At 45.5% G+C, this 144,179-nt stretch overlaps 2 protein-coding genes across 5 annotated transcripts; one reads left to right on the forward strand and one right to left on the reverse strand.

Annotated features, from left to right (window-relative positions):
• The first annotated feature begins 473 nt into the window (after positions 1-473).
• LOC144934134 (anthrax toxin receptor 1-like) lies at positions 474-66,577 on the forward strand. The gene is made up of 18 exons (XM_078859597.1): positions 474-728; positions 6,522-6,593; positions 7,334-7,405; positions 9,150-9,231; positions 10,040-10,073; positions 10,846-10,925; positions 12,003-12,071; positions 13,140-13,220; positions 15,857-15,917; positions 23,736-23,834; positions 27,902-27,971; positions 33,914-33,992; positions 46,449-46,544; positions 51,467-51,517; positions 53,361-53,456; positions 56,867-57,046; positions 57,806-57,886; positions 62,876-66,577. The coding sequence occupies exons 1-18, from the start codon at positions 559-561 to the stop codon at positions 62,903-62,905; spliced, it is 1,503 nt and encodes a 500-aa protein (XP_078715723.1). The 5' UTR covers positions 474-558; the 3' UTR covers positions 62,906-66,577.
• A 23,329-nt stretch (positions 66,578-89,906) lies between these two features.
• Positions 89,907-115,129, reverse strand: LOC144934135 (glutamine--fructose-6-phosphate aminotransferase [isomerizing] 1-like). 4 transcript variants are annotated; one of them, XM_078859600.1, is made up of 20 exons: positions 114,953-115,129; positions 112,369-112,476; positions 111,741-111,848; positions 111,331-111,456; positions 111,171-111,229; positions 110,418-110,552; positions 108,465-108,526; positions 108,209-108,288; positions 107,963-108,022; positions 106,765-106,873; positions 104,996-105,159; positions 104,402-104,497; positions 104,170-104,267; positions 103,915-104,035; positions 102,967-103,124; positions 102,228-102,342; positions 99,637-99,764; positions 97,846-98,013; positions 96,855-97,016; positions 89,907-95,087 (listed from the first exon to the last, which is right to left on the reverse strand). In XM_078859600.1, the coding sequence occupies exons 1-20, from the start codon at positions 114,957-114,959 to the stop codon at positions 95,043-95,045; spliced, it is 2,109 nt and encodes a 702-aa protein (XP_078715726.1). In that variant the 5' UTR covers positions 114,960-115,129; the 3' UTR covers positions 89,907-95,042. The 4 variants fall into 4 exon arrangements, with proteins under 4 accessions (XP_078715726.1, XP_078715725.1, XP_078715728.1 ...); XM_078859599.1 differs by having other exon boundaries at positions 104,396-104,497; XM_078859602.1 differs by lacking the exon at positions 107,963-108,022.
• Between the last annotated feature and the right edge of the window lie 29,050 nt (positions 115,130-144,179).

Consider the following 144,179-nt stretch of genomic DNA (forward strand, 5'->3'; position numbering starts at 1 on the left):
TCTCTCTCTCTGCCCCAAAAAAAATCCACAACAGCGGTCGGTGGGATGGGCAAAATTCCAACGAAGGACCCCCTCCCTCCCTCCCGATCTCATCCGCGTTCCCTGACGTACCCAGCACAGGAAATGACTGCACAGCGCCGGACGAACGCGCAGTCGGCCAAGGGAAGTTGCGCACCCACCCGCCCGCACCCACCCGCGCTTGCGGATACTGTATTTGCATCATCGGCACGGGCACCGACGACGCGTATTGTGCGGGACAAAGGATCTAACCCGCACACACACCCACACACACACTCGCGTACACACACGGGGCTCTGCATCGTACACACACCGCTCACGGACACGCACGCCACGCCACGCGCGTGCACAACACGTGTCACAGCAGAAGGAGCCACAGCGACTTTGCAGATCATCCCGAGTGGGGGGGGGGGTGCCACAGCGGGCGGGCGGGCGGGGGAGGGGGCACATTTTTATTCGGTGGCGGCGAATCATCATTTCAAAAGAGGTGTGCCCCAGAGTGGTGCTGTGCGAGACGAGGTCGCGTCTGAATCCACCACGATGTTGACCCGGGCAGGCAGAGCGCGTCCGACGCAGACGCAGCCGCCGCTGCTGCTGCTGCTGCCCGCAGTGCTGGTTGTGGTGCTGCTGGTGGTGCCAGTCGGTGGCACACAGGATGGAGGAGGAGGAGAGTGCCACGCCGCTTTCGACCTCTACTTCGTACTGGACAAGTAAGAGTGGGAACTCGCGGGAGAGGAGGGGCGGGCGGGTGTCAGCAGTTTGGGTGCGTTGAAGTTCTTCAGCACCGGCAGTTTTAAATCGTGCCAGATTGAAACGTCGTTTGGTAAGAACTGGTTTGTTTTGTGTGTGTTCGTTTGTTGCCCTTGCCCCGCACCTCCGACTACCACGGTTGGATAGTACGGTGCGGAAGAAGTTCAATATGCACAGTGCATGGATACCGTGCGTAGCGAACCTGGGAGGTGCGGTGGAGGGACAACAAACTGCACACACAAATTAAACACACAAACTGTACACACAAACTAAACACACAAACTAAACACACAAACTAAACACACAAACGAAACACACAAACTAAACACACAAACTAAACACACAAACTAAACACACAAACTAAACACACAAACTATACACACAAACTAAACACGCAAACTAAACACGCAAACTGAACACACAAACTAAACACACAAACTGTACACACAAACTAAACACACAAACTAAACACACAAACTGAACACACAAACTAAACACACAAACTAAACACACAAACTAAACACACAAACTAAACACACAAACTGAACACACAAACTAAACACACAAACTAAACACACAAACTGAATACACAAACTAAACACACAAACTGTACACACAAACTAAACACACAAACTAAACACACAAACTGAATACACAAACTAAACACACAAACTAAACACACAAACTAAACACACAAACTAAACACACAAACTGAACACACAAACTAAACACACAAACTAAACACACAAACTGAACACACAAACTAAACACACAAACTGTACACACAAACTAAACACACAAACTAAACACACAAACTAAACACACAAACTAAACACACAAACTAAACACACAAACTAAACACACAAACTGAACACACAAACTAAACACACAAACTAAACACACAAACTGAATACACAAACTAAACACACAAACTAAACACACAAACTAAACACACAAACTAAACACACAAATTAAACACACAAACTAAACACACAAACTAAACACACAAACTAAACACGCAAACTAAACACGCAAACTAAACACACAAACTAAACACACAAACTGTACACACAAACTAAACACACAAACTAAACACACAAACTAAACACACAAACTAAACACACAAACTAAACATACAAACTGAACACACAAACTAAACACACAAACTAAACACACAAACTGAACACACAAACTAAACACACAAACCAAACACACAAACTAAACACGCAAATTAAACACACAAACTAAACACACAAACTAAACACACAAACTAAACACGCAAACTAAACACGCAAACTAAACACACAAACTAAACACACAAACTGTACACACAAACTAAACACACAAACTAAACACACAAACTGAACACACAAACTAAACACACAAACTATACACACAAACTAAACACACAAACTGTACACACAAACTAAACACACAAACTAAACACACAAACTAAACACACAAACTAAACATACAAACTGAACACACAAACTAAACACACAAACTAAACACACAAACTGAACACACAAACTAAACACACAAACTAAACACACAAACTAAACACACAAACTAAACACACAAACTAAACACACAAACCAAACACACAAACTAAACACACAAACAAACTGAACACACAAACAAAGCGCAGTTCTAAACTAACGAATTTTCGCATTGGAGACAAAGGAAACGACACCTCGGAATAGTGTTAAACTTGTCAAACAGTCTTTGACTTACGAACACCCGACTTACGAACACCCGACTTACGAACATCCGACTTACGAACAATCGCAACTTACGAACGAGCTTCCACGAGATATCGATGTTTTTGTTTAACATTGACTTGCAAACGGGAACTCGGACTGAGGAACAATTCTGTTTAGCGGGGCGATCTTCCGCGAGATGTAATAAGTCAGGAACTTTATTTATCCTGGATAATTCCTGGTGAGTGTGTGTCTCTGTGTGTGGGGAGCGGTGGTGTAGTGGTTAGCGCGCTGTGCTATAAACTTGACGCGCCGGGTTCGATTCCCGCTCACGACCAACACCAGTGACAATTATCTAAGTGGGTCCTGGGCCTCCTCTAGGTCGACTCTGCCTCAAATGAGTACCCGGTGCGGTGTATGGTAAACATCGCCACGAGGGAGTCAAAGGCGGCCAGGCATGGTGCTGGCCACCCACCCCCTCGTGTGTTGTGCCGGCCTTCATAGGTGCTACAAAGGCTATACAGGGGATCGTTGTTGTGCATGGTGTGCTCATTTGTCGGGACTTATTGCGTCCTTCCCGACATACAAGCCAGCATCAGGACTCAAAGAAAGTTAAAATAAAACCGATTTATTTTTCGATTTATGTTACTTAATGTTCGTCTTTTATTGCAATATTGAATACAAATTTAGACTATTTCTTAGTCATGAGTTTAACAATGCTTCCATTTTTTGTTGAACCGTAACACTGGCCGTATGTTCGTTTAAAAACGGTGCAGTTTCATGTTCCGACTTACGAACATGCACACTTACGAATGGTGCGTAAGTCAAGGACTTGTTTATACATAGGAGCCGTGGTTTGCGTGTTTTGGCAGGACTTTGTTAAAAGGTGGCTTCTTGTTGTTGTTACTGCTGCTGATGATGATGAGCATAGTAATACACCTCTGGTAGCGGTGGCACATTGGTTCGCGCACCGCTCTCTGAGGGGCCGTCCATAAATGACGTCACGCACCTAGGGGGGGGGGGGGTTAGACATTTGTGACGATGTGTGACGACGGGGGGGGCGGGGGTGAGAAATGTGACGTCACATCAAAATGCGCAATTTTAAATAAATATAGACAACACGTTCTACTTAATGAAATTACTTTTTTAATAAATGTTTTCTCCTACAACATCAGTTTGCAGCGCCACATTAAATACGTACTACAATGACAATAGTTTAAAGCGATTTGAAACATGTTTTTTTTTTTTGGGGGGGGGGCAGAGCTTTGTGACGTCATATTTGAGGGGGGGGTCTGACTTTTTGTGACGCCGTGTGACGAAGGGGGAGGGGGGGGCAAAAATCGTCCATAATCGCGTGACGTCATTTATGGACGGCCCCTTATATTTATATCGGTCGACTCAGCGTTTTCAATGAGTTTCTGGTGCCAGTCGTGTGTGGGCATCGACACGGAGGAGACGTGGTGCCGGACCACCGCAGTTTGCCGTTCAATGCGTTGTCCCAGGTCTTTATAGACGCTCGCTCACAAGAACGTTTGCCCCGACAGTCTCTCTGTAAGCTGGGCTGCCCCTAAGGGGGGAGGGGGATTATTACATCCGTCATGTATGCACATTTGTTGAACTTCTCTCGCACCGTACGTAGCCGACCGTGTTACTCGGAGGTGCGGGGGGAGGGAAGGACAACACACGAAACACTAAAACGCAGTCCTAAAGAAATTCGTTTAAACATCTAGATGATTTAAAAGTCCATGGCTCCAGTGGCTTCCTAATATCGGGCGGAAGAGCGTTCCAGACGGCCGCAGAAGCGCGTCTGAAAGCGACCGCGATGCATGTGACCGTCTTTGTTCGACGGTGATAGCCAAACGCTGCTTCTGAGTGCGCCTGGTGGTTTGTGCTCTTTGAGCAGATCGTCAAGGTGTTGTGGGTCACTTGTGGCAAGCACTTTGTGTGCAATGAGCACGACCTTTTAGCTTATTAGTTCGGCGGCCGGAAGCCACGGCAACTCGGCGACACAGTGACGTCGACGTGCTGCCCCCCCCCCCCAATGCTTTGGGACCCCCCCAATGCGCGTGGCCCCCCAATGCGAGGGGCCCGGGCCCCCACCCCAATGCGCCCCCCTCCCCTCACCGATGCTTTTGGACTCCTCAATGCGCGTGGCCCCCCAATGCGAGGGCCCCGGTTCCCCCCCAATGCCCGCCCCCCCCCCAATGCGCGGGGCCCAGGGTGATCGCCCCGATTTGCCTTACCCCTAAGAGGCACGGCTCTGCGTGGTCACAGCACTAATCTCTCCTGCATCTCGCCGCCGGAAACGCCCCTCCTCTCGGGGCTCGCGGGCTCAGCCAGAGGGGGGTTTGAGCCCAATTTGTGAGAGAGGGCGGATCGCAGCGGCCGATTTGCCTTCGAATGCAGAGCTCCCTCGAACGCCGATTTTTCGAGAGGAAAATAGCTGTCAACAGGTCGGAATTGTGTTAAGTCGCCCGAATGAGCAAATCTGAGAGGTGGTTTGATAAGACACACGTGCCCTAAGGGTATGCCTTCCAACAAAGTGTTGGTACCATACTTCATACTCATCGGTATTAGAAAAACAAGTTTTGCTGGCTGGCTGGCTGACTGGCTGGGAGGGGCGGACAAACGGTCACGTCCAAATGACGTACGGGTTGCTAGTTCCTATCAAGAATTAAAAAAAAACACGACGAGTCAGCATCATCCAAGGGTCGGAATCTTTAAGGTCCACATTTCCGTAGTTGTATTTTCTTCTTGTACGAAGCCAACACGCATCCCCCTACATCTCTTCTCTCGTCACCCAACCCCCTTCCCATTGCGATCCGCCTCGATTCCCTTCTCAGAGACAACAGATAAGAGATGACATCTACGGTAGAACGGTCCCTCTGGCTAATCACTGCGATTCCATTACCCCTAACATTAGCTGCTCACTGTGTGCCAGTGTGTAACGCGGCCACACTTATCCATGCCACGACTTACAATCCTCGTTTATTTTGCCGATGCAGTATTCGGTTTGGCTCCGTGTGCCGCGGGCTCTTCCAGTGAGTGCTAAGCTGTCCAGTCGACTCACGCTCGTGGGCTTTTCGCCGCAACCTCGTGCACAATAACAAGTTTCATGCTCGTGTTACCGGCTGGATTGCTACGTGTGTGTGTGTATTTGAGGGGGAGCGGTAGTGTAGCGGTTAGCGCTACGCTGCGCTATGAACCTGGCGACCCGGGTTCGATTCCCGCTAACGGCCAACACCAATGACGATTATCTGAACCGGTCCTGGGCCTCCCCTAGGTCGACTCAGCCTGAAATGAGTACCTGGTGCGGTGTGTAAACATCGCCACTGGGGAGACAAAGGCGGTCGGGCGTGGTGCTGGCCACCCACCCCCTCGTTCGTGTACCGTTCCGGCCTTCATAGGTGCTCGCTAACAGCACTTGCCCCTACAGTCTGTTAAGGCTATACGGGGGATCTTTATCTTTATTTCACATAGGGTTTAAATCATGGCTAAATGTAACGCGGCATTTACAGCCTGACTCGCTGAGATGCGTAAATGTCCATCGGTCTGGCTGCGTGACACTTCTTGCCACCTGAGACATTGCAGGCTTGTGGCCAGTGTGGAGCGCGTGCCCGGGAGGCCGTTGTGTGCAAGGATTTAATGCTCTCCAGCTAAAGGTTCAACGTGTTCATGCATTAGCTCTGTCCGTCCGTAACAGGAGGGGCACTATAACTCTCGTGAAAATGATCCAATACGAAGCAATGCGCAGTAAAGTTGGCTTTCTATTAGGCACTTTAGCCTTATTGAAAACCGGCCACTTTGTTCCAAGGGCTTGTTGGAAACATTGGAGGACCCAAACGAGAGCACCAAAGGGCTATTTGCAAATGTGCAAACGTGTTTTTCCCGAGCAGCCATCCGTCGTCGGCTTTCGCGCGCCGCAGGCTGAACACATCCGACGACGAGCGCTCGTTGATCAGGAGTCACGGGTAATGCACGTCGCGTGACGCGTGACGTTTGTGCCGCGCGGTTTTCCTGACTCGGAGCGGGCCCCCCACTTCTCGTCGGCAGATCGGGGAGCGTGGGGATGCACTGGAATGAAATCTACGACTTCGTCAGAGAGCTCACGGAAAAGTTTGTCAGGTGCGTGAACAAAAAAAAATCGGGAATAACGATAACCGCAAAAATAATAATAAAATGTTTCAACATTGCCTACTCACTCTTACATTTTTTCCCGGTCCACCGTACATGTGTCGTAAGCTTGCTCCGTCGACTTGATCCGTAGGATGGTTGCAACAATTGTCGTCAGCAGACCCTCTGCCCCGAGGACGGTCGTTGTTAAATGACGTGGGCACACCCATCGCTCCCCCCGGGGCATCTGATTCCCACGCCGTGTTCTGTCTGGTCCCAGCCCTTTTGTGTCCTCAAGCAAAACTTAATTGCAGCTGCGCAGTGCTCTCTCTCTCGACCTGTACGCTTCCGGTTACAACACAATTAAAGGAGGCAATGTGGTGTTAACTTGTTCACCACCATATTTGGAGACCTACTGGTGCAATGTTCTTGTATGGATATAATAAAGTTCAGCTCGAGTTCATTGCTGTGCTGTACTGCTATGCTCTCCTTCACCAAAACGGAAACTGACCGGCATGGTGAGCTATGGGTCATACAACCCCTGCGGCAAGCACGGTGTGGGGAAGCCCCCCGAAATGCAGCAGTAGATTGGATAAAGAGCTCTCCACATTTTACAACGCGGTTCATACTTGTCGGTGTCTCCATTGCGTTTGTGCTGCCTGAAGGCGAACGCTGTGGGCATCGCGGTGAACCGGTTGTTGCAAACGAACTCCTCGCGTGGTTTTTGTTTCGCCCGCCCCTCCTCCACACAGCCCGATGATGCGATTGTCATACATCGTGTTCTCCTCCAAGAGTTACGTCATCATGGAATTGACATCCGACAGGTACATTTCTGTGGTTTTTGGTCCGCCGTGTTTTTTTATTTTGCGTCCTTGAGTCACGGACTATGGTTGTGCACGTCAGCGGTGCGCCCGGATATTTATGTACTTCAGCAACCAACGAACACAGATATAACAGTTCACAGATTTTTTTTTAGTGGTGGATTACAAAAAAATAAACTACTTAAAAAAACCTAATGTGACAATTCCACTAAAAACACTACATCTTCATCACAAATAATGTTGTGCCACACACTACAAACGTAACGACTTATCGCGGACATTGAGAGAGTTTCCAAAAGTTGTGAGTAACTTAAACACACGCACTTATATTTAAAAATTCGAATGAAAGCTCGTGCTCTTTCGAAGAGATTGCTACACGGACATGTGGCTTATAAATAAAACAGCAACGTTAGGTCAGTGTGACTTTTCTTTTTTTACTTTACATTTTTATTCCAAAAGCAACATCGTTGCCCCGCGCACCTCTCACTAAACAATACGTTCAGAGCGGCAGTCCGTGCAGAGTCCCCAATACTCGCTCACGCTGCCTCGTCACTCCGTCACTCCGGCACGAGCTTCCCGTCGTCTTTAGTACGCAGCGATCTCCGTTGCTGCTAACGATCTGCGGACGATCATGCCGCACGCCGCCGTGCGTCTTTGCTCCAGAATGTGCCGTTGAATATTCGACGGATTGTTTGCTAATCTGGCCGGCGAGGTTGTGTGCGGAGTTTTAGAGGGTGCTGATAGCCAATCGAGATCCTGATTGGGGATGAAAATTCAGGCCTTCTATAACATCCAGGGTTAATAAAAATGAGTAACTACTTTGTGGAACGTTGACAGTGTTCGTTCGGTGGACAGTTGTTGTTTTTTTTCCTGCCATAGTAACGTGGAACACTCAAACAAGTTAATTGTTTTTTTACCCTTTTATCTGGCAACAAAACTGACATATTTTTTTACAAGGAGTCATGTTTGCATTGACCGCAATACCTGCGGTCGGAATGCAAACAAAAAACACAACTGACAATGTATGCACTGTCCTTGAAATTGATTGGTCCACACCCGAGACAGCTTTCCTTAGAGCCTAGTCTCACATGGTGTTGGACCAGATGACACCAAAAGGCGCACAACTCAAAGACAATGCACCATCAGAGTATGAGAGCTCGGGGTAAGTATTTACACCATTGGAACCTCATTTGCCAATAGCAAAATATGATAATTGGTTTTTTACTCTTTTATCTGGCAACAAAACGGACACCTTTTTTTCCAACAAGTATTAGGGGGGATTAGTGGCAGAGTGGTTGCCGCCACTGCGCTATGAGCCCGGTGACCTGAGTTTGATTCCCAGCCAAAGCAGATGTCAGTTGTAAGTTATTGACGAACCGTTCCTGCCCTCCCTCTCGACCCTCCCCCAACCCGCACTGACCAGCGTGGTGAAGAATGTTGAAAACAAAAATATAATAACATTTTAGCCCATCAGGTTATCGGCCTTCCCACCAAATATGTTTAAGCCACATTAGTTTTAGGAAGACCAACTCTCTGAACTTCATAATTGTCATTAGCAGAGCTTGGCTTGTTCGACAAAAGCACATTTGTTGGCCGATGTTATACGACAAGAGTCATCTTCAGACAACGTGGAGGTCATTCACCGCATGGTAGTAAATGAACGCACGCACGCACGCACACGCGCTTGTACGGTATGTTTATGTATCACGTTAAACCTTTGTACCTTCTCCCATGGGCCCCCGTGCAGAGAAAAGATTAAAAAGGGTTTGGAGGACTTGAAAAATGTACAACCAACCGGAGACACTTACATGCACGAGGGCATCAACGAGGTATGGCGAGCGCGCCCCACGTGCTCACGCTTGTGCAATCTGGGATGGTATCGGGGGCACATTTGCAATGTGTTTCCTGTTGACTGCTGGGAAGTTACATCGTTAAGGCAACCTCACAGTCAAAATGAAAATAAATCATCCTTACGTATGTAGTAGGTACGTATCCTACGTTGAACTTCTTTCACAACAACCGTGCTCAAAGGAGATGTGGGGACTGCGTGATGATTAGCTATAGTTTTCGTAAACGTGGCTTCTGTATGGAATGCCACGTCCCTCTTTCTCGTTGGGTCCTCGGTAATTGAGGTTATTTTGCTGCTAAAGATGTCCTACGTGACATGCCACTTCGTTGAGCTGTCATTAGTTGCCAGGTCGCTTCTGAAAAAAAAGCTAAATAGCTCGGTGGACTTTACCTGGAAATATACCCCAAAAAAATGTGTATATATTTTTCGAATTGTTTATTTACCCGTCCAATACTTGGCACTCTTATCGTGTCTTTGAATTGTTTGTTGTTGTAACGTTCTGACCTGCCCCTACTGGACATCTGTGAAAAGAAGAGCTTGATATCTCACCGGAATCCTGCAGAATAAATAAATATTCTGATTCTGTGCCCAGCTGGTTGGCGTTCACCTCTGGACGGTGGCACAATTCTTGCAGCCACCCCGGCATCTCTGTTAGGGCATAACCAGATTGCACCCGGGTCACAGTGATACATTGCAAACATTTACGCTGTATATTTAAGACTCAAGATTCATGCAGCAAAAAAATAATATTTCACTTAAAATAACTGCGTTTTCCTTTCATCTCTCAGGCAATCGTACAAATTGAGGGTGAACAACAGAAAGGTATGGGTTTTTTTTATGAAGGTGCTTGTACCACATCTCTGATTAATTGCTCTTTCACGGGGTTTTTTTTAGAACTTCAAAATAAGCCATTCATTATTGTTACATTTGATGGCCCATGTTTATAACCCACTTCCATTAAAATTGATTTTAACTCGTAGCCGTCGCCGCTGAACAATCCATTTTGATATTTCAATGAAAAACAAATTAACCGTAAAAGCTTCACCCTTGAGCTGCCGAGATTCATCTCTCCAATTCCATGAAGGTTTGAACGGAAACGACTGTGGTGAACATATTGTTAGATCCATTGCTTCTCGGTGCCATAAACAATATCGTCCAATGGTGCTTTGAAATTGGCACATCACATCGTCGTTCATTGCAGATGCTTAAAATGCAATTTCCGTCAAGTCATTCACAAAGCCAACATCCGCTATTTCTTTATCATATGGATGCAGCGATCAGCTTGCAATCGGAAGGTTGCAATATCAAATTCTGGTTGGCGGGATTGAGTAAGACCATCATCTGCATCATCCCTATGGAGTCGATTAAATAAGTACTGCGCAGTGGGGAAGTCAACGGGGATGTTTCACGGATAGACCCACCCTCTGTCGCAGAAATGTGGAATTCCCATTACTGCCTCAGGGTCTGTGAACAGGAAATGAGCACCACGAGAAACCACATTTGCTTTAAGAAATTTATATTATTTGACTTAGGACATCTGCCCTTTGATTGCGTCCGATGAAGCCCGTGCCGTCCGCGCTTGTGTCCTCGCCAGGGAGAAGAGTGTCGAGTGTGATTGTATCCCTCACCGATGGAGACCTCGTTGAAAACCTCTTTCCCTACGCGAAGAAATCGGTAATATGATTCGTCGCCGGGGCGTGGGGAACAAAGCCTGCATTTTTACCCTCACCTCGCACGAACCGATGTTGTACTGCTTTCAGGATGAAAACATTTTTCGCCCTGATTTCATGTCTTGAGATCAAATAAAACCATCACTTCTGCGCTCCGGTTTCTGCTCGCGTGAGGCCACTTTCCTAGAATTCTCAGCCCCGAGCGCGCTCCCGGTACTCCCTCCGCATTCCACCGCCGCCGCCGCCGCCGCTTGCCGCCCTCCTTGAACGAATCTCCAAGAATTCCACGAAAAAAGCCAAAGCCATTCACGGATGTTGTAGCGGTGGCTACTCGCACAGTCTTGGCCTGTGTGACTGGAGGGTGACGAGAAACCGTTGTGTATCACTGTCACATTGGGCCGAACCCCAAACTATGAGGCAAAGAGGTGCACACGTAGCGGAGTTAGTTTCACGTTCCTCTTACCGATGAATGTTCATGGCATGAGTGGAGGCTAAGGTTTGTCGCGTAAACAAAACGTGCCAATGAGTTACTACTTCAGCCCACCGGCGTGTTGGAGAGTAAATCCACAACATTTGCAACCTGAGCACTGTGACGTTTCGCTGGTAATTACATCCAAAGCTTACCGGTTGGTTGCGGCAGGTGGTGGCGGGGTTAACGACACATTTACGCTGACGCGGCGACCTCACCCGAAATCCTTTATTAGGAAGGCTATCGTCGATTGTTCCGTCTCGACGTGCGAATCGTGGAAAAAACAAGGCTTTGGTACGCTGACGTTGGAAACGAAGACAATGTTCCACTTTGGGCTTGAAAACAGAAAACAAGAGACATCTGTTACAGCTTTGTTTGAAGTTTTTCTGTTTGAACAAATGTGAAGCCAGCTGTGTTTAATTAATAGAGATCACGTCTGGCAAAGCGATGCAACACCCTACCAGGGTTTATCGCGCAGAAAGGTTCAATAACATTGTTTACTTTTCTCTTGTTTATGTCGTCTGGGGCAATGCCTCTTTTCTTCTGTGCGTGATGGAGGGCTAAGGATTTGAATAACAAAGTTGTGACTCTCAATTCATAATTTTCTTTCAGGCTGACAGGGCAAGGTCGGTTGGAGCCTCTGTCTATGCCGTTGGCGTAAAAGATTTTAAGTATGAACAGGTAAATAATTTCTATTGTTGATATTATTATGTATATCTTGTTGTGTAACACACACACACATGTATGTTGTCTTTGAGAACTAATTTATTTCATTACACTTGATAATTTACTACTATAACGACCCAATAATGTCTGTGTGTCCCGCGCGTGACGTCACTCCACATGAGGCCAACCCCCACAGGTGACGTCCTCCAAATGGACACCCCTCCCCCCTCCATTAATAATAACTAGCGGCTGACGTCACTCCACATGGGGGGGGGGGGAGGCGCCTCCTCCCCCCTCCTCGGCGTCAACTTACAACCGTCACTACAAAGGCAGAACCCTCACGTCACGCGATCTCCGCTATTGAGACATATAAGTAAAAAGGACGTCATCATGAACAAGGGTTTATAACCTTTCAATGAAATAAGTCAGTGTCACCGCGGCCTTACAAATTCAACACGAATTGATGCAATGAATATCACGTCGCGGTCTGCTTTTCGTTTGCAAGTTTCAGATTTACTGCAATACACTCATCCTTGGAAGGGCAAAAGGCTCGTGTATAAATATTATTAAAGTCACTGGTCTTGTTATTAAAGAGTTTTTTCTTTCATTTTAAAATACTGCACACCCGTTAGTGACTAGTGATATCTGAACCAGGCCTGGGTCCCTACCCTTCACAAATACGCAATGAATGAGTTGGTGAAGTATGGTTAAACCACCTTGACCGAGAGGGAGGCCTTCATCCAGCAGTGGATTTTAAAAAGGCTCTAATTAGTTTTTTTTTCTTCGTAATTTATCATTTGGAGGCCATCCCACCTGCATAGGCAGCAGTGAGATCAACACAACCAGCAGGGAAGAAAAAAAGTCGAAATATATTTTCTTTTAAAAACCCCCAACAAAACTATCACACAATGAAACGCATTTCTACAAAACGCTGTCGTGTACAGAATACCACTCCTCCACGCGCATCGCCCCTGTCATTGATAACGAACACTCTACCCTTTGCCTCCTTTGCGTGCTCCGAGCATGCGAGCACCTCGATTCAAGTTTTAACAACTACGCCCCCCCCCCACCCATCTGTCACAGCTCGCCGTGATCGCAGACAGCAAGGAACATGTGTTTCCAGTCAACGGGGGCTTCAGCGCCCTGCGAAACATCATCAACTCCGTGAGTGCCTCTCTGCGTTCTCGCGAGCCGTGCGAGCGTGCGCCGTCGACGCTACGAGACCGACATCTGTCAGCGAGCAACCGTGCGGCTCTCTGAAGGGGAGCGGTGGTGGAGTGGTTAGCGGCACCGAGTTCCATTCCCGCTCGTGGCCAAGACCGGCGACGATTATCTGAATCAGTCCTGGGCCTCTCCTAGGTCGACTCAGCCTTAAACGAGTACCCGCTGCGGTGTGTAAAATGTCACCTGATAGGGAGACAAAGGCGGCCGGGCGTGGTGCTGGACCCCCACTCCCCCCCCCCTGGTGGATCTTTGCCATTGTCTCCCTAAGGTTTCACGTGCAGGCGCTCAACGTATCGTTGCATCGCGATGGCCATGAGAGATGGTGACGGCTGGGTGGGGAAGGCCTTCATCCAGCAGTGGATGGGTCATGCTTCGATTTGCTGCTGCTGATGATGATGATGTTAAAATGGGGATGTTAAATGGATGCACTTATTTATACACAAAGACATTTGTGTATGCACCTGAGCCTTGCTTTCACCGGCTCTGCTGTGGCAGTTTTGTTTTAAATTCACAGGCAGTCTCCGGCTTACGACGGTCCGATGCACAATTGCTACGTTTATATAGAACATCAGCAAGTGATGTCGCCACCGTTTTTCCCTGTCTATGGGGAAATCGCAGTCCGATTTCCGACGACGGGGTTTCCAGGAACGCATTGCGACGTCGTGAAAGTGGGGACCGCCTGTGTATATCTTTATCTAAAAGCTACTGTTTTTGCTTGAACAGGTAAGGCCTATTGATCGAAATAGCTCTTTTTGCAAATGATAGCTCAACAAAGTGGCTTATCAAGTGGAAATGTATAGCAGCCAAATACTCGAAACGCACGTTTCTGACTATGGTGGGAAACTCCAAATATACAGCAGGCGTCAGGGTCGGGATGGAACCTACGACCTCCTGTATACCAGGCGAGGTAGTTAACATCTCCTAGCCACCGTGGCGATAGATATATATACCCCCGAGAAATGTGGTGTCCTTTCTATCTACATTGGGTATCTCGGTGCGATTGTTCTATGAAAAGTGAGTGAATGAAAGCAAAGCAAGTAGCTAAATGAGTGTGCACTCGGGTAGATAAATGGATCAACATGCCGCGTGTGCCTGTCAGAGTGCGCTGATTAAAGAGGGAAGCCACGAGTGGTGATGAAGCTGGTGTTTTTGCAACAAAGCAGACTAATGCTGAATAGAGCTCACGCGCCTACATTCCGACGAAACTTACTTCTCAGAATGATTTTACATTCGTGGAAAATAAAGTGCAGGGCCTAAATTAAGGCGCCCTGGAGAGACATTCGCAGAATTGTGGCTCGATTTATTTAAAGCTACTCAAACGAGACGGGCTTTGAGGGAATGTTTATAGAATTGGGAAATTAATGCAACGTAAAAAAAATTACAGCCAGTACATTTGTAAGCTTTCTTTTTTATGCACACAGCGCCTTTACTTGTTTAAAAGAAAAACAGTCTCCGAGGGTTAGCACAAAAATGATATACATTATATTTGTTCAGCACGGTAGGCTACGTACGGTTCGACATACGTACATGACATGCAAACTAGAGTAAAAGCAAAATCAGTTTTGTAAAAGTGCAAGGAATTTTTTTCTATTTATTTTTTTGTTGTTGCAAAATATCCTCGTGCAGATGTATGTGATGCTGCTGCTTCGTGAGTTGTTGTCGTGCGGCCGCTCTGCTGTTGGGGTCGTGCCGGTGTTGGCGCGACGTTTGACAACGACATCACTGATCGTTTTGCTTCACCACGATCTGGGGGGCCAGCGGGCGGGCGGAGGGGGGGGGGCTAACTTCCCTTTTCCAAGCACATCTTCATGGAAGTGCATTTTCCAGTCGAGTTCAGTTCCCGAAGAGACCGCCACCGGCTCGCGTGGCGCGAAACGTCGGACGTCGCGTCGGAGAGAGGGAGATAGAGAGATTTGAGTGTGCGCCAGAGGTCGCAAACGGGGTTTGATTCCTTACCCGTACCCGGCCGCACCAGGGTCGCAATCGGGTACCCGTACCCGTACCCGGCCGTACCCGTACCCTACCCGTACCCGGCTGGGTACGGGTAGGGTACGGGTATCGGGTACCTGATTGCGACCTCTGGGATGAAGCCATGTTGCAGGCGTGGGTGGGTTGATTCTAGGAACTTGAATTGTGAGAAGAGACAAGACGTTGGGAAATGAGTGACAAACGGTGACTCACCAGTGACTCACGGCCTACCCGTACCCGGCCGCACCAGGGTCGCAAACGGCTACCCGTACCCGTACCCAGCTGGGTACGGGTAGCCGGGTATCGGGTAGGGTACGGGTATCGGGTACCCGGTTACGACCTCTGGTGTGTGCTGTGAAAGGGGAGGGGGGGCAAGCGTGTGGGGAGGGGGGGGGGCTCCGTTGACGCCCCACATAAATTATGTAAGCAGCTTTTACCCACGCACGGTGAGAAGCGCTCGCCTCCCAATCGTAAACGGCCGACGGCGCAGAAATTGCAGCGCTCGGATGTCCGCCGTGCCCCCCCTCCCTCCCTCCCTCCCCGCCGCGAATCCGTGACACGCTCACCCACGCGTGTGATGGTGCTCTGTATCCCCCCACCCCCTTTAGATCCTGAAGAAGTCATGCACCGGGATCACATCCGTCGACCCATCGAGCATCTGCATCGGAGGTACGTGTGCTCGCCCCCCCCCCCGCCCCCCCCCCCACCCCCCCGCCCCCCCTCCCCCGCCCGCCGTGTGTGCGTCCACGCCAACGTCGCTCTTTAACGTCACTGGAAATGCAACGGAGCAAACGCCGCCCGATGCAATTTGAAGGGCTTGTCCCCCCCCTCCCCACCCCCAAAGCCCTCACCACCGCAACAATGCTCTGAACTCGTTTCTGCTGCTGCTGCCCCGGCTGCGTTCGTTGTTGTCGGTGTTGCTTTTTTTTTAGACTTGCAAAGGTGCCTCAGCCTGGCTGTACGAGCCTAGGTCAGGGGGTCGGCGTCATCAAGGAACCACCGTCCTTGTATTTACCAACACAGTGCATTGTGGCTCTTGAAATATTGAGGGATTTTTTTCTTTTTCTTGAAATATTGAGGGCTTTTTTTGTTTTACCGATTAAAAAAAAAATGGCTCTTCTTGTTATTTTAATTGCTGACCCCTGGCCTAGGCCATTAATGCCGGACCCTAATAATACTATTTGTGTCTTAGTCTCGCTCTATGAGCCTCGGAAATAAACACTGAACCTCCGACGAGTCTTGTTGCTCTATCTTTGGGCTGTGCTGCACCGTCGCTTTCTCCGCTCTCCAATGATTTCCTTCCCCAAATCCCCCCTCCCTCCACCTCCCACCCTTCCCACCTATACCAGCGTGTGTTTTTTCCTTGATTGTTGTAAAGTCTCTTGAGACGCAACGGCATTTAGGCGATTTATAAATTGAAACTGTCGTTGTTATTTCATGAGATGTCGTTTTACTTGTACTGTGTGGAACTGAGAAATGTCACCAACGTGTCACGGTTGATTGTTGGCTTTGAGATCAAGTTAAATATTAAATAACGACAATAAAATCGTTATTGCATTCGAAGTATATCCTTATTCCTAAGCATCATTTAAGAAAAATCTACGAATTTATAACATGTACATATCGGCTCTTTAGTTTTTAATTTAAACATAGCAATGGAGTCAGCTATAGACACACACCTCGAGGTAGCAAAGGAGACAGCGCGACCTCCCATTATGTAGAGAATGATAGTAAGAAGAGAGAGGCCGTGCATTTATGACCTGTCAGAGTAAGCGTAGGGAGAGGTGAGGTCAGAGAGGTAGGTAGGATAACAAATGTAACTAAATAAAATCAAGTCAAATTACGATAAGCAAGCAGCAACCGCATGAAATACATTTCATGGCTGTGCATCGTCCTTTGTCAATCCTCTGCTGGATAAAGGCCTCGCCCGTGCTGTGTCAGTCATGTGGGTTGTTTGACCATACTTCACCATTCTGGTCAGTGGGGGTTGGTAAAGACGGGCAGGCGTAGGGCCGGTTCAGGTATCACTCGCTACTCACGTTGTCCGCGGCCCAGGAACCGAACCGAGGAAATCAGGTCACCCCCGGTTCATATCGCAGTGCGCTAACCACTGTGCCACCACTCCCGCACCGCTGCTGTATTATCACAAATTTGCAAGAAAAACAAAAATACCAGTCAGGTCGTACATTTCATTGGTCTCTCGCAGCATTGAGTGAGATCCTCTGAGTGGTAGAAGACGATCTGATCCTCGGCCAGCTTAGCTGGCCACGCCGGCCTGGCGGCTGGGGGTGGCGCACGACAAAGCAGCGAGTGGGTGCGCGACGGAGGTCAAACCACCGCGGCAAGCGAGTTCCTCACCGACCCCCGCGCCGCCATCCTCGATTCGGACGCCACCTCGGCCGTGCCGCGGCTGCCATTGTGTCCCTGGCCCCTCACCACGCGGCGGGGCGACAACGCAGGGCCTTGCGCGAGGAAGCGACGGCGATAGACGGGAAAGACGGCAGGTCGCGCTGCGCTGCCTGTCCCCCGTCCCCCAGCCTCAAGCGAGGAAATAAAATAGAACAAATAAATCGGCTAACTTCCCAACGTCGGCGAGCTCGAGGTCAGATTAGCAGCGTAAAGCGTGCCTAACGACGAAAAGGCCAAATATGTTGTCACTAGCAGGCAGCGTGCGACGACAAGTATTTTGGCAGTGTGTGCTCAAATAATGAGTGGGTGATATTAAAGTGAAATGATCATTTTGGAGTCATCGCACCTATAATTATTATTCAGGCTATAATTGGACCCAATTTGTCCTCTGATGTGCTTATTACAGTGGGTGTCAAAATCTCGACGTGTGTGTGCGCGCGTGTGCATGTACATTTCCCGTGCTTTGGCCCGGGGAAGGGGGGGGCCTTCCGAATTGGCTGGGACTGTCTTGTCTAACGGACTCATTCTCCCCGAAAGTCATTAAACCCACACCGTATATCCATATTTAAATTGACACAATAAAGCAATCATGCTCGACTGACGACCGTAAAGCAGGCCCGGTTTGGCACAATGTAAGGTATTAATATTGTGTCCGGGGTGATCAGTTAGTGTTACATATCAAGCCGACGCGAATAAATGTATTAATTTCACAGCTCAGTAATCAGCGCTTCATTTTCCTCCCAAGACTATAGCCAATTCAAATGAGGGTTCAAGGTCGATACAAACATTACGGCGAGGTGCGCGGCTCCGGCGAGTCGCGGCCTGCTCCAAGAACACTCGGGGAGGGCACTGGCCCCGGTCTTGCGTTGCGCCTGTGGCCCCGATTTAGCCGAGCCACCGGATATGCGTTGTGATTTATCGCGCGAGCGGTCCCCAGACCGCAAACCCCGATCGCTCCGCGCACACAGCTCGCTCGGTCATCCTCACGTCCAGTAAATACCTCTCGCTGGCAGCGCGCGTTCCTGCGAGCGATGCGGCGTGCGGCCACACATATTGCGGTGTCTTGTTTGTTTTGCGTTTGACCGATGATTGTAGCAGTAATAGCGGGCAAGTGTATATGTCAATTGAGTGTTGCTATTGAAATACAACATTTGTAGCAACAACAAAAAATATACGGTGTGATGTCAAAATAATGTAATAGTGCTGATATCTAAAACAAAAAAAAATCATAATTTTTTGACAATATAAAATGCATTTTTTTTTACTAATAATTTTGATACACTGTCAAACATTTAAAGCTCGCCCTCCCACTATGTCGGTACTGCTCATGAGTACCTATTCATTCGTTTGCTAATAATCGACAACACATTAATCACGAGCTTAACCATTATTATTTAGTATATAAACATCTGTGAACATCTTCTTGGTTCTTTCGGTAAAGTCACGTAGAAGGGAAGTAATAAAATAATAAAAATAAAACATATGTTTTATTATGTTTTATTTTTATTATGTTATTACTTCCCTTCTACGTGACTTTACCGAAAGAACCAAGAAGATGAATCCCTGCAGTCACGAAAGCTTTAAATCGATCTGTGAACATATTGACACTGGCACATATTGGAGAGAAACTCTTCACATTTCTCAATTTTGTTTTGCAGCATTATTTAAGAGTTTAATACCATATCCCAACCCTGCTTGTTAAACACTTTGGTTGTTTTCCCCCCCATCCAGAATTCACACTGGCCACATGTAAATAAATACATAAATAATGGATATTAAAATGTGTTATAGGTGAATGCTAGTTTTTTTACATCTATTCCAAGAGGCAGAGGTCGCTGTATGGATCGCACCAACACTGCCAGGATGTGTTTGACGGTTTCGACTTCAGCACAGCAGCAGTTTCGTCAATTCTTTGATCCATGTCCATTTGTGGAAGGTGGACACGCATATCCGATGTTGCGTCAGTTACTGACCAGTTATGATAGTGGTGGGATAAATCGTGGGTACCATCACATCTTCATGACAGCGTCTGAGAGATGGATAATCGCTCCTTCAAATTACAGGGCCCTTTCAATAATGCGGGCATCGGAACCCTGTACGTGTTTCTGAGCTTTAGACGAGCAAAAATGCATCAGTTCGTCGGTTGCAATTATTCTTTGCGCATAATGCCTCACATCGAATTGTTAATGTGAGAATCAATTATTTACGTGAGAATTGATTATTTTAAGTGCGTGCACGTGGTGTGCAATTGAGATCCCGTTACTTTTTTAGGCTAATGTGCCTAAGAGACAAAACGAAATGAAACCAATGGGACTGCAAAAAAAGACGACTGAAAAATAATTGATTCTTCGGTAGAATCTTGACCCAGAATTGTGACAAATGGAATCACTGGGATGGTGAATCGTGCCATGCCTGCTTGTGTTTATGTTTGACGCACTTGCCAATAACATCTGGTAACCCAGCAGCATTTGTTTAAGAAAGCCTGGCTCCGCTGATGAGACGCAGGAGGTCGAAATCGGTCCAGAAAATTCGGTTGTTTAAGCAAATGCTGCCGGATAATGCTGGTCTGCAAAAGGCAATTGGCCGATGAACTAAAACACGTACTTTTTTTTTTATATCGTTGCACCAAATCTCAGGATTTGTAAAGAAAAATGCAAATGGCTCGTTTTCCCTGACCCCATGACGAATTCAAACTTCCACCCCTCGGGGCCCGAGTTCAGAATCAAAATGATTAATTTTTCTGAGCAGCCACACACTATTCATGTTTGATCTCTGAATCACATGACCACCTCGTAAGGTTATCCTTAAAGTGAATGTTTTTGGCTCCTTTTTTCCCAGATTGTGATCCGGCCGTGAAATGTCAACATGTGTACCCGTATCAGCCGTGTACAGTGCGGTCACAAGCGTTTATAAGTTCCCGGGTGTAAAGATTCGCCCCCTTGGGGTTCATTGAGTCGTCACAATTTAGGGCCGCGATTCCATTTCAAAATGGATTATCATTTTATTTTACATTGTGGGTAAAATTACTAGCCCCTATTGGCTGGAAGGCGTCACATTAGCTAATAGCTGCATGGATCGAAAAACACCGATTCGTACACACATGAGGGCACGCATTTGTAGCTTAAGTGTTGGTAAAAGCCCATGAATCAATGCATTATAGCCCTTATAAGCGCAATCTCATGGAATTTAAATCACTCCTGAATGGAGTAATTTGTGCAACGAAGAGGGGGGGGGGTCCATTTCCCAAAAACGTTGCTTTGCATATACCTCCCTTTTAAGGCAGTGTTCTTGACAAATGTGTCTAGTTCTTTCTTGATATGATTTGTGTTATTGGGCACCACTGCAAATGCAGCAGCAGCAGCATCGCCGAGTCGTTTGTTGACTATAATCGGCAAGATATCCAAGTGTAGGTCGTACGGAGCTTCCTGAAAAAAAGACTTGAGACTTTGTAGCTTTCCTGGATAAATAATTTATATTCTTCTTCTTACTGTTATTAGTTTAATAATAATTGTAAAAAGTGTTAGCTCTTAGAATTGAATAATATTTCACATCATTCTTCGGTGTTAATGATTTCGAAAGATGTGGTGGTGTGTGCCTTCCACACAGTACATGTGACACGTATTTAATAAACAGCTTCTAGAATACAACAAAGTGTAGACACATGCACGATGGTGCAAAATCATTTCAGCGAATAATTGCACGTCTGCATTTATACATTCATGGGAGGAGGGGGGGGGAAATAACAATGCAAAAATAATGCTCTCCCAACCCTTGGGGTGAGATATAAGTTGGTCAGCCTTATCATGGACTACTGGAGGTTACGTGAAACCAGATACAGGTTGACAAGCTGCATTGATTGCAAATAAATCGTACACATAGTGTAAGCTGCGTCAGTCTAAACTGCAAAGCATTTTAACAATCCAATGCATATCATCATCATTAAACATCACGACCTTTATTACCCGTCCCAAGTTTAGATATTCCTGTATTGATTATGATTAGTCATCATTATCAACAACCATGATCGACCCGCTACTGGATGAAATCCCCCTCAAGCCATCACCATCTGTGACGATCCTTCGATGTGATAATCTCACCTAGCATGTACACACACACAAAGCTGATTTTCATTGCTCCATCTCTTCAGTGGATATTACCCTCAGAATCCGTTTATTTTTGTAACATCTCAATGACTTATCATCTCAGCAATTCAGATTGAGTGATAGATTATTAGAATATATAGGCATGCAGATGATCATACATATGCATACACCGTGGCGTGTTATACATATACAAACACTGTGGTGTTTGATTTCATTCCCTGAAATAACCTGCGCTGAAAAACATGTAACCCTATCTCCATTCCGCTAATAAGTACGCTTTAAATTTCGATTGAAAGCTTTCGTGACTGCAGGGATTCATCGTCTTGGTTCTTTCGGTAAAGTCACGTAGAAGGGAAATAATAAAATAATAGAAATAAAACATAATAAAATAATTCTCACGACGTTTCGGCTAGAGCGCAAGCAGCCGTCCTCAGGTGTAGCGGAAACGTCGTGAGAATTATTTTATTATGTTTTATTATTATTTTATTATTTCCCTTCTACGTGACTTTACCGAAAGAACCAAGAAAAAGTACGCTTTAGCAACATGTTTTTTTATGTCTAAAATATGTCAATGACATATTAGACATTTCACAACGTTTGTTGAGCACGTGCGCGAGGAAGCGGCACTGCCTCGCCGTGGACTCCGAAAACGACCTCCCGTGTGAGTCGGTGCCGCTCCCTCGAGCCTCCTCAATCGCTGCGCCCACAACTCCTCAATCGCTGCGCCCACAACTCCTCAATCGCTGCGCCCACAACTCCTCAATCGCTGCGCCCACAACTCCTCAATCGCTGCGCCCACAACTCCTCAATCGCTGCGCCCACAACTCCTCAATCGCTGCGCCCACAACTCCTCAATCGCTGCGCCCACAACTCCTCAATCGCTGCGCCCACAACTCCTCAATCGCTGCGCCCACAACTCCTCAATCGCTGCGCCCACAACTCCTCAATCGCTGCGCCCACAACTCCTCAATCGCTGCGCCCACAACTCCTCAATCGCTGCGCCCACAACTCCTCAATCGCTGCGCCCACAACTCCAGCCGTCTGCTGGACTATTCCAGGAGGTGGCTCGTGTTGGCTTTTGTTCGCTCCACGCCTCAAACCCCCCTCCAGCCCGCGCCCAGAGTGCGTCCTATCTTGTCAAATGTGCTAAGTCGAGCAGGGGTTGAGCCTGGTTTAGTCATTGCATGGAAGACTGCCTTGGATCTCGAGGTGTTTGTAGGCATAGGGCTGCAAGGTGTGTCCGAGAGGTAGCAATGTTGAAGTGTCGCTCCCCTTGCGAACGAGCCACGGGTACCTTCTGGGGTCCTCTGGTTGCCTCACGCGTGCGAGGAATTGGCACAAACAAGCCAGGGGTGGCAGGCTGCTCCCGACAAGATTCACGACACTCGATCGACGGGGCTCTCCTGGGTGTGCTCGAAAGAGAAAAAGAAAAGACTGTAGACCGCCCGATGCGGTTTCGAGTTGCGCCGCGCCGCGTGCTGTCGTTCGGTATGATGTCCAGGGAGCCCCTGCAGGAGAGGCTAAACAGCACATTAGCACAACCGCCAGAATCTACGCAACTTATGCAGCGCTCGCAATCATTGCAATTGGCAGCTGCCGTCGTGCAAAGGTTGGCACACTGGCCTTGCAATCCGGAGGTCGCCGGTTCAACTCCACCTCCAGCGAGCGGCGGTTGAAACAACGTGACAATCATTTTCTCAACTCGCCCGCACCTCCGACCACCGCAGGCGAGGCGGTTGGCAGGTCGCGCGCGGCGGAACGAAGCGCGGCTCACGCCGAGCTCTTACAAACGCCGACCGGTCCACGTTGAAGGGGCCGACCGATTCCCTTCCCCACACCCCCCCCCGAGTTCATGTTAGCCGGGAGGCCCTTGCGCGCTGGGCGCCAGCAGTGGCGACTGCAGGCCCGGCGCCCGCGTCTTTGATCTTCGACCTCCGGCAATGAACGTCGCCCGCCGTGTGTCGCGTTCCCGCAGAGGAGTACGACGTCGTGATCCAGGGCAACGGCTTCACGCGCGCGCGGGCCGGGGAGAACACGCAGTGCATCTTCCAGATCAACGACACCACGTCCATCAGTGAGTAATAGAGTAATATCCCCTTCCCCCCCCCCCCCCGCACTACTGCACCACAGTAATTATTTTTATTTACACGCTTGCTGAGTACAGGCCTAAAGGCCCAACAACAAACAGCATGGTCGCAAAGTGGCAATACATGAAATACAACTAAACTGTATTCTTGGTTCTTTCGGTAAAGTCACGTAGAAGGGAAGTAATAAAATAATAAAAATAAAACATAATAAAATAATTCTCACGACGTTTCGGCCACAACGCAAGCAGCCGTCCTCAGGTGAAGACCAGGTCTGTCGGGGAGACAGCGTTGTGGCCGAAACGTCGTGAGAATTATTTTATTATGTTTTATTTTTATTATTTTATTACTTCCCTTCTACGTGACTTTACCGAAAGAACCAAGAAGATGAATCCCTGCAGTCACGAAAGCTTTAAATCGAAAACTAAACTGATTTTTATTTTACCAGGTAAGGGCCTAGTGAGCTGCTCCTTTTCAGAAGCGAACCTGGCCACAAATGATAGCTCAACGAAGTGGCTTATCACGTGGACATTTCTCGCAGCCAAATACTGTAAACGCGCGATGTTGATTCTCAATGTGGACGGGAAACTCCAGGGAAGCCGGAGAAAAATCCACGCGACCACGGAGAGAGAGACACGCACAAACTCCAAATATACAGCAGGCGTCGTGATCGGGATTGAACCCACGACGTCCTGTATACCAGGCGAGGTAGATAACATCTCCTAGCCACCGTGGCGCCCTTTGATTTGAGGGGAAGGCTGTAAGAGCTTGGGGGGGGAGAGACAATGGAAGGGAATTCCAAAGTGAAGCAGTGGAAGGAAAGAAGCAGACAGAGAAGCATGTGTTGTGGCCTGCAGTGTGGTGGTGGTGGTTGTGGTGGGCGCTTGAACACGGTATGGATGAGATGAAACAGAAGATGAACGCAAAATTTATCAGTCTTTTGAAATACGTGGTCAACCGGGTTAGTGTCTAACTGTGTTGTTGGCCGACTGGTTTTGCATCACGTGATGTCTCTAAGGTTTGTTGAGTTCTCGTCTCCCATCTTCTTGCTGTATTTGCCTCCATGCAGTTTGCCGATCTCTGTGTGCTATGCACGTGGTGTCCCCCTATGTGTTCCCTCGCTATGTGTTTTACCCCATTTCCACCTGACGATGAGCGCTTGTGTTGCGTTCGAAACGTCGTGATTTCTTTTCATTAAATTTTATTTACTTAAATTTTAATTTATTTCTACATACGTGACTTTACCGAAAAAACCAATGAGTATAACTCCTGCAGTCACGAAAGCTTCAATTCTAGATTGAGATGAAACGGTCAGTGTCTCAGACACCGAGCCCTCAACGTGGGTGGAGGAATCGATGTGTCCGTGTGAAGTTCACGGGAGCAGTGACCCACGGTAGTAGCTATAGAAGAGCGATAAGGAGGCGGTCGGCGCGTCTTGGTGAAGTTGGTGGCCAAGGGAGCAGTGCAGGTATCACTGGCCATCGACGTCAGCCATATATGGACTGCATGTTGAACTTCTTTCGCACAGTACGTGGCCAACCGTGCCAATCAGAGGTGCAGGGGAAGGGCAACAAACTAAATACCAAAAAGCAGTTCTGAAGAGATGCATTTTCAATGTAGATTTAAAACTGCATAGCTACGGTAGCTTCCTAACAGCGGAAGTATTCGCGTTCCAGACGGCTGCAAGATGCGCGTCTGAAAGCGCCGTGCGATACGGTGACCGCCTTTGTTCGACGGATATCCAAAAGCCACTGCTGCTGCTGCGATGGGCAGAGTGTCACGTGATGGTGGATTATGCTACTTGACGAGATCAGCATGGTATTGTGGTTCATTTGTAGCAAGCGCTTTTGTGTGTCGTTTGAGCCATGGCCAGGACTGACATTCATATCATTGGGTCAAAAATGCAGAAACACACTGTGCAACAACTCCACTCAGTATATACTGTACGCATGCATGGAAGAAAAACATTGGATGCTTCATGGATACAAGGGTCAACTCCAGCGGATGTCAATATGTGCCGTAATAGAAAGTAATTTAATTACGGAACGCTCACAGCATTGCCTAAGTGCATTATAAACTTACATTGATTCCATTATTCGGGAGCCTGTGTGCAGCTTCTGCACAGAACTATCAAGTATTTCTCCCATTGCCCATTCATTTAGCTTCTGAGGTTAAAGAGATTGGGCAAACCACAGGGTAAAACCATTCGCTACCCCGCTTACCAGGGAGGTGAAATGCAATACAGTATACGATACAAAACGCTTGTATATACTGCTCTTCACACACAGCATTCCAGGGAGCTTCACAATAATAATAAGACAAACTCAAAAACACAATGCCATGCAAATCCTACTATTTTATAATTACAATATGATTTAACCAACAACACCCGTTCCCCCCCTAATTGCCACTTGAACTTTCCCAGAGGCAATAAAAGATGTGCTCTTGTAAACATGCAGCAGAACAAGTGTTCCATTCGTTTCAGAAGTTGCTATTTTAAAACCCGATCTCAATGGCTCACTGTTGCCTCTGTGTCACATTTTTTGGGAAACTAGCCATCGGTCGTGAGATAATAACATTCCTCAGCATGCAACTGGTTTCGTGGCAATGTTCCACATGTAAATACCATGTCCCAGTAGTGGTCTTATAGAGTTTCACTAACAGTACATATTTTATGTGTTGTATCTACGAGTCTAAATTGTTCTAAACGATGAAGCATTTCACCAACCTGCGTCGACCAGCGTGGTGAAGTATGTTGAAAACAATCCTTGCATGACCCATGCTGCAATGGGGGGGGGAGATCCTCATCCAACAAGAGTTTGGCAAAGGTGCGCACATTATCGAAAATACTTTTAGAACGTGATAAAAAGAATGTTTTAGATGTAATTGGGTAAAAAAGATTGTGATGGGTGGGGACGTTCATGTACAGTATGGAGAAGGGCAGGTTACATACGGAGTTACGTAGATGGCGAGATGTTAACTGCCTCGCTTGGTATACAGGAGGTCGTGGGTTCAATCCTGATCCTGACGCCTGCTGCTGTATATTCGGAGTTTGCGTGTCTCTCTCATCATAACCACGGTGGCTATGAGATGTTAACTACCTCGCCTGGTATGCAGGAGGTCGTGGGTTTGATCCCGACCCTGACGCCTGCTGTATATTTGAAGTTTGCATGTTCTGCTCATGGTCACGTGAATCTTTCTCCGGGTCTTATTGTTTTTCTCTCCGCATTTAGAATCAACGTGCGTTTATAGTATTTGCTTGCTATAAATGCCCACACGATAAGCCACTTTGTTGAGCTATCATTTGTGGCCAGGTCACTTCTAAAAATGAGCTATATCGCTCCGGGGGCCTTACCTGATCAAATGTAATAGTTTAATTTATAGCAGTGGCTTAGAGCTAATATACAGGCATTGGCAACCAAAGGGAACACTTAAACCCAGAGAGTTCTTGAAATGTGGATGCCAAGTTTTACAGATGTAGTGGAAGGTGGCCATCAGCGACATTGCCCATTATGACCCAACAACCTTGACTAACTGGACACTCGCATGAGGGCATCCTTGCAATGTCTGTCACATGAGACCATCACTGCACATCGACCACAGACAAAGCTATGGGGTGTGCAGGCGGTTCAACTGTACCGGGGTCCACATGCCGGAGGGGCTCGTATGCTGGGATGTAAACCGTGAGGGAAATTTAATTCGAGGGCCTCCATTTCATCTCTTGCACCAGGGCCCATGCCTGCCAACCACATCGCGTCACTGACCACAGGCATGGCTTTGAACGTCAGAATTGGCTCTATTTTGGCTTTGTGGGCCGATATGGCGTAGTCAGCTGCATGCAATTCTGAGCCGACGGACCTAGAGTGTAGTTTTCTTTTTACTTTACACAACACCTTTGGTCAGACTGTATATGTGAAGCGTCTTTAATCGCCTGGCCTCTTTGTGTGCAACCTGCAAACCCGCAATAGACGAGTCAAGCAGACGCTTGGCGGGCACAAATGCACCCTGCCTTCCCGCCGGAATAACTCGCTCGCTGTGCCGTCTCGTGCCGTTACAGCGGAGAAGGCTGTGGATGTGACGGAGACGTACATGCGCTGCAGGGGACCCGTCATCTACGAGTCCGGAAAGTAAGATGCCCTCTCCTTGTTCCTACACGGCCGGCGAGGGGTGCGCGCACAGGTGGCCTATTCATTATGGGAGGCTGTTCCTTCTCCTCTGCTGTGTCCCCGTTGGAAATGGCTTGTTCGCTTGCCACACGTATTTCCAGCAATTTTCCCCGTAGATAAATAGCAGTATATTATTAGGTTTTTTTCAGTAAAGGCACGTAGGTAAAACATTAAAATGAATAACAGTAAAATAAAAAATAAAATACAAATCACGACGTTTCGGAGGCAACACAAGCAAGGATAAATAGAAGTTTTATCTGTAAAATATATTTATATGCATTTTAAATGTCGACTGGCTCAGGCGGTTAATGCTGTCACAGCACTGAGCCAGCCTCTCTGGATCCTGAGTTCCAATCCAGGTTTCAGCCACTCATGATTAAACAGCGTTGATGGTCTCATCAGATCAGCAACGACTGCACTAAATAAATGATATTAAATGTGGTGTGTTGATGAATTTGGCTTATTTCATGAAACCACTTTGGTTTAATTGACATGGAACATGCGGTATTGCTAGGGTATATTGAAACAAGGTGTCCACATTATTTGTTTCAGTGGGCCTAATTTTAAAAGGCCCTCCGAAGCCGTTTTGGGGCTACTCTCTGGCACAAGGTGATCCACTGCTAGCTGAAATAGTTCTGGACGATAATTATAACTTGTCTGGACATGTTATTGATTTGTCATATGGAAGATAATTGGAAGAAAAATAACACAGGCATAGTTTTCAATGCCCTCCATTTCATGTCGATTCCGTCATCGACTGACACTGCTTTTGTTAATATGAGTATATATTCTTCAATTTACTGTTGTGACTGTAGTGTCCCGAGATATGTTCTCTCAAGTTTGTAAGACCAATAATTTCTACAGTCTTGCCATATTTACGTACGGTCGTATCAAGTTTGTGTACAGGAGTACACGTTTTTTTTTTATTGCAGTTGAAATGTAAGGTTTTATAAAGCCAATGCAAATCCCATAAGATTAGCACTGAAGACAATACAGTATGGATCAAAATTACCGTTGAATTAATAATAATCAACACGACTTATAACGCGTGCATTATTTCACGAATCGGACGTGACGTTCCATTGGTACGCAACGTTCGATCGAACACCCCAGCTCGTGTTGAGTTCTTTGCCTACTGAAACGACCGTACAGTCGACTCGCATTGTGTCAAAACTGTAGGGAAGATTAGTGCTCGTAGGCGCCAACACCTCCTTATCGGGAGCGCCGTGCGCGCACGCTCGTCGCTGACTTGGATGGAGATCGGTAGCGTCAGCCCAGCATCTGGTACCGCGACTCTGAGCCAAGCTTCCCCTGGCGGTAACTCACAGCGGAATCCACTCTGTGGGCTCCATCGGTTTTAACAATGCACAGTAAATTACAACCTTTTTACTAAAAAAAAAATTATCGCCGTTGCCGAGCAACCACGGACCCAAGCGGAAAACGCCCAGCAGCCAGCAACAAACGGCACTCTTGAAGGTGTGATAACAAATGAATGGGACTATGAAGTATTTTATTTAACCAGGTAAGGCCCCCGATTTAAAGCTTTCGTGACTGCAGGGATCCATATTCTTGGTTATTTCGGTAAAGTCACATAGAAAGGAAATAATAAAATAATAAAAATTCTCCATAATAAAATACAATTCTCACGACGTTTCGGCCACAACGCAGGCAGCCATCCTCGGGTGAAGAAACAGAGCTGTCGGAAAGACAGCGTCTGTTATATTTTAATTATTTTATTATTTTTCGATTTAAAGCTATCGTGACTGCAGGGATTCATCTTCTTGGTTATTTCGGTAAAGTCACGTAGAAGGGAAGTAATACAATAATAAAAATAAAACATAATAAAATAATTCTCACGACGTTTCGGCCACAACGCAAGCAGCCGTTCTTCTTCACCTGAGGACGGCTGCTTGCGTTGTGGCCGAAACATCATGAGAATTATTTTATTATGTTTTATTTTTATTATTTTATTATTTCCCCTCTCCGTGACTTTACCGAAAGAACCAAGAATACAGGTCAGGCCCACTGAGCTGTACGCACACGTGTGTATGTCGAACTGCTTTCGCACTGTGCGTAGCCAACCGTGCTCATCGGAGGCGCGGGGATATATGTGTAACGGCTCGACGACTAGTCATATGAAGAGCCACTTTTATTTAAGGTTTACAAAAGAAGGAACCCTACTAACGATTTCCACAATGAGAGGCTCTAGGCTTCGTCCTTGTCTTCCTGCTTGTATCTTCCTCCGAGCGTCCCCACTCCTCGTGCTCTCCCCTCTTATATCTCCCTCAGCCCCCTATCTCGAACTTTCTCGTCCTTGTTTTATACCTCTAGCCAATCCCTGGCCTTTCCCTTTAACGGATCCTTTTTATTTTACCGTTCAACCCCCTTATTTCTAGATTTGAAGCTTTCGTGACTGCAAGGATTCATACTCTTAGTTTTTTTCGGTAAAGTCACGTAGGTAAAAAATGAAATGAAAATTAATAAAAAAATAAAATAATAATAAATCACGACGTTTCGGAGGCAACACAAGTCTCCATCATCAGGTGGGACCGTCACAGCCAGATTTGCTGCATCAGCTGTCACAGCCAGATTTGCTGCACCCTTGATGCAGCTAATCTGGCTGTGACGGTCCCACCTGATGACGGAGACTTGTGTTGCCTCCGAAACGTCGTGATTTTTTATCATTTTATTTTTATTAATTTTAATTTCATTTTTTACCTACATGGTGACTTTACCGAAAGAACTACGAGTATAGGTTTCTAGCTGTCGCGCGTTTAGGCGGAGCGTAACTTCGCAACATGAAGCCAAAAAAATGAGCCTCACGGCCCGGGACCATTTTGCGAGTCCCTTTGTTACTAATGTAATTAACGTGCAACAGAAAAGAATGTCAATTAATCTTTAAAATAATCTTTGGGATTTCATTGGGTAGCAGTTAATTAATCTTTGGATCATTAAAAATGCTGTAACCTTAACTAACCTTGTCTGCTTGCAACAAGCGTGTAATGAATGCGTGTTTAAAACATTTTGATGCCACGCTTCCTTAGCTGCTCCCTGTCTCGGCGAAATGGAAGTAATTCTTACTTTTGATTATGCACTTCATTATATTTCTTACACTTGTTAGTTTCGTATATATTTTTTTTATTTCCTGACGAGTGTTTAGCCAATTTGCATTGAAGCGCCATCGTCAGCGGCTCTCATTGTGCAAGTGATAAGTGGTGGGGTAGGGGGTGGGGGGATGGAAAGTATGTTGGAAATATTCTTAAGCTCTTAACATTGCAACGAGACGAAAAAAAGTGCTGACCGTCCACGCTTCCGCCACATTAATGCACGCTGCGTCGTCGTACTTTAATGCTCGGCCGCGAAATAAACATTTCCAAGTAAAGTCGGTTTTCTTTGGTGGGGGCAGGGACATTTTTCTTGGAACACATCGTTAACAGACTGGCAAAACAACAAGGTTATCCCAAAAGCCTGTGAGCCAAGGGCAGTACCACGTGGGGTGGCAAATGCTACCAGTATCCAGCCATTGATGGTGTCCACCTTGGTAATTGTCCACCGTGGGCAGAAATCTCAGCGTATATACCGTCCGTTTTAAATACACACCTAATGTTTACTTTTATTATTCCGTAGATGACTCACACCACAATCGTTGTTATTCCCCCTCAAAAAATGATATTCTCTTTGAAACGTACTGTGGTTCCCTTCTTGAACGCAATATTTTTCTTGATAAAAAAAACCCCAACTACAATTGCTGCATATTTGAAATATAGCCAAAACGCGCTATTTCAAGCAAATCGTTGGGTGCACTGGCGACCCTGGGTGGTAAGCGACGAGCCATTTTGACGGCAATGGCTCAAACATCACGAACAAACAAACCAAAAAAAAACAAACAAAAAAACAACCCGCGTGCTTTTGGTACGATTGCGAGTGATCAGCTTGCTATAAAAACCCGCTCGGGGAATTCGTTGCCATCTCGAGGCGACGAGAAAAACAAAACGTTAGTGCGGGCGCCGGGGGTTAACGGCTGAGCCGTGAACACGAGTGTGTCGCAGCTTGGCCCGGCCACGGAGCAGATGGCGCAGGGGAGACATGTCACCGCGCCACCGGTGGCACGGCCGCACTGTACCCCAACACGCGCATCTCGAAGCGGAGGACAGATGGAGAGGAAATGTCGGAACAGCGACAGGAAGTCAGTTCCGCTGATCATTTTGGCTCCCGATAGAGGCACTTGGGCGCTCGCCAGCGTTACGTGACGTGCTCCGCCCGGCAGGGACTGCCGTTGCCGGCCGCGAACAGATTTTTTTGTTTTTGAAATTTGACTTCTGAGTTTCATTCGTTACCAGCTCGGTGAGACCTTCTGGGTTTCTCTGATTTGGTTTGATTGTCTGCTCCGTGGCCAGGCCAAGCTGCGACACTCGTGTTCACGGCTCAGTCGTTAACCCCCGGCGATTAACGTTTTGTTTTTTCTCGTCGCCCCGATGCAACGAATTCCCCGAGCGTTTTTATAGCAAGCTGATCAATCGCAATCGCACCAAAAGCGCGGGTTTTTTGTTTGTTTGTTTGTGATCATAGAGACATCGCCCTCAAAATGGCTTGTCGAGATCACCCAAGGTGGCCAGTGCTCCAGCGTCACGATGTGCTGAAAATCTAAATCTAAATAGACATATTTGCGAAATTCTTATTATTATTCTGTGCTCTGTTTGCAAAAAGGGCTGGGAATATTTTGCTAAATGTTAATTGCAAAATCACGCGCAAAAAATGTCCCGCTTTTTGTTGGGATAAGGCTGGAAACATTCTTAGAAAGTGGAGAAATGTAATCAGTGAAACAAAACATTGCATGAGCTCCAGATTGCAACATAATTGTCGGCAATTCCTTGATTGCTATGATGATCATGAAGATTATTCTTAATCAATTTTTTGTCAGAGGGCAGCAATTTCTGAGATACAATTACAAATTTAAAAAGGCCACAGACATGAAGCAACGCAAGTGAGCTGTCGCGGGACATCTTGCAAGAAGAGATGGATGATGCTTGGCTTGTGACGGAACAGCGGGCAATAGAGAGAACACCTCTGACGGGATGACTCTCCCGTTGAGATGAAGCCGTGAGATCAGCTCAATGTGCAGGAGCTGCTCAATGCGTTGTGATATCATGGGGACCGTGAGAGATATTGACGGACTTGAAGCTTTCGTGACTGCAAGGATTCATACTCTTAGTTCTTTCGGTAAAGTCACGTAGGTAAAAAATAAAATAAAAAAAAATAAAAAAAAAAAAAAAATCACGACGTTTCGGAGGCAACACAAGTCTCCGTCATCAGGTGGGACCGTCACAGCCAGATTTGCTGCATCAAGGTTGATGCAGAAAAACCTTGATGCAGCAAATCTGGCTGTGACGGTCCCACCTGATGACGGAGACTTGTGTTGCCTCCGAAACGTCGTGATTTTTATTTTATTTTTATTAATTTTAATTTCATTTTTTACCTACGTGACTTTACCGAAAGAACTAAGAGTATATTGACGGACGCTGGGAGGCCTTTGTCCTTTGCCTGCCACTGACGTCTTTCCCGACCACCGGCCATCAGGCGTGCATAAGTTCAGTCGTTTTTCAATGCGTTCAATAGCATGTCCTTATTTAATCGGTGTGTGCGTTAATCATTTTGACGTACGGAACAAAAACTGACATTGACAAAAAAGCAATGGAGCTAAATGTTAAAAGTGTGCAAAAGAAGCATCGGATAGGCGGGAAGAGGAAGACAATCAACTAACGTACCAAAATGTTTGCGTACATCTGGGGGAAGTGAGCTTGAACTGGGGCCAGTGACGGGGACATTTGGCTGATGCTCGCATTTGTTCTGTCCTCCCAAATACCACCACCAACCCACCCTCCCCTCTCCGCCGACTTCCACAGGACGGTTCATTTGCAGGTCAGCATCAACGAGGGGCAGTCCTTCCTGACGAGCTCCACCACCATCACTGCCGCCAAATGCGTGAGTAACGAAAAATAAAAACGACGGTGACAACGGCTGAACGTGTCGTGCGTTAAATCCACGCGCATCGCTTCAGCTCAGTAGAAAGCAGCAACAATGTCTCCGAGGACAATGTGTTTGTTTGTATTTTGTGGGCACCGCTGTGGCGAGATGTTAACTACCTCGCCAGTTATGCAGGAGGTCGCGGGTTTGAGCCCTACCTTGACGCCTCTCTCTCTCTGTCTCTCCCCATGGTCGCATGGATTTTTCTCGGGGTCCTCTAATTTTTCCCTCCATTTAGAAACGTGCGTTGAAGAGTATTTCGCTGCTATACATTTCCACGTGATAAGCTACTTCGTTGAGCTATCATTTGTGGCCAGGTCGCTTCTGAAAATTAGCTATGTAGCTCAGTGGGCCTTACCTAGTCAAATACAAAAATAGGAAAAAACAGAGGCGCTGCCAGCCTTAATACAGATTCATCGACAGTGCCATAGAAACTTTATCGACAGCAGACCATTTTATTTGCTGGTAAATCAAGTGGCGTAAGGATGACACACCACTTCCCCCTTCATCGTGCCGTGTGTAGTAGGGAAGTAAAAGCGATATACATATTTTAAACGTTGGGGGGAAATTATTTGTAAATGCTCACACTATGAGTGCTTCATCATAATAATACACTCTTGAGTATGTGGGTACGCTCGTGAGAAGTGTGATGAGATGTTAGTATGTTGAATTTCTTTCGCACCGTACGTAGCCAACCGTGCAGATCGGGGCCAGCCGTGCACATCGGAGGTGCGGGGGTGTAAGGACAACAAACTAAACACACAAAGCAGTTCCAACGGAATGAGTATTCAATCCAGATGTAAAAGCCTCACGTGGCAGCGCCACAAGAGGCAGCGTAACTTTGGTAGTTCAAATTAGTTTTACGTGGCCAATGACATCGAATTGTTTGAGAGCCATTTGAAATGAGTGGCCGATGGAAACACATTCCTGCGGAGGGAGCTGGTAGGAACGTTGGGTTGCTCGGTCAATGGCCAGGGTCAACGGCAGCGTGGTGTATTCCGCAAATATGGCCGACTGTGAGGGCGGGCACAAGCCGGCGTGAGTAGGTTAAACGTTGAGTTTTATAAGGGCACCACGGGGTGACCAGCCCCTCCCCACCCAGCCCCACCTCTCCCACCCCCTACCCAGCCCCACCCTCCCCACCCAGCCCCTCCCCACCCTCCCCTCCCCACCCAGCCCCACCCCTCCCATTTTTGGATGCACGACGGACGGACGGACACAATAATCCCCTGTGGGCTGGTGTAACCAGGAGGTTCCTACCAGTATAATGCACGTATATTAGCCGTGTAAAATAGAACGGCGTAACTAAAGTGTTGCTGCTACCTTAGGTGGGACCAATTTCTGCTCTGTGGCTTGCTCTGCCCAGTGCTGATCCTAACAGACCAGAATACCAGTTTTCATTTTAGGGTGTGTCTACCCAGGGAGATCGCAGAATTGGTTTAGATACTACATGCCACTGACTTTGTGCATGGCCTGGAATTGACGTCGCTGGGTTCATAGCGGAGTGCACTAACCACGACACCACTGCCACCACATGATTCATACACACAAGGCACATACACATATACACACACTCTCCAAACACACGTGTACACACATACACGGATGAGAATACAAACAGGCACATTCACAGACACTATATATATACACGCTCAAACGCATACAGGCACTGCATGAAAATACGTCCACGTACAAATACACACGCACGAAATACACACACACACACATGAACACATACACGCACGCTATGTACACATGCACGTACACGCAGAGGCATAAATACACAGACACACTCGCAAACATGCGTACTCGTATTCCATGTACACAAAGACATAAACGCACACACATACAGAGATATGCAAAGAAAAAGGGTGGGGGGGGGGGGCGAGGGGGGGGTGGGGGGGGGGGCGAGGGGGCTGGGGGTTAGGGGACCCAGTGACGAACACTGCAACGAGGCCTGACAGCAACAAGCGATTTCGAGACGCAAATTTTCAGAAACGAGCCAGTCTGCGTGCGTGCGTGCGTACGGGAACACCAGCTAAGCAGCCTGACAGATGACAAGGTGATTTACATCACATTAGTGCCGTGCTGCGATATCTCGGACAAGGCCCCGCGTATTATTTTTTTTATTGTTCTTGTTGTTGTTGCTATTGCCTTCCATCGTTACCTCCGAGTGCACGAGCGCACGGACGGGCACCCTCTTCCCACCGTTCAAGTCGACGTACATTACCGAAATTGTGCTTAAGACCGAAAAATATTAATCAAAATTGCACTCCAGCTGTCAAACGCCCGCGTGTATATTTTTTAACAAGGTCCTCTAGGAATAGTCGATGATTAATACATTGCGCCAAATTGTTTGCTACTCGTGATATCAATTACATCCGATGAGATATTCATTATTTCAATTAAGTCGCCGAGGGGGGAGGGGGGATACCCTTTCTTCTGATTTTTCACTTGCTGATATTTGCTTTCTTCTAGATTTGAAGCTTTCGTGACTGCAAGGGTTCATATTCTTAGGTTTTTTTCGGTAAAGTCACGTAGGTAAAACATTAAAATTTTAATTCTTAGGTTTTTTCGGTCAAGTCACGTAGGTAAAACATTAAAATTTTAAAATTTGTATGTTTTACCTACGTGACTTTACCGAAAAAACCTAAGAATTAGCTTTCTTGTTGATGTGACGAGACATGTCATTATGGTATGGCCAACGAGTGTGGAGACATTGGAAGGTAGATTGTATTAGCCCACGGTTTCTCTGAACAAATATTGACGGAACCTCTCTGACCATCGCAGCCTCGACAGAAAGGCGTGAACGCTTCAGCCTCCTCACTGTGAGCCCGAAGCAAGGTGGTTAAATGGCACCTGGAGAATGGCGAAAGCATACGATGGTGTATCGTACAGCCCAGAGTGGAGTCATGCCTTTTAAGGCCAAGATGAAAAAATAATAGGAAATGGGCAGTGCCAGGTGTAATGTCAATGAATTGTCTTATTCATATTAAACACTGCATCGTCAACGGTCGGATGTTAAATCTGCAAAACTTTAAAATTCATTCAGCTCCATTTAGCAACATTATTGTTTGCGGTAGGGTTAATCAAACTCATGCTATTTGTGGCTTATAGAGTCTACGTGACTGAATATGTACCGTGTTACATATTTGTTAAAAGTTTACACTTGCTGCTCAATTGTAATACAACTCACGCGGGCCAGTTCTTGTGCGCTGCTTGTTTAAACAAGTGATTATGCATGTGCAGTTTTAGCTTTAGAGGAACATTGTCTTAATTTGTTTCCCTACTACAACAGAGCCTTGGAAGAGCCATCCAATCGAATTAATTATTCAACACTATTATAATGAACTCATTGAAAATTCAATTTATTTTCGTACCAAAGGATTTAAACTAAATTGAACACATAATGACCATGTTTAAATATAATTTTCTCCAGATTTATCGCTTTTATGCTCGCGATAAAATTAATGCATCCTAATTTTACAATGAAAATACGGTGTTTTATTTCACGATATTAATTTAACAATCGGCGCACCACGAGAGACTCACAGGAGCAGAGAGAATACTTTGACCAGGACCAAACCGGGATTTTATTTGGCCTAACGACCGCGCACGTTGATTGGGAGCATTTGCAAAGTTAATAGGCTCGCGGAGCTCCAACGAGCTCTGTTGTTTTGTGCTTTTTGCGGCGTAACAAATCGGGGCAAATTAGCCTTCGCGCTTTTCCTGTAAGCGCCGCGCTCTGCCACTACGCGAAGCCAGATTAGCACTGCCACGGCAGAGACAGGCGAGGGATTTACACGAAATTGCCGTGACTTTTCTCTCGCAAGGTGCACTTAACCTCCACGCTGCCACGAGCGCCCAGCGTGCCCTCCGTCTGAATCTCCCATTTGTTTGCAGCACTTGGACAAAAGTAAATGTCTGGATTTTTTTGTTGTCAAAATACCAAAAAAAAAGTTCCCCCTCCTTTAAAAAAACGTTTCTTTCTCCTACATTCCAAGTGAAATTCGTGGGGACTATTAATTTCCACTAAACGCATTACATTCAATCGACTTCGTGATGCTTGGAGTCTGGCGGTTAAGGGAGTTATTAAGATGTTTGCACATCATGCGGCTAATTCTTTGGGGAAAATCTCAATTAATATGAACATTGGCAGAGCTCTGGTTTGCTTGTCAGGGCCATATATTTATTATGCAATGTGATTATGTGAGCTCATCAGCAGTGTTCAAATCTGAAGCAAAGAATGTACTGTTTAATATTTAATTTACCAACAACTTAATGTAAAATAATTGGATTTTTTTACACGATGCAATGGAGGAAAACTTTTTTGCTGCACAAACACTGGTCAATAGAGAGTTGCATTGCACACATTTTAATATTTTCACTTCTTACATTTTTTGGCCAGCCACACAGTGCGGCATTAAACTTGTTAACTTGTGTTCCAGCGGTCTGTAGTTTTAGCCTCTGAAAATCAACTATGTTACTCATGCGGTGCGGATTGCAATCGCAACGATGCCGATGCACTCATTGGACGCTATAAGAGTTTTGCGCTGGCGAACGGAGGATTCGCTTGGAGACGTTACACGGTAAATTATCGCCTAAATGCAAGTGCGTGTGCAAGCGAGGATGAACCAGACAGCGACGTAGCATTTGCAGTCGCATCAGTCATTAAGAGCCCCCAGTTAGCAAACGGTGCACGCGGCTCTGAAATAATTTTAACACGCTGTGAAATAATATGCTCTTATTATGCGGCGGGAAAGCGACCCGCCTCGGAACACTAATTTATTTTAATGAGCAGCTTCGCTGGAAATTGCACCTCGTTAAAATGCTGTGGTTAACGAGGCCTTAATTACGACGCTGTTTGCAGCCTAATCAGCTAATTATTTCATTATGGCGCTGATGTGAGATTTTTGTTTACGCACACGTCCGTGCGCGTGCACGCGCGCTCGCGCGTGCGTATGGGTTGGAGGGGGGGCGGTGCGGGCGCGCGTGCGTGCGTGTGGGTTGGGGGGTGCGCGCGCGCGTGCACGCGACGTGGCGCGCGCGGCGTATGGAATTTTGGCCCGGGAGCCACAGCGCGTTCCACCGTAGACCTTGCGCAATGAATACATTGACACAATGAGAGGTTAATTGTCGGTATTATTGCGATGACCGCACGTCACTTACCACAAGGCCCGTGCGATAATTGTCTCTCTATTTAGATTGCCTCTCGCTCAGCAGTCGGTATCGAAAAGCGAGCTCGGGGTTCGCGAGCTCGCAGGGCAGAGGAGGCTGCAAATTCGTGTGCCCGTAAATAATGAAGTATATGAATGACTTCGGTATTGTTATTTTTTTTTATTTAGCCATGCATTCCACTAAAGTTTGCTAAAGTACACGGATGCATGTTACGCGAACGAATTAGTTTTTACTTGCAAATATTTATTCACTTGGTCATGTCGTCACTTATTAAAATTATCTTGCCAAGAATTTCTAATCATATGCAACGGCTCATTTATGTTATAATTAATATGTTTATGAAAATCATCGCTAGGCATTTGCTGGTGTTAGTTATTTAACGCGTGTGCTAAATATTACGCGAGCATAACAGGGGTAATATAACGCCCATTCACTTTAATTTATTTACAACGTAGCAACCTCTTAGTCAGAACTCATAATGAGCTTGATTAGATTAGAGCCACACATTACGCTAAAATGTTAACTCGCTTGATTTAATCTCCTTGCCTTTCCATTGATGGTGCCAGCCAAAAAAAAACAACCACAAGCAACGGTAAACGCTTTTCAATATTACACAGCGCTCCCTAAATAATAGCGTCTTGATCGGGCACGCGAATGTGCGCGCGATGTGCACCTCGAACGCTCTGGCCTCGAAGGGCTCATTGGGGTCACGGCCAGGGTGGGTCAAAGGGCTCATTGGGGTCACGGCCAGGGTGGGTCAAAGGGCTCATTGGGGTCACGGTCAGGGTGGATCAAAGGGCTCATTGGGGTCACGGCCAGGGTGGGTCGAAGGGCTCATTGGGGTCACGGCCAGGGTGGGTCGAAGGGCTCATTGGGGTCACGACCAGGGTGGGTCGAAGCGCTCATTGGGGTCACGACCAGGGTGGGTCGAAGGGCTCATTGGGGTCACGACCAGGGTGGGTCAAAGAGCTCATTGGGGTCACGGCCAGGGTGGGTCAAAGGGCTCATTGGGGTCACGGCCAGGGTGGGTCGAAGCGCTCATTGGGGTCACGACCAGGGTGGGTCGAAGGGCTCATTGGGGTCACGACCAGGGTGGGTCAAAGAGCTCATTGGGGTCACGGCCAGGGTGGGTCAAAGGGCTCATTGGGGTCACGGCCAGGGTGGGTCGAAGGGCTCATTGGGGTCACGGCCAGGGTGGGTCGAAGGGTCGAAGCTCGACCTCTGGGACGTGTGGAGGGAGGGTGGGGGTGGTGGGGGGGGGTATCGGGGGGACGCCTGAACGTCAAACCCCCAAACCAAAGCGACATTTCCCTTCCCGGGAAAAAAGTTTTGTCCGCGCTCGGACGCCGACGGATAACGGCGGCTCATTACGGAGCCACGCTTGGCTATTCCCCGCGCGCCGGATGGAGAGCGCGGCACCCGGCGTGGAGACGCCCAGAGGAGTTGCCGCCATCGCCGCAGCGGAAGGAGTGCGGTTGTCACTCTGGTCGCTCTCTCGCTCGCGGCGATGCCACCTTGGTCAGCTCGACTGGGACTGTTCACAGTTTCCGGGCTCTCTTCCTCGATTTTGTGCAGCAGCGGCAAATTTTGGCTGCTGGCCATGGAACAAAGGCGGCAGTCACAGCATCGCGTGCATTCGGATGTGCTTCTGCGGCCGTCTGGAACGCCTCTTCCTCCCGATATTAGAAAGCGACTGGAGCTATGCACGCTCTTAAATCTAGATTGGAAATTCATTTCTTTAGAACTGATTATTGCGTTTAGTTTGTTGTCCTTCCCCCGTGCCTCCGATGAGCGCAGTTGGCTACGTACGGTGCGAAAGAACATACATACATTTCGATTTAAAGCTTTCGTGACTGCAGGGATTCATCTTCTTGGTTCTTTCGGTAAAGTCACGTAGAAGGGAAATAATAAAATAATAAAAATAAAACATAATAAAATTTCGATGTAAAGCTTTCGTGACTGCAGGGATTCATCTTCTTGGTTCTTTCGGTAAAGTCACGTAGAATGGAAATAATAAAATAATAAAAATAAAACATAATAAAATAATTCTCACGACGTTTCGGCCACAACTATCTACTCGACAGACCTGCTCTCCACCTGAGGACGGCTGCTTGCGTTGTGGCCGAAACGTCGTGAGAATTATTTTATTATGTTTTATTTTTATTATTTTATTGTTTCCATTCTACGTGACTTTACCGAAAGAACCAAGAAGAACATACATACACTCATTCAAGGCTGAGTCGAGCCTAGCAGAGACCCAGGATAAGTTCAACGAATGGCCACTGATGTTAGTCATGACCGGGAATGGGCTTGCGTTACCGGCTGCACAGTCAGTGCAGCCCTGCTCCACTACTTACACACACACACAGAGACACTCCATATATCCCCAGATGACTGTCAAATTCCAGCGTGGGGCTTCTGAAAGCATTCTTGACCTTTGTAAAATGCTCCTTCTCCAAAGATCACAGTTTCCACGCTAAATAATTGGACGTATTCATAATTCAACGGTGACATTTTCAATAAACTGAAATTAATACATGAATGATGGATCAAAATGCAGATGAAGTAACAAAAACAATCCAAGTGCAATAAATTACTTATGTGGTTAGATCCAGAAGTTGTCGACTAGTCCACGTGACGGATGTGATATACGAGGGCCAACATAATGGGTCCCAACAAAAAAAATTGTGTAAAAATAAAAATATTGCGCATTCCATTAGATTTTCACAAAAAAAAACAGAGAAACTTGTTCATTCCCAGACTGTTTCACGGCGCAGCTGTTTGCAATCACGTTTAAGTATAATCGACAACAAAGAAAAACGTACAGCCCTTTACCAATAAACCGCCGTGCGGAGGGATTCCCCGAGCTGTATCAGTCGGTCGTGGGAGTTCTTTGTCCCTAATCTGCCACACTGGGGAGGATAATGGAGCGGTGGGTGAGGGGGGGAGGGTGTGTATGGAATGGGGAGCGGTGGCGCAGCGGTTAGCGTATTGCGCTACGAACCCGGCGACACGGATTCGATTCCCGCTCATGCCCAGCACCAGTGACGATTATCTGAACTGATCCTGGGCCTCCCCTAGGTCGACTCGGCTTCACATGAGTACCTGGTGAGGTATGTAAACATCACCTCTAGGGAGACAAAGGCGGCCGGGCGTGGTGCTGGTCACCCACCCCCTCCTGTGCCGTGCCGACCTTCATAGGTGCTCGCTAACAGCACTTGCCCCAGCAGTCTAATGAAGGCTATATGTGGGAATCTTTGAATGTATGTATATTGAACTTCTTTCACACCATACGTAGCCAACCGTGCTAGTCGGTGGTGTGTGGGGTACAAGACTGGTTTGGCAGATTTCACTCGCCACTAATCTTAATCCTGTCTGGCAAGCAAATTCATAGCAGGTCGCCAGCTCCACAGCATAGTCAGCTGGTCATAGTAAGAATAAACTCAATTTGTAACACGGATATTTTTAGAATTCGGAGGTGCATAGCCAGAGCTCAGAGTCCCTCAAATGCAGAACATGACACCAAAGCCAACACTGTCTAGAATTGATGAAAAGCCTCGCCTGACAGAAAAGATTGCACCAATGCTCCACTCCATTTTTTATTGAACAAATATAAACATAGCCTACTTGACTTGTGACACATTGCCAAGTGGCATTTGTTTAAGCCGGTTTTTACCTTCTCGGTCTCATCAGTAGTCTGGCTTGTTAAACAAATGCTGCCGGAATACCAGACGTTTAATTTATTTCCTTTGTCATGAAATTTACATATATATAAATGTTTCACCTGCACAATTCCTCGAGATGCAAATCTCGTTTGCAAGGATGATGTCAATCATCACGTCCCTCGCAAACGCGCGACAAGAGACCTTACTGGCAAAGGCACTCCGTACGAGACATGGGTCCCCCATTCAACGTTAAAAAAAAAAACGCAAATACCGTAACGCGGGTCCATTAAGCGCCGCCGCAACGCACGACGATGTTGGCGCACGCGGCATTCTCACGAGGAATAAATATTATGACGGGGTGGGTGGCGGGATTGTCGATTGTGCGCCGTTCGACAGCGCTCTAGACTCGGCAAACGGCGCCTCCACCGCGACCGGTTCCACAAAGCGATTTTTATTTTTAAATCCTTTATATTAAGTTCACTTGCTTGCTTGCTTACGTGCTTACGACCAGGCAAATCTTTCGGTCGTTTTTTAACCCACTTCCCGTGATCCAATCGAGCTGACATTTTGCACACAGACTCGTTGTGCGTGACAATTTATTTTCGTGGAAAAAATTTCCTAAATTTTCCACTTTTTAGGAAAAAAAACAATTTCATATTTTATTTAAAATACCAATGTGATAAAAATGAAAATCTTACTCAAGAAAAACAGAAATGAATAATAAAATAAAACCGATGCCACGCATATAAAGGATTTATAGTGAAAAACTTAATTTTTACGGGTTAATTTTTTATTTTCTCGAGCCGAGGACGTTTCCACCAAACACCACCTCCAACTCCACCGCCCGGACCCTGGGCCCCGCAACGCAACTCCGCTGGCCGACGACTGGCGGATCGCGCGCTCCCCGTGTCCCTGACGTTGTGAAGAGACGACGTCTCGCCCGCCCAAGCCCGGCATCCAAGTCAGAACCGCTCAGCTCACCGCGAAAAGGCCACGCGTAACGTCACCTGATGGGTGCATCCCACACGTCGCTTGCGCGATGTTAACGCCCATCAACAATTTTTATTTTTGTTTCTTTATTTATTTGGGGGGGGGGGGTGGGAGGTTGTCTTTATATATTTCTTTAATGTACCGTGAGGAGGCTCGCGCTCATTCGCACAAACATATGTGCGGCCAATTATACAAATGTTCATGAAGGAGCAGATAGGATATTTAAGCGCTTATTCGTACGTGTGTGTCAAATCGGAAATTCATCTTGAGCGGTTGCCTGTGCCTCACTATCAATGCTTCCAACGGCATTATCATCACGTGAGATTCATAATCACCAAAAAGACGTATTTATGTTTTTATTCATAGGACCAATGAAATATATTTACGATGGATTCCATCCTTATGCACTTAATCGTTACGACTCTGCCATTTATTTATTTTTAAAATGAACTATATGTTCTAATTATGAATTTTGGCTCAATTGCTTAATGTTACTGACATAGATTAACAACGGTACGCTAATATAAGGTGCTGATGTAAAACGACATTAATTTAAAAGAGTTGCGTGTTTGTTAATGGGTGTTGGGCCTGTCAGCGTTTAGGGTGATGTCATTCCACTCAACACAGTTGCAGGCCATTCTCTTTTAAAGCTGCACGTCTGTGCCTTCAAGAGAAATAAACACTTCAAGTTTATAACGCTCTTTTGGGTTAATTATCGAGAGACACATTTGTGTAATAACTCGAGAGTACGGACAAAGCAAGTAAAAAAAAACAACATACAAACAAGTTAATGACATGAGGGAGAATGTGACATGATGTCATGTAACAAGATGAACCTACTGCACGGTTTACAGTTGGGCGCTCTATGGAACGATATCTCGAGGGCATTAACAACACACAGCAGCGTTGGGGGGTGCACGGGGAAGTGGTAAAGGGTTATTGGGAGGGTGGGCAGGGGTGGTGGTGGTGGTGGTACGGAAGATGATGGTGCGGGCGGTGCCCAATTTGATCTTTTTTTTGTTCTAAACGCAAACAAACCTCGCAAACGTTGCGACCGCCTGCGCTTGCCTGAGTAAGGCATTGCCGCTTGGGTTACGATCGCGTCTCAGGCTGCAACGCCACCCCCCTCTACCCCTCTACCCCCCTCATGCCTGCCGCGATTCACTCGCCGCAACCAGATTGACGAGCTCCCTGGGCCGTGGCGCGCGTGCACGTGTGCACGACGCGCGCGCACGTGCGCACGTGTGCACGACGCGCGCGCGCACACGTGACCGATCGGCGGGTGAGACGTGGGTGCCCCCCCCCCCCCCGAGGGGAATTCGCTGGTCGCGGTGCCCGAGAAGGTGGCACTCGAGTGGTGGTGGGGGAGGTAGGTGAGTAGCGGGGAATTGTGAGGTTGAGAAGCAGCAGAAGCAGAAGCGGCACATTTGGAAGTGGGTAGTTGGGGAGGGAGGAGGGGAAGGTGGGGCTGGTGCGGTGTTTGGAGGAGCGAGGCAGGGAGGGAGGGGGGGGAGACGAGTGGCTGAGGCCAGTGAACGCAAGGGTCATGGCACCGCTGGAAGGTATCGTGGGTGATGTGCCCCCCTCCCCCGCCCTGGTTTGTTTTTCTTGCGCCGCGTTCATTCACTCGCGAGCGCGTTCATGCGCGGGGAGTCGTCATCGTCGTCGTCGCATCACGAGCGCGCCGCCCGGGTAAGAAGGTGAGCCAAGAGAGCATAGCGTTCCCTACTCGCTGGCTGAAATTGATTAGAATGTTCAGCGGTCTCTTTTCTACTTTGTGACTTGTGCGGACCAACTAATTGACGTGATTTCTTCGTAAACAGGATATTTGGTAAGTTACGCAAGCACTGAAATTTTTGTTTTGTTGGCGTGCGGCTACTTTTAGACGAAATCTAAATAAGAATGGGAAACAATATGGCAAATGTTTTCATGAGTTTCTTTGAATAGTCATTGTTTAGGCAAAGCCACTCTGGGAATTTAGTGCGAGAAAAACATTGCTGCAGAAAACAGATTCTCACTGGGAGGGAAACGATACTTTAAATCTGTTGCTGTTTCGTGCAGATGTTTGCAGGCTGAAGCACAATGCGTGTCTCCAACGAAAACGTCAAATTGTGAAATTTCTGTGAATCGTATGCCTTTAAAGATGAGGATTTACGCATATTAGAAAAGCTGCTTGTCCGTTTAATCGACTGAATTGTTTAACATCGATATTTCGGTAAATGTATCAAAACTGGACGTGGCTCTGCGAACGCACACTTCCTTTAAATGTTCAACGATGCGACTTCCAGCGAATCGCTGAAGCAATAAACGACGGCATGAACGGATCCGTCACCTTACGGGTGTAACATCGCTTCGAAGAACGATTTCACCTCAAGCCAACGCAAACCTTGAGCTTCGGTGAACAGACCCCTACAGACGCGAGGAAAAACAAAAAATACCAACGAAAGAAAACAACTACATTTTGCCGCCACGAACAAAGACGGGATGTGTGTGCACCATCGAGCCCAGCGTCATCGCCGTACGAACCGCGCGGCCGCAGTTGACGTTCTTTGACGCGTGCGCGCGACGCGTCTCGTTACAGTCGAACGGGATAATCGCTCTCATCGCCATCCTCGTCATCCTGCTGCTGGTGGCAGTCGTCCTGCTCTGGTGGTTCCTCCCTCTCTGCTGCACCATTGTGAGTAGCCCCCCCCTCCCTACCCCCCCCCCCCCCCCCATGTCCACAATCCCCCCCTTCTTCAAGCCGTCACCTTGGTCAAGTAAAAGCGATCACGCGGTGCAATATCAAGCAGCCTTTAACACCGAGCAAAACTGGTCGGCAGATCATGAGCCGTGCTCTATATCTACTGCTGGATGAAGGCTGCACCCCCCCCCCCCGCCCCCCAAGTCGTGGCAATCGCGGTTATGCGAGAAAACAATTCGTCGGGTTTCTGCAGGGCCAGCGATTTCGTCGCTGCGTCTCTCTGCGACGGATTCAGTCTCGGGCGTCTGCCCTCATTTTTGGCTGCCGCTTTGTCGTCCGTCATGACCGCGGGTGTCTTGTCAGCATCCATTATTACACAGCACCCGTTATTAAAAAAAAAAATTTAGGCGGCAATCCAGAGAAATGCGTTTGAAAATGTATTAAAAATAATAATGCTAAAAATAATAGTCTGAGATGAATGTCAGTAAGGTTATGGTAAACACTTGGATGCCAATAATTTAAGTCTCACTGGCAGAACAGTTACCAGAAATATTTTCTGCCCTATTGCCCAACACCCTACGTGTGTTCCTGCACGGGCTTGGCTTGTAATGTGATAATTCACCCGTTTACTGCCCGACGATTGCTGCCAAATAGAAATGGCTGCACTAGTAAAACGTTTTACGAGATTCTTTTTCAAAGGTCAGTGTGTAACAAAGCACAATGCGAGAACACCATGGTTGCAGGCTTAAACATGCTATGGTTAAGTTTGACACGTTGAAAATATGTTTTCTGGTGGATTCCTGACAAAAAAATATCTTAGCTTCATGAAAGGGCCAATTTTGGAGATGTAGCACTTACGACGCCTGCTATGGATTTGGTATAAACACTCCATTATTATCGTACCATATTTAAACTACGTAGACCCCACCATGGTGGTGGGGTGGGTGGCAAGAGATTGAGTTGAGAAACTACCCTAAATAATGAATTCGAAAAGAACTTCGGTCATTGTTCACATTTTGTTTTACGTGGCAAAAAATGTAGCTCCCACGTGGTGTGTATATCCTCCTCCTCCTCCTCGCATTGAGCCCCAAGCACTGCACCTCTCAACCTCTCAGCAAACCCGCGTCGAATGCAATGGTGGGGGGCAGGGGGAGGAGGGCAGGCCCGCTGGAACTAGTGCTAGCGTAAGTCAATAATTACGCACGTGCAACACAACCGATCGCTCAGACAAAAAAAAATTAACCCGTAAAAACAAAGTTTTTCACTATAAATCCTTTATATGCGTGGCGGCTAGAGTCCTCTCGTCCTCTGGCTTGAGATGGCTGCCACCTATGGGTCAGATGATTGCCTACCACCTATTAAGAAATTGGTAATTAAATGTAATTTTTTTTTTCCTAAAAAGTGTAAAGTTATGGAAAAAAAATTTCACGAAAATAAATTGTCACGCACAACGAGTCTGTGTGCAAAATGTCAGCTCGATTGGATCACGGGAAATGGGTTAAAAAACGACCGAAAGATTTGCACGGTCGTAAGCGCGCAAGCAAGCAAGCAAGTGAACTTAATATAAAGGATTTAAAAAAAAGAAAACGGGGGAGTTTAGCGAGGCATCGATAATGCGCGAATCTCGCGTGAAGACCCGGCCAGGAAGCTGGCAACGACCAGGCCGGCGAGGTGTGCCCATGAACGAAGGCGTTGCCAGCGTGGAATGCATTAGCGTTGACCGGAGCGCATCCGTTTTGCGGTGGGGAACAGATGGGTTGAACAGCTGGTGGAGAAGTGATACATTTCACTGCAAGATACCTCCCAGTCTGCCACCTCCATTAGCCCCAGTTAGCTTGCGATTAAACAAACCATCTTAAAGAAAGAGCCACCGAGTCTCTCGGCAAATGCATCATCGGCTCGCTCAAGCTGCTGCAGGACAGCAAGATTATACAACGTGCGGAGCAAAATGAAAAATGGAAAAAAATAAAAAAAACCAAGAGGAGTAAAGTAATTATAAAATGTTAGATTTTTTTTGTTGTTTTGTAATTAGTGGTGCCCTTATATTTACGAAGAGCTACCACAAAAATGGTCACGACTCTTGATGAGATTGCAAATTGTGTACTCTCCTATATTTGTGCAGACTGACCCATTTTTAAAAGGAGTGCTTTCCATGCCAGATTTCCGTTGAATCTTTGCCAGATTTTTGGCTTGCGCTTACTGTAGTGGAATTATACGATCTTGCGGGTTCATAAAGAGTCAGTGGTTTATTTTAGAAAAATGGGCATTGCGCATTATGTACATACGGTGCATAATTTATGTACACGGTAAATACCGTACTCATCCATACTTAGCATCACACAGCTTTACTAATATAAAAAATACATCTAAAATCATCATTTTGACAGTTCACAGATTTTCAATGGTTAATACACATGAAGGTGCATGAATTGTATTTAATACGAAATACTATCATCATAGCTATAACTGCAATATTGTGAACACCATGATCGTGGTCATGCACTATACTGCAATCTATATCCCCGTAATTAAGGAGGGGAATTCAACCCTCATTGTTACACCAGGGCAGATGTTTTTCCCAGTCAATTTTGATGGGTGTAATCAAATATATGCATTCACACACACACACATTAAATAATTATTAATGATAATTATTAATTAAAATCCTCCCCCACCCCCGTGCCATATCGGTCATGTTGTTTGACCATACTTCACCACGCTGGTCAATGTGCCTTTGCTGAAAGGACAAACAATATAGCCGTGTATAAAACATAATGATGCACAATTTAAATTGTATTTCTAGAAATATTTAATATGGTTTTACGAATATTTTTTTTTACTGCCGATAACCAGGTCCGTGTGGAAAATATTTGTCGTTCAGTTCCTGAAAAATACATGCAAAAAAACGAGATTACATTTTTTTTGTCAACTGATAAAGAAATACAACAGCAATTGCTCACATTACATAGACTGTGTAGATTTGCAATGTACATCTGAAGTCCAACATTTATTAACGCCATCCACGTCACTGCGCCTCAAAGATCTAGGGGGTTGCGATCCCAATGCAAATCAGCGGAGAGAATTCATTGGGCATTTGGCAAGTCTGCATTTTAGCCTAAGCACGTCAGCTCAAGTTAGCCGATGCTCTTGAACCCTGAACGGCTCACGAGTGCCCGACTGGGGAGAGTGTACTCACTCCAAATCGCCACTTTAAATAAAACACACACGTTCATTTGCCGATGATGCCCAGCGCGGCTAACTTTCCACAGCAGGCACCAAATGCCTCCAACAAAGGCAACAATGCTCCGTGACGATGCCACCATCTCGCCACGGTGGCAAGATGTTAACTACCTCGCCTGGTATACAGGAGGTCGTGGGTTTGATCCCGACCCTGATACTTGTATATTTGGAGTTTGCATGTTCTCCCCGTGGTTGCGTGGATTTTTCTCCGGGTCCTCGGGTTTTTCCCGCCACAATTAATAAAACACGCGTTTGGAGTATTTGACTGCTATAAATTGCCACGTGATAAGCCACTTCATTGAGCCGTCATTTGTGAACAGGTCGCTTCTGAAAAAGAGATGCATAGCTCAGTGGGCCTCGTCTGGTAAAATAAATTCTGGAAATAAATGTTATTTATAGTTTAGTTTTAGTTGATTAATTTTGCCACACTTAACAGCGTGCTGGTAACTATAGCTCTAAAGTGTTTCCTGCGAGGTGGTGGTAAATAGGCTTGTTATGCCAGCAGTCAAGGTCGTGGGCAAGTGTAGTCGTTGGGCACTTGAGTCACGTCTGCTGACCGTTTGTGGTAAACCACGGCTGCCTTCGTTAGACATCGGTGCACACGACGCCATTTCATATGGAGCTTATGAAACTAAAAATGTAAAAACTTTATATAACACCGTTTACATAACCAAACACCGGACATGTTGATTTTACTTACATTTACATTTTTACAAGTCCACAATAAAAACACATATTACGATAATTTAAAAAAAAAGTTATCCCTTATGATGAGAATTATTTTATACGGCTCGCGTGCTGGTGCAAGATGGATTCTTACATCAAAAGATCCGGAGCGATGGCGACAGCTTAGCAAGGTATTCCTCCAGCAGTCAATAGATCATGATACACACCGTTTTACATAACCACATACTGCCACACTTTACATTGGTAAAAAAAAACATGTAGAGCTCCACAGTTATTTTTCAAAATAATAATCAGCAAATGAATTAATCTTCTTGGTTCTTTCGGTAAAGTCACGTAGAAGGGAAATAATAAAATAATAAAAATAAAACTTATATTATTTTATTATGTTTTATTTTTATTATTTTATTATTTCCCTTCTACGTGACTTTACCGAAAGAACCAAGAAGATGAATCCCTGCAGTCACGAAAGCTTTAAATCGAAATTTAAAAGCAAATTAATTACTAAACAAACATGTGTTTTATAACCACAATCCACATTGCGTTATTTATAAATATGCAATTTCATTTACGCAATAAAAAATCTATGAATACGTGGACAAACCACAAAAAGCCTAAACAAGGCCTTTGAGACATTGCTTAATATTTTCTTGAATTCAACCAATGCCACTTTAATAATTTTCCCATTGAATCTCCACAGGATATCTTTGCTGTGAAGTAGGACCGTTGCCGAAACGTTACCTATAATATGGGGGGTGGTTTCCCTTCTCAGAATTATTGACGCACGATGATGCACCTCCGATTAGCACGATTGGCTTACATATGGTGCGAAAGAAGTTCCGCATGCATACATGCAACATACGCACCACTCAACAAAAGAGTTACATTCAGGAATTATTTGATATTCCTTTTAACCCGACTTTTAACTTGTATAATGACAATATGGCGTGGAATTCTGGGAAGCAGTACAATGTCCGTTCTTGTTGCTACAGGTTGTGAAGCCGATTCCACCTCCGCCGCCACCACCTCCGCCAGTGATAGAGGTAAAGATCCTAAAATTGACATTCAACGCACGATTTCACACACGTGGGTCAGTATTCTTATATTCGTTTCAATTGATCGACAGCACCCACTTCTATGCGCGCATCGCACATGGCGGACAACGCAGCCTTTTTGTAATTGGGGTGGGTTTCACGGTTTTAAAAGGAGCGCGTACACACTCGCAATTAAAATGATCCAATTCAGGGTGACGATGAGATTCAATCATCTGTTTACGTTTATTTTGTTTGACATGTCAGTGGACGTTTGCACCTGTGCTGGGTGGGCTGCAAGTGGTCACGTCAACCTGTCGCCTGTCACACACAACACGCGTGGTTTGAACAATATTGATTCTTTCACGGGTTATTAGACGCGCGGGTCGTGAGCGCAAAAAAATATCGATTTTTTTATCGCGACATTCCACTCCCAAACTCCCGTCCTGTGGCGTTTACCAATTTACTGCCCATTCAAATTAAGACGTTTCGCGCGCGCTGCCCGTGCCCGATGATTCTTAAACCTGACCCGCGTGACGCAGCTAAGCAATCAAAGCTGCACGCGTGAAGAGAGAGAGAGAGCGCCGATTCAAATCGTGATTGAGATCTCGGTGTGCGTGCGTGCGTGCGTTTAGACGTGTCACGTGTTCCACACAGCTGCATTTGCTCGGCGCGTCACGTACGATGCGTTTCACAATCATCAGGCACGTGCAGCGTGGAGCGATGTCATTTGTATTTGAATACGGAAAGAGTAAATTGATAAACGGTCGTGATGACTTGAGTTTGGGAAAGCCCCCCCCCCCCGCGATAATTGATGCGTAAATTAGCAGGGGAAACTGGCTAAACGGGTTAACCCGTGTAACAAATCAAATACACTCGAAATCAATCAAACTCAATCGTTGTGAAGCAAAATTATATTTTGAGTTGTGTTTGATTTGCTGTCTAGATAATTGGCACGTACCAACTCGCTTCTCTTTACATCTTAATTTGTCCAGAACAAAGGAAAATGTGTTATAGAGTGTCACACGCATTGTTAACGGCAGCTCTTGAGAAAGACCGGCGTTTGATTATAATTAACGGTTTGGCAAACACACTAGCAACTTGTTTTTAACAGATTATTATCTCCCAACACCTGTAAATTCCTCTTTAAGTGCTGTGCTCGGAATTATTGGCTCAACCTGTGAAATCTGCTGGCACAGTGCATATCACGTGTTGTTTTCATTTCACTGCTGGCTTCCAAGGTTGTCTGAGTAACATATGGGGTCTCAGGAACGCGCCACATCTCACATGAACTAACAAGGGAAGACGGTCACCTAACAAGATGGTCATTTGGACCTAAATCCCACGGGGGAAACAAATAACTTCAGAGTGTTTCCCAAATTTCGATTCAAAGCTTTCGTGACTGCAGGGATTCATCTTCTTGGTTATTTCGGTAAAGTCACGTAGAAGGGAAATAATAAAATAATAAAAATAAAACATAATAAAATAATTATTATTTTATTTTGCTTTATTTTTATTTATTATGTTTTATTTTTATTATTTTATTATTTCCCTTCTACGTGACTTTACCGAAAGAACCAAAAAAATGTTTCCCAAATTTGTAGTTTGCGCAACATTAAAATAAGCTTTGATTTCCCAACAAGAACGTGTGTTTAGAGTGCAAACATCTAAAATGTGTGTATATATGTGGATAAAATGTAATATATTACAATCGCTCATTCTGCTCTTGCTGCCTCCTTAGTCTTGAACTTCGATTCGCCCACTCCCCCTGTCCCTTCTTTAACGAACGTGCTCATCTCTCCGTGTCGCTCGCTCGCTCCTTTCCCCTCCCCACCCCGCGTGCGACACCCGACAGGAGGAGCCGGAGGAGATCGCACCGAAAAAGAAGTGGCCAACGGTGGACGCGTCCTACTATGGTGCCGGCGGGATCGGTGGCATCAAGCCAATGGAGGTAGGGGCAGTCCTCGACTTACAAACACCCGCACTTACGAATCCGATTCGATTAAATATCTGGGGTTTTTTTCTTATTAGCTTAAAAGCGGACTCTCGCTTGCAAATTGAACCGCGGCACTAATTTTGTTCAGCAGAGCGATCCCTCCACGAGATGTGTGTGTGGGCATTTAAATATACAGCAGATTACTGTGTTCCGACTTACGAACGCGCCACAGGAACAAATTGTGTTCGTAAGTCAAAGTCTGTCCCATTGTAATGATTGGGTGTTGGATGTTGAACTTCTTTCGCACCGCACGTAGCCGACCGCGCTAAACGGTGGTGCGGGGGAAGGACAACAAACTAAACACAAACAAGCAGTTCTTAAGAAATGCGCTTTCAATTTAGTATAGTGCAGTGTATTGTATGGTTGTGTCGTGTATAATGTAGTGTACAGTAGTGTAGTGTATTGGAGTGTATAGTGTAATGTATTGGAGTGTGCAGTGTAGTAGTGTTTGTTGCGTAATGTTTTGTAGTGTAGTGTATAGTGTAGTGTATAGCAGTTTACTGTATAGTGTAGTATGTGGTGGAGCTGCCGCTCTCACGCGAAGTTCTCATCACAGCTCCACGCGGCACCGCGCTCAACTCGGGTTTCCAAAATGAATGAATAACTGTTAAACGCCTCTCGCACTTGGTTTGTTTTTATTCCAGGCTCGTGTGGTCTGTGTTTGCACTGCTAAGTAGTTCAGCGCCTTGCCCACCCGCCCGTCCAAGTGTGCATTAGAATGCGCTCCGTTTACCCATCAATTATTCATGTGCGTGTGAGCACGCGATGTGCTTGAATTAGACTGCTGAGGAATTGTGCAGTAGATGAGGTTTACTTTGCGGGGGGGCTGTATATGAAACGCAGACATCGCTGCAATTTTTGTTTACAATTCCAAAATGTCTTCTGGAAAATCGGACCAATTGCAAGCTTTGTTTTACCAACTCTGGTGGCTTCTTTAAAACACTGTGCGGTCAGCCATGTGTGTTTACATTAACACAAGGCACGAAGATGTAAACGTGTGGTACATAAGCCCGATGATGTTCATTTTTCCATTTTACACAGGGATTCTATTGTTGCCGTGGGGGTTTTCTTTTTAAAATGATGACAAGTTTTTCGGTGCTACTCCCTCTTACAAAGGAATAGTCTAAGAAGATGTTTGATCGCTTGATAATAAAAAAAATTCCAGGTGATACCCCCAAGTATATTTTTCAAGGTTGATTTGGGTCAATGAGGCTAATATAATGATATAACATGAGAAAAAAGTTTTGCTGGCTGCCTGACTGCCTGGCTGGTTGGTCATGCACCACCCAGCACGCAGAGGGGAGGGGGCGTTGCGGGTGACCGGCACGTAGCACATACGTGGGGGGGGGTGGCATAGAAGTACAGTACAACAATATACTTTGCTGCACAACTATCTGCTGCCTCATCCACAGTGTAGCCCCACAGCAGCCGCTGACACCCGCCTTCATGCGTGTGGTGAGTGGCAACGCAGGCTCAACCCCACTTAGCTTCCGTGTAATGTAGATTGTCATGTTGGATGCCATGCACATCAAAATTGTATTTTGTTTGTTTAACATGTAGGCTTTCGCGAACAATATCCATAATGCAGTTTTTTTGGGGTTAGATCGCGTAAATATATGAAAGTGTTGTTAAACTCGCCACCACCCGACACAGCCAATTAGTACGATTTGTACCGCAAACAGAACGTGCCAATTCGTTACTAGTACAGCACACCGGTGTGGCTTGGCGTATTTTGTATTGTAAGGGTCGACCGTGTTGTCGTGCCTTGTCACGAGCGTTCCGAGCCTTACCCCGCGTACCGCGGCTTCGGGATTCTCGCTGACAGATGGCTTCGCTCTGCCCCACTGGAGTGTGTTTGTGGCTTCATGACAGAGGTGTTTTCTGAAGCCGAGCCAGTGGAATGACGCAAAAAAACACACGTCACCGTTTGTCGCGAAAGAAAAAACACCACGTCCGCTGCAGACGGACACTCGGATTGAACAAGCAGTAGCGTGCAGAAGAAGGGTAATTACGTCCTGATTATTGGGAAAAGTATCCAAATTGGCCAGTCGTCATTTTTTTGAGAAATTGCAAAAAAAGACCTCGGTTTGCACGGAAAGGAAACAGATTGTGTTGGCGCTCAGGAACCCCATGCAATATGCTAAAATGATTTTTAAACTTTGGCAAATATGGTAGAGCCGGATAAATAAATCCTTATCTCAGCACGACAAAGAGCATGTCTCCAAAGCTTGCTGCAAATATCTCTTCGCAGCTCCACACACACATACCAATGAATGCAAATACAGCTGCATGGACAGCTATTCCTAAATGCAGTCTTCTCGTCCACCCGGACACCACACCGACCCCAACACTGATCCACCTTTTCAAATTCATCAATGAACAAACGTACGTAATGTAATTGACCAAAAGTGACGCGTGAATTGAGACGTGTGTTATATGAGCAGAGCTGGACTATAGCAACAGATTTTAAGAACGAATAATAATAATTCCAAGCCTGGTGGTGTTCATTCAGACGCTGTCTTTCCGACAGACCTGTTCTTCACCTGAGGACGGCTGCTTGCATTGTGGCCGAAACGTCGTGAGAATTATTTTATTATGTTTTATTTTTATTATTTTATTATTTCCCTTCTACGTGACTTTACCGAAAGAACCAAGAAGATGAATCCCTGCAGTCACGAAAGCTTTAAATCGAAAAATAATAATGCCCTATTGGCAAGAACGCATTACCGAGTCTTAAGACTCTTTCTCAGGAACGTCCTGCAATTCCTTCAATGAGTACTTGGCATTTGGTAGGAAACCAAAGCACCTTTGTGTAAAGAAAAACAACGATTTGTCCAAGCCAGCTGGTATATCAAGGCAGTCTCCCATCCAAGTACGAACTGGAACTCAACCCTCCTTGGCTTCTGAGACGCGGAGCGACTGGGTCCAATCGAAGGCGGTTTTGGCCAAGGCTCAAGGAACCGTTGCGTTGTCGTTTGTTGTTGTTATCAGGCTGTAACTTGTCTGCACCTCCGATTCCTTCACCCGCACCTACGATTAGCACGGTTGGCTACGTTCGATGTGAAAAAAGTTTTAAATACAAACAAAGGCCACCCCCATTTCCTTCCATCTTTTGCTTAGTTTGTGTCATTCATCAGTGGCCTCCGAAGTTACATCAGTCCATCCCGCCATCTCTTCCGCTCTGTCTTCCTCAAGCCTCTTTTTCCCTTCCCCGGGTATCTTCTCCCGAGTGAATGTTGTCAATCTCTCGTCACGTTCGTTAGAGCGTGGAGGTCTCGTCCTCTGCGTCCTGCCAGTTGCCCCCGATGTATCTACAGACTTGTGGGGGGCCGGTGGTGGCTGTGTGTGCGCGCGCGTGTGAATAGGTACGCTGGGGTGGCAAAGGCTGCACAGAGGAGGGGGCCAGGCTCAAGGCCACCCCCAACGCAGTCGTCACCATGCCAACAGAGGAGGAGGTCCAATTCCAACAAACCCCCCGACCCCAGAGGAATGGCACGGCCGAAACCCCCCGCTCGCCTGCGCCGCAGTGGTTCGCTCCGATCAAGGTGAGCTGCTCCTGTCTGATATGAAGAAGGGCCGATAACACGGCAACTTAGGGCAGCGTTATTGAAGAATGCGTTAGATTTTTGCCGTACGTGCTCGCGCGCTACTGGCAACGCAAGCATGGTGGGGTCTTTTTTTTTTGCTGTTCGTGAATCGGACCAGTGTTAGTTAGTTTCGTTCAAGAAATTGGCGACGCAAATATTTGTCGACGAAGTTTTCGTATTGTTTTAGTCGACGATGGATATGGATGGATGATAGTAATGGGGCATTACGATCACAACTATGACTGGCCACCAGATATGAAAGTGCGACCATAACAACACTTCAGGAGTAATGAGCAACATATCAGAGACAGCAATGCACTGGGGGGGGGAAGACCAAAACATGCCATTTGGCTATATATTTTCTAATAAAAAAATAAATTTACTGAGTTCACCGATTGGCTGACCTAATACTACGTGGTGGACGATCTGTTCAAACGGAAGACCTGAAGCACGGTTGGGGCGAAAGGAACACCGCCGCAAATCTTGCCCCGTACCACATCTGTTTTGCACACAGCCTTTCATGCGCACACTGCAACAATAATGTTCATACCTAAAGCCCCCAGGACAAAGCTGCAAAGAAGACTCCGTCATACCATCTTCAAAGTTCGCTCGCGTGTGTGAGCGGCTGAACTGTTACCGTGGAGCTTCGCGGCAAGCGCGCTTGCTGTCGCCGAGCGCGCTTCACACGTGTGCCGCTTTGACTCCCTTCCCAAACAGGGAATGCTGGACGCTCTCTGGGCCCTCATGCGAAGTGGCTACGACCGCGTGTCAGTGATGAGGCCGCAGCCCGGCGATAAGGTACGTAGTCAACGCAGTGGTGACGGCAGTGAGCATTGGTGGCCAGTACCGTGCTGAGGAGTCCGAACGAGGATGACGCTGGGCTACAGTTATCCATCGCCGAGTCACAGCCGCCTGTCGGTCGGTCATACTTTGCTCAAATTTATTTCGATGGTGACCTAAGACGAGAGGGCCACAGTGCACTTCTTGAGGACTTCATGACGGTTTTTGCTTACCGCACAAAGGCTTAAGTGATCTTTGACACGAGTGTGCGTGTTGTTTGAAACTCGTAGCAGTGGCTACTTGCCGGCGCATGCAAACCAGCGACAGCTGCGGCCTCACATAAACTCTTTTCTGATTCGCCGCGCTCGTCTTTAGCGAACGGTGCTTCTACCATGCGTAGAGAGCGCTACGCCACGGTGACTTTTTCTCTATCAAGGTCTCTATTAGGATAACACCTGCATGAGCAGTTTGGTGTCTCTCTAAGAGTAAGTGGGCTGTGGGTCACATGATCTGGGCGGGATTACACACATCAGGCACAGAGTGGCGTTGCGTTGTTGGCTTGGGGCCTGGTGCAAGGAAAGAAATGGGGCCCCCCTGTTCAATGCCTCCCCCCCCTCCTCTTCCTAGCCCGGCCCCTCCAGTCCGTGGGACGCGGTGCAGTTGCACCGCCTGCGCCACTGATCAGGCACCAAACGCAAAGGGCACAGATTGTTGCACGTTCACATCGAGCCGCTTGCGTGTTCTAAACCGAAAGGGTCGGATTACGTGCACATTCTAAAGAGCACAAGGGTAAAACAAGTCTCGGTCTCCCGAAAAGCAGCTTTTGGGCATAGACCGCCACAAAGTAGAACAAGGCTGTGTGGTCTGGTGAAGAGAGAAGAGGAATGCGAGCTGTGATATTGTATTGCAAGCACGGTCATTATCAGATGTTTAAAAATTAGATGTTTAAAACATTTTAACGCGAGATGCTTGGCCCTGCCTCGACACTCGGTGAACTGCAGCCAGGGTCACAGCAAGTGGCCTCAATCTGGACGGCGTCACAGATACTGTCAGCGTTGGCCTGGCGGAACTTTATGCCTCATTATTAGTTATTTAATTTATCTAAATGGTTATTTATTAACGCATGCGAGCATTTATACTCTGACCAAGTCGTGGTGGCCCTCCGCAGCTGTTACCGTTTTCTTTAATTCAGATTTTTTTTCAAGCTTTCCCTTGAATATTTTTCTCACAAATGGAGATGGAAAACTAGCGAATACAAGCCAAGAGGTGTTAACACTGGAGCCAAGTGGACGTGCCTAGTTTATGTAACCATGTCAAGTAACCACAGCAGAATGTTCACCGCAAGAACAGCACTTAATGGGAACAATATTATTTCCAGTAAAGGGACACTGCCGTGATGCAACGGTTAGCGCACTGGACTTGCAACACAGTGGTCACTGGTTAGTTCTCCCCGTGCAGAGGTTGAAACAATGGGGCAGGTTTCTTAAATCCCCCAGCCTCTGGTTCATCACAGTTAGTCGATCGGCAGGTTGCGTGTGGTGGGGTAAAGCGTAAGTATTCCCACCTCTTCCGAGACGAAAACTAAACTGTGAAACAATTTTTTTTTTATTTTATCAGGGTGAGGCCTACTAAGCTATATGGCTCTTTTTTCAGAAGCGACCTGGCCACAAATGATAGCTCAACGAAGTGGCTCGTCAAATATACATTTGTAGCAACCAAATACTCTGAGATGCGTGATGTTGATGCTAAATGTGGGGGGGAAACCGGAGGACCCGGAGAAAAATCCACGCGACCACGGGAGAGAGAGAAACACAAGCAAACTCCAAATATACAGCAGCAGGCGTCTGGCCACCGTGGACAGACTCGCTTGAGCTCTCTGTTGTCGAGGTGTTTCTGCCTGCAGCGGCATGAACGCGGAATTGCAGGACTGCACCTTTACCTTTAGACCTGTAAGACAGCTGTTCCAAAGCTTATGGCATGGATGAATCTATATTGCTGTATCTTCCATGTATAAATCAATCTACCTAATCTTCCCGAAGTCGTATCTATAACTAATAAATACGTTTTTAAACATATTACTTTCGCTAGGGGATCGTCTAAACTACGACATTATTTTAAAAGCTATCCATGCAGAGCAAAATAGAAATATGGATGCATACAAAATATATATAAATGTCATCTTGTATACAGTATAACGTGAGTGCCAAACAATAGAACAATTCGGGCTAAGACCATGTTGATATGAAAGCTGAAAATAACTTACCTCTATAATCATAACAAACACTTCTTCGAAGTGAATGTTGTGTAATTATATAAGTGTTAAAGTTGTCTGGCGAACACGTTAGACAGATGTTAACGGTTAATTACACTTTTTGTTCAAGTTAACATCCACGTATCTTTTTTTTTCCTTGCCCAAACAATAAACAGAGGACAATTAATCATAAATTCTGCTACGGACAAGACATATATTTGTCATCAACTCTCCGTCTCTATAATTAAAACCAACACATCTGTGTATTCAGAATAATCTACACCACGTGAACCCGCCAGCTGGCTGAGCGGCAGAGCTAGCGGACTCACAATCGGAATTTTACGAGTTCATATCCTGGTCAGGGGTTGACTCGACACCAGTGCCAGATTATCCTAGGAGCAAAAGTAGCTACAAATGCTCCGGGCCCAACACTTTCAAGGGGGGCCCCGCGCTAAATGCTTTCAAGCTATCAATTCCGGTTCAGTGATTCTGCACTTGCTCTATTACTATAGTACTATACCGCCTTGTATAAACGACTAGGTGTTTAAAGTTAGCGATTTGTCATTATCTGGCTGTATAGCAAATGAAAAAATTAAATTATTTTGCTGTGCAAGTTAAAAATGTGTGTTTTTTTTTTATTTAGGGCCCCTTTATAACAACATATGCTACAGGCCCCGCACTAGCTTAATCCGGCACTGCTCGACACGTCACCCCTCCGAGGTCGATTAAGTGAATTCTGTTGTGTGTGTGTGTGCGCGTGTGGGGAAGTCAACAACGGTGGTTGTCCTATGGATAGACTCACCCCCGCCATAGGAATGTGGATTTCCCACCACTGGCTCGGGGCTTTATAAGTGGGAGATGAGCGTCGCGTCAATGCGTATTTGAGCGGGAAATCACTTGGACTCTCTTGACGCCATCTGGCCCTCCTGGGGGACGAGGTTTATAAAACACTGCGGCCACCCTCCCTGCGGAGCCTGCATTCGTGCTTGCGAAGCGTGGAGACTTTGCATCCGTTTGCCATGACTTTGCTTCCCCGCAGTTTGTGGTGCTGGCCCATTTGTGGCAGGGTGGGAGGGGGGGAGTCCTAAGTCAACAAAAATTAAGTGACTTGCTTACCATTTTCTCGAGTTTGTACCACTACGATTTTTTTATTTTTTTGCTGTTGTAACTTGCTGACCCGCCCGTATTGGATTTCTGTGAATAAAGAGCTTAGTAGCTCATCGGATTCCTCCTGCAAGCTAAATACAGATTCTGATATTTTTGGGTCCCCCCCTCACCCCCCTCCCCACCCCTCTAAACCACCTCTCCCTTACAATTCAGAAAACCGTTGTGATGTCGAAGTAATGTAAATGTCGATAGAAAAGTTGAGATGCAGCGAAATTAAATAACACTGATGCAGACAAGATAGCGATGAGAGACATTAATTTGGCGTGTTATGTGCATTTTCTTGTTTTGCTTGTTAGGCTTTGAATTTTATCTCGTATCGGATAAGCCGATATTTCAATTGGTCCCCTTGATTTGCTGGCAGGCCAAAGCCTCTTCTTGGTTTGCTTTTGCCCAGTGCCGTCACTGCTTGTGTTTCGTTCCCTTCTCCTTCCCTCGCACCTCCGATTTAGCACGGTTCGCTACGTATGGTGCCAGAGAAGTTTAACTTACACATACATACATTCATAGTGGCACTGATTACATTCTGATTATGTTTGGTTATAAAAGCGAAACTTATCGTTAAAACATTTACACCTCGCGCAACAAATTACGTACAATACATATTATATATAATAATACACATTTCACAAACAATTTCTATCGCTCGTAAAAGCATACACACACACAAAGAAGCATTGTAATTATTCTAACACAGAAATATAAACGTCGTTAAGTATACATTACGACCACATAAGTACCGTTTAACATGTAAGCTTTCGCGACCAATATCCATAATCCAGGTTTTTTTTGGGGTTAGAGCGCTTAAATATGAATGTGTCGTTAAACCTTCCACCACAAAAATCTGGCTGCCGCCTGATGTTGCCGGTTGTAATTACTGACGAAACGTCGTACTCAGATTGTAAATGTTGTGGATTTGATCTCCAACACATCGGTGTGCTGTACTAGTGACAAATTGGCATCTTCTGTTTACGTGACAAACCTAACTAATTGGCTGTGTAGGGTGGTGGCGGGTTTAACGACACATTTGTATTTACGCGATCTAACCCAAAAAAAACTCTATGGGCAAATAAGTACCGTGTGATAACCAATCATGCCACTCGGATGCTGTCCTGTAAGGGTCAGCACACTGGACTTGCAATCCAGAGGTCAGTGGATCATTTAGCCTGAGCGGCAGTGGAAACAAAGGGGCAAGTTTCTGTAATCCCCCCCAACCTCTCTCCGCCAAGGAGCGTAAATGAGTAATGCTGCAGTCAGTCGATCAGCAGGTCACGTGTGGTGGGACAAAGTGTAGGTAACTCTTACCTCTTCCAAAATACGTCTAGCCAGCGTGGAAGACTAGGCCAAAAACCCTCTAGAGAGGGTAATCAGGAGGTCTGAGTGGAGGCAAGACATTTCAGGCCTGCAGCTTTACCCTTTAAAAAATATTTTTTTTCAAGTGTTATTTCACACACATACACGATACACATTTGTAATCATTCTAACACACACAGCAGACATAAACATCACGAAGTTATTATTACATTGCGAACTTCAGAAATGTGATGACTTGAAAAAAAAAGCGATGACTGTACGTTGTTTCCTATGCACAGGGTCGCTGCATGACCATGAGGCGCACTTGACGGAGGGCGGCTGGACCGCGAGCAGAAACAAAGTCGAAGATTATCTTCTCGCGTGACATTGCACCCACGTCGGCCATTTTCTTTTTTAAAGCAGGCGGCCATCTTGATTGGGAGGCAGCATTCGCGCCAAATCAAGGGGGTCAGCAACCAAAATGAACAAGAGCCGTTTTTGTTCGAATTCGGTGCAAAACTCAACATTTCAAGGGCCGCGATGCAAGCAAATGCATACACACACACACGCACATTACGTTGCGAAGCGGTCCGCAAAGAGCCGCGCGTGCCTCCGTAGCGGCAGGTTTGCCGACCCCTGCACGAAACGTAGCGCCCCACGCCAACGAATGTGAACGCCACTGCTGCCACCGGGTCCCGGTCTTCCCAGGATCAGCCTCAGTTTGAGGTTGTTTTTCGGAATTTGTACGTCTCCCCAGGAAATGAAAAGTTCCTGATGGTTTTTTTTGGAGGTCAGATGCTTAATAATACACCATTCGTGACAATGCGCGTGTGGATGTAGTTCTCCCTTCTGCCAGTATTATGAGCTATTCCTCTTGCCATATGCCCCATGTTTTTTTTTGTATCTCAAGAGGTGGGAACCCTAACGGATTGCATTCAAGAGCAAGCGATCTAGAACTTCTCATAAAGCCACGACAAGATCCACGGCGATAGGCTGCAGAGCAGACTGCACTCTACTTTTGGCAGGGTTCAATCCCGTCTCCTTATGTACCGTATGTTTAACAATTGTCAAACCATACCTAGCAAGCCAACCGTGCTAATCGGAGGTGCGGGGAGAAGGACAAAAAACTAAACACTAAAATAAGTTCTAGCTTGTTGAAGTGAATTCCCACCCCTACCTTGTTCTCTGGATTATACAACGCATCCCCCCCCACCCTCCTGTAGTTTGTAGCAGAAGTTGGGGGTGTGTGTCTTTATAATCTGGCAGGTGTTTGTGTGATCATATTAGCTTAACTTGATCGACTCCCGGGCACTAATTTGAGGGATATCTTCATTTCGGGGGCGTCTTATGATCTAGAGAATGAGGAAGATGTTTGGCCCGGCTGTTTGTTAACTTCCCCCTTTCATGTGTGTCTTGTCCGTTTATCTGTGAAAATCAACGGACTTCTCATGAACACGAGAAGATCTATTTTCCTGCTGTCAATCGTTCAAATAAATACTGCCTGTGATAAAGAAATCAGCCAATTATATAGACCGTGCAGAACAGTCATTTATGTTTCGGCTGTATTTATCAGCATTTTTTAAATATAAGTATTGGTGTCATTATGATGTATGCTTTACAGCTTCTGAATCCAAATATAAATCATTAAACATTACATCTACTTGACTTTACAGCTCAGCCAACGATATCTTTCAGCCTAGGCTCTAGGGATGTTGCCTTTTCAAACGTTTAGGCTCGGTTTCAGACCTGATTTGGTATTTTAAGATTATAATTTAAATGTATTGCATTTTTATAAATTTAAGGATTTTAAATATTAATAATTTATTTCATGACTTTTATATCAAGCATCATCGGGAGAACATGTCATACATCACTTTCTGTGATGTTACATTTTTGCATGAATCCAAAAGTTTTTTTTTTTACATCGTCCGAAATTTCATATCTAGGCCTGATTTTCTGATTTTTCGGATGCATTCCAAAAAACATTGGGAACACATCCCAAGTAGACTCACAAACGCCTAAACTCTTTCCATTGCACTGGTTTGCTGCCTACACATGGAGACAGAGCACCGCTTATCAGCGGCCCTTGTCGAAGCCAAGCCGGAAAGTACGCCGACATATCTCATGTTGAGTACGTTCTACCCTCGCCACTAATGCCTGGTGACATTGAGCCAGCTAAATTAAACACAAGTTTGGCTCGCGTTGGCCATGATTGTACTTGCTGAGATGTTTAATAATTCCCGCCTCGTGTCGGGTCCGGTCGGCTCTTCGTTGCTGCAGGCAGCATTATCCACAGTCCACGTATTCATGAATTTGCAACTGCTTTTCCCAAAAATGTTACGACACTTATGTGATAATTTGTCAGTTCAGTGCTGGATGAAGGCCTCTTCACGTCGTATCAGCTGCACCGGTTGTTTGGACATACTTTACCATTCTGAAGCACGCGGGGGACCACGTACCGGTTCAGATATCGATCGCCGCTGATGTCAAACGTTGCCGAGAATGGAACTCAGGTCATCGGTAATTGTTCTTTTTACCCTTTTATCTGGCAACAAAACTGACACGTCATGTTTGCATTGACCACAATACCTGCGGTCGGAATTCAAACAAAAAACACAACTCTGATAATGTATGCACTGTCCTTGAAATTGATTGGTCCACACCCGAGACAGCTTTTCTTAGAGCCTAGTCTCACATGGTGTTGGACCAGATGACGCGGTGCGCTAACTATCCACGGGGCCACGACTTTGCCTCGTCACGCGATGTGTTACGTGAAACGCTTTCGGGTTGCAAAGGGACGTGCAAGACAATAAATTATCAAAATGGTTTGGAAACAAATTCCAAGGTGTGCGTAGGCTCAGACGTTGTGTTGTATTTTTTGTTAAGTCTGCACCTGTTATAGCATCCGTATGCAATTGTGAGCATTAAGAGGCAAACATACACGAGTAGGTGTGACTCTGTGGTATATTGCCAACAGTTTTTTTTTACACTGCCTATTTGCCTTCACGCCTACCTCCAAGAAATATGAAATGATGGGTAAACATTGCCAGGGAATTTCTGTCTCCGCATGAGTTTAGTGTTGCACCTCCCTTGACTGCAACGTGCCCCCGAGCAAGACTGTTCATCTGTACATAAATTGCGCGGAAGAAATTCACACATTTCAATCAACTGTGTGCCTATATGGGTTCGCTAATAATGAAAAGCTTGTAGATGTATAATTTTTTCAAGGTCGGGACAACAACAGCAGCAACAACAACAATAACAAAAAACGTTGCAGATGTGGAAATCGAACAGTGTTGCAAAGCTGCGTCTCTTCGTGGTTATTAACATGCGCACTCGCCGACCTCAGGCTAAACGCGCAACAGGACCCGGCCCTCCCCTTGACCGCAGGACACGCGTACAGTGCGGCCGGAGAGCACCATTTATTTAACGGAGGCCGCACCACTTTAATAACGAGCATCTGCACCGACGGTTCCCAAGCTGTGATCCGTCCGGCTGCCAAGTTTCTGTCGCGTCCCCAATGCCCCCGAGAGGGATAGCGCGCGTCTTTGGGAGGCATCCGTCGAAGCCTCGTGAGCACACGCGCTCGCCACTCCGTGCGGTTCTTTTGCCGATTTTTTTTCACGTTTCGCCTTTTTAGCCGGGATTTAGTTTGGCAGCAGCACCGAGCCACAGAAGAAGGGCAAGTTGTCGTTGTTGTTGCTGCTGCTGTTGTAACGGCCCATTGCGCGGACGTTTGACGCCGCGTAGAATCTTGCGTTGGAACGAACTGCTGCCGGCCTTCACAGTATTTATGGATGCCCCAAAAAAGAGAAAAATTCCAAAAAATATATTTACTTGAATTCAGTGTACGTAACTAATCTAGCGAGTAATTTCAACGTCATGTAGACCATTAATACCACAGTAGAACCTTAAACGTTGCTTGTGAAACCGTTGTATCTGGATATCATGCTTGCTTTTTTTTTTAATAATAAAACATTCGTTTCTTTCCCAACTTTAAATGATTCACGAATCCTGTTTTCAGAACATTCTTGTCTTTGCATATTAAAAAAAAATCCGCACGGTTTATGATTTTTTTTTTACGCAAGCGTTCACTCGGACATCTCAGTTTAAGCAATTAAAAGGACGGGTACCTCAACGTCAAATATGCGCACACACAATTCTATACCGAGTACATTCACAGAAGGGGAGCCCCAGCGGGGGGGTGGGGGGGGTCGTAACACACGGCATGCTGCATCTAATTTCACAATGTGCTTGCGTTCAAACCACAAGAACGAGACGAACCACAGCCACTTGGAGGTCCAAAAGCAATGTCCATTGCAGGAGTTATTCTTGTTTTGTTTCACCCTCGAGCCATTAGTGACTGACATTCATGAATCCAGTGGTACTATATTTTTGAAGCCACCACATCCTACAAGGAACGTTTTGAAATGGGCACACCAGTGACTGGAAATCCCTTATTGAAACAACGCCGTGCGAAGAATGCCCTCTTCACAGATGTGCCACACAGCCTGGCGCCGCGTGAACTTCCAGTGCCAGGGACCAGAGCTGCGGCTGCGAGGACGACAAATCGCATCTCCATCCGTCCAAGTCGTGCACGCGTGGCAAAGTGATTGAATTGGAAATGCAGAAGTGGCGGCGTCAACCCTATCCGCGCGGCGTCGACCTCACGATCGCAGCCGGTTGTTTCCACCTCTGCGGAAACATCGTCGCGCAGGAATACGAACAGGTCTCTAAAAAGTGCCGGCCACGCATGTTTGGTGTCCTGGCCAATTTCGACCATCATGTATATGAGTGTGTGTGTGGGGAGCGGTGGTGTCGTGGTTAGCACGCTGCGTTTTGAACCCGGCGACCCGAGTTCGATTCCCGCTCACGGCCAACACCCGGTGACGATTATCTGAACTGGTCCTGGTTTTTTTAGGTCGACTCAGCCTCAAATGAGTACCTGGTGCGGTGTGTTATCATCGCTACGGGGGAGACAAAGGCGTTCGGGCGTGGTGCTGGCCATCCACCCCCTCGTGTACCACTCCGGCTTTCATAGGTGCTCGCTAACAGCACTTGCCCCTACCGTCTGTTAGGGCTATACAGGGGATGTTTGTATTTTTGTGGAGCAGTAGTGTCGTGGTTAGCATTGCTGCGCTATGAACCCGGCGACTGAGTTCGATTCCTGCTCAATTATCTGAACCGGTCCTGGGCCTCCCCTTAGGTCGACTCAACCTCTAATTAGTACCTGGTGCGGTGTGTTATCATCGCTACTGGAGAGACAAAGGCGGTCGGGCGTAGTGCTGGCCACCCACCCCCTCGTGTACCACTCCGGCTTTCATAGGTGCTCGCTCACACTCACAGCACTTGCCCCAAGAGTCTGTTAAAGCCTCTACAGGGGATCTTCGTATTTGTAATGGCACAGTGATTCGCACTCTACACTATGAACCCGGCGCAACGAGGTGGACTCCCAGCCACAGCTACCATCAGTGACAAGTACCGGTTACGATAGCTTCAAAATTGTATTTGCTGCGGTGTGTAAAAACAGCCTATAAGACTGTACGGGTGATCTTTACCTTCGTGTGTATATGAATACATGTGTGCATATATGTGAAGGGGAGGGCCTTCAACTCTGAAGTTTCACGAGCATGGTTGAGTATGTTCATAACTGCCCACCAACAAACATTTGAGACCACAATTTCATCGCTATTATCATCGCTCATCATCATCATTACTTGCACTTTGCCTAAGTAAATTTAAAATTGCACATTGCCGAAGTAAATTTCAAATTCTCTAAACACATGGACGAGTAGGTAACCAGATACGCCTCTGCGGCCGTCTGGAACACTCTTCCTTCCAATATTAGGAAGCCACTGGAGCTACAGCATTTTAAATCTAGATTGCAAACTCATTTCTTTAGAGCTGCGTTTTAGCGTTTAGTTTGTTGTCCTTCCCCCGCACCTCCGATTAGCACGGATCTCAAGGTACGGTGCGAAAGAAGTTCAACTTCACATACGTACGTACATATATACGTACTATAGGCATAAAGCTGCAGTGCTAGAGAACGTGCGATGCGTTCGTAGCATCGCAGCAGAAGAAGAAGAAACGTGGGGAGCCCTCTTTATTGTGCCCTGACAGCCTGTATTCTCAGCGTGGGAGCAGATCGACTGGTGAGCTGTGGAAAGGCAGTGCTGCGGAAAGTGTTCGCAGTGCCAAGCGGAGAGCCAAGGTGCGCGTGCTCTGGACTCTGCACGAGACCGGCATTTGTTTCACGTGTTTTTGTCGTCCATAATAGAGTTTTTTGGGGGGTTAGATCGCGTATAATTAGATAAATGTATCGTTAAACCCACCGCCACCTGACACAGACGATTAGTAAGGGCTGCCACGTAAACAGAACACGCCAATTTGTTACGAGTACAGCACACCGTGTGTTGGAGAGCCATGCCACAACATTTACGATCTGAGTACTCGGATTGTAAATGTTGTGGCTTGGCTCTCCAACGAATTGGCACGTTCTGTTACCGTGACAACTCTTACTAGTTGGCTGTGTCGGGTGGTGGCGGGTTTAACGATACATTTATATATTTACGCGATCTAACCCAAAAAAAAAAACCTGTGTTATGGATTATTTTGGTCGCGAAAGCCGACGTGTTAAACGGAGCTTTTTTTGGTTTCCCCATTGAAATCCACTTTGCGCACTAACAGACACCAATGCCGGACAAGCCTCACAGAGACGAGAAGCAACGATCCACTATCAACATTAACAGAATCATTTTACAACAACAACAAAAAACCCTTGTCTTGTCATTTTGACCAATAAAAAGGTACAATTCTACAGCATGGGTCACGGGTCATGATGAAGTGGAAGACTTTTATTTATTTGTAGCGATGGATTATGTGCGAATGTACGCGTGCGTTCGTGCGTGTATGTTCATGGTGGCACAGTGGGGAGCGGTAGTGTAGCGGTTAGCGCACAGCGCTATGAACCCCGTGACCCGAGTTCGATTCCTGCTCATGACCAAGACCAGTGACGATTATATGAACCAGTCATGGGCCTTCCGTAGGTCGACTCAGCCTCAAAGGAGTATCTGGTGCGGTGTGTAAACATCGCCACTGGGGAGACAAATGCGGTCGGGCGTGGTGCTGGCCACTCTCCCCCCTCGTGTGCCATGCCAGGCTTCGTAGGTGCTTGCCAACAGCACTTGCCCCAACAGTCCGTTGCAGGCTATACGGGGGATATTTGTCTTTGTCTTTTGGTGGCGCAGTGGGGAGCACAGGTGGTGTATCTACCAAATAGTCTCTGCCCCCTGACCTCATTCCAGCGAGCCTTCGACACTTCACGTGACCTCCAAGTGCACCCTAGCCTGGCCCAAGCACTGAGATGACATCATTGTCAGTTAGTGGCAAGTGGTGGTGGTGGTTGTTGTTGTTGTGGTGTGCATGTGTGCCAGAACAAGTACGTTTGCAGAGCACTTTGGTGTCGGAGAAACCAATATCATGAGAGCCCAAAGCGTTGTAGCAGTGATCAGCTACGGCGGAAGAATTTGACCTGCCGCGTTTAAAATCTGCCTTGTGCTCGCGAATACGGTCTGATATGTGTCGTTTCGTTTCCCCAATGTAACAATCACCACAAATACAACTCAGTTTGTAGACTCCAGGGTACTGCAAGTCAGGAATGACATCCTTTACGGATGGGATCAGATCACGGATTTTGTGTACTGTACTGAATCGGACCTGGATCTTGTGTTTGTTTAAGATTTTGGAAATCTTTTTGGTAAGGCCTGCTATGTATGGCAACGTGATGGTTTTAATTTCCCCAAAAACAATGTTACGCCCAGCTTTTCGTACCTACATTGGCAATCGCACAATAAAGCGTATACTAACATCTTTATAATTACATCTTCCGTCCTAGGACGGGCTAACACGCTAGTCTAAATATATTTGGCGTCGAAGGTTCATCAGTATCACCATCATCGTCATTTTCACTCATTAATATAACCGAAATATGTTTTTGAAGTGCTGTAGACGGATGGGGTAGATGAATGGGTAAGAGGTAGCTTGGAGGGTGCATGCCTCCAAAGCAGCCCCAATTGTTATGTAATTTTGACAAATACAATTCTACAGCATGGGTCAAGAAGGTCCACAGGCTGAAGAATTGAAATGAATAAATAAGCCTGTGTGTGTGCGTGCTCGCTAACAGCGCTTGCCCCAATAGTCTGTCGGCTATATGGAGGATCTTTGTCTGTGTCCGCACGTGAATTTCAACCGTCTCATTACCCACGGTGATCCACACTAGCGAATAATGAACTTTTATATAATTCAGCACAATTGTACTCAATTGTATCTACATTGGTACCCCGGAGATCGAACTTAATTCGTTCCAGAAGTCCATTTGAACACCGATTTGTTCGAACACCGAATTAATTTTCCCCACAAGAATAAAAGTAAATGACATGAATTGGTTCCAGACACAAGACATATCTCATTATGAAGCATTTTTGCACGAAGTTTACAGTAATTACATGCATAAAATCATACAATAAAACAAGAAACACAATAAATAAATGGAGACATTGTGTATGGATAAACACCAAAAAACACTCAAATAAAGGAAATTAACGAAAAAGTTAAGGAACGATGTTTTGCGGGTAACTGCACTGGGTGAGAGCTACGTGTTAACTGAGCTTCTCACACGGTAAAACCTTTGTCTGGGCAAGCGTCACGCACGCTGGCCATACGCGTCTCAGTCGTACAGGTTCTTTGCCCGTTCGGCCTGCGAATTTCGTTCAGTTTCCGGGGCAAAAAATGTTCAGAAATATCGTTCGAACACCGATTTGTTCGAGTTCTGGTGCGTTCGATCTCCGAGGTTCTACTGTATAAAGCATTACAGAGCAATCATATGCTCCATCAAAGATCTCTCATACAAAAGACAAACCTTAACATCGCCTGCCTAATGTTAGCTATGCAGGAACAACAAAAAACCTCGACCTGCTTATCAATAAATTAATATTAGTTATAGTCCCCCCAGCATTGCATTGTCAAAGGGTCATCACCTGCAGTGGCCACTTTTTAAAAATAAAAGAAAATAAAACCCCACCACAAAACAATCTGACAATTATTTCTCACCACATTTGCACAAGATACAGCATAACATTATTTGAATTTATATCGCGTCCAAACGTGGCATCATGTTAAGAGGCTGCACTTGAATCTGTGGGCATATGTATTTACTACTCTACTATTTTTATTTTAGCAGGTAAGGCCCACTGAGCTTTTTAGCTCTTTTTCAGAAGCGACCTGGCCACGAATTATAACCCAATGAAGTGGCTTATCGTGTGGAAATCTATAGCAGCTAAATACATGTTTCTAAATGTGGAGGGAAAAACCAGAGGAACCGGAGAAAAGTCCACGCGACCATGGGGAGAACATGCAAACTCCAAATATACAACAGGCATCAGGGTCGGGATCGACCCACGACCTCCTGTATACCAGGCGAGGTAGTTAACATCTCGCCACTGCAGTGAGAAGTTAAAGAGAGGCAGGTAGAGGAGAAATTAGGTAATGTCCTTAGACTTGAAGAGGGTGCAGGGAGTGTGCAGCACGGATGACTGGGGGAGTGGAGTTCCAGATCATTTGGAAACAGGAGAATAAGAGAACGAATGACCTTCCACCGAGCGAAGTTTGACCGGGGGCTTTGACAGAATTCCTCGGTTGCCGGAGCGGAGGATGCGTGGACGGGAGTCGAGTTGTAAGAGAGAGAGAGGGGAAGATGTCGGCAGCGGGCGAGTCCGTGATTTGCACAAATTGTGGAGGCAGAAAGATGGCTGTCGGGCTGAAGAGTCACGTCAATGGCCGCCCCTGGTCATGACATGAGGAGCGGCGAGTGATGGACCGTCCTGTCGCCTTACGCAATTACGCCTATTTGCCGAAAATCCGGCCAGACCGCGAGTCACTTCGCATTTGCCGTTTGTGACGCGGAGTGAAAAATCAGAAGGGAAATTTTTGACAAAACGACACGACTTGATGTGAACAGGGTGAGACAATGACCGGCGCAAGGCCCTCGGTGCCACACCTCCACGCCATCGGGCCTTCTGCCAATTAAAGCCCACGACGAAACTCCAGCAAACTAGAATGCGTACACTTTTTTTCCTTAAATGTGTATTCGTCATCGAGATAGTTTGCATGGACAACTGGCCTCGGCTTGCAGCACATTATTTGCTCACGGATTATATTTGTTTTACATTGTGTGATTTTCTTGTTCGTTTAAATATTTGACCGTCGGCGTACGGCGTGAAAAAATGACACGCAAACGAAATGGCCTTCAATAGAGATTTGACCAGTGGCAATGCTCGCGCAAGATACTTCAAGAAAATGGAAAAGGTGCTGCTGACCATCCACTTCAAACCATTTTGATCACAATTTTCCCTTCATCTTGCTAACAAAAAGACAAACATTCAGTATATGCATTCATTTTTTTTTAAATCGAGCCTGGATACAACATTTAGGATCCAAACTGGTCTTTTGTTTTGCATTCAAACGAAGATATGACATCACAGGAAGTGTCATCACCTCCATGATGTCACATCCACATTGTTTCCACCAACAATGGTGGCATGTGCCATGCCGTGATGTCATATTTGTTACCACAAAGATATGTCCAATTATTAGGTATAAAAATGTTTCTGAAAATCCGACAATTAAAAAAAAATTCCATAGTTGTCTTTAAAAGTTCACATTTGAACCTTATGGCGGTACCCCGGGGTACCATAATACCCCGGCTCTCACATAATGTCCGTGATGCAGTCACTTTTAGTCTGTTGATGGTCGGCGATGCGGCAGTTCACTCATCTCGACGAGCTGTACACGATGCACCACCACGGTGCGTACGAGCGTTCAGGGTTTCGGCGCAATCGTCCTCGCTGCGTTTCGACATCGCGAAATAGCACTGATTTCGGATTGATTGGTACCCCAGTCGCGGAGTTGAGTAACGCCCCCGGACAAAATAGTGCCCCAGAAATAAAATATTGAATTGCCTCCGCCATTTTATATTATTTGGTAACCCGGGGAACCGCCATAAGGATCATTTGTTCAATTCTGCAATGTGCAACTCGTCCCTATATATACCTAGGTTCTACAAAATACCTACTATTAGGTAACTATTCATATGCCAATTAAAAAACTGCTCATCAGAAAGCATTTTTTCAATGTAATTCTTATCAGGGTCCATGGTGTAAACAAGTGCAGTCTCCAACCCTTGTTTTCCACCAAATCTCTCTGGCCTCCATATGTATGTGCTATGAATGAGGGCAATTGACCAACATATTGCCTATTATATATGTTTCATCTTCTTGGTTCTTTCGGTAAAGTCACGTAGAAGGGCCGAAACATCGTGAGAATTTTATTTTATTATGTTTTATTTTTATTATTTCCCTTTTACGTGACCTTACCGAAAGAACCAAGAAGATGAATCCCTGCAGTCACGAAAGCTTTAAATCGAAATTTATATATGCTTCCTTTAAAAGCAGCGTTGCTGATGAATGTGCTGTTAACTGGCCAAGCAGTTGACAATTTTGTAAACTCCAATTTTGGTCAGTTAACTTGACTCTGGGAGAGATTCAGGAGACTAAATGACATCTAGGATTCAAATGACTTATCGAGTCCTCCTATGGTTATACATGTTTTGTGTGTACGTTTAGAATAAAAATACAATATGAAAGCGAGATACAATTGCAGCCCTTTTGCCAGAAGCCATGCAGAGACAATTGTTCCAGGCTGTACCTTGTGAATGACACTATCTGTCGCACGTGTCCTGAGTGCAGCCTAATTCCATTTGCAAGACACTTCAGTTAAGTGCCGAGCACCAGTTTCAGGTTTTAGCTTCAATGCCGCGTGATCGAATGCGGCTGCATTGTTAGTCGATAAGGCAGCTAAGTGATTTGACAAAATGTATATCTAGAAGTCAAAGCTTTCAAGACATAGTTCTTAAACTTCAGAGACCAAGCCGATGCCCCCCCCCCCAACGCCAAATAGAATCCATAATAGGAACATAAATAAACAAAAGAACGCACGTGAATTGCTTTGTATTAAGCTAAGCACCAACTGTCTGCCAATAAAATAATCATTTAAAAAAAAAACATTGTCTCACCGATGTCTTTGAGAAAGAAAGAAAAAAAATGGCAGTTACTGCGCGGACATAATGAATGCGATCACAAAGCTCGTTACGTTCAATAATTAGCATATTTTAATGAGCGAGGAGTGGAACACCCAACGTTGGAGCCGGGATAACGTGTTTTAATTAAAATGTCGTTTGCATCCATTGCGACATTGCTAATGCCTCCCTGAGCTATGTGACTCTCAACGCTCGCTCCTCAAATGCCAGACAGCACTCTGGGAAAAGATTTACACTGTGCGTGTGTTCGCTCACGGGGAGAGAAAAAAAAAGAGAACCTTCCCGGACACGACGGTTATTTATCGCGTGGACATTATTTTCTTATTACTTTATAATTGCAGGATTTTATAGTTCCCTTTTTGAGAACGGAGCGATACAAAACGAGACGTGATTTCGCGCGCCACACCGCACGCACCATCCTGGCGGGTTTTGTTTTACTTTACACTGTAACGGCGGTAAATTAATGGGAGTTAATTGAAACATTTTGTATCGTTAACTGCAGAAAATTAAATAGCGTTCACCGAATTTTGTTTTCTTTTTGCATGGTCAGCAGATTAAAACATGCGAATGGCAGAAATAGGATATACTTTATAAAAAGAAACAAATAAACACTGTTTATATCACCGCATAAAAATAAATTCCGAGATTATAAACATAACAAATGATAAACTAGCCGTCTTCTTTAATTCCAAATTACGATGATCATAAAGATGTACTGGGATCCCACTGATGGCTTATTTCCAACATCGCTCTCTTGGGCATATACACATTCTTGTTTGGAAGACATTTATATTACGTTTTGACGCAGATAGAACATATTACAACGAGCCACGAGGAGTCCTTATCTGCTCCTTTCAGCCAAACCTTCATGCGTGTGCAAGATAAGGTCAAGTGTGACAAAGATGGTTTAATTTGTTTTCATGTGCACTGCATCTATTTTATTCCTTGAAATAATTACTGTACTTTAAATTGTACCGTGAAAACACGCCCCAAATCGCCACGAATCTGAAGACTAATCCCCAATTTAAACCAGAAACACCAAAAAAATATTACATGACAAAGTCATGAAGGGCAATGATACAGTTATACAATTAGAAAGTCAAGATATCTAAAACAATTTATTCCTTCACAAATGTGCGTATTACTTTAAATTGATTAATTCTCTTCACATTCGTGAATATTCATTTTATGTACAATGACCAGACATGAGACATCAAGTTAAGGGCAACAATGTAGGTTTCTATTCTTTTGTTCCCTAATCCATTTGCCTACAATGTGTACGTGTACATGTATGCAGGGCAATCATATACACATCGTCGAAATGTTATTATTTTTGCCTAATTTGCTCAAATGTATGTGTAGGAAAACCAGCGCAAATGTTTAACACAAATAAACTAAAACACCTCAGATCAGAATGGCGGGCTGTTTGGTGAATTGTTCATTTCTAAAATATTACATATATACGTGTGATGGCATTGTATTGAAGACATAGATACCATGTCCTCCCAACCAAGAGGGTTTTTTTTTCCAAGGTGGCAGTAAAATTATAATGCCCAAAAATGTTTTGCGAATACCCAAAATATATTTGGCACCATTTCTGCGAGTATCGAGATGACAACAAAAAGAAAAGGCAATAATACACAAGGTGTTAAGATGTTCAAACACTAAACAGGCATCTACTCCCCAAAATGTCCGTTATAATGCCCAAACTGTAATATTTTAATGATGCACAATGTTTTATTTTTCATATAATGCTCAAACTGTGGTTTTAAAATGGCTTTTTTTATAGTGCCCTATAATGTCAACCAGTGCCGATGTCAGCGCAGGTGACTGATGCAAGCTCCAGTGAGTGTGTGTGTGTATACTGCAGGGAGATCATCACCAAAGGAGAATACCTGTTCGGCTAAATCCCATATGAGTTCCACGTTAATCACCACAATTACAGTCATTGTTCTGCTGAGCCTCGAGCAGAACACTAATTAGATGATGAGAAGGGAATATTGAGGTGGGATAATGCAGTCAGACGTGCACGTGCCTCTACAAATAGAACGTACAAGCCTTTCTATGGCACATGTGCACATTTTAAAACAAGTTCACAAGCATGTGCATGCGTATACATTGATTTTAATAACTTCAGCAACCGTATTGTTGTTTACGTGAAAAAAAATAAGGCCATTTTGTTAATTTTTCTGAAAGGAAAATTATCCGTCAACACTCGTGTTTTTAAATGTTGGGATCATTTATTTTTGCCATAAAAAAACAGAAGAAACCGCCAATATTTTTTGTTCAACCCAAAAAATACTCGAAGCATCGTGATTTTTTTTAATTCTTGGAGAACTAATTTACGAAACAATCTTCGTGTTTATTCCTCTACAAAAGGGGCTGAGAGGTGAGCACAAATATACGCGCGTGTACAAATGTCTCTCTTCACAGGGGGGGGCATCGCGGCGCGGGTAGGCACCTTCCGCACCGAGGCACCTCGCGCTCATCGCTTCGCGCGCACGGCGTCCCGCACGGACGCTCGGCAGGCACCGCGACTGGGGGCCCCACGCCGGCGCACAGATTTGGCCGCTCAAGTGGCGCTCGCCGTTGCGCAACGTAACCGTCCGCTCGACTCGCACGGCTCGATGGGCGACGGCGCCGTCGATTGGGAATGCGGCGCTTGACGGGGCCGAGACGCGACGACAGACCCCCCCCCCCCTGCCCCCCCGCTCGTGGTTCTCGCACACCCCCCCCCCCCCCCCCCCATGAACCCCTCTGTGTATGTGCGGGGGCTAATGAATGCATCGCAGAGAGAGAAGTGTGCCGCTGTAGCCCTCCCGCAGTCCCCAGGTTCGGGGGCACGCCAACTCTGACAGCGTGGGAGGCCTCGTGAGCAGCACAGCGTGCATAGGCACGGGTTCTAAGTCCACATCCCGCTGCCAGGGAGCGAGGACGCTCCAGTCAAAATGTGAGGACCGCTCCAGTCAAAATGTGAGAACTGCTCCAGTCAAAATGTGAGAACCACAACTCCAATCAAAATGTGAGAACTGCTCCAGTCAAAATGTGAGGACCACTCCAATCAAAATGTGGACCACAGCTCAAGTCAAAATGTGGAGCACCGCTCCAATCAAAATGTGAGAACTCCTCCAATCAAAATGTGGAGCACCGCTCCAATCAAAATGTGAGGACTCCTCCAATCAAAATGTGGAGCACCGCTCCAATCAAAATGTGGAGGACTGCTCCAGTCAAAATGTGAGGACCACTCTAGTAAAAATGTGGAGCACCGCTCCAATCAAAATGTGAGAACTCCTCCAATCAAAATGTGGAGCACCGCTCCAATCAAAATGTGAGAACTCCTCCAATCAAAATGTGGAGCACCGCTCCAATCAAAATGTGAGAACTCCTCCAATCAAAATGTGGAGGACTGCTCCAGTCAAAATGTGAGGACCACTCTAGTAAAAATGTGGACCACAGCTCAAGTCAAAATGTGAAGCACCACCCCAGTCAATAATGCAGTGCGATGTACGGAAAAGAGCAAACGCCACCATGCTGCTGCTGATAGGTCTATTTCTTGATTGAGTTGGCAGCAACTATCACTTGTACATGCTGGGCCAACAATAATTGGAAGAGGCATAAACTAATTAAATAATATGGAGGGGAGGAAAAAAAACCACGGCATACATTTTGGCAGAACATTCACTCAATGTGATCTGAAATAGTAAAGAGTGGCTCGTGCTGATGAAATGAGGTGAAAGTTTATGCTACAATTTCTACGGGTATAATTTACCACTGAAATAGCTCTTTAAAAAAACGAGCAGAAATGTAGAAAAATGCACTGCATGGTTCAATAGTGTAGAATATAATCTTATTTATGAAGACACTGCCATCCCCGCACCTCCGATTTGCACGGTTGGCTACATAGGGTGCGAAAGATGTTCAACATGCATATGTATATCCACAGCATTTAAATGACACGCTTGTCCTTAAATCAGCCAAGGTCAATCTTCAGCTGGATAAAAGCCTCCACAAGCCGCCACCACCTCGCACGCTCCTACGATGTGAGCGACCGCACTTTGTCCTTTCAAAAATGAAGGAACAAATGGGCATTTCGCTCGGCCTTTGAATGAAATAAAAGTTCAGGTCACTTTAAAGTTGAGCTGACAACAGCGACACATGTAGGAGCCGCTAATGCTTCTGTTATGCAGCTCATGCTGAGCCCAGCGCTTTTGTTCCGCTGGTGATAGAACGGGAGCTCAATTCAAAGGGCCTTTCGTGTTGCGGCTTCATAGGGCCACTAAAACAGTTTCACAGGTAAATTGTAGCATCATTAATCGTAGCATCGTTATGCTACAATTACCACGGATTAAGCTTTACCCATTGAACCCAAGCTCAGACACGTGTCGCTTGATCACAAAGTAACGAGGCCCGCCCATTGCATGACATGTTTCCACCGGCGTCAATTTCACTGCCCTGTGAACAAAGTTTTCCCCCGTGAACTTCTGGACGAGACAAATTTGTGGGCTGCGCCGGTCAGAGATTAGTCACGATTGGTTATTTTGGCTCAGCTGTGCGGGTAGAGAAAGAGAAGGGAACCGAGGTGGCACCGCCATGCAGGCTTGCATCGGTTGTGTCGCACAACTCACGCGTGTGTTTTCGGGTTGTGCCTTGCGTGTGGTTCGGCACGACGTCTGAAGAAGCTGGCCCCAACACTTGTAGTGCCCGACGACAACCTGTGGTTACAAGCAGAAAGTACGCCGGAGGAAGAGAGCATGACAACTTTGAAGACGGACGAAAAGTATTGTACGTTTTAACCGGGAGGGCAGGCTACCAACGATATCGAAACGTCCAAAATCGCAAACTGGTTGAGTAGCATCATGGGACCTCCTTTGCCAGTATCAAAATATACTAATGGGGTTTTCCCCTTTTTTTCTGGCAACAAAACTGACACCTTTAGCAAGGAATCATGTTTACATTAACGCCAAAAGGCGTCATCTGGTCGAACACCATATGAGACTAGGCTCTAAAAAAAGCTGTCTCTGGTGTGGACCAATCAGTTTCAAGGACAATGCATAAATGATCAGAGTATTGTTTTTTGTTTGCATTTGACTGCAAGTATTGTGGTTAACGTAAGCATGATTCCTTGCAAAAGGTGTCAGTTTTGTTGCCAGAAAAAAAGGGGAAAAACCCTATTAGTATGGTTGAGTAGCTTCATCGCGGATTTCACAAGTAACCCACTAATGACTTGAGCGACAGACGGAGAGACAGAGGGTTGGAGAATTTACACCTGCACAGAGTAGCTCAACTCAACCGCAGGAGGTGTCCGTCCAGCCGAAATATCGGCGACTTAACGACACATGCGCCTGCCCCCACAAAGCGTTGTCATTAGAGAACAAAGGGCGCCAACCGAGCGCGCATCAACGCAAACGTCCATAATCGTGGCCGCATCTGCGCTCTCCAGCATCAATCAGCACAGGCTGAAGGCAGGGGCAGTGCTGTAACCACCCACCGGAGCCAATTTAACATGTGTGCGTCGCGGCCCCCCACACCGGCTCCCCAAAGATATCTCTTTGACCTCGAAGTTCTATTAAGGCTGCACTTATGTTACCGCACATATGGGAAAGGAAGGGGCGGCGGGGGGGGTGGGGTGGGCACCTGTTAAATGATGCAATGTCGCACTTACACAAATGAATGTTTAGAGTTGTTAACGTCCCGTCAGCATCGTGGTCATTATTATTATTAACATCCGTTAAAACATTTTTTTTTTAAAGCGAAAGTCCAGGAGGAAATGTCAAAACAAAGCAGCTCTATATGCTGCCACTTTTGAAAACCGAATGGGAACAAGCCCCCCATCGCTCTCCTCGTCCATATTTTATCGTGCGCAGGGATTTGATCAACACGCGGCTTGACGGTCATATGTTGTGATTGATAGAGCGCCGTCTTGATTGAGTCTGAATTTCCCAGGGTACCAAGGCGGCCTGTTGGATGAGAATTCTTACCGAAAGGCTTGTAAATGTTTGTTCGTCGCCCACTGCCACCCAGAGACTCGGCCGCAGATGCAAAGGCAGCGAGCGACGCAGTTCGCAACGGCCGAAACAAAATGATCGAAGCTCAATCATTAAACATCCTCTCAGAGCTCCTAAAATATTGAATGCGACGTCAAATCAAGTTCTTCACAAATTCCCAGACCAATCTGCCGGGATGACGATTGTTTTTTTTTTTTGGGGGTGGGGAGGGGAATTTCTCGCTGTCTCTGCATCAGGCAAGCCGCACATTGTGGACACGCGACCGCCCTCGTTACGTTCGTAACGCGCTAAACGTCAAAATGGGAAGGATTTTTGGTGCGGTGGTTCGTTCGTGCGCGCTGCGATATCGACCCAGTGACCCGAGTTCAACTCCCAGCCATGGCGAAAACATCAGTGGCGAATCATATCCGAACCACTCCCTAAGGCCTCCTCTTTCTTCACAAACCTGCACTGACCGGCAATGATCGACACGGCGTGCAAGAGACCCACATTTGGCAGTGTATCGAAAATGGCTGTACAGTCTGCTACTTTTTAAATATATAAAGTAACTTTATTTTAAGAGGGAACACTATAAAATGTATTTTAATGTCTCGTGAACATTTAGAGGATCGATCTCAACGCTGTCAGGACAATTCACGGAAGGTGTGCATGTTTCGCCCATGAATGGAAGACCCAGCGTCTACCAGACACACTGCGGATGCGGTGAGATGCACTGATGACTGACGCCAGCCCAAAACGACTCAACTCAATGACCCCCGGATGGCGTGGAATGACTTGCAAAATAAAATATATACAATGGCAGCCTGCTGCGTTTTTTTCAAACACCATACGAAAAAAGAAAATGTAAACATGGAAATACAAATAGAGTACAACCACCTTTAAAATCAGTTCTGCGTATGTTCCGCAGAGTCCATTGATGTGTAAAAATAAGTAATATTTTAAAAAATAACTTTTTTAAAAACACGCTTTAATGAAATGCACTAGTATGTAATGGCAAAACTCCACAACTCCAGAAAGTGGCCCAGAAGCTTGCCATAACGTAAGGGGAACCGTGGCCAATTACAGCCAACGTCAGTTGACCGTAGACAATTCGACCCAAGCCGAAACATAACATCTAAAAAATAATGTTTAAAAATATGTATTTTTTTATTACAGAATATAGTATTGTCATCAGTATGACATAAATATACCAAGTTTGCAGTCGATAACACATTTGGAAGTGCGTTAAAATTGAGTTACAAGATTTGAGGATACAACAACGACAACAACAGACAGAGTGAGTTAATAGAAAGCGTGTAATAAAAAAACGAGAGGCGATTCTTCTCGGTATGCTGCGGCTTCGTTAACATATCGGCACTGCAACTCGCGCGTTGCAATACGAGTTGCGTGCAAGCACGAAACGTTCCCCTAATTTCTGCACGGTACAAATATCGCTGTTGTGCCCACTCGACAGACACACACACACACACGCGCGTACCTTTAACTTCCCGTGGTACTCCGACCCGCTTCTGATTGAAAGAGACGCAAATTAAATTTGGTTAAAGTGCTCCGGCACGGGAGGGGGGGGGGTGTTAATCATTTCCGAGGGACAGGAAGTTGTCCGGATGATGGATTGTGGGTAGTCAGCGTTAATTAGCGACAGAGCAGCGCAGGGGGAGGGTAAACTCTGCGAGAGGCTTTGCTCCGAGACTTGGCCTGATCACAGGATCACAACCAAAAATAATTGCCACGGCCAGCGAACGCAAAGAGGGCCTCTAAGCCTCGCAATAAACGCCCCGGCAAGCATGAGCGCACAACAATTAAGATTACTCTGGGCGTCGCAATTGCGCGCCCTATTTTGTTTAAAAAAAAAATTTATTGAAATGCTCCGCCGTGAGTTGTAGCCGCCTTGTTAAAGTGATCACATTCACCCCCCTCTTGCCGTGGTGACAACGACGACGACAATAGTTCGCCTTGCGCTCCATACGTGCACGTCCGTCGCAATCCGTGCGCGGTAATATATTGTCTGTGTGTAGAGAGAAAAAAAATGCGTTGTAGTTGTTACGAACCAAATTGTGTCCATTTAATTTTAATACAAATTACAACCCGTAACTCCTGCCGCTGCTGCGGTGCGTAATTAAGGGCGATAATCTAGCGGTCGTATTTACAGCTCTCTTAATTTTGTTTTATTATAAAGTGTGATGGGTAACACTATCGGTGATAATAAATTCATAAAAGCCACGGGCTGGAGTTGTTGGGGGGGAGAGGGTACGGGGGTAGTAGATTGGACAGGTTTTTTTTTCTCTTCTTAAAATTAAAAATATAAACGAGTACAGGACATATGTTACATTCTCAGTAACAGCTTTTACGGGCGATAAGCTCGAATTGCATTGTGCGTGCGGACAACAACGCTAAGCCTTCTCTCCCGGGACATGCCGGGCGGGCGTAAGCGTGGCTTCAGAGGCACAGACAAAGGACGCGTAGGCTCACAGACAGGCGGGAGAACTCGGCATATGGCTCGTTCTATACGACCACCACCAAACACCAACCAAACCCTCTGGGTGTTTTTGTGTGTGGCCGTCAGGGGGGGGGTGGTGGGCGGGGGAGATTCCCTCTGTGCTCTTCAATATTACTCGCTGCCCCCTCGCTCTCTCGCAACTGGTTGCTCACGAACCGCTGGCGATGACACGTGCACCGCAGCTCACGTGCGAAGAACGCTCCCCCAGTATAGGCTTGACATACTGTTGGGGCAAGTGCTGTTCGCGAGCACCTGTGAAGGCCGGGTCGGCACCACGCTCGGTCACATTTGGTCTCCCCCCGATGTTTATACACCGCACCAAGGACTCAATTGAGGCCGAGTCAACCATGAGGAGGCCCAAGGAAATTATTAGATGATAATCTTGACCGGGGTCGCTGGGTTCATAAAGCAGCGCACGAATCGCTAAGACTACCGCTCTTCGCACAACAATAACAACAGAGCCGTTCGCCAATAAGTGGCACTTGTACCAGGCTAGGTGTCGAAGGCTCGCTGGCAACAGGTCACGGAACAGACCCAGGTGCCACGGGTTGATTGACCCAGATGACTCGCCGATGCGCAACCTTGTTCTCCACTGTGCCAACTCGCTGCGTTTAATCCGCCCGGCGCTCCGCTCGTTGTTGTGAGCGTCGCTCCTCCGCCCTCCGTTGTTGCTGGAGGGCGACTGCCTCCAACTGCCCAGTAGCAGCGTCCTTCACGAGCCTCCTCCACAGAGGCCGATCTTGACACCGCTGGTACCGGTGATCGACAAGTCAAATCATACACGCGCTGACACATCCGCACACTATGATTCGCTTCAGCTTGAGATGGAACCTCATCGTTTGGGGTTACGGTGATTCGGATTGCCTTGTGCGTTGTATGTTGCGCCACTGCTTGATCTGCTCCCCAATGACCGTGTTTCATTATTTTGATTTAGTAGTTTTATTTTGTCCGTTGGATTTTTTGTTTGTTATGCAGGTTGCCATGAACTACATCTGGAGTTGCTCTTGTGTGCAAACGGACTGCTCTATAACATAAAAAGATGACGTATGGTGTTATATTCTCCAAAGTGGTTTCTGAATTAACAAAAAAAAATGCGTCTTCAAAATGCCAGATTTCTCCATTACTTGGCCAATAAAATGTTACATCTGTTTCCCCTTTCGACATTGTAACGTGAGCATGATCAATCGAAGAACACGCTGCCCTGCCACTGCGGCTATTCCCAGATCGAAATTGAAACCTCTTTGAGAGAGAGAGAGGCAAAAACTACAATTGTCTTTAAAATGCATTTCTGGGACTGTTTTGGTAATGGTGCAAAAGCACAGCATGGAATCACTTTACCCCTGACATTATAAACACACACACACCTAGTTATGTGTTTCATATTAAACATATATTGTTCGGTTTAAAAGTCATGATTGTTATCAATGATGGGGGTTAAGTATCGTCAACATATACCAAAACCGAGCCCATGATTACATGCCGCCGACAATGTATTGTGTACGTCAAAACATTAAAATATATATACGTAAATATGCGTGTGTATATATATGGCAACAAACTACATGTGTATCTTTTAAAAACACACTTGGGAGTTAGTCCTACTTTCGTGGCATACAGATAATTTAGAGAGAAAACATTATTAGTACAACTAATAATGTTTACCGTTTTTTGGTGTTTTGACCGTTTCTATCCCCTGTATTCTAAGGCAAAAGCTGTGGTGCGTCTTATAAACATATTCCTGCGGAGGGAGCTGGTAGGAACGTTGGGTTGCTCGGTCAATGGCCAGGGTCAACGGCGGCGTGGTGTATTCCGCAAATATGCCCGACTGTGAGGGCGGGCACAAGCCGGCGTGAGTAGGTTAAACGTTGAGTTTTATAAGGGCACCACGGGGTGACCAGCCCCTCCCCACCAAACCCCACCCCTCCCACCCCTAGCCTCCCCACCCAGCCCCTCCCCACCCAGCCCCTCCCTCCCCACCCAGTCCCTCCCTGCACGACGGACGGACACAATAATCCCCTGTGGGCTGGTGTAACCAGGAGGTTCCTACCAGTATAAACCATTGAGTTGTGTGTGACACCGGGCATAGGTTTGGGGTGCGTCGTACTTTCCAGAGCGTTTTACCAATCCAGAGACTTACAGCGATGCGTTTGTAAACTAAACTACCAATGAATCGCATTTTTGCGAACACTGTTCCATTCTATAATTTGGACGACATGTGGTCTCGCACAGACGCATGCGTCACGGCCCTGCCAACGTTGGACCAAGAACCTCACGAGGGGAATTACGCAGCCCGAATTATGGGAACCAATTGTACGAGCAACGTCCAAGAGAAACAAGTTTGTTTAGGTCTTATGAAAAGCACAATCTGGAATTTCTGCTCAACAGCAGTAACGCCGGTTTATACAGGAAAAGCCTCGCCGAGTCTCAAGGTGTCCGTGATGATACTTCTGTATTGGGATGTTTTGACCGATCTCATTAATAATTATTTAGCATGTTTCAAAACATTAATATGTTTGGAAATTTCCGTTTTCACACTGTCGCTAATTGTATTAACGTATTTATTGCAAATATAAAGGATAAAAAAACTCCTTTCTGCATTGATTTATATTTAGCACAGTAAAGTGAATTATTTGAAAACCCCACTGACAAATGAGCCTAACCTTTTGAATCCCATAGCGTTAAATCACGTAGCATATATATTTTTATATACAGCAGGGTGAACATGCAACACTTTACCATTACAATGTTGCTAGGCTGACAACGCAATTTGATTTGTCCACGCCGGTGTTGGATACCAACTTGAAGAGACGAGACAAAACAAGGGACGGCTAAACAGCGTTAGTTCCAGCAGACAGAATTCAATTTGATTTCATTCATTTGTCGGCTACTGCGTTGCGCTGTACAATGTTAAAGGGGCTGTAAAAATAATGGCTGAGGTAGGATGTGGCAAAGAGCTTAAACCGACTTAACAAACATGTATGTGCAATGGGACAGTGTTAGTTACGCCTTTTCAAAACGGCTCAATTGCAAAATACGTTGTGTAAACGTGGCATTTGTTCAGAATCAACGGGTAAGCCTTAAAATGGTTTGCTCAATTTGAGGCCCCATTGTCAGCTCAGATCAATTAAATTGGAACAACATTGTTAAGTGGGGGGAATCAACACAAACATAAAATATACTTGGAAAAATTAACCCGTAAAAACAACGTTTTTCACTATAAATCCTTTATATGCGTGGCATCGGTTTTAATTTATTATTCATTTCTGTTTTTCTTGAGTAAGAGTTTCATTTTTATCACATTGGTACTTTAAATAAAATCTGAAAATTTTTTTTTCCTAAAAAGTGGAAAATGTTGGAAATTTTTTTTCACGAAAATAAATTGTCACGCACAACGAGTCTGTGTGCAAAATGTCAGCTCGATTGGATCACGGGAAGTGGGTTAAAAAACGACCGAAAGATTTGCACGGTCGTAAGCGCGCAAGCAAGCGAACTTAATATAAAGGATTTTAAAAAACACATCCTCATGAGCTAAGCAACTACAGGCACAGTGTGCGCCAACTCGCTGCGTTTTAATCTCCCCGGCGCTCCACTCGTTGTCGTGAGCGTCGCTTTTCCTCCGTTCGTCGTTTGCTGGAGGGCGACTGACTGCAACCAACCGCAACCAACCGCCCAGCAGCAGCGTCCTTCACGAGCCTCCTCCACCGAGGCCGATCTTGACACCGCTGGTACCGGTGATTTGCAAGTCCAATCATACGCGCGCGGACACATGCCCACGCAACTATCCGCTTCAGCTTGAGATGGAACCTCATCGTTTGGGGTTAATTGACATAGTTTTGTTTGACATATAATAATTTATGTTAATTAATGCATCACTGAATAATTTTCAGATATCGACAAGTCATCGTTTGTAAATTGTGCCAAGATTATATGGATCAACATAAGTCAAACATTACTCGAGGAAATCGTTTTATGACGACTTTATGACGACTACAATTACAACTTGTTCCACGATATACCGGACAGTGCATCGGGCTGCAGTTGTCAGTGTGTTGGGTTCGGATTATTGACCGTAAAGAAAAGTTGGCTCGGGCAGGACACATCACAAGAAGGACATCTGTGATACTGGACATCTGTGAAAAAGAGCTTCATAGCTCCTCGGATTCCTCCAATATAAATATTCTGATTCTGAAGGGATGGTTGGCTCGACAAGAGTGACATCCAAATAATGGTACACCTGAGCGAACGTACTTCAGGGAGATGGAGCAATGCGATCCGCTCGCGCACAAGAGCCTTGCAACTCGTGGCATTGAGGGACCGGGAAAGATCAATTATTATTTGTTTTACTTTTTACCAGGTTAAGCTCACTGTAATATAAAGCTCTTTCCTAGGAACGACCTGGCCACAAATGATAGCTCAACGAAGTGGCTTATCACGTGCAAATTTATCGCAGCCAAAACCGTGACCACGGGGAAAGTAAGACGCGTAAACTCCAAATATTCAGGCGTAAGGGGTCAGGATCAAAGCCACGACGACCTGTATACCAAGCGAGGTAGTTAACATCTCGCCACCGTGGTGCCAACGGATTGGGGATTGGAGAAACCTCATGCAAACAGTGGCTGATCATGGAGGACGTAGTTTTAGTGCCTACGATGCGAAACCAAAAAAACTAAGTTTTAATGTGTTTGTCATTGTTGTACATTTATTTTATTATAGTAATTTACATCGAAAAATGTGAAACCAATAATTGTAATTATTCATGACAGCATGGAATACGCATGCTGGCTGCAGATTTCATTATAAGCTGAAACTTATCACAAACATACATACGATCAAACGGCATTGTTGCAAGCTACTTTTATCCCCTCTATGAAACGTGGCAATTGAACTACTGACAACGTATTTGTTCAATTTTTGTCATACATACAAAGCTATGCCAGCACTCCCACTAGAAATGAAATCGTTATATATTAGGCATAGCCACATTTCTACGTGAAACATTTTTTAACTCTACATTAAAAAGTCGACTTCCCCAAAATGTTAATATTAACTGGCAATAATCGGATACGGATACATTATTTAAAAAATAGTAAAATTGCAAAATTAAGACATGAGGAGTGATTTTCGGTCTTGTTGCTTTGGTTACAAGAGAAAAAAAGGCCGACCAAATTGCCATAATGAGACCAGGTTGGAATTTGTGAAGTTGACATTCACACGCGAGACGTTTGAACGTGTCATTAATTTTAATTTTGATCACCATTAAATCTCCAAACGGTGCGATTTAGGCAATTTACGCTTGCATTTCCGTTTTAGAACCAGGGTTGTTTTCATGTCGACAGGAGGTCATCGCGTTGCTGGGGCTAATGCAGCAACGTCAGGAAACAGAGCCAGCACCTCTATGATCTAGGGTTTGAGCCTTGCGGGCAGACACGTGATAAATAAATGCTGCTGTTCCAGCGCAGGATTTCTCACGCAGTTGGTGTTTTTTTTTATCTGGACCCGGGCAGCCGCCGATGATCAGGTAGCAGAAGAGGAAGAGCGAGAGAAAAGTCACAGGATTTGTATTTATGTGCGACGCAATCATACCTCACTCAAAATCACAAACCTGGGGCCAATTTTGGGAGTGTGAGGGAGGCACAAAATGGAAGAGTCAGGCGATTGTAACGAGCCCTCTACACTGCACATGAGTAGCAATTGCATTCATGCCAATGTGAAAAGTATAAAATGCACATTTGTGACTTACCGAAAGAACCAAGAATATGAATTCTTGCAGTCACGAAAGTTAAGTCTAAATTGATGTATAGTGTTCAAGAAAAAAAATTGTAACTAGAAATGTGAATTACAATAATAAAAAATGCAATCCTCACTTGTTTTTGTTTCTCAACGACAAAAATTGTGCGTGTTGATGACAGTAAAATAAGGAGTTTTTCGTGCATATTCGTCGGAGCCAGGGAAACATTTCTGAATGAGGCAACTTGCCTCGGCCTCCCATCATATAGATTTGAAGAGAGCCATCATGCGCGTGGCAGCAGTGCCGCTCTTTAAGAAAAAAAAAACGGAGGGGTGGGGGGGGCAAATCAAAAAGTCTCTCGGATGCTCTGCTCGACATCCCAATAAAACATTTTTGACAAAACCTCGCGGTTTGATGTGAACACGGTTGGACAATGACCAGCGAGGACGTCAGCGGCGCGGCCCAGCGTGCGCCGCAGGACACGGCCACCTAATTACACAAGCGGAGTTCGCTGCCGCCACCCCGCGAAGCGATCCTCGCGAAATAAGGAGCGACATTCTGTCACTGCTGTTTATGGGGCCAATCCAAACCTTGACGTCCGCCCCGGCTTCGTCGCTGCACACTCGCCAGATATTTAGCCCGCTTGATACGAGATCCACTCACGAACCAATCTTAAGCCCCCCACCCCAACCCCCCCAAATAAAAAAAGAGATGAGTTCTGCCATGAAAGTTCTGAAAAATGGGCACAAATTAAAACCTTAAGGGTAATGACTCTTAAATTAAAATGCATTAACGTTTTGAAGTGCAATTAATGTAGAGCATTAATATTTCGACGATGTGCATATTCATAGTACTTACATGGATAAATTATGCAAATTGGTTTGCTGTGACCAGTTAAATGGATTGCGTGTTTGCATAATTATGAACATGGTAAATAAATCAAAGCATGTAAGAGTGTCCTATATTTTATTAGAAACAAATCCTAAACAGCAATATAATAGGGTGTTCTTCATTAAAAGGCTTTCACCACAAATCCGTCTCCTGTAACCTTCCAGGAAGAAGCCTTCCTCCTATTACAGCAACGTACCCTGTACATGCACAGCTCTATTGCAGAGCTCCGCAGAACACAATCCAGCATTGCCCTTGCTGCCGAAGCCAGTGAATTTGGGTAATCTTTACAGATGCTCTTATTCAGGGGTTCCAAAACTCCAGTCTTCACAATCCACCACGCGTCCTTCCACGTTTACCAATTTACACGGCATTCAAATACAAATGTAATTGTTCCACGCTGCACACATCTGATGATTGTTAAACACGTCCCACGCGACGAAGGGAAGTAAAAGCGAAAAACCATGCAATGCACTTATATACTGTGCATGCAGTAAGAAACTAAAAAAAGCAGGAGCATAACCAACACACATGTATGTTGTTGTTGTTGAACAAAATCTATAAATACATGTTTGACACAGTTAAGCCATCGTTTAAAAAAAATTGCCAACTCAAATTCATACATATATAAATCCGAAATGGAATAGGCAGTGCCCACGTGGAACATTCCACGGTAACGCAATTACACGACCAACGCAGGCCACAAAGACATTTCATTCGATCCAATTCAATCCAATGAGCGTTTGTATGAGCATCGTATGAGGGCATTTATGCACGACAAAAGCCCAAAATGATGCTCACGTCAAACTCTTGATCAAGATCTGCTGTTCCGCGCTGTAATTACGTTACGGTGGGACTGACCGTGTAACTACACATTATACCCGAAGCGATGACGCTTCGTGATACAATTGCATGTACGCAATGGTGTTGTGGAAGCTGTCCAGTCACACTAATGGGCAACGATAGCCATTCCCCATTCGCCGTGACTCGAGGCCAATGATTTAAGCTGAAATCGCGTCGCCTCCACGGGGTGTCCCCCGTGTCACATTCAACAGGCGATGCCTCGAAACTCAAAAAAGCAAGGAAGCGGGCATATCACTACCTGCAAAGCATTACCCAAATTGGACTTGGCAGCAGATGATGCTTTCAGCTGTAAGTTTCAGTAACCTTTTCAAATCACACCGCAAAATCATCATTACTTTTGATACATTGGTAATGAACTTGCGTAATAGTAGGAAAAAAACCAGCTACACCACCTACTGTATATCCACAAAAAATAACAGACACCAGTATAACAATTTCAAATTAACAGACTTATTGCACAACAAAATAAAGTTGAGTATCCTCTACAAGGAACTGTTTGATCCCATCACCCATACTCACAGCCATTCCCAATCCCCTCCACCACCACAGAACAAATACAGCAAAAGTCCTGTTATCCGGCATTTTACCATCCGGAATGCTCGATTAACCGGCATTTTTCATGACGGCAATACAAATCTTCCTTCGCTTATCTGGAAAAAATTCCGACAGCCATCCAGCATCTTGCCGTGCGCTTATCACAGAGGGGTCGTTTACGGGAGCTTCAGACAGTACTGTCCTACCGTATACCGTACTCTAAACTGCCCCACTGCTTCTCTAAGATCAACTTAGAAAGCTCTACAAACGACCCGTGAGTGCCTCCGTAAAAAGTGTATATTATTTCTCGTACGATACATTTTGGCTTAGTTGATTTCTTTAAATGTACTTAAGTACTTGGAAAATTTGCTCAAACATAGGTTTAACTGCCAGTATCAAAAAAGTCCCATAATATAGCTGCTCACCCCGCGCTATAAATGCTCTGACACGTGGATTGTCTTTGTACTCTTCGCCGTTTGGTCCCACACCGATGAGACTAGGCCATGAAGGCTGCCGTCTCTGGTGTAGGCCAATCAGTGTCAAAGGCAATGCTCGTATATTATCAGAGCATGTTTGTTTGCATGTTCACCACAAGTAAGTGTGGTTAATGCAGACCTGATTCCTTGCAAAAAGGTATTTATTTGGTCTTTGAACATCTTAACACCTGCTTTATTGCCAGAAAGGCTAAAACCTTATCGAATTGTTCATAAGTAACTTATCAGATAACTGGCGTATTCGATTAACCGACACTTCATTCCCCACGGATACCGGATAACGGAACTTTTGCTGCAAACTATCAATTTACATTCTACGCAATTAACAGGTGCTTGGACTGCGTGTAATTACAACTTCCAAATCTCCCCAGTTACCCTGAACATTACCGATGCTCTTGTGAAGTGCACCCAATGACGCCAACAGTGTCCTCAGGAAGGCTGAAATTGCATTCCACTTTGCCTGCCGAGGTCCATGAATAGAGGTGTGCCGCTCTTTGCATCAGTTCTACTGTAACTTACGTGTTGAACTTCTTTCGCACCATACGTGCAACTATGTACGGCCTCTGCTACAATTTCCTTCAAACGCTTTTGGGATTAACTTTTTTTCTCACAAATGTCAATGCGCATTAGTTTTTCAATTTAACTGCTCGACTCTCGCTTCATATTCCCCGTGTAATTGGAAATGAGTTAGATATGTCGGGGTTTATTGTCTTTTGGGGAGTGGGGGGGAGGAAAACACAAAGCCTTATTTTTCATACGCCATGTTGTGTAAACGCAAACAAACCAAATTGAATGGAATTGTTGACTCCTGTTCCCATTGCAAAAAAAAATGGCATTAGTACCCAGGGTGGGTGTGAAACAGCTGTGAAGCCCCTGCTTTCCCCCACCCACTCTTCCCCCCGCTGGGCAGTAGAGGCTGTCCACTCGCACAGTTCCTGGCATGGGCCCAGCCATTGTGCTCGGTGGCGTACAATTTGAATAACAAGAGAACGCTCGAATTGGCTAAAGATAAAGAGCTCAAGAAGACATAAGTGCAAGTAGAGGGCATTGACTGCGCACCATTGACAGAGGGGGGTACAATTATTCGTGCCTGCCGGGAGACTTTCACAAATCAACGCAAATCGGGGCAGTAATTCCATCCGATAATTGAGAATGTATCGTCCCAATTTTACAGTCTCCTTTGCATTGTTTTTTTCTTTCTTTCTCGTTTGTGCAGTTTTGCTCACATCATAACCCTAAATGAAATAATTGCATATCTGCACAAATGGAAACATCGATTATTACAGAGCAATCTCATGCACGTATCAATAATCTTAATTATCTATAAATAAATCATTGACTCGATGGATCTTTACACCCCTAATTGACATTGCTGGGTCATACATGCTATTCATGTATAACATGGAGTACATTACTTCTTTAAAAGAATAGAAAATTAACAAAGTTGCAACAAAAACAGGTCTGTCTGTCTACCAATGAATAAGTGCTTTCGAAGCCAACCCTGACTATTAAACCCATCGCATGTGGAATGGAAATACGAAATGCCTGTCAATGCTGTCATGTGACGCAAGTGCCCAGTTATATCAGTTCCAATGGGATAGGATAAACAAAAACATTTGAAAGTCTAATCTCTTTATAAAGTTTAGCTTCATTCTACTTTTAGGAGGACAGAATGAATAATTAAGTTTTTTTAACATAAGGTTAAGAGCCGACACAAACACGTCAAATGTACAATGCATAAATATGGTAAACATGCTTTTGCATGTATTGCTTAACAACCAATGCATTTGTGAGCAAATTGTATTTTTTTAAGCACGGTAACATAACTGATTATTTGTGTCCACTATTTAGCATAATACTAATAATTTACATACAAATGGGTGTTCATGCATAAAGCTCGTGATTTAGCAGCAAATTGGCCCAACACAGCATATCGCCAAGATCAAACTATTTGCTGTGAATTACAATCTCCCACACTTGCCGACAACCACAGTATCTGCATTCAGTATTCACATCACATCTGCTTTTAAAAAAATATAAGCAACAACGCGTGTCATAATTGATGCGAATTCACACGTTGCACAGCCTTCCATTGTCGATGCAAATCGAACAGCAAATATTTTTTGTTTCATATAATAATAGACATCATCATCAGCCATGATCAATTCCACTGCAGGATGAGGGCCTCTGAAAGCCATTGCCATCAACGTCTCTCAGTCCTGCGATGGAATAATTCACCTAACACACCTGCACGTGAGCGGACACCATCACTCCACCACCTCGGAGGAGGAGGATGACTTGCTCCCCCGGGGCACGTTCCCTCCTTTGACTGCCATTCCTTCGTTAGTCTCCATCCATCGGCCACCGTCCCTTCAAGACATACGAGTTTTTCCATTCCGGAGATATTACCGCCCTGGCTAGTTAGAAGAACAATACCATATTAAATTTCGATTTAAAACTTTCGTGACTGCAGGGATTCATCTTCTTGGTTCTTTCGGTAAAGTTACGTAGAATGGAAATAATAAAATAATAAAAAATACAATAAAAATAAAACATAAATAAAATGTTTTATTATATATTTTTATTTGTATTATTTTTATATTTTTATTAGGTTTATTTTTATTATTTTATTATTTCCATTCTACGTGACTTTACCGAAAGAACCAAGAAGATGAATACGATATTATTCACGTTAATCTTTCATTCATGTTCCCTTCAACGATACTTATTGTTGTCGTGTAAACAAGACATGCGATACCGCACAAAGCCAAAATACAACAGCTGGATGGCTATGGTTAACAAGTCTCTACAATCTCGAGCATGCCAAGACACTAAGTAAATTAAACATGATGTCATTAAACTAATATGTAAAGGCTCCTCTTAAATGTAGTTATAGATAATGCATGAATTTCATTGGGCTCTCACCGGGTTAACGGCATTGAATTGAATTATATTTTTAACGAATACATTAGCCGATTTCCACTTCATTCTTGTTCAGTGTTATTTATTGGTCGCATCATGTAAGAGCTTACAGAGCTATAGTTATAAAATAAACATCCGTATCCACTTTAACTTGACAGTTGAAGAAACAGTTGATTCAAGCAACACTGGTAAATAAGGAATGCAAATCTATTATGCACACAAACTATCAAAAACGAACCCGGTGCAAACCCTTAAGACAGAAACAACGCTGCATATTGTACCAAAAGGAGAGTGACAGGAAACCACAGAGAAAGCACAAGACTAAAGGACGATGTCGAATGAAAACATTTCTCTTGCTTCACCGGGGAACTTTGAGAGCGGTTTCACTCGACTGTGACGGACTTGGCCAAGTTGCGTGGGAAATCCACCTGCACAAAACACCAAAATACAAACTCATGTCACTTTACACTTGCTCGTTGCTCATTAAAGGCACTCAAACACATGTTTTTGTTTCTTAGAAAAAATGTGGGGGGGGGGGGTCTTTTTCGAAATGTGTTCCAATGTTGTTGTACGTGGTGTTCCACGGGACGAAGAGTCCATTCAGAAATCTTACACAGCACCTCCACTTTTATTAGAAAAAACAAATTAACACAGAAAGTATTAAATATTGTTAAGAATGCATTTTTATTCATCACAAATTGGATAGATGCACTCTTGCTATGAGATTGTCACATGACAGTCAAACCAATAAATCAACGGGTTTTTTCTTCTCAGACTTGGAATCTTGCCCGATTCAATTTCAACACCGATTTTAGTTTTGTTGTGCACTCATTGGTGACCACCAAGATGAGACCACTGAGTGGCTGCACTTGAGAAGCCCGTTTAAAGCTCGGGCAGTTGCACAGATTTCAACCCAAGATCTCAGGAATGATCAATGAAAACATGTCAAGGTCAAGACGTTGAATTCCTTACAATTTATTGAGCCTATCAATTGAAACATATAGCTAGAAGAACCTCTTTTAGAAGTGCCCTTGCATTGGATAATATGCAAAACAACCGTTTCAAACCTAAAATAAAAACTCATTCTCAAGACTTCCTCATTAAATGCATTATGAATAACCCTGGAATTTGATCTGCATATTATTTGTGAACCATTGTCATTAAAGTGCTGCTGTAAGAGCGGGCGTCTGCCATGTGGAACATATTGTGTTGTGCATCTGGTCCCGGGCGAGCTGCGACGGCGTTCTCCTTCGCATTAATGGGGCGACGTGGGCGGGGAACAAGCTCATCTTGTCGCGATACCAGCGGCGCTGACATTAGTGAAGGTGACGGGATCAGTGGAAGGGGGTACGGCCGGGCATGACAGCTCGCCGCTTTACTACACTACAACCACAAAATAAAAATAGCAAAGGGGCTTGCTGCCGTACTGAAGTTGGAGCGGGAGGAGGATGGAGAGGGGGGGGAGAATAGAAAAAAATGTAAATTGCAAACCCCCATGCCCACGACCCATTTTTTTTTTGTTGCCATCACGCAAGTCTGATCCACAGACCCGAGCGCCAGAGCTCGCGGCAACTGTCAGCAACTCGGCCGCCGACATGCCGTCAATTTTCTATGGGCCTCGACTGCAAGCCGCCGGGCTCACCGCCAGGAAGTACGTTTGCTCAAGCAGAGCCGGGCTGGACTTTGATATCTGAAAATGATGTAGGGCGCTTCAGCGAGTTTATATTTTTTATGCTCCGACCCCCCCACCCCGACTAAGGTTGAAAGTATAAATGCATTAGCTCGGGCTGTCTGTCTGTGTCTCAGGAGGGGTCACAATAACTTTTGCAAAGATGATCCACGATACTACATTTTTTTTTTAAAGTTGTGTTGCTATTTGGGACTTAGCTTCGAGAAAAGCAGTCAAATTGATAAAAGGATTGCAACAAATTTGGCGATTTAAAAAAACAGCGCTTAAATCATTATGTTTTAGCTGCCACTATGATGACATCATGACATCACATCATTAAGTGTAATGTCATCATTCTATGTCTCATCATGCGAGCGTCTCCCCTCCCGATGACGTGATCACGCGTGACCAAGTCTCAGATTCTGGACGCCGTGCGCAGTGTGACAACCACATTTTGGACGGCGTGAGAGAATCTGTTCGTGGGCATATTTCTTCCTTGTTTTCACTTGAAATGCGCAAAACTTACGTCAAAGCCACGCAAGACAGCCAGATGGTAAGACAGGAGCTGCAGGGGGATGACGGTGAGGACGCCCTGCAGACAGTCCACCGTGTGCGGCAGTTCGATAGTGCGGTACGCGAGCAGCTTCGACTCGTCGTCGTTTTTCTCGCAGATCAGGATAGGCCGCCCCTGCAGACACGGAGGTCGGTGAAAATGACGGAATCAGAATAATCGGAATCTTTATTTAGACTGGAGGAATCCGATGAGCTATGAAGCTCTTTTTCACAGATGTACAGTATGGGTGGGTCAACAAGTCACAACAGCGCAACAAAACAAAAAAACGATAAGAGTACAAAATATAGGAAATGGTAAGCAAGTCGCTAAGTATACGTTTCTTGCGCGGGCGATACAGTTACAAGCCCTCAAAATCCACGTGCGCGTGATGGCGGGTGATTTGACTCCTCGCTTCCCGCCCCGTGCGTGTAGAGAAAGCACAAGTCACAAGTGTAAATATGAATCGGGGTCGGTCACGTATGAGTGGGTCCGCGTACTCTGAGCCCGCGTACTCGAGACCTTACTGTAATAACGGGGTGGAGCGGTGGCAGCGTGATTAGGGGAGTGCGCCATCAACCCGGCAAATGGAGCTCAATTTCGGCCACGACTAACATCAGTAATATCTAAACTCGTCCCTCACAAACCCGCACTGACCAGTGTGGTGAAATATGGTGAAGCCCCATGACCGACGTGGTATGGAGAGAGGTTATTGCTTTATCCAGCAGTGGATTGATAACATAATATCCGTTTAACCATTTTGTATAGCTGCAGTAACGTTCAATATATTGCGCTTATATAATTGTACACACTGTTGGTAAACATTAAACTCCTCGACCTCCGTTTGGCCAACTATTCTTTCCGGTGTGAGATCTAAAACTCCAATGGCAAACAACAAAACAAATGGATGTATCCAAAAGGCAACTCCATGCAGTTGTGAAAGAACTGTGAAAGAGATGAATCTGACCTTTCTGGCCACCACTTGCTGAAGTGCGTTCTGACATTTGGTGTGCGTGGGGTCTTTCATGATGATCATGATGACAGGCATGAGCTTGTCCACCAGTGCGAGGGGCCCATGCTTCAGCTCCCCGGCGAGGATGCCCTCCGAATGCATGTACGTGATCTCCTTGATTTTCTACATTGTTAAGAAATAAAACAAAATATCCACACACGTTTCACGAACGCGTGCTTCCGAGTCGCGTGTTTCAATTTTATTTCCCTTTTCCATTTTCCAACCCGGCCGGGTGGATCTGTGTGGGTAGAGCGAGCGGCTCGCAAAGGTGCGAGCTCAAATCCCGGTTGATTGTGTGACTAAGAAAATCATGCTTGTCCTTTGGATATAATCACTCCTGCAAAAGGAACAAGGAAATTCCACCACTGGCTCAGATTTGTAAGCAGGAGCTTCTGTTTATGCCTCTCAGTGCTCATCTGAGAAGGAAATCACTTAAAAAATGTCCACATTAATTAATCATTGCCTTTGCCTGTTTGTTTCTATGGCAAACAATGTGGGAGAATATACCAATTTTAAACTAGAAGCAAAAATAACAGCCTGGGAAACAGCGAAGACCTTGAGCTGTCCTGACAATACACACACGAGACAGAAAATGGAATGGAGCATGCATTTTGAACTTAAGTGTAGCCATATTTACCATATAATTAAATAATAATCTAACAGTCTCCATAAATGCAATAGCAATTGTTTTAAGAGCCTGGATTCTAATTACATTGATACATTTTACAATAAACATTCTGCTACAAGAGCAGGAATTAGGGAAAAAAAACGATTTTATATACACTTCACACCACAAAATGAACTGATTTATAATAAAAAGAGATGATACTCCTGTTAATATAGAGATTAGAAAGTCATTATGCACATTATAAATCATGCACAATTCAACCACAACAATACTAAAGCCCCAGCTTCTCTCTAAGCGCCCAGCTGAGTGCCAATGCCCTGTCAGTAGCCATTTCAGCAATAACATGTTGAATCGGAGCATATGAAACCTCATTTACACTCTCTAATTAAATGCAGCTTACCACATGCTAATTAGCAGCCTAACGAGGGGATAAGTTATGCAAAAATTAAACGCAAAGAGGACAATCTGTTGTAGATTAGGGAAACGCATGTAGGAAGCCACATGCAGACACGTGGATAACGGGCTACAATTAGGGTTAATCAATTTAGTATTCCAATGTGCATCGCGCAAAGACTACGCCGTGGTCAACAGCCACTTTAATTCACATGTGAAACTGAACTGTTGTTAGCGGCACACTTCAGTCGTAAAATTGATAAGGCACCTCAATGGAATTTAAGCTTTGAAACCGATGTGTCAACAATGAATGTGTCCAATTTTATTTGTCCACACTGCAGCGGGGGCAGCGGTGATTACAGGGGACTTGGCAAAACCTCAAAATCCATTGGGCAATTTGAAAATCCATCCAGTTGAATGGAGCTGTGTAGGGTCACATCATCGGATCACACATTACTTCATTCTCGCGGCCCAAGTAAAGATTACACACTCTCACAACTGAAATGGCCCTCATTCAATCTGCATTTACGCTTGGGGACGGCCACATCAATGCTCACTGGTCCCTAGATCGCAGGCTGAAAAAGGGCCCGTCAACAAAAATACAAACATACAGAATGCAGTTCTACCTACAAAATGCTAAATAATAGCTACCGCTGCCTACTGGAAAAAAAAAATCTCTCTTGCGTATTTCATGCACGTCAATCAACACCACAATAATATCATACCAGAGCACCCTCCATGCAGGTGGCATAGTTGAAGCCACGTCCCATCACCAGCAGGGATCTCTGCTGGTAAAGCTCATGAGCGAGCGAATTGATCTGATCATCCAGCGCAAGCACCTCTTTAATCAGGTCTGAAATGAAGAACAAAAAATTATTTTACATTCGTACGACACGTTATAATCATTACGCTTATTTCATCTAGAAGCTTTTTCAGGAGGGTTCTGCATTGGAATTCATTTGTTCGTTTCTCAATCCGCTTGACCTGGTGAAGGTCGCAGCGGCAGCATGTTGAGTAGGGCGGTCCAGACCTCCCTCCCTTTCCCTGGCGACAGAATCTAGCTCTTCCTGGGGAATTCCCAGGCGTTCCCAACCCTGCCAAGCGAGATTGTCCTGCCAGCGTGTCCTGAGCCGGCCCCGGGGTCTTCGCCCAGTGGGACGTGCTCGGTAGAGTTCCAGGGGGAGTCTATCGGGGGAGGCATCCTTACAAGGTGCATTGGAATGTTTGGCCAATTCCGCAAATGAATGTTTGGATTCATGTGGGAGGGAATCGGAATACACAAGAGAAAGGCCATGCATAGGAGGGGGGTAACACTCAGCATGGCCATCTCCTGATGATCTTCCAGCATCACTCACACTTGGCAAGCAATGGTCGTCACCAATAAAAACACAAACTTGACTCAAGCAACCCTGCTGCATAGCCTCAAAACATCTGATGAGATTGGCATTTTTGGACGACTTGATCGCATGCATCCTGTGCACGATGCATGATCAGTTTAAGACGTAGGCTTTCGCAACCAATATTATCCGCAATAATAATAATGCTAATTTGTAACGCGCACAACTTTCACTTGCCCGAAGGCAGCGACCCTGAGATGCGGAGCCCAGCTCAGAGATCCGCTCAGTAAGTCAATTGAAAACATGGTTAATTTTTTAAAGGTGCTTAAAGTTGCTAAAGCGTCAGTGCTGCGAATGTGGAGGGGGATGGCGTTCCAGGTGGAGGGGCCAGCAACATATTTTTATCACTTCAGGTCTCCAGTCTATAGTTGCTGACTATTTTCATTTCACGAATTGTCAAAAAATGTCAATGATCCTTGCCTATTGTTCAATGATGTCCGGGAAAACATTGAATTGATTTAACTTCTGAAAATAAGAGCTTTTTCCCCACAAATTACAACCATTCAAGCTAACCAAACAGTGACAGTAATAATTAAATCAACATATTTATACAACACTTGTGCAAACAGTGCTTTGAGTCACGCATTGACACACACGTGCAGCACATCATCTGAAAGTAATACTGCCCACTCACAGGAAATATGAACAATGCGAGCAAGCAAATGGAATGTATAAATGGCAATCTTTACGTGAACCTCAATCGAGCAAACTCTGAATACAATTCGGTCGCTTTCATTACAGCTGCTCAATTCTGGAAGACGGAACATGTTCAGCGTAGGGGGAATACCAAAATGAGAAAATAATTAATCATCCCATCAGCAGGGTGGGACAGTGCACATCCGATAGGCGGAAAAGGTTGGTGGTATTTGAGGCTGGTGCCCGATATTATTTAATTAGCTGCTAATTAATGACACCTAGTCTCTGTGAGGCACTGTGCAAAAATATGAGAAGCAATAGAAGCATTTCATAGCATTTTATTGCAATTTTTTTTTTCGTAAAAAATTGTAATGAATGTAATTCAGTAAGCCTAAAACATTTTGGCAAATACGTCTGTGAGTTTTGTTTTGTGAAGGGCTTTGTCAGGCTAATGCAGCATGTTTGGCTTTTTCAATGAATTCCAATCAGTTGTTTATAAGTAACTAGCTTTGGCGCCTCCTTTGGAATAATCCCGCAACCGTAGCCCATATGCACAGCAAGGTTACACGGTACACAGAGTGGGTCATCCTTGTAACACTTCTGGTTCTTAAGTTAAAAGTGGAATAACGGCCATTTTTTTTTTTATATATAGCAATAGCAGAATGATGATGAAAACAAACATCTTTCAATAAATATGGCTATAATGATGATGTATTTATATTTCAAGTCCGCCATCTGTGAACTGCTGTCGAGCAAGCTCTGAATTTTTTAGCATTTTTAAAAGTGAGATTCTTTATTAGCGGATTATTTATATACAACGTATGCTTTATATTACTTTTGGTTCTAGAGTTAACAGAATGCAATTTTTTTTCGAACAAATCAACAGGAGTACCAAGAATTCTAGATTTGAAGCTTTCGTGACTGCAAGGATTCATATTCTAAGGTTTTTTCGGTAAAGTCACGTAGGTAAAACATCAAAATTAATACAAAATAAAATAAAATAAAAATCACGACGTTTCGGAGGGCAACACAAGTCTCCGTCATCAGGTGGATTACATCTTGAATCATTGCCTCACTTGATGTAGCTAATCTGGCTGTGACGGTCCCACCTGATGACGGAGACTTGTGTTGCCTCCGAAACGTCGTGATTTTTATTTTAATTTTTATTAATTTTGATGTTTTACCTACGTGACTTTACCGAAAAAACCTAAGAATAGGAGTACCAAGACGCTCAGGACATTGTTCATGTTGGGCGATTGACAACGGGGGGGGGGGATGTTCACCTGGCAGAGTGCGGAGAGCACTGATGATCTCTTGCCTGCGCTTCTGCATGGACAGGCGGTCGTCGCACATCATCAGGCTGAACATCACCAGTGCCACGAACTGGCTCGTGTATGCCTGGGGAACACGCGCACACGTACGGCCAAGCAGATTTAAAGATACAAACTCATCATGGCCAATGGGCATTTAGCAAATCACTACCACCCTCCCGCCGTTGTCCAACAGTGTGATGAGTTGTCATGATTCAGTTTAAGCATCGATATATTTTCGTTAAGTTTTACTATCCGCTTTGTATTTTTTCATTATTCTGTCTCATCAACCTTACATGTATGATGTATCTCACACTAATATTGAAAAATAATAATAAAAGTGGTCTTCGGCAGTTTTGAGTGTAAGACACATCACATTACTAAAATTCACAGGACTGTAATTTAAACAAATAATATATCATGACGTCATTCAGACGCTGTCTCCCCGACAGACCTGGTCTTCACCTGAGGACGGCTGCTTGCGTTGTGGCCAAAACGTCGTGAAAATTATTTTATTATGTTTAATTTTTATTATTTTATTACTTCCCTTCTACGTGACTTTACCGAAAGAACCAAGAAGATGAATAATCCCTGCAGTCACGAAAGCTTTAAATCGAAATCATTCAGTAACATTAAATTTGCGCTAAGCAAGAGCTGCATTTGAATTTCGGTCCTCGCTGACGTCTTGACGGTGAGCTGCGCGACAGCTCACCTTGGTGCTGGCCACGCCGACTTCCGGCCCGGCGTTGATGTGGATGCCGCAGTCGGTCTCACGTGAGATCGAGCTGCCCACCGTGTTGGTGACGCCCACCGTCAGCGCGCCGCGCTCCTTGCAGTAGTGCAGGGCCATGAGTGTGTCTGCGGTCTCCCCTGATTGAAGCACACGTGGGGGGCAAAGCTAACCGCCTCCACTCGAGCCAATCCGTTCGAATATCCCGAGCTTCCGCGATAAGTGACACGGTAGAAATAGCAGGGCAACTTTGTGCGCTAAAATAAAAACGCCCAATCCTACGATTGCTACCTTGTGGTTACTAGACACCTCTGGTTACCACGGTTGGCTACGTACGGTGCGAAAGAAGTTCACACGTAATAATGCATCACTTTGTCCATTGAAATGTATCCTTAGACTCCTAAGCGCAGCGAATTGCACATGTACGAATTACTTATGTAAAAAAACATGAGCATTACATTCATATTTCACATTTAGGCTGAGTAGACAGTACAGATAAAAGCAACAATTAGTATATGCACGTATAAATGTCGTGTCAGTCACGGGATTTATTTGACCATACTTCCCTCACTGCACTGGTCAGTACAGTTTATTTAAGGGGACCCAACACGGATGCAGATATCACTTGCCACTGACAATAGCTGTAAGCCAGGAATCACAACATCAGTCTCCGGGTTCACAGCTCAGTGTGGAAACCACCGCACCAGTAACTTCACGCCTACTTGATGCCGATGGTAACGTTTCACATGCATGTTGCAGGACTCCAGTTGACAAAAGCCTAATGCTAAAACACTTCATTGGGCATTGTGCGGGATTCCAAAGAACCCACATTCCTGCTCTGTGATCTCTAAATAACCGAGGCAGCATTTGGACGCCCCCAACACATCCGCGTCTTGTTGCGCTCGTCGACGGGCTTTCAAAAAATCTTACCCGACTGGCTGATGAAGAAGCAGACATCATCTCTGAAGACGGGCGTGTTGCGGTCAAGGAAGTCGCTGGAGAGCTCCACCATCACCGGCAACTCCGTCAGCTCCTCCAGGATTTGGCGAGTCTGAAAGCAAAGCGCACCCCACATCCACGTGACGAGTCAGAGCCATCGCGTCGCACTATGCAGCGGAAAAGCCTTGCCGCTGCCAACACTGGGAGTCAAGTCCAAAGACTTCTTTTGTCTGGGAGGGTACTGACCGCAACGCCTGCGTGGTAGCTGGTGCCACAGCCGATGACAATGAGGCGCCTGCACCGTCTGATCTCTCTGATATGATCCTTCAAGCCTCCCAGCAACACTGCGAACAGGTGCACACATGAGAAAGTTTGCCCGGGGGTTTTTTTTTTATCAAAGCTCATATACGACTGACGAGCATGAATAGCATGAGGCATGGCTAGGGGCTGTAGGTACAGAAAATTTGTCCACCTGTACCTGTGAAGTCGTCGAAGTTGACGCGGCCACGCATGGTGTTCACCACAGACTCGGGCTGTTCAAAGATCTCTTTCTGCATGAAAGAGCTGTAGCTCCCTGCATTGAGAATCCAACAGCAAACAGATGTGGGCCCACGTAGGCACGTGTGAAGGGGCACATTTGCATTGCATAACACAGGAATTGCTCCAATGTCAAAGTGCCACGGCAAAAATCTCAGAAATATGCTAAAGTGCGTTTAAACTACCGCATATCATTAACACAAATGAAGATGTATATCGTGTAATTTAACACAAGCGCCATTCTAATTAGCCTAACCTGGATTTCTACAGAACACGCGTAACACAAGGTCAAAGCTATTTGTCAATGAAGTTTTAAACAAAATTCTTGTTTTACTCTGGCTGCCTGCACCAACACTGTAGCAACCTGGAAAAAAATATTGCAGTCCTTATTTAGAATTTTAAAAGGAGACGGTGTGGAATTTGAGGTCAATCCCCCCATTGGGAGTTCCGGCTAAAGGGTTACGCAAACGTCATATGTGCCCACGGTAAGAGAGAGCAAGAGCGCAGGCCCGAGGGCCCTGGGCTAGTGACGCACCCTTCATGATCTGCTGCAGTTCCATCTGCAGGGTCTGGATGGCACGCGCCGGGTCATCCCCAGCAGTGCGCTTGATGCGGTGGATGGAGAGACGACCGTCCACAACCGCCGCCACGTCGTCGTCCTCCAGGAAGATCACGCGGTTCGTGTGCTCGATGATCGCGCTGCGAAATCGGACACGGGTGGGCGGCAATGTCACTCTGCCCGCCGCCGCAGGTGTTCGTGTGGAGGAGGGTTTACTAAAGCGCAGCAGTCACTCAAAAATCTAAGCATAAACACGATGCAATTTACTGTAAGAATAGCAAATCCCTTTAATTATCACAGACAGCCTGATTATGTGTTTTTCACGAGGGTACTGAATGTTTTGACTAATTCCACTAACTGGTGATTGCAATGTGAAAAGCAGAGTACCTGGAGACATCCTACCGATATGAGGGGATGACTTTCAAACCTACGCGAATATTGATCAAATGTGTCGCTCTACTGCAAACTCTTGGCCACCACGCAGCTCAAGTCTAGAACACATGGTATTCCTAGGCGGTCAACAATCCAAGTAATAACCAGGCATGATTCTTATCAGATGCAAGTACATCTTCATTTACCAGTTGTGTAAAAGTCTGTAATTACTCTACTGGTTTTTTTCAGTGTTATTTAAGCTACAACGGTTGCAAAATATTTTCTGTCTTAGCATGTGAGTACAGTAATACCCCGGAGGTTTACGTCGGGGATGCGTTCCTGAAAGGTGCGACGATGAATATCGAAACGACGTCATTCAAACCGATTCGCAGGGTAGTAGGTGGAGGTGAAGGCCGAGGCGACGGATACGAGAAAGGACGGACGATGCTGTCAACGACGCGTGGCTTGAGGCGATGCAAATCAGGTAGCGGTGTTAATAATAAAGTGGCGACGTATTTGTGAAACTACGTAAAACGGGGAGACGTAAATCGGTGTATTACAGTACTATTAAACTGCAATATAATGGTTTGCTATGCCAATGGGCGCTTTGACAATGTCTTGTTGGAAAAAAAAAATGTTTGCAAAATTACGTCACCACATGTGCAATGTTATTGTATCGTGTCAAATGAATATTGCCAAAGTAATTTTTTGCCCATTAGCCATGGAAACCTGGTAAACTTAGATGCAACTCAAATAAATAAATAGCACAAGATATACGTAACCTAAAAGACGGTAACACAAATTAGACAACATCAGTCAAAATTTCAAAATCATCATTATAGTTTATATGGTGTCATTTCAAGGTACTTATCTAGTTAACCAAAAAATAGGCTAATAAAATAAGTCAACGGTTTGACACACATCCGAACTGGAAGTAGCAAAACAATTCCATCCTGGTCTGTCCGAATGTCCTAAACCACGGTTAGTTGATGAAGACATCTCCCTTACCAAGAAATGTGGGGGGAAAAATTCCATCTGAATTTAGTCATAATTAGATGTATGCTATGAGTAAGTAAAAAGCCACTTCATGATTAAACAAATAATCACCCGCATCTTTAAAGGATATGAAAATAAATCGTGGAACTGCCCTACTGGAATTTCGATTTAAAGCTTTCGTGACTGCAGGGATTCATCTTCTTGGTTCTTTCGGTAAAATAATTAAACATAACAAGAATTGTATTTTATTATGTTTTATTTTTATTATTTTATTATTTCCCTTCTACGTGACTTTACCGAAAGAACCAAGAAGATGCCCTACTGGAATGTTGAAAAAAGGGGTATTTTATGCCATTATCCTGAAGTACAGGACACACCTTGCATCCGATGCAAAATAATACTCCACACCAGTCTCTTCCCCAATCGGGTACAGACACGTGTCCCCATCAACCCGAGGCAGTGTTGATACAGCCTTCTTTTCCTTTCCTAAGCACACATACACACGCAACACCAACAAAATAACACGCAGAAATAAAGAACTTCAACCGCAAATCCACTTACCTTCACGTGGGATTACGTTTTCCTAAAATTAAGCTTCCGTTATAAATGTTACGATGATAGCAGAGGTGGGGAACCTACAACAGTCCGCAAATTTGTTTCATAAGGCTGGTGCTCTCATGAGGCCTACCCACTTAATTCAAAAACAGCCATCTAATCGTAACTTATCCATCAATGCATCTTAGCTACACTAATTTGGTGCAAGAGGAGAAGATTTGACCCGGCAGCAACAACGTATTTTTAAAGCTGCTCAGTCACTTCTGTCACTGCAAGAGACTCCTGCACGGGACAAGGTTTCTAAAAGTCCTATTTGGCCCTCAACAATCAGAATCTAAATACTTGTTTACACTGGAGGAATTCCGATGAGCTATGAAGCTCTTTCACAGAAGTCCAGTAAGGAAAAGGTTCCCCACCTCCTGTATTGCAGCCTTCAATATATGCCTGCTGATTGGAAATAAGCATGACAATGCAAAGATTCCGACACAATGTGAGGCCTATTTGCAGGTTACGACCAAGCATCGGCGTAAATCATTATACAATTGTAAATGCCAATTGGGTTTTTATTCATTAAATTTGTGTGGTTCATCAGTGTTTACCGATAATAAAATGATGATCATATGCACATGCATGCATCACTTAATTCAGTCAATGCCAGATACACATTTTGTTCTCCGAATAACAATAATAATGATACGTACATGTGAAAATATTGAAATTTAAATGACAGAAGTGTCTACATTACATATGCAAAGATTATACTTGCCGAGCTGGAGGCAAGCACTGCAAAAAAAGCCTTCTCCAGCCAAACACAGCATATGATAATCGCAGGCAGCAAATGATTGCCTAAATTAAGTTCACACAATGGGAACAGACTTATTATTCCTCCACCCTCACCATCACACCCCAACACCAAGAATGATAATCAAATATCCCATCTCTGCACACAGATAGCAAGTGGATTCTATAAAAGGGCTAGAAAGAAAGCGGAGGTCTTGACGTCTGACGAGCAGTACTCGCCATCTTCATCTGCTTTCCACTGGGTAGTGAGCTGGTGCAATGCTGATACTTGCTTGTCAGCTGGGTAGAAAGAAGGCGTGTGTGGAAACACATGCAACCAACAAACAATAAAAAAAAATAAAAAATGATAAGACTGCATTTCTGTTTAAAAAAAAAAGATGTCAGTTGAAAGAGGGTACTTAGGGGTGATGTGGGTGCTGCCTGCCAACTTTGGCAGGGTGTCACAGCAACGTGCGAGTGCCTCACCACAGCGGTACAGGACGGGGATGTGGTCAGTTGAAAGCTTGTGTTTGCTTTGCACTCCAATCAGCAGAGGTCCTCCACGTCTGCACGTCCACAGTGAATGCAGAAAATGCGCATAGAAAAGTAAACAACGTGACAAACGCGCGTTCATTCATGTTGACTCAAGGGCTGAATAGGGGCAAAAATCACTACGAATATGGTTGTGGTTTAGCACACTTGCGGCTTCCAATTCAAGCTGTTAAATTAGTGCTGTAATGACCTTGTCCCCACCACCTGGCCTGGAAAGTGCACGCTCTTGAAGACCAAAGCAAATGCTCCTTCCTGCAACAGAAACAAAATGATCACACAAACTCCATCTTGACATATACAAATCAACCCCCCTTTAATCACAACATAATTACAATCCCAAAACTGATCTGAACAAGTTTTGAACAATATGCTCCCAGCATGCTAGATGGCCACAGCAGGCAACACATGCTTTCAAACTATCGAAGGGAACATGTGAGCTGTTGTTTTTATTTTTACATTAAATTTTTTATGAATCCCTTTCTACAGGTGACACAAACGAAATACTAAAATAAACTGAGAACATATACTTGGATAAGTTTAAGCATTAAATAAATAATACTGTACAGTGTCTTTATAAGCAATAAAATTAATGATTCAATGCCCTCCAAATGCTTCCTTTGCCCCACATGTCCCCACAACCACCCCTGCCAAACAAACACTCATTTGCCTAAATAATGAATTTTAAATTTTTATTTTCATATATTTTTTTCAGGGGCATAAACATTCATATACCTCCTTTGGAAATTTAGTTGTAACGATTCAGAGTTGCAATTATATGCAAGAAACGGTTCTTTATTTTAACATTGCTGTACAAGGCAGTGGCTTCTCGTAGCTGCAGTGGCCGTGTAAACTGATTACATGCAGTGTATTACTACTATAATATGAGCCAAGAATGTTTGTGTGTAATGCACGTGACGTCACTCCACATGCCGCACCCCCCCCCCCATCATTAATATTCATGAGCGGGTGAATTTTTACACTCACGCATTTTTTTCGCAAATTCGCTTTAAGTTTGACGTTTCTTTATTCAAAGTGAATCTAATACATAATTCTACGCAGCAACAAAGTGGATTTGGTGTCTTAATTTATTTCTTCAGCACTTGAGACAAAAGGTAAGTCTAATTTATGCTTAAACAATATGGTAAAATCGACATTTCACGGTGATTTTCCAGATATTGTATCGAATTCCAATTTATTTCCAACCCCAGCAATCGAAAGCAGAAGAGAATAAAGTATCAAAGCAGTGGATTTGAACAAATTGAAGGGGAGTTAAATACAGTGCTACGGTGACATGAAGTGAGGTATTTTATGATGTAGATTTGTGCAAGAATCACTGCTATTAATACAGTGCTACAGTGAAATGCAGTGAAGTGTTTGATGACATACTTTGGTGCAAGATTCACTGCCATTAAATTTACACAAGATACAATTATACTCTGCTCAATTTTTTCGTAAACGTTACAACTTCCGTCCTAGGACGAGCAAATAAGCTAGTATAAATATAAAAACATAAACTTTACACACAAGCCAATGCATAAGAGCTTAAACATCAATATTATTATGATGCATCGTTACCTCCGCTAAATTTACACAAAGATGATGCGTTTGACCACATTACCAGGAATGCACTCAATCTCAGAGATAAGCAGAATTTGGGCCAGGATGATGCTTGGATGGGTGACGACTAAACACAAACCAGGTGTTGTAGGCTGTGGGGCAACATTGTAGACAGCAGAGGGCAGTGCAGAAAAATATATCATTTTACTGTACTTCTACGCTCCCAGAACTATGGTTCCCATCTTCACCAACTCAGTGGCCAGCTTGGCGAGGTGTGATCAACTCACCACTATGATCGGTGTGGCGTGGGTTGGCCCTCATCCAGCGGTGAAATAATAAAAGGGAGGTACACTCCACAGCATGCACAGCACACAACACAAAGGTGTCACCTTCTGTGTACATGCTGCTAAGGCTGTATGTATGCTGAATTTCTTTTTGCAGCGTACGTGGCCAACCGTGCTAATTGGAGGTGCAACAAATGCACGTCTGGATGCCCCTCCCAGACATGCATTTGCTAGCAGCAGCGCGTGTCAGGTTTCCCCCTCCTCCCGTTAGCTGGCCTGTGCACAGCGCTGGAGCCACTCACCAACTGCTGGGTGACACGCTCCACCAGGGTGCTCAGGCTGATCTCGTTGCTCTCGCGGTTGTCGTACATGTACTTGAGAAGCTTTGGGATGGTCTCTGTGTCCGTCTCGGACTCAAACTCGTAGCCTTTGCTCTCCTGAAAATGAAATTAAAATGCCACCGGTTATTACGCTTTGAGATTTACAAAGCGTCAACATTTCAACAGCACCCCAACGCACTGTACTAGCAGACAGATTTATGCTTTCAATGTGTATTATTTTTTTGGGGCAAAAGAGAGTGCTATCATAAACAATGGAAGGTTTTGTGCCTGGTAGGGAGATGACAACACAGAAAGCTGGGGGATAGAGTTGCAGCCCACGGGGATAACAAAAGAGACACAGCTACCTCAGACTTCTTATAGGCTGACTGGGCACTGACAGAAGGCAATTGGTTACTAGAGAAAAAAGCAAATGAAGCATCTGAATAACGGATGTTTGAATGTATAGTAAATTGAAGGCATTCAAATTGTAATTTAATGTATAAATAAATCAAATGAATGGGATAATTTACACACTTATGGTATTACATGGATGTAGAAGCCAAGAATATACGTGCATTGTGGGGTGGAATTTACATAAGTCTTACATTAGAGAAATTATCTTTACATTTCGGGATATTTTCAAGTGTGACAGTTTCATAACAACCTGACTGCCCCTACTAGGTATATGTATATACACACAGATAATTAGGGTTCATTAGAAATTTTAAAACTTACCAAGAATTTCTTCAAGTCCTTGTAGTTGGTGATGATTCCATTGTGAATCACAACAAATTCTAGGAAAGGAAAATACATTATTTGAGTTCCAACACAAGGGACATTTTTGGGGTGAATGCATTGCCAGAGTGGCTAAGCCCAGAGGCACCTACTCACTCACCATTGTTTTTGTCTGACCGCTGAGGATGGCTGTTCACTGCATTGGGCTCTCCGTGAGTGGCCCAACGAGTGTGCGCAATACCCACGTGGGTCTCAAACTCGATGTCAAAGTCCAAGAAATCTTGTTCTGTGCAAAGCATGCAGAAAAACGTAACATGTAACATGCAGACGGTATACGTTTAAAAAGCGGAACATGGAGTGGTAAGTTGGGTAGCTTCAGCAGATGTCTTCCGAAGGACATCTGCCATCAACGAAATGGAAATTGTGGCTTCAGTGCCAAGTAACACACTGACCGCAGCAACTGGCATTCAAATTTCTAGTTAATATAGGAGTGCATTTGAATTTGGTTAGGAAACTAACGGATATTTTTTTTTATGAAAATGCACCCACAAGCATTATCTTATTACTCACTGTAGATCTCATCCTGCAAGGCCTTCACCTTCCCTCGTTTCTTTATGAGCTGGATAACCTTGGAGTTATTGTCCCAGTTCTTGTCATTTCCACCATCCACGGCCACTCCTGTGCACGAGACCACAAACCAGCAATATAAATCCTAGTCAACTTCAGATACTTTTTATTCAGAAGGCCAAAGTACTACAGATGTAGTTAAATAAAAGAATACCACATAAAAGGAAACATGCTACTCAGAATATAAATATCTCTTTGAAGATAAACACCTAATTTGTTCGGTTGTAACTGATGAGAACTAAGCTTCATTAAAAATGGAATCACAGTGAAGAGAATTCGAGTGACACTACTGTGGTGGATTTATATATTTTTTAAATTGGGAGTGATGTTACAATCATGCTTACAGGCGTGATTTAAAAATATTATTTTTTCCCTAACAAAATGTTCAAACTTATATCAGACAGCCCAGGAAACTGGCTGGTATGCATCTACAAGATAAGAGCATTTATGTTTTCTTTTTTACAATTTTTGATGAGGATGCAGGTGATAATTTATGTAAATATGTATGCATATTTGTTATAAGTAACAGGTGGCAAAATTATGGCATTCTAAAGTGAGACTGCATTAAGACCTGCAGAGTCATATCCACGGTACTCCAGCCTCTGCAGTCCCTTAACCAAGGTGTCCAGGATGTGCTTCCGTGAGCGAGGCACATTGTAGTTTAGGTAGGCGAAGATTCCTGCAAGGCAAAACAATCTACGATTACCATCTCTACATACTTCCTATACATTTTCAGGAACTACATTACTGCGTACTGCTTGTGGTTCGACAAAATATCTTGAGATTTAGCTCTGAACAACATGCGGTACAAAATTAAAACACATGAAAGAGATATACACGAACTAAATTAATTGGGCTGCAATGCCAATTCACGATAAAATGCTGCCAGACCACCGGTAAATTTCAAAGCAACAGAAAGCCTCCTCTTTCGGTAAAGTCATGTGACTTTACCGAAAGACCCAAAGAATATGAATTCCCGCAGTCACGAAAGCTTTAAGTCAAGATTCAACAGAAACCAGGCAGGAATGAGGTCAAACCCGACCACACGTCTTGTTGACTTATAAAATGTAGGTTTAAGTGGCTTTTTCACCTATGCCCTGCCCCAGCCAAGCCCATGAAAACAATTTACAACACTCAGAGCACCAAACTACGTTGGTATATATTTCGCCCTTTACCAAATACATACGTAACCGGTTAACATCAAACCAGCCAAAGTTAAAGTTCAAAGATGGATTGTTGCATCCTAAGACTATGATTTGGGGGAGGTCTTCATCCACTCATGGACAAATATGGGTAAGTGGATATATAATAACTAATGGTATATATGGCCAGAGATGCCAATTCAGGACTACAAATACATGTAACATTTGCATCAAATCGATTGAGGATATATTCATATATTCAGGTGTATTTAATAAATGAAAAAATATCTGGCCACGTGCAGCACAAACATTGGTCACATAAGGTCAAACAGAGTACAAAATTCATATAGTTTGTTATACACAATTTATCAAACAAATTGTTTGTGGTTACAGCCCATATTGGCAATACACACCCAAACATCAATATTACTAAGAGATTCTTTGGAGAAAAAACAATACAAGTTAGGGGTGTGTTACATTAAAAGTAGAGCAAGCAATGTGCATCACCATGGCATTTTGCCAGTAAAACAATTTCCTGCAGGCACAAAACAAATTACCACTAATTTTCGTAATAGGTCAGTGCTTCACTCTACTTTGACTACCTGGAAGCAACGTTTGCAACATTATCATTCGAATTACTGGAAGTAGATTATCAACTTCACCTAAAGGGACCTAATTGATTTGTTCAAAAATACTGGCAATTGACAGGCAAAAAAACACCGTTAAGGACTCTTAAAAAGTCACCATTAACTCATAATAACGTGAATACAACCGGACACAGCAAAGCTGTGTACACATTGGGAGGAAACATCCGGTTTCTTGGTTCTTGACATTGACATATTTTACGACTTTAAATCACGTACAGTACACAGGAACGAGATATGCTAACGGACACCATCACCAAACTGCACAAATACATGCAAACGTCACACCTACCAGGATATACAGTACACATCGTAATCCTAAATACACACAGCATAATCTCCCAAGAAAATACAGCCAGCGAGATATATACTTTATTATTTTGTCGACAGAAGCATAGGATTGTCTTCGTGTACTCTGGTTTCCTCCTACATGCAAAAAAAAACTACTGGTCAAAATAACCCAAAGGATCTACTGAAAATGACTCATTGTGGCTTTATTTAAAGAAAAAAAAAGAATTACTACAGGAACTTTTTGGAAAAAAATGTGCGACTCGCTTAAGATATGTCGAATACTGTACGTTAAATTGTTACTTGCATGACCCTTTTGAAAGAGCTATCTTTAAAAACGTGGGGACTATTTCCTGGACAAGCTAACATGCGTTAAACATACGAATTATTATACATCCCATAAAACTCAGTGAGGCTTACGGCGATTAAATGACGTAAATTAATCATGGATTATTACAGATATTTATTGTGACGGGCTATTATCTGGTATAAAGGTCACCGGATACAATAATGAAAAAGTCTATAGTGTCTGAGGTGTTTTGTTATAAATATAACGACAGGATTATCTTGTGTCCGTGACTTAAGTGCTGTAAGAATATACAACAATTTTTTTTAAAAGGATCCTTAAACTCGGTGAAACTTTATTGGATATATAATTTACATAAACCCTCCTGAAATAAATATTGAGCCCGATTGTATTAATATGTGTAGGATCCTAATACAATCTTGAAACAATTTCATTCAAACATTGCGTTACTGTGACTGAAAAAAAGTCAAAAATATTACACAAAATTGTACCTTCTTAACAACATCATGAGTTAAAACTAAGCTTTGATAAACAAAATAAAAAGCATTGCATCGCTATTAATAAACCCACAATTATCACTGCGCACGTTCAAACAAGCGAGCTCGCGTAGGCCGCGTTCGAAGCCCCGCTCTCGCCTGCTTCCCATACCGGGATGCTCGCCCTCAACCCCCGGGCCGCACCAACGGCGACACCCGGGCGGTCGGGTCCGCACCGCCCCGCAACGTTGCATAGAGAGACGCAAAAAAATCAAACCACGAACACCGGGCTGCTCACCGCACATGCCGTCGGCTTTCTCGGACGAGACTGTGGGGGCAAGGCAACGTCTTAGCGCGTGGATTCGGCCTTAGGGCGAGCGGCGAGGAGGCTGTGAGGTCGACTTGAGGCGCGCTGAGGCCGCCACTCCCAGCCGAGCGGGTAAACGTGGCAAGTGCCGAGGCGCGAGACTGGCGAGGGCACCGATTGGTCCAAGGCGCTGCGACGTCATTGGCACGGTGACGTCACACGGAGTGGGGGGTGAGTGGGGTTGGGGGGTGGGTGAGTGGTGAGGGGGGTGAGGGGGTGAGTGGGGGGGTGAGTGGGGTGGGGGGTGAGTGGGGTGGGGGGTGAGTGGGGTGGGGGGTGAGTGGGGTGGGGGGTGAGTGGGGTGGGGGGTGAGTGGGGTGGTGCGTGGGGTGGGGGGTGGGGTGGGTGAGTGGTGAGGGGGGTGAGTGGGGTGAGGGGGTGAGTGGTGAGGGGGGGTGAGTGGGGTGAGGGGGTGAGTGGGGTGGGGGTGAGTGGGGTGGGGGTGAGTGGGGGGGTGAGTGGGGTGAGTGGCGTGGGGGGTGAGTGGGGTGGGGGGTGAGTGGGGTGGGGGGGTGAGTGGGGGGTGAGGGGGGGTGAGGGGGGTGAGTGGGGTGGGGGGGGTGAGTGGGGGTGAGGGGGGGGTGAGGGGGTGAGTGGGATGAGGGGGTGAGTGGGGTGGGGAGTGAGTGGGGTTCGGTGGGGGTGAGTGGGGTGAGTGGGGTGGGGGGTGAGTGGGGTGGGGGGTGACGCGTCGTCGTCGAAGTTCTGGCGAGGACGTGCAAGCTGAGTTGACTCGCCGTCGACCTTCCGGTTAAACCCAGCGGTGTCAAGATCGGCCTCTCTGTGGAGGCTGCTCGTGAAGGACGCTGCTACTGGGCAGTCGGAGGCAGTCGCCCTCCAGCAACGACGGAGGGCAGAGGTGCGACGCTCACAACAACGAGCGGGAGCGCCGGGGCGGTTAAAATACAGCAAGTTTGCAAAGTGGGGGGTGGAACTTGGTGGTGCATCTATCGGTCATCTCAGGGTCTGTCCCGAAACCTCCTGTCAGCGAGTCTTTGACACTTCGCATGATGGCCTCAAAGTGCATCTGCCTGGCACAGACGCCGTGGTATTGGTCGTCGATTTATTGATCGTGGCGATATCGCGAGAGGCGACCTTTCCCAACATTGTAAATGCTGCGGTGGGGTTTTTACTCCCATCGCTGTCAACCCACACGGTTTTATCTCCTATTCTTGTACAGGGGAAATTGAGTTTTCAGGTCCGTACAGGCGTACAGCAGTTTCAATAGGGGAAACAAAACACAATGGCTGATTTGTTTGTGTTTCTCCCTTGTGATGGGACTTTGTAGGGTGAACTTTGAGATTTATAGGGGCACGGGGTGACCAATAAGGTCTGAATTGGTCTGTAATAAGGTAGGGGCACTGATAAGGGGTTGACAGATGTTGCTCTCCAACGCACCGACGCACTGTGCCACGAACGAATTGCCACGTTTCGTGTAAGTGACAACCCCTATTAATCGGGTGGTGGCGGGTTTGACGACACATAATGTATACTTACGCGATCTAACCCCAAAAAGAAATCCTCTATTTTGGACTTACGATTGATTTGCTGTTGCGCTGACGTCAGAATAAACCAGATTACCCGTATTGTAGAGTGCAGTCCCCAATTACTTATCACACACACACACCCTGTCTCCCTGGCCTCTCTGTTTATGTGCTATGGCAGAAGGGCCATTTCCCGAAACGTCGCCTAGTATTTGTTTTGTGTTATCTTGCTAACGCAGCAGCAGCAGCAGCATACGATGTGTAGGTGACGTCACCGCCGGGGGCTCGTCACGTGGGCGGGAGCTCGAGCGCGCTATGTGACGCGTTGCATGTACGTCACAGGAGGGGTGGGGAGGGGTCAAACCATAGCTGTCAATCCCATACGGTTTACCCCATATTCTTGCACAGAAAAATTGAGTTTTCAAGTCCATACAGCTTGAATCGTTACCAACAAGACAATCACTCAAACATGCTCTAAAGGAGTCGTACAACCATGGCTGCCACTGCTATCCAGTGTCCTGAAATAAAAAAATATAACTATAGATGACCGATGTATGAAATGATTATGTATTGTGATCATAGTGCGCTGCTACTGCAATTGTTAATCCAGCTGTTATGGATTGACTTATGCAGCTAGCGAAGGATGCTAGGCTCTAAGGAAAGCTGTCTCGGGTGTGGACCAATCAACTTCAAGGACAGTGCACATTATCAGAGTTATGTTTTCTGTTTGCATTATGGCTGCAGGTATTGTGGTCTATGCAAACATGACTCCTTGTAAAAAATGTGTCAGTTTTGTCGCCAGATAGAAGGGTAAAAAACCAATTATCATATTTTTTACTGGCAAATGAGGTTCCAATGATGATGCTAGGTTTAGTTATGTGTGTTGTGTGTATCACGAGCTCTCAATACTCTGATAATGCGCTGTTTTTGAGTTGTATGCCTTTTGGCGTCATCTGGTCCAACACCAATGGAGACTAGGCTCTAAGAAAAGCTGTCTCGGGTGTGGACCAATCAACTTCAAGGACAGTGCATATCATTATCATTATCAGAGTTGTTTCTTTTTTTTTGCATTTTGACTGCTTGTGTTGTGGTTATTGCAAACATGATGCCTTGTATAAAGGTGTCAGTTTTTGTACCAGTTGAAGGGTAAAAACATATTACTATATTTTGCCACTGGTAAAGGAGGTCTCATAGTGTAAACGCTTTTGTTGACACGTTCTGATCAAAATTATATAGCGGCCCCTCATATTCACACCCTCAGTATATTCCATTAACGAGAATCAAACACTGTACGTATACATGAAGTAACAACGTAATACAAATATAGATATACATTTCTTGCCATTAAATTTTGGTGCATGTGGAAGGTGCTTGGAACTATTCACCAGGATCGTAAAAGCAACTTGCTAGTTTTATTTGAACGTGGCAAGTATGTTTTGTCGGCATAATTAGCAATCGGAGTTTGTTATTGGTGGTGGGGGTGCACGTGAATGAGCGTAAAGGTTGGAATGGATCAGAGAAGTCGGTAACCAAATGGAAAACGTGACGCCAGACGGTCGTGATGAGACTGTGAGTACAGACCTTGCGGGTCTGTTGCAAGATCTGGCAGCAGGACGGTAGCTATGGCGATAACGTTGTGGCATCAAAGTCATTGCCATGATGACTTCTTTAATATCACGAACGTGAGTGTCTTCCCAGCCAATCTCTAAATTGTTTAAAGACTTTGATTTAAAGCTTTCGTGACTGCAGGGATTCATATGCTTGGTTCTTTCGGTAAAGTCACGTCGAAGGGAAATAATAAAATATCTTTAAAGACTGTAAATATAGTCCATTATAGAACAATAGCCCATATTTAATGGTCTATTTCAAAGATTTGATTTATTAAAATCACAATGAAAGGGAAAAAAACATTCCCTAAAACATGAACATCGCCACAGAAGGCGTAAGCGAGGAAAAAAGTCATGAATTCTTGCAATAACATAGATATTATACCACTTATTTAAACATCTTACTTTAACTCCACGGAAGTAATATCGAGCATATATGAAACGAGAGGTTGTAACCTTTTCAATGCCTATCTATTAATTGGACTAATTTCACGGAGTGCAAGTGTTTCACAGGCTTTTGTGGGCCAGCATAATTATAACATGACCCGCAGGCTTATAGGATATTCAGAGAGCAAAATTGTTTAAATCAGACCTGACTTGCACAGCTAAACATTCGGGAACAAAAGCCAACTTCGTACATGATTTTAATTATAGTTAATTAGCCATAACCTTTTTTACGTTTTCATTTTTTTACGATAATTTATGTGATGCTGTGCATCCGGTTTAAGTGTTAACACTTGGCCACGCAACCGCACACGAGGCTGGAGATTCGTGCGCAGAGTTCATTCATCATCGTGAGGCCGGCAACATAATTGTACCGCGCAAACGGATTCTTCGCGTCTCGATAATGACATCCATCACGCACTTATTGGCACAATATAATTTTAAATTGACATGACAAAAGCCCTAGTTTGTAGCCTCGGTGAAGTGAAAAGGAGATTAGTGCCCTTAAGAGTCTTTGTGGCTGATGGGACTGCCCAATATTTTACACCCATATCAGCCGCAATGAAACATTACAGCCATTACACGTTCCTAATTACTTCAATTATCGTTTGCCAGCTGATTAGCATTCCATTAAAGCGATGTGTGTTTTCACCGCGATATGGCGCAGGGCTACGGTGCGTGCGATACAATCTGCTTTACATCAGTCATAATGCGCCCGCACACCCATAATGTTAAACGGAAGCTTAACAGAACATCTAAGTGCTCACCTTGCTTCCCGGGGCACCCAAAGCCATCTTGCGCTGCATTTTAATGGCAGGCAAAGGTTTCTCCGATGCATCGTGCGTTTGCTTGTCGCTGCGTGGAGCCTGCACGTTGTGGTAGGGGGGTGGTGGGGATTGTCTATGTGTGATTGCGATCTTGTGCATATTTGTGAGGTGTGATTGGTACTCGAGGGTAACTTCGTATTGACGACCTCGCATACCGAAGACCACTGGCATGCTGCTGCAGACGGTGGCATGCTGCCGATTTGCGGCAGGCCAAGACCGCATGATGGAGACTCAGATCAAGAGGATGACCACCGCGGAGATTGAGCGATGAGACGAGGTCGTATGCAGGAGCGAGATGGATGTCAGCAACTTTGGATCTTGAGGGAAGGCAATTGCGTGGGGAGGCCTTCATCCAGAAGTGGATAGACAACGGCTGATGATTACAAGGATGGTGGTGAGTTAAAGCAGCAAATGCAGCGCATCTGATAATGTAGGTCATAGTGGTGTACTTAACTGGTGTGCAAGCGGTGCAACTGCACTGGGGCTAACAGGCCCAAGTGGGCCAGGCGTCGGACTGTGAAGAGAGGGAATATTGAACGTGAGGCCTTATTTCATTCTTTGCACGAGGGTCCATGCCAACCATGCTGTCCTTCCCCCGCACCTCCGATAAGCACGGTTGGCGATGTACGGTGCGAAAGAAGTTAAGCATACACGTGTTACTAGTCTTCATTGTTATCAGCAAAACGTTATTGTGACAATTGCGTTTGTCAATTCCACAAAAGTCGTACCAGGTTGAACATCACACCAAAATATCAACAAAGAAAATGCCCTTTCCAGCATGCAAATTAGATTATTTTAGAGGACGTGACCTTGACCTGGAGAGTGGGCAAACACATTTCATATCTTAGCAACCACTGCCTCATTGCCATCTGCAAATTGGAAAGCAATAGATATGGATTGAATACCTGGAACATATGACAGAGAGAGATTGTAGATTGCACATCATTCTTAATCCAGGCCTCCAAATGGCGTGCAGGTCGTAGGCTTTATTTAGCCATACTTCCCCTCGCTAGGCAGTGTGTGATAGTGAAGGCAGGGAGCAAATAATTAGAGGACAACTTGATTTTGCCACGCTGCCCTCTGCCCACAATGTACCCACAGCCTATAACACCTCTTATGCACGGTACTTGTCCATATGTAGTGCCGCACTCAGAGACACAAGGAGTAGGAGGCACTCTATTTATTAACAGCCTTCACGGTTCACAAGAGGTAACTACAGCTCCCAGTCAGGACAGCTGGCAGACTGCCTGACTGACGACGCCGAGAAGGTGAAGACGTTGACGAAGACTCCAGGAGCACGACGGGATCCCACTCCAAGCAACAGCCCCGAACCTTCGCTCGGCGTCCCCTTTTATCCTCCCGGCGTGGCCTCGCTCCGCCCCAGTCACACCCCCCTTTCTAGAACCTACCAGCGGGTTCCCGGAATTCCCTCACGTGCCCCTTTGTAACCCTTCCCCTACATCCCTCTCTCTGGCTTATCACGTGACCTGATGTCAGACAGGGCTGCTGTACCTGCAGACCCCCTTCTCTGCCAGCAACCAGCGCTATGCTACGTAGTGACCCATTCCATGTCACTACACATATAATCACTATCCAGGCCAAAGCCTGCTGACCTAAACGCATGCATACTGATACATCTTATGCAGTGCAGTAATCACCTTTGTCAAAGGTCAAAAGGAATACATCGATAGATAATCATCAATAGTATAGGTCCCTGGTCCGTTCTGGTCCAAGTTTATCTTTACCCAGTACCTCTGTTATGCGTCCATTATACACCCTCTTCACACATACACATACAAATTTAACGTGCCACATAGTTTGATGCATGCTTAAAACATATGTACGGTATTCGCTTGTAATGCATAATTTTAAATGGCAGCTACTTAAGCCTCAAAAACGTATGGTTTGAACTACTTTCATAACGTTCAATACATAATTTATTCCTGTACTCATTTTTATAATGGATAGAATTCTACCTGATGAGTTAATGAGTTAATGATGACGTCACCCTGCTGCTGCTCTATATAAGAACGGGGGACACAGCAGAGCCTCACCATTCTGGCGAATTGCCCGATGATGCTGGATGCAATTACCAGCGAAACGTCGTACTCAAATTGTAAATGTTGTGGTTTCACGCTTCAACACACCGGTGGGCTAAAGCAGTGAACTATTTGTCTTTTGTCAACGTGACACTTTTTTTACTGATTGGCCGTGTCGGGTGGTGGAGGGTTACGACACATTTATAAATAACGCGATCTAAACCCAAAAATCGTTGATTATGAACAATATTGGTCGCGAAAGCCTACGTGTTAAACAGAATTCTACATCTTAACATTTCGAGTTTTTTTTCTACACACAAATTTGGGTCAAATAGTAATTGAATCATATGCTGTGAATTATTTATTTAAATTGTTCACTTATATACGGCACACCCTTTAAAAAGTATTGTGCAATGCAGCGTTGCATTGACATGATGTCAGGTTAAAGAAATAACAAATAATACGCTGTGCCTTTTTAATGTCTTGACCTATATGGGTCACCCAGCACACCACTTGCAGTATATACTGTATCTCGCTAAATTATGTGGCTTTCAGATGTGCTTTTGTGGCCGTCTGGAACGCTCTTCCTTCTAATATTAGGAAGCCACTGGAGCTACAGCACTTTTAAATCTAGATTGCAAACTCATTTCTTTAGAACTGCGTTTTAGTGTTTAGCTTGTTGTCCTTCTGCCGCACCTCCGATTAGCACGGTTGGCTACGTACTGTGCGAAAGAAGTTCAACGAAATGTCGTGATCTATTATTTGTATTTTATTTATTTTTATTTTTTATTTCCATCTACGTGACTTTACCGAAAGAACCAAAGAGTATAAGTTCAACATACATACATACGCGCCTACTCCAATTCCACCAGTGAGAAATATAAGCCCTGCCGAGATGGGGCGAGTGGCACTGTCTGTAATTCAGTAGGCATTGAGATCTGTGTGTGTCTGTGTCTCTGTGGATGAAAATGGGGAGCGGTAGTGCACCCGGCGAACCGGGTTCGATTCCTGCTCGCGGCCAACATCAGTGACGATTATCTGAACCGGTCCTGGGCCTCGCCGAGGTCGACTCAGCCTCACATGAGTACCTGGTGCGGTGTGTAAAAATCGCCGCTGGGGAGACAAAGGCAGTGTGGTGCTGGCCATATTCAACCCCTCGTGTGTGCCGTGCCTTCATAGGTGCTGCTCGCTAACAGCACTCGCCCCACCAACAGTCTGTGAAGTTTCGATTTAAAGCTTTCGTGACTGCAGGGATGCATCTTCTTGGTTCTTTCGGTAAAGTCACGTAGAAGGGAAGTAATCACATAATAAAAATAAAACATAATAAAATAATTCTCACGACGTTTCGGCCACAATGCAAGCAGCCGTCCTCAGGTGAAGACCAGGTCTGTCGGGGAGACAGCGTCTGTGAAGGCTACACGGGGGTGAATCGGTGTCTCTGTGGGTGAAATACCATCGCTGATGCACGTTCCACGGGGAAGCATTCAAGATGCGGGGCCCCCGATTTGTTGCGACGCCTTCATCGGCAATCAGAGGCGACCTTATTCTTAGGTTTTTTTGGTAAAGTCACGTAGGTAAAACATTAAAATTAATAAAAGTAAAATAAAATAAAAAATCACGACGTTTCGGAGGCAACACAAGCCTCCGTCTTCAGGTGGAACCGTCACAGCCACGACAGCTGTATCAAGTTTTTTTTACTTTTTTACTTGATACAGCTGTCGTGGCTGTGACGGTTCCACCTGAAGACGGAGGCTTGTGTTGCCTCCGAAACGTCGTGATTTTTATTTTATTTAACTTTTATTAATTTTAATGTTTTACCTACGTGACTTTACCGAAAAAACCTAAGAATATGAATCCTTGCAGTCACGAAAGCTTCAAATCTAGAACAGAGGCTACCTCTTCCCCTCCCTCCGCCAACCCAGCCAACAAGCCAAGGACGGCAACTTCATTACGCTCCATTTATCCACGTCACTAAGCGGACTGATAGCTTCCCGATGGCTGCCGTGTTAAAGGTCAATGTAAAAAGGCGAAGTAGGGCTTCTCTCCCCCACCCACCACCACAACCACGTTGGTTCTCGCATGACAAATGCCCCCGTCTCGGCAGCGGTGGCGAGCGGAGGCAGCTAGCGGCACTCGATTGCACGCCTCTTTGCAATCAGCGGCGCTGATGATGGCATAACGGGGGGGGGGGGTTTGCTCTATATACTTTAACACATGTGGATCTATGAGACTATATTAGTCAATGTACCCGACCATTCGTGTGTGTGTGGGTAGCGGTAGTGTAGCGCAGGTAGCGCACTGCGACCCGAGTTCGATTTCGGCTCACTCCCTTAGGTTGACTCAGCCTCAAATGAGTGCCTAGTGCGGTGTGTAAAAACATTGCCACCGGGGAGACAAAGGCGTTCGGGCGTGGTGCTGGCCACCCACCCACCCCCTCGTGTGCCGTGTCGGCCTTGATTGGTGCTCGCTAAACAGCACTTGCCCCAAGGCTAGATGAGGGATCTTTGTCTTTGTAATCACAGTGAGGAGTGGAAATGCAGTGGTGAGCCCCTGTGCGCAATCAACCCGCGATCTCGCTCACGACCAACACCGGTGAGGATTATTTGATTGAACCTGTCCCCAGGTGCACTCAGCCCCTACGTCCACCCGGTGCGATGTGTAAACAGCGTCACGAGGGAGACAAAGGTGGCTCGGTGACACCGCTTGTCTTCGTGTATCACAACCAGGATTGAATTTTATCCGGCTCCATCTGGGGCTGCAACCCGGAAAGTATCCTCGCAACCGGCACACCGCATCGAACATGACTCTCGAGATGGCTTTTCAAGTTCCGTCACCATTGCAGTCTATCAGTGACCCAAACATAGTCGGCGAGAAATTCACCTCTGGTCAAAACACATCAGTGTGAGAGTTCATTTAATCACAAAGTATACACAAGTAAGAATACAATTTTGGGTAAATGAGATGAAGAAGCTTTATAAAGGTATGCTTGTCGCAATGTTGACTCGTAGTGAAATGAAATAACCTTTTTAGCGATTCAATATTTTTTGCACAAATACCTGCTGCACATATAGTAGATGTGGTGGAAGTCATGATAAAGTGGTTGCCCACTGCAATATGAACCTGGCAACCTAAGTTTGGCTCCCAACCACGGTTTAAGAGATTGGCAAGAGATGTTTCAACCAGTCCATACGACTCCGTCTATCTCAAGGTGAAATATGGTGAAATATGGTCAAATATGGGCAAACAACCCTCATAACCAACACGACATCCAACAGTGTATTGACAAAGGGCTGTCCATTATTAACTTACAAATGTTATTACACCAGTCGAAAGGCATTACGACACGTGTAAAACAGAGTCATTGCATGAGTTGCTTCTACACATATACACACACACACACTTTTAATGAGTAATGACTGCGCCGTGTGAACGGAGAGAGATCATCAAATGTTTACTTTGACACAGTGCGTTTTGTAAACCAAGAGACGGGCATCAAACAGCCAAAAGACGCCAGGCGTAGCTTGAAAACGACTCCCGTCCACCGCGCAACACCTGGGATGACCTCAGTCTCCTCTGGGAGTAACCAGAATCCTGGTTAATAGAGAGAAGGTAATTTAATATTAATGAGCATCGCTAGGGGGTCGTGGGGGGGGTGCCATGAACCCATCTGAGTTGACGGAATGAATGTTTGTGTTGGGATGTAATGGCTGATGTTTTAGTCATTTGTTCTCCCTGATGATTAGATATCACTCCGTGTAGAAACCTCCTGAGCTGGATCCTCTCCTCATACACACCATACCACCGCCTCTCCCACCGCCACAACGCCTTAGCACCCCCCCCCTCACACCCGCCTTTATGTCCCTGCTACCCCCCACCCCCAGCGCGTTTGATATGACAGCCGGACGAAAAGAGAATCTGTCAGACACGGAGAGATGAAGAAAATGAGTGACAGAGACAGATGTCAACAGAGGCGAGAGAGATGAAAAGCTATGGTGATATGGTGATACGAAATACCGTGCACTAGCCAACGTCCACACGCAAATCCTCCAACCATACCCATATGCTCTGCAGTATTAGTTATCTATATTTAATTTGAGGGTTTTTCTCTCTGTAGGCAGTGACAAATACAATGTGGAATATTGACTTTGAAATGCGCAGTGAATGACTTTGCTTTATTAATATGCTATCTATCTTTTCCGAAAATAAGGAAATATTTACAAGGCTCAGAAGGTTTGGATTAAAGTCAGGGCACTGGGCCAGTGACCCAATAATCCCTGGTTCAAATTTACAAAAAAATATTCTAATTTTGCACAATCTGGCACGCGCAATAATTCATGGTCTTGCGTTGCGTGTTGATGAATGCTCAACAAATACGGGGTAACGCTTGTTTGTTTAGATTTTGTGAGATTATAACAAGAAACGCAAAAAACTTCATGGACACAAATTTCGATTTAAAGCTTTCGTGACTGCATGGATTCATATTCGTGGTTCTTTCGGTAAAGTCACGTAGAAGGGAAATCATAAAATAATAAAAAAATAAAACGTAATAATACTTCATGGACATTGAATCAATAATCGGAATCGTGGCTGGTCGTGCACTGGGTTGGCTGAATCTTTGTTGAAAACGAGGACTCTTTAGAGAAAGGTCCCCTTCATTTTCCGCTGCTGTGTATATTTATACATAAAACAAAACATATACAGTACACATACCATGACGTGGGGTGTGGTGGCACAATGGTTTGTCAACTGCTCTCTGAATCCAGTGATCAGAGTTTGTATGTATCTCGAACTTCTTTCGCACCGTACGTAGCCAACCGTGCTCATCGGAGTGGCGGGGGAAGGCCAACAAACTAGACACAACAACAGGCAAGTTCCGAACAAATTAGTCTTAAAAAATGAGATTCTCGGCCAAGGATGACATCAGGCAGAGGGTGACATCTGAACTGATTGTTGGGGCCTCGCTTCAGCCATCCACGATTTGGTTAAACAACCGCCACAGTGTATGCATGCTTGCAAACACATTTATAAAGCATACTGCATATGGATTTTTTAAAAGAAAGCAGACCGTACAAAATGACGCTAGATGGTTATGAGTAAGTATTGCGCAGATTAAATTTTAATGTACGTCAAATCCATTATAACCAGAGCGAAATTCACATTAAACCAAAATTGTTTAACTCTGTTCATGTTCATGTAAATGACTTGATATTGAGGTACTCAGCGTCTTTATTTTTTATAAAACTTCTAATTAATATGCAGAAGGGCGGAGAGAGGCGAATGAATGAAAACTGCCGTGGTGCCTGATTTCAAATACGTTTCAGGGTTAATGGCGTGTGTAGCACATTGGTGGTAAGGTGAATGACCTGTCTTTATTAACTGCAGAGGTCAGAAGAAAACTTTGACTGATAATTGCGATCGGGCATCCGGGAGAATTTAAAAAACACATGCGTTCTTGGTCACAAAATTTCGCTCGTAATTTCAGTTTGATTTCGCTGCATTTTCACGGATTTCACCAAGCGTTGGAGTATTATTTTTCATGGTGTGCCTGGGACGTGTTGTCCACCGATTTCATCTATTGCCTGGCACACAGAGGGAACAGGCGAGGATCTGTGAGCAAGGGTGAACGTGAGCGCGCGTTCGACCACAGCTGGAGCGAGAGCGGCTCACCCACCGTTGCATTTCGACGCCACCAGCCTCCGGCTTTGCAAGTTCCCCACCGAAAAGAAGAAGTTCACGAAACTCCATGGAAATGAGGACTTTGACTAATTAGTGCGGCAAGCAGGGATCAGTGCAGAGCCTAATTATTACGGCAGGCGGCTGAGGTTTATAATGCACACGCGGTTGCTGATTAACATTTGTGGGTTACTTCCAGAAGGCCGGAGAGACGCTGGCCGGGCAAGTCCCAGTGGAAGGCGAGCATCATCCGTCTCCTCGGAAGTGCTAATGAGCTCTCGTTAGTGGCGTTTTCGTCTGGCAGTGACCCCAGCTCAGACGGGTTGGGAGTGGGGTGAGGGTTGCTGGGGAGGAAAAAAAATGTGTAAAAAATTTTTTTTGTGGTGGAAGATTGCTAAACGAACACCCATTTGGCGATTTTTTTTTCCTTTGTTTTGTGGGTTTAATTTTTTTTAATATATACGTGGACTTTATTTTAGCATTTTCTTCATAACTGGGTTTGTAGATTTAATCATGTTTAGGCAATCATTACGAGACATTCAAAAGGATTACATGTGAAGTGCAAACCCAATTAAAAACGTAGTAGAATTATTGTGGCAACAAGAATTTTTTTAAACGCGAGTTACATGATATTTTAGCCAATACATCTTAATTATGACATGCCTCGGGGGAATGCAAAGGGCTTTATAGTAAGCCCGTAGCATTGGCTTTTTTGGGCCCATTTAAAATGAGGGCAATTTCTTATTACAAATGAGCATTTATGTTCCAGTTTGCTTTTACTGCGCTTCACTTTGTCATATTTTAGGAGAGATTTTCCAACATTCATCAACATCTGTTGCCGTCACGTGTGGGATCTAAACGGATCTCCGCACGCCGTCATTGCTTAATCATTGGTATCATCCATCCTAATTCTGAAGAGAGTGCGGGCAAACATTCTGCCAAGCTGCCACATTGGATCATATGCTACATAGAGCAGATGCCATCCTACGGATGTGGAGGTCAGCGGATGTCAAACTACACAGGAATTACTATTGCGGTGCACAATTCCGGCGTACAATAACCACGCCGCGCGCGCAAGAAACAGCAAGTGATTGGCCAGTATTGACACTATTAAGGACACGGGGGTTGGGAAAAAGTGAGAGTTCATTAAATAAGACGGCACCAATTTCCAGAGTCAGCTATTAAGCTGTTGGGGATTCAGCAGAGTCAATTGTGCGATGGCCAATACAGCGGTTTGTCAACCGTTCCCTGTAACACACTTCGGGAACAGCAGAGGATGTAAATCAGAATGCAAATATCGGTGGGGTCTCTTCCACAATTCTTTACCATCATCATCATAATCGGCCATGATCAAGCCACTGCTGAATGAAGGTCTCCCCAAAGTCATCTACATGTCTCATGGTGCTAAGGTTCAGTACCACGATTTTGATGTCGTCAAATGAGCATGGTTGATAGAACAAGAATTATGAATTAACATTGTTGTTGGGGTGGTGGTTTTTGTCGTGTACTCAACTACATACATATTTGAGAATGGTTTGCTTTTAGGAAAATGCACTGCAAACAATATTACGATTATTGTACAGTGACAGGGATGTTTCCAAGTGATAGAAAAAAACGAACCATGTTCGTTGAGTTGTACCCTAATTCTGCTGATTATCTTAACATTGCATGCCTCATCTGCAGGAAGACATGTTTTAAATATATATATAAAAAGAGAATCCTAGAGTATAGTTTGCGAACATCGTCCCACACACCTCAATGTGCAATGCAAACGCTCCGACACAACAACAAGGCTGTTATAAAAGTTTAGTTGCGATGGGCCGAAAAGTAACAACAACAACAACAAAAATACCATGAAACTAAACGAAAGCAGTCATTTGTTTTGGTGCCATTTGGTGGAGAAGTGAAGAGGGAATATTAATGGGGGAGGGACGAGTGAAGGACAGACCTCCCATCACTCTCCCCGATGGGGTCGCCCTAATGATGTCATTCAGGAGAAAATCATTTGTTTCCTAAATGGCTCCGACTGATTAGGAACCGCTCCCAAATTAATGGGTAGGGGTAAAATATGGGGAGCATCCATCAGAATTACGGGAATATTAGCGGTGTAGATAGGAGCGCATCCTCGCACCATTAATCTGTTACTGTCTCGTGTTTATCTCCACCTTGCACTTGGGTTAATATCGGATGAAAAGGACAAGATCGGACGCATTTGTCGTGGTCTTCCCACGTCTAACGCAGCAGCCTTTCCCCAATACCCTTGCTCACTCCAAACTTTTCATTAATATATGCTTACGTAACCAAAGATTGAGTCAAAAGTGAATGAGCAATTTGTTTACGGGAATTAATCAAGGGCGCCAACGTTTATATAAACATGTGTGAAGGTAAATAATGGGCATTAAAAGTTAATAGATTTTTTTTTTTACACGCTGAAAAGGGGGGGGGGGGAGATCTCGCTTCATAAATTGACTTTTTTCCCCCCCTTATAGCAATAATTTGTAGTCAATTTCATTAAACGATGACAGAACCTGCAGTCCCTGCGGGGACAACTGTTTATCATGTGACCACAAGGTCAAAGAATCCATTGAGTCAGAATGTCTGTCCACTTGGGGATGTGTGCAAACCCTCCCCACCCCCCCCCCCCCCCCCCAAAAAATAAAACTTCACCCCATATCTTGCGACAAAATGGCACGGACGAAAATTGGTAATCACGTGCTGCCTGAACGTTAGTCTTAATAAAGCAACATTATTATTAGTTGTAGAAGCATTACATTGCTCGTCAATGTCACAACAACAGCGACACTGGGGTTACTGCTCTACGCTAACAAGTGATGTATTAATACGGCAATGGAGTTACAGTACTTTCATGAGTGCTGTGCTCGATAGGTTATTTAACAGGCGTGTGCATTATGAGCGGTGGGCACAGCGAACAGGGCACGGTAAACCCATCGACCCGGGTTTGACTCCCAGTCACAGCTAACGTCGGCGGCGAGTGATATCCGAACTGGGACTGGGGCCTCCGGTTTCACCAATGCACACTGACTGGCGTAGTGAAATATGGTCAAATCAGCACCACAACCGACATGCCTGGGGGGGGGGTGGTCTTCATCCAGTCTTGGTTTGAACAATGGGCTGTAAATTGTTATTTTGTATTTGGTTTTATTTAGTGCAAGTTCTGTGACAAAATTGAGCTCAAAATCAATTCTTATTGTTCAGATAACATATTAGTCAGCATAGTGGTTAGCACAATTACCTCTGGGTCCAGGGTTCATCAGGTCTAATCCAAATTCACCCCCCATTGATGTGCTGCTCGAACATTATCATACAGGCGCGACCTCTGCTAATTTGTGTTTACCTAAGAGGAATGCCATTACATCACTCACCAGAGAAGGTCACTATATGCGTGTCACCGTAATGGACACATTTGCATAATTATCAACCATCCTTAAACTGTTCATTCCTGAGAGCGCCAAGTGGGAGGAATAATTTTCGGCCAAATTGATCACGATCGGCATCATCGCCAGTAGCAGCCGTGATCAATCCACTGCTGGATTAAGGCCTGTACACAACAGCACTATCCCTCACAGTTCTGTGGTGCCACAATCGTTTCTCACCGCTGCACATGAGAAGATGTCATCGTCTTCCTGGTTCTTTCGGTAAAGTCACGTAGAAGGGAAATAATAAAATAATAAAAATGAAACATAATAAAATAAAAGGTGAGAATTATTTTATTATGTTTTATTTTTATTATTTTATTATTTCCCTTCTACGTGACTTTACCGAAAGAACCAAGAAGATGAATCCCTGCAGTCACGAAAGCTTTAAATCGATATAAAATATGTCATCGTGTCCGCAGTGGTCATCCTCTTAGGCACGTCCCCTTCTTTTCCTGCGGCTCCATCCGCGGTGTTTCAATTGTTTAACAGTTGCTCTCTCCTTCCGGCGTACATCTCTTCATACAATGATACTGACACCGAACCACCTTTAATAAACTCTTTTTGTTTAAATCTATTTTACCAGGTAAGGCCCACTGGGCTATATAGCTTTTTTTTCACCTGCCCATCACAAATGATAGCTCAACGAAGCGGCTCAGCGTCATTGTGGAAATGTATAGCAGCCAAATACTCGAAGCGCGTGTTGATTCTAAATGTGGAAGGAAAAAACTGGAGGCCCCGGAGAAAAATCCACGCTACCACGGGGAGAACATGCAAACTCCAAATATACAGCAGGCATCATGGTAGGAACGGAACCCACGACCACGCGAGGTAGTTAACATCTCACCACCGTGGTGTATAATAATACTCGTTTTATTTATTTATCGTGTCAATCATGCAAATTGCATCTCAAAATAACGATTGCATCTTCATAATTGCTTGAGGTATACATGTCTGTTGCGTTCTACTCAATGTTATACTGCTTGCTTTATTTACATATTCATTTGCAGAAGCGCACAGCAAATGAATGTGCAAATAAATAAACAACACTGCCCTTTAGCTAGGTATTGCCCTGTATAGGCACTGCCAAGGTGACAATGTCTTATAATATGCTGGAATGATCTTGGAATCACCATTCATAACAGCAATACCAATGCAATGGTATTCTAAATAATGGCAAATCTAGTGTGGATATCGCCTAGACCATTGCGTGTGTGTGATAGTGTTTTGCACGTAATGTTTTGGTATTTTTGCAACGGCGAAACTTTAAAAATGCATGTAAATAGTGTACTTTGCAGACAATGTCATGGCATATTCTCAACAGCATTTGTGATCTTTGACGGGAAAAAACATATCATCTGCGTATTAGGAATGTATTAGGAAGACACTAATGCCAAACATTCCTTGTGAAATATTTATCTTCTCTCCAATCCTAAATATTTCAAATAATAGCACCATAATCCAAAATGAAAATACAGCAAAAAACAATCATCCTTGTGCGAAGCCTTCAGCGAACAGATTTGGGCATTAAATAAAATGAAATGCTAAGCTTTAATGCAGCCGCGGAGGGGAATGAAAAATGAAAGTTTAGATATTGTTGAATTCTTGGGATTAGTTTCGGAGCTGAATTTCAATACCGCAGTTTATCGGCGAGTTTAATAGTGCGCGAATTAAATAAATAACCGTATAAACTGTTAAATAAATAAAGCAATAACAAACAAAACAACCGTGAGGAAGGGCTCTAGCCCGGGGCAAGTTGAACATCTGATTGAACAAATACATCTGCCAATGGGTGCATTCCAATTGAATGGATCAAATGCACAGAAGAAAAAACACAAAGCCCCAGCAGAGTAGATAATCGTGAGAGGACACGCAGTAAGGGAGGACAGTCAGATTTAACTTAATACAGTTGCGGGCGAGTTTGACTTAAGCGAGAGGTGGGGACAGATGCATTATTTTGTGATTTTGGCCCGGGATTTTTCTATTTAAATGAGATTTCGGGACGCTAAGACCTTATTTAATATCGGCGGGAAGGAAATTGCTAAATCCTCTACATCTGACAATCAGGATTCTCCATACGGTTAGGGGTGTGGACGAGATTGAGACTTTTTTTTAAACGTGAGTGTCATACCAATCTGTATGGCACAAAATGCGCTATTTTTTCTGTGGTCCAGCCGTATTTGTTTCACTTCCTTTTAAACCTAATTATTGAGCATATCCACATTTAAAATATATATGATTGAGTGCAATGGATACATTTTTTTTATTTGAGAAATGTATAAACCACGGTCCCATAATCCAACCCCATTTGCTGCAGACTTAAACCAAATCGAGAGCAACAATGGCAAATGTTAATTGTTGAGGATTGCGTATTGTAATGAAAATACACTTTGTGCAAATGAAAGTGCGTCTAAGCTATTATCACGTCCGGCGTTGAAGTACCGTTGATAAGCTCTGCGGATTACGGAGGATACGTGGTATTGTTACTTTTAATCACGCCGTGTTTGTTTTGAAGGACAATGCTTATCAGCTTACACTTGATGATTTCGCGAGTTGTCGGGTTAGGAATGGCTGGCTTTCCGCACTGGATGTTCAGCCGTAAGATAAGTCATTATTAATGCCACATGTGCCCAAGGCCATGTGCTTTACACTCTTTAATGTTCCATTTTTTTTACGCAATTGGTTATTCTTAATTGGAATTATCAACAGGGAAACAAGTGGCATTATTCAAACCGGGACAGATTTTGCTCACTTGGTCACATCTCGTCGAAGTGGTGTACTACTCACACGAGCAGTGAGGCGTTGTTCATCGCCTCTTTAAAGTCCATAGACAGTGGTGGAGATTCCACGTTCATATGGCGGGCAGGGGGTCGTGTATTTCCACGGGACAACCGCTGTTTGATTGACCCACAAATTGGTACCTATTTTATAGACCCCTCCCCCAGATGGATACTGGGTTGACCCCCCCTCCCCAACCTGGAAGTGACTTCGCATTGTGAACCGCTCGCTCTGCCTTGAGCCACGTGGCGCGTTGTTTGATTTGTTTTATCCTCCATTCCAGTAGCGCTCTGGACAATATAATTTAGATTTGTATTTATTTTGTGTTTTACCAGGTAAGGCCCACTGAGCTCTATATCTTTTTTTCAGAAGCGACCTGACCACAAATGATAGCTCAACGAAGCGGCTTGTCGTCACGTGGGAATTTATAGCAGCCAGATACTCTAAACGCAAGACATTCGCAGAAGGGATGTGAGGATCAGAGTTTTCACTTGCGTCAATGCTGATGCCAATCAATGAGTGACATCCCAACGTTAGATGCTGTGCATCGTGTTACTAGAGCCAACGATATTCCATTAAGACATCATACCTGATGACTGGACATGTGAAAAAAGAGCTTCAGCGTTCATCGGATTCCTCCGGTCCTAAATAAGAGATTCTGATTCTGAAAAATGTGTCGTAGCGCATAGGGCCTCACAGTCTCTCTGCTCGGAACGTACTCAACCAAGTCCCCGCAACCGTAGTAAAGCTTGTACGTCTCAATGTGTTCAATGATTTACAGTAATCCCTCGCCACTTCGCGGTTCAAGTTTCGCGGCCTCAGTGCATCGCGGATTTTTCGAACTGATTTAAAGGCCTCATTATACCTGTGCAGTAACACCATCATCATCATCATTCATCATCACATTCATCGAACTGCACAGGTATGTCATCGTCGTCATTGTCATCGTCATTGTCGTCGTCGTCATTACTGGAGTCAAGTCTCAAGATACTACTGTCATTGGTGAGTGTAGAACACCATGATACGTATCGTATGAGAGAGAGAATGTATAATATTAAGGTTTTATAATTAAATAGATTTAAGTAAAATATATATATAAAGTATAAATATACATATTTTAAACATTCTGGTACCCACACACACACATATACGGAAATTCCTAGGGGGCCAATCCTACTTCGCGGATTTTCACTTATCACGAGGGGTTTCGGTCCCCATTAACCGCGATAAACGAGGGATCACTGGTACACCCGTGGCTCTAACCCTGGTGTGCACGCACGCCCAGCGGGTGCGAGATGCCCCTTTCTGGGGGGAGGGTGCGGGACGTGGCCAAATTTTTTGAGACGGTAAATCAACGAAACACAAATTGAGCACGTCAGTTACAACCACTTTGTTTCGTGACACCTACGTCATGATTAACATTATCCTTGTTTTAACCACCGAGCACCGACTGGGGTTCAAGGCAGCAGTAAATGTTAAGAACCCACTTGGACAGCGACATCTGCCGGACAGCACAACTACCCTGTGGGGCAGTTGACTGCCCGTGCCCTCACAACTAACTCCTCAATTTTTATGGCTATTAACATCTCTTTATCGTTGTCCCACTCTTCTCAACTCGTTTCTAGCGTTCTTATGTGTTTGCGGGTTCACTTGCGCGCAGTTTTCTTCTCCACGTTTATCCTAAAGTCAACATTAACGTCCAACGTGCATATCATGAGCATATACGACGGGTAGGTCACCAGTATTCACGCTGACAAATTCCATGCATGTTTTGTGAGCGTGATAATGTCCACGATTTGATCGATGTGGTTTTCATAAGACGTACTAAGAGATGTGTACGCTGAAAGTATTTAGGGACATGTGCCACTAAACACTCACTGCACAAGTTATTATAAATATATGTCGTCGTAGTTGTTTTCTTTGTAACATGTAGAGACTGGTCAAAGGTCATCGCACCTGCAGGTAAACATAGCAGCAAAGGTGTGCACATTCTTCCACTTGATCACCTCGGGGCTTGAACACCAAAACAAAAGTTTGCTGCTACCTCAAGGGTCACATATTCTTCTTCTCATTATTATTATTATTGCAGAGTAGCAGGTAAGCATGCTTCCTTCACGTCATGAGGCCTGCAAATTGACCTTGCTGTGACATGCCTAAGCCAACCAGGTGGCTAGCTGGAAGAGTGGGAATGTTGTGATTTCAGGCACATATATGGGCTCAACTCAGCTCTTCGTCCGTCTGTTGTTGATAGCATTAGTACCCGCTCTGTGAGGAAATCAACAGTGAATTAGACTCACCCCCGCCATGGTAATGTGGAATTTCCATTGCTGGTTTATGGATACAAACGGGAGATGAGCGCTGCTCGCTCGAATTGGAATACAGTGAATTCGACTCACCCCCGCCATGGTAATGTGGAATTTCCATTGCTGGTTTATGGATACAAACGGGAGATGAGCGCTGCTCGCTCGAATTGGAATACAGTTCTTTACATTTCACTGGAAAGCAAATGTTGGCAAAGGTAACCGTCGTTCGTGAGTAGTGTTACTGGGTCACAAAGTCCGGACATGGGCACCAATACCACAGTCACCATGACTGCAGTGCAATCCCAAAATCAGGCGGTAAGATATTTCGAAATTACGTAAAATCAGGAGATGTTTATGCGAGCATTTTCTAGATTTAAACTCACGCCAGGCAGCATACGTACATGTGATCGCCATCGAAAGATAATACAACTCATTTAAGTGTGGTTTGGCTACGAACGTTGTGACGAGTTCACTAAAATCTGTTTTCTTTTTTGCATTTATCTGATGACATCTAGTGAGCAATATGCAGCACTACGTTTATTTTGTTACATTCGAAAAAAAAATGTGTTTAATTATCAGTTGACATTTGCCCTCAATGTCCAAAATGCGCAACAAAATTTGCAAGCGACATTGTTTTACGCCTTGTTATTGTATAGCCCGTTTTGCATTCCACTAATGACATTATAATTACTTATTACATTGCCCAAACATCTGCCATTGTCTCGTGAAGGATATCAATGTTACCTGTGTTTATCATTTACTACATTGCTTGCATTTTTTGATTATTGCACTGGCACTACGTTGTTGCGCTCTTCGTTTTGTAAGCACTTTGTTCATCTTGCACGCGTCCTGTTGTCCTTTCCCCGCCCCTCCGATGTATCACGAGTCGGCCACGCACGGCGCGAAAGAAGTTCAAGTCCACCGTGCGTGTGTCCGATTCGTCAGCCATGATCTCTCCACTGCTCGGCATAGGCCTCTCCAAGCCGTCAGTCACCTCACGGAGTCTTGCGATGCAGCAATCCGTCTCCCGTGTGCCCGCGAGCTGATTGTGTCGCTCCCGTCGCTCCATCTCCACCGTAGACGTTCGTTGTTCGCCGCTCTGTCGTTCACCTTCACCGCCGGCCATTATCCCTTCTGACAACAACTCCTCCTCGAGCCCACGACGCTTCTGAGCAATTAATGAAACGTATCGAACCCTTTGCTACGGCACACAAAATGATCATGAGCGTCATCGTAGAGAATGTAAAAGTACAAAAAAAATAGATAGCCATGAACCCCGCCGTCTTTTGGGGGGAGGGGTACATCATTTCTCTTTGTTAGAGAATCTGACTGCACGAGGAAAAGCGTGCATTGAAACAAGCCACCAATTATTATTTCTCATATATACATCTCGGATTCGGTCCCCACACATTCACCCACATGCTTGCATTATGACCAGCTAAACACGAGCATTAAACGGTATGGTGTTACTTTAGAAAAAATAAAATTTCCGTTTGAAACTATTTAATCGCGACAAAAATATTTCCCAAAAACGACATTTAGATCTGGGCATTGGCGTTGGTGAGCCACGTGACGAGTTTCATAGAAATGAGTTGCCGGGGCTCTGTATATTTCAGTGTCACGTGTGAGATGTCCGTGGATCGGCAGATGGGCGCACATAATATTTTCTGGACACAGCAATGAGTAGCCTATCGGCTCGCCTCAACAAATTAAATTACTCAAGATCACTCAAACGCAATGGGTGGAGCAGTGACGCAGTGGTTTGGGCACTGCACTAATGAATTCTAGCACCCTTGAGTTTGATTCCTGGCCACGGCTAACATCAGTGGCGAGTGATATCTGTACCAGGCCCCTGGCCTCCTCTTCCACCTAGCAACACTGACCAGTGTGGTGAAGTATGGTCACAGACTATGATGGGTCTTCATCCAATAGTGATGGCAATGGACCGTAACTGGGGTTTTAGTGCAAGGAATATGGCAAAAGCTGAGCTCAATATCAATGAATTATTATTCTCATATGAAATTAGTCGGCATAGTGGTGAGCACAATTACCTTTGGGTCCAGGGTTCATCAGGTCCGATCCAAATTCAATCCCCATTGATGTGCTGCTCGAACATTATCATACAAGCGCGACCTCTTCTAATTTGTGTTTACCTAAGAGGAATGCCATTCCACCGCTCACAAGAGCAGATCACTGTACCCATGTCACCGTCATGGGCAGATTTGCATAATTGTCAATCCAGCAGTGGAATGACAAAGGGGGTTGTCAAATAATTATTGCATTAACGCGACATTAAAGAGAGCAAACCTTTTAAAACAATTGACAGTAGCCTCGGCAGTGCGGTTTTGGGAATGAAGCTTTAAATGTATAGAAGAGAATTAATGTTTGCGCAGGCCATTCAGTGCGTGCATGCTGAATAGTTTTAATTGACAAGGGCCAGCATTGGGAACACAACATTTAGGGGCAGTGCATCACAACCCCCACAGCAACACCGCTCGGTAAGCTTTCCCCGATTACCAACCATCAGGTGCGTGGAGTGGGCAATGGCTTCATTTTCACATGAAAAAAACAAGCTGATCATCACGAAAATGCGGAAGACTGGAGTTGAGAAACACTTATTTAGGGCAAGATCAAAACACAGGGTGGCAAGTGCGTTTAACGAGAAGGGCGTGCTGGTTACAACTAAACTGCCGAACGGCTTTCGACTCGTGTGTAACACAGAGATGATGACATCGGCGTGCCTTGAATCTCATCCTGAACGCGCCGGGTCACTTTTGTTTCATTTACTCTTCTCCTCCACGATCATTTTAGTTCCCTTTGTTGTCGCGTTCAAGGCCAACATTCTGCGCAACTAACTTTCTCGCTGACGATCTACCAAGTGTGCGCAATAGCCCTCTTTGTAACTCCACTGCTGCATGAGCGGGGGGTGGGGGGGTTGTTTGACCATACTTCACAACATTTTTTGGCAACGTGGGTTGGTGAAGGTGGCGCCCATTGAATTGTCGCATTGTCCAGGGGGTCAGCAACTTGCGGCCCCTGGAGCCGCGTGTGGCTCTTTAAAGAACTGCGATACGGCTCTTGAAATATTACCGAATTTGAAAAAATTGGCTCTTATTGTTACTTTGTTTGCCGAGCCCTGACCAGAGGAGTCCAGTTCACCATGGTAGTCCAATTCACCATGTAAGTGTAGTTCACCATGTAAGTGTAGTTCACCATGTAAGTGTAGTTCACCATGTAAGTCTAGTTCACCATGTAAGTGTAGTTCACCATGTAAGTGTAGTTCACCATGAAAGTGTAGTTCACCATGTAAGTGTAGTTCACCATGTAAGTGTAGTTCACCATGTAAGTGTAGTTCACCATGTAAGTCTAGTTCACCATGTAATGTAGTTCACCATGTAAGTGTAGTTCACCATGTAAGTGTAGTTCACCATGTAAGTGTAGTTCACCATGAAAGTGTAGTTCACCATGTAAGTGTAGTTCACCATGAAAGTGTAGTTCACCATGTAAGTGTAGTTCACCATGTAAGTCTAGTTCACCATGTAATGTAGTTCACCATGTAAGTGTAGTTCACCATGTAAGTGTAGTTCACCATGTAAGTGTAGTTCACCATGAAAGTGTAGTTCACCATGTAAGTGTAGTTCACCATGTAAGTCTAGTTCACCATGTAAGTGTAGTTCACCATGTAAGTGTAGTTCACCATGTAAGTGTAGTTCACCATGAAAGTGTAGTTCACCATGTAAGTGTAGTTCACCATGTAAGTGTAGTTCACCATGTAAGTGTAGTTCACCATGAAAGTGTAGTTCACCATGTCAGTCTAGTTCACCAAGTGACACGCTAAGGGGCCCACCGTTTCGTATTCACTACAGTGCGTTGGCGGCTCTTGAAATATTTTTTTTTATTTCTTCTCATATAAACCGCATTCGAAAACAATGGCTCTTCTTGTTATGTTGGTGACAATGTGACCCTACGTAGCGATAATAATTACGAGCTTGCTGACAATGACTCAACATCGAGCGCGAACTCGTTACAAGTCACCCCGCTGATTCAGAATCGCCACGTGGGTCTCAGAAGTCTCCCACCTCGGATCAGAGGTCGCAACCGGGTACCCGATACCCGTACCCTACCCGATACCCGGCTACCCGTACCCGGCCAGGTACGGGTACCCGTTTGCGACCCTGGTGCGGCCGGGTACGGGTACGGGTAGGCCGTGAGTCACTGGTGAGTCACCGTTTGTCACTCATTTCGGGTAGGGTACGGGTACGGGTAGGGAACGGGTACCCGTACCCGGCCGTACCTGTACCCGGCCGGGTACGGGTACGGTACCCATTTGCGACCCTGGTGCGGCCGGGTACGGGTACGGGTAAGGAATCAAAACCCGTTTGCGACCTCTGCCTCAGATCCACTCCATCCCTCTTGGACTCTCTCTCTCTGGACGTGCTTGCTATCTTGTACGACAACCTCGCCCGTCGAATGCGTTTCCTCTTCAGGCAGTGCGTTGTTGACAAATGTGTTGAAGTTGTTTGTTTGTTTATTTGTGCTCGTAGCCATCGGCAAGAAATGTTGTCTGACCAGTGGCGGTGCCGTTCCAATGCAGTAACATTGTACGGTAAGCCCCCCACTTAAGCCACCCATCCACCCCGCTCCCTTCTCTCCACCACCACCACCAAACCCTTTCGCTGGTTACTGTTTGGCGGAGTCGCTCTGCTCGTGCTGCTATTGTTCACTTCTAACACTCCTCGGTTGATCTTCTTGGTTCTTTCGGTAAAGTCACGTAGAATGGGAAAAAAAAAACATAATCAAATTATTCTCACGACGTTTCGGCCACAACGCAAGCAGCTCCACCTGAGGACGGCTGCTTGCGTTGTGGCCGAAACGTCGTGAGAATTATTTTATGATGTTTTATTTTTATTATTTTATTATTTCCATTCTACGTGACGACTTTACCGAAATAAACCAAGAAGATGAATCCCTGCAGTCACGAAAGCTTTAAATCGAAATAAAACTCCTCGGTTGCGTTGTGGGTTTTTTTACCACCACAACCACAACCACCACCACCGCCACCACAGAGTTGACGGCTTTCATCGCGACGCCGTTCCCCGTGGCCCCCACCGAAGCCCTCGGCTCGTCGCCGCTCCGCTCGCTTTTACCCCGCACTTTGCCTCGGGCTTCGCTCGCGGCCCATCCCAAGGGCGCCCATCCCCTCCGTCCGTCCCATCTGCCCTCGGTAAAAAGACTTCAAACCTCGGCGTCCGACAAACACACCGAGGGCGGGAAGACTCCACCACCTTCCATGCCGCCACCAGCCAGTCGCCCCCCCCCCCTACCGCCCCTACACCAGACCCCCCCCCTAGCCCTCCCCCATACCAGTCCCCCTACCCTATCAGCCACCCCCCAGCCCCCCCCCCATACCAGCCCCCACCCTACCAGCCCCCCCTAGCCCTCCCCCATACCAGCCCCCCTACCCTACTAGCCCCCCCCCCTAGCCCTCCCCATACCAGCCCCCCACCCTAACAGCCCCCCCTAGCCCTCCCCCATACCAGCCCCCCTACCCTACTAGCCCCCCCTAGCCCTCCCCATACCAGCCCCCCACCCTAACAGCCCCCCCTCGCTCTCTCCCTATCGTACAGCTCCCCCCCACCAGATCCCCGATACCAGCCCCCCCGCCCTCACTACCATCACCCCCTCCACCCTACTAGCCCCCCCCCCCCACAACCAGCTCACCCCCACCCCACCATCAACCCCCCCGCCCCCCAAACAGCCCCCACCCTCCCTAGCAGCAGCTCACCACCGATGCCCGCGATTCGCCACGAAGCAGCTTCGACGTCACCACGGCGCCTGTGCCAGGCCAGGTGCACTTTGAGGCTATCGCGTGAAGTGTCAAAGGCTCGCTGGTGGGAAGGTCACGGGACCGACCCAGGCTCCATAGGTTAACTGCTGTGCCAGGCTAGGTGCAGGAGGTCACGGGACAGACCCAGGTGCCATGGGTTGACTGCTGTGCCAGGCTAGGTGCAGGAGGTCACGGTACAGACTCAGGTGCCATGGGTTGACTTCTGTGCCAGGCTAGGTGCAGGAGGTCACGGGACAGACCCAGGTGTCATGGGTTAACTGCTGTGCCAGGGTAGGTGCAGGAGGTCACGGGACAGACCCAGGCTCCATGGGTTGACTGCTGTGCCAGGCTAGGTGCAGGAGGTCACGGGACAGACCCAGGCTCCATGGGTTAACTGCTGTGCCAGGCTAGGTGCAGGAGGTCACGGGACAGACCCAGGTGCCATGGGTTGACTGCTGTGCCAGGCTAGGTGCAGGAGGTCACGGTACAGACTCAGGTGCCATGGGTTGACTTCTGTGCCAGGCTAGGTGCAGGAGGTCACGGGACAGACCCAGGTGTCATGGGTTAACTGCTGTGCCAGGCTAGGTGCAGGAGGTCACGGGACAGACCCAGGCTCCATGGGTTGACTGCTGTGCCAGGCTAGGTGCAGGAGAGCACGGGACAGACCCAGGCTCCATGGGTTAACTGCTGTGCCAGGCTAGGTGCAGGAGGTCACGGGACAGACTCAGGTGCCATGGGTTGACTTTGTATCAGGATAGGGACAGGAGGTCACGGGACAGACCCAGGTGCTATGGGTTGACTGCTGTGCCAGGCTAGGTGCAGGAGGTCACGGGACAGACCCAAGTGCCATGGGTTGACTGCTGTGCCAGGCTAGGTGCAGGAGGTCACGGGACAGACTCAGGTGCCACGGGTTGACTGCTGTGCCAGGCTAGGTGCAGGAGGTCACGGGACAGACTCAGGTGACATGGGATGATTGCTGTGCCAGGCTAGGTGCAGGAGGTCAGGGGACAGACCCAGGTGCCACGGGTTGACTGCTGTGCCAGGCTAGGTGCAGGAGGTCACGGGACAGACTCAGGTGACATGGGATGACGGCTGTGCCAGGCTAGGTGCAGGAGGTCAGGGGACAGACCCAGGTGCCATGGGTTAACTGCTGTGCCCATAGAAGCGTCGCTCCTCTGCCCTCCGTTGTTGTCGGAGGGCGACTGCCTGCAACTGCCCAGTAGCAGCAGCGTCCTTCTCGAGCCCCCCCCCCACCACATTCACTCTCACCCTCTCACGTCAAGCGGGTAAACAATTCTGAATATCTCCAGGCCCCCCCACCCGTCACCCGCTTTCAATTCTCCTTCCGCACTAAACACCGATAGCAATCTGCGATGCGATAACAATGCGGATTTACAGAGCGTCTCAATGTGACCGTATATCAAAATGCTACGCAGCACTCTTTGGCCTCCGTTCCATTTCGTGTGTCCGCGTTTATCATTCGTGTTTCATGTCAAGGGCGCTCCTCTAGGCACGTTTGTGTGTTGCTTTCGTTCTTAAGTTCGGTTGTACAAATGTCTCGACGGTTATGAGACACGTACAGCTCTCTTGTCCATCCACTGCCGGATGAAAGCTTCCCCAATGCCGTATTATCATTATTCATGGGCGGGGGGGGGGGTGTTTGACCATGCTTCGCCATGCTTGTAGGTGTGAGTCGACGAAGGCAGGGAGCATATACACGGGAGCATAGAAGCACAGTACAACAACTTCTATTATTTGTGCTGCCCTGCTTCCAACTGGACGATGTGGCCCTGCAGAAAGCGTACCGCGTCTGTTTTGTGCATGGTGCTCGCCCATGCAGGCACGATGTCGGATCAGCCCGACTTAGTGACATCTAACGCGATCGGTCTCATTACGGGTGATTGGGCCATGCCCTAATGTGGATTTGTGTAGCGCCTAAATCCTACCGCAAGTCAAGACGCTGTACATTAACAGCGGGCATATTTATTGTAACGAGATAAATAGGGCAGTCAGTAATATGCAGAGTGAATAAAATAAAGGTCTTGAGCCTGGGGGTATAGGAAAGCGACAGCGCTCACGGCTGGTGGAAGGCAGTTTCCAGACAGTGGGGGCAGCAGAGGAGAAGGGAGCGACCTCCCACTGAGTGACCACCCAACTCCTTCCAGGCCCCTACGCTCGGCAATAAACAGCAGCAGCAGCATCAGCAGCAGCAGCGGCAAATGTCACGCACATTGCTTGTCCCCCAAAAGTCTGCAACGCTATCGCTCTCACGCATTTACGTGCATGAATACCCCCGGCGGCTTACTTTGCAATCACGCTCTAAATTATACGGTCTCCAAACCTCAAGCAGTGCACACTTTGTATGTTGATGAATGCGGTGTCCACGCGCGAGGAAGAACGAACAGTTTCGGGTGTGTCTGCACAGATTCACGCGTACAGCTGCTATAGGGAACTGTGATCTCCCCCACACACACACACAACGCATCAGAGGAATTGGCCAAACATCCGAAGCAGAACTTCAGAAAGCAGTCTTGAGACCAGCCCTGTAAGCACGACCTAGTTTAACGGGGTAGGGGGGAGGGGCATATACAACTTTTGGGGGGCGGGGCGGGGATAAGACAAAGTCAAGAAACTTAAAAAAAAACGTTAAACAATTATAATCCTCTCCGACGCGATGGGACGGAATGCGTCACTTGCAGATCACCAACTCAGAGTTGAGAAAAATGCGACCGATCAGCAGGC

This window comes from Lampetra fluviatilis, chromosome 9 (genome assembly GCF_964198595.1).
Source record: "Lampetra fluviatilis chromosome 9, kcLamFluv1.1, whole genome shotgun sequence".
Taxonomy (NCBI): domain Eukaryota; kingdom Metazoa; phylum Chordata; class Hyperoartia; order Petromyzontiformes; family Petromyzontidae; genus Lampetra; species Lampetra fluviatilis.

Bases quoted from the DNA above. Each gene is read 5' to 3' on its own strand.
- LOC144934135 (XM_078859599.1), bottom strand. The intron at 98,014-99,636 runs GTATGATATTAT...TTAACAATGTAG, and splicing joins CCTGCATGGAGGGTGCTCTG to AAAATCAAGGAGATCACGTA. The intron at 95,088-96,854 runs GTAAGTTTTGCG...TGTTTTGTGCAG, and splicing joins CTGTCTTGCGTGGCTTTGAC to GTGGATTTCCCACGCAACTT.
- LOC144934134 (XM_078859597.1), top strand. From the start codon at position 559: ATGTTGACCCGGGCAGGCAGAGCGCGTCCGACGCAGACGCAGCCGCCG. The intron at 10,074-10,845 runs GTATGGGTTTTT...TGTCCTCGCCAG, and splicing joins TGAGGGTGAACAACAGAAAG to GGAGAAGAGTGTCGAGTGTG. The intron at 57,047-57,805 runs GTGAGCTGCTCC...CTTCCCAAACAG, and splicing joins AGTGGTTCGCTCCGATCAAG to GGAATGCTGGACGCTCTCTG.